Raw genomic sequence first — 144179 nt, 5'->3', positions numbered from 1 at the left:
ATTGATTTGACATTGTGAATGTTGACACATTGTGGAATAGTTTTTGAAGTCTGCAAAAGTACTCAACTAGTGCTGTCGTTCTCCACAAAAAATGTGTTTACCAATGCATGCATGAACACTAGTTACTCTAACCCCCCTCTCTTCTTTAATTCTTTGCAACATCAGCATGTTTGCTATTCCCGTGTGCATGATACCAGCTAAGATACCACCATTATGGCCAGCCTTAATCATCGCATGCAATAATTTAGTGCACCTTGAAATATGAACATGTGTGGGGCGTGTTTGTTTTTAATGACTTGAGACTATACCTAGCCCGGCATGCAAGATGACTTATTATGAACCGTTCCCCATACCTGCAGGAAGCCCGTTCATCTCCAAATCTTTTCCTCTCCATGTGTGGAAACAATATGCCTGCCAAACTCTCCTTCTCCCTCCGGCGGTCCCACCACTCCACCCCGTGTGAAAAAATCTACATGCATGACTCTCCTCCCCCACGCTCGTCCAATCCATTGTGACCAGCAATATTTCCACCCCTTCGTCCCTCGTAATTTACTCCAACAAATATGCCCACGTAGCTGTTACTTAACTGCAGGTGCATTCGGTCACTGACATATGGGCCCAACAGGGGTCTGGCCCACATGTCAGTGACGCAACTGGACCGACAGCTAAGTCAATGCTGCTCAGTCCATATCTTATGTAGTTGTGCCATTGCTCGCTATAAATACTGCGCCTCCCATGACATCGCTATCTCCTCCCCCTCACGTTCACGTTCATCGTTATCTCCTCCCCCTCCCTCTCACGTCGACCACCATGGCATCGCCCCTCCCAAGCCCTAGGAGCCCCTCGCTGCACCACACGGACGGTCACGCGTCGCCGTTCCGTTCCTCGCCGCCACTAGCCGAGGAGGACGCATCGGTGTTCCGCTCCTTGCCGCTACGCGACGCGTCGTCGTTCCGTTCCTCGCCGCCACTTGTCGAGGAGGACGAGTCGGCGTTCTGCTCCTCGCCGCGACGCGACGCGTCGCCGTTCCGTTCCTCGCCGCCACTAGTCGAGGAGGACGCATCGGTGTTCCGCTCCTCGCTGCGACGCATCAAGGTGGACGTGTCGGCATTCCCAATCTCGCCAGCACGCGCGCCAGAGGACGCGTCGGCTCCCTGCTACGAGGAGAACGCCGTGCCGCCCGCCGAGCCCCCTAGCCTTGAGGAGCTTTGGAAAGAAATGGATGTCGCCTTGTGGGAGGGTTTGCCTCTAGCAGAGCGCGCCAAAATAGAGGCGGAGAAGAAGGCCGAGGAAGAGAAGTGCACCGCGGAACAAGCTATTTGGGAGGCCTATGTCGCGTCCGAGAGAGTCAGGCAATTGGCTCTTTGGCAGAAGGCTCGTGCGAGGGCCGTGAGGGTGGCGGAGGACGCCCATGCCGACGCCCTGAGTGCAGTCGGGCCCAAGCGCCTCATCTACGCTTGGCGGTACGTGGACCGGGTGCACGCTTCCAGCGAGGAGGAGTACCTGTTGGTGCCGGATCACCACATCAGTGAGATCGCGCTCGCCCGCCGGCAAGCCGCCAATCGGCACCTCGTGAGTTGCAAGGCTGAGGAAGAGGCGTTGTGTCGGCGCGCTGGGAAACGGCCGCGCACCAGGGCACTCGTGGCGCGCCGCAAGCGCTCCTGCGAGCATCGTAGCTTTTAGGAGGAGTATAATTTTTGTTTCGTAAGGCGATCTCATTAGTTCTGGGACGCAAATGATAAATCCCGAACGTTCAAGAATTTTTAGCGTCCTTAATTAAGTATGTAAAAGGGAAAGTCTGGAAACCTTGTGTATTCGTACGCATTTTGCAAGTACGTGCATATAGCACAAACTTTACTATATACTATCACACTACATGTCTCTCTCGATATATGCTTGCAGACTGTGCTACTCCCTTCGTCCAGGTCAATAAGTCATCTTCGGTTGTGCACCGTGACCAAGAAGGAGGGAAGACTTATACACCTAGACGGAGCGAGTACTACTATTACTTATGTACGTGCAAATGCACGTTTTAACATTACAATGCGGTTTTTGTAAAAGTAGAAAAACAACACTAGTCAACCTTGTGAAACGATTCAATGCAAAACAAATGCAAAAATGCTCATTTGATTGTTTACTTTTAGCTTCCTTCTCTGTGGTTATTTCTCTGCTGTACTTTGTACGGAGTATCTCACTGGTTGGAAAGGCATGAAAATTCCCAAACCGCTTCCTACACCCTGTATATCACTGGTTGCCGGCGTTGATGTTGTCGCCCATGTCAAGGATGAGGTTGCCGAGGTCGGGGAAGAAGTCGTCGTTCGCGAAGTCGTCGCTGCCAGCAGTCGCGCGAGTGCGCTCCCCAAAAACCTGATCGCCCCTCTCCCGTATAGGATCACGAGAGGTGTTGTCCCGGAGGCCTGGTGTCCCTTCTCCCGGTGCACACCGAAAGGAGGTATGGAGAAGACTTCCTTGGCAGCGCAATGATCCGGAACGGTGGTGAGAAACTATATAGTGTGGGCTGGGTAGGTCGTGGGAGTATAGCTCTGTCCTCGGCTTGGCTCAATCCCGCAACCCGCGGCGCGTCGTGATGAGGCGTGGCGTGGCGAGGCGAGCGAGGAGCAGGAGCGCGCATGTAGGTCTCCTCTTCTCATGCTCATACAAGTGGTAGAAGAGCTCACCTTATAAAGGCCTACTAGCAAAATTCCAACATCGACCAGGCCGTCCATGAAACGGGAGTGGCTGTAGGGGACGTTGCGCCAGTTGAATATATGAGCAAGTTACTACGAGATTTAATCTGAATAAGCACAAAATAAATCTTGACGGCTATAACAGAGATGAAACTAATCATGTGGACTAGCATAGTAGTAGGATACAGAGTAGAAACATGAATTCTACCATGATTTCAAATACGAAGGACATAAACACATACGGTGCAACGGGAGCAGCATCATTGGCGTTGAGGTTGTCGCCCATGTCCAAACACCACGTAGACACGGTCTTTGAGCACGGTTCATAGTCGTTCCACGCTGGGGCATTGAAGTTTGTAACTATTTTAGGTTAGAATATACTACTCCTCTGGTGCTAGTAGTAGAGCAGAGTCCTACTCTACTACTCTACTCAAGCAAGTTAGGGCATAGCATTGTAGGGAGTACCAGTACTGTGATCACTCAAGCAAGTTGTCTGGCATCGACATGACCCTACGTTGCTGGTATGTGTCTCGTAAGTCAAGCGGCATGCTGTAGTCATCATCACCTGTCCACTTCCCGCAACACATATCCGCTTCTCCTTCTTTGTCCGCACATAATCTCGTCCAATCTTCCATCCCCGCTAAGGTGCCTCCCCCCTCGTCCGAAACCCAAGCACTAACAATGGTAGAACCGAGCAGCATCCGCCGAAAGAGTGGCTACAATTCGCTCCCCACAGAGGTAATCAAGCTCATTGTTTCGCGTGTGGACAATCTCAGTACCATGCCTCTCGCCGCGTGCTTGTCGGGGCTGTACCGTTTACTCAAAGCCCTCGGGTCGGAGCTTTTTAAGCTAGCTCCTTGCTTGCTGATGCCGCCTGATCTTCAGAAACGGCGTGTCACGCAGCATAACGATCGTAGGGTGGCGAGCATCAACCCCCTTGACTGCGATCCGATCCCCGTCAGCCTGAACTACATTAACGGTATGTATTGGGTCGGCATGAACACGTCTTGGATGGTGCTCATCGACGGTCGCGGTAGCTGGATGCTTGTGGAGGTCTACACCCGGCGATTGACCCCCCTTCCTTTGATTAACACTGCACTGCTTTGGCACCGCGGCCCAGAATACTCGGAATCTTACAGAAGCCAACATGATACCAAGTTTGATTTGCTCAAGGTTGTAATCTGCCAAGTGCCCACAAGATCTGCGAATTATAAAGACTTCAGGCTAATTGCATTCTTCAACCGCGGTCTCTCCTATCTAACAGGTCACAGCGGTAAGTGGATAAATCTGCATGTCCATCGCAGGATCATACATCCTCCATGGTTCTCCGATGCCATTGAACATAAGGGCTTCACTTACGCTGTCGACTCCTTCTATGGCTGGACGTATTGCTGGCCTACTCCAGTCATCGCTACAAACGGCTGTTACAGCAGTATGTTACTTTCCTATGATGGCTTGCTTATATTACTGTCAACATTTGCTGAAAAAATATTCATGCTCATAACATGTTGTTCTTAAGATTGACTAAACCAAGAGCCCTTTTTTATTTGACTCCAACTTGATATGATGCTGTAGGCCGCCTGGTGTCCCTACCCTTCCTAATCCAAGAACCTTTCAAAGAAAAGCGGCATGGCAGTTGCAGGTGGTTCCTGGCTCGATCAGACGACGGCGAAAGATTGATGATCGTTCGCACGTATCGGACGTGTTGTTTCGCGGAATACAATCACAGTCGCTGCAAGGTCTTTGAGCAGGATCCCAGCTTCTCTGGGCCTTAAGGAATTTTTGACTGGAGGCTAGTAAGTAGCCTTGGTGCACGCTCTCTGTTTGTCGGACTGAATTATCCGATTAACCAGGAGATAACTGATGGCAGGGATCATGATGGCATCGCGGTTTCGTTCATCAGGCAAAACTGTGTGTACACAGACCATGCGTCTCTGCATGCACCATACCCTGATATGTGCCGCCACGCTCTGCAGCCCAAAGTAGGAGAGAGGGTCGCAAGTATCAGACTTCGACCTGCTGGCTGGAGTTTCCCCCGTCAGGCACCCATCTGGTTCAAGCCGTCAGCCAATCTCCACAGCTTAATAAATAGTAACGTCTAATTGAGCCAGTTAGTTAGATGCGTGCACTTGGTGTAGTAGGATCTTTATTTACTTTGATGCATACACTTGTTCTTTTTTGGTAGCCCTTTTGTAATGATGGCTGATGTTTGGTTTGGAAGAGAGAGCTGCATCTTCACTCTTCTGGCCTGCTTACTGCTTCTGTTGCACCCCCAGCCCTGGTTGCTGCTGCTGTTGTTTTCAATGTACAATCAGTAGTATATTTCGTCTGTTGGTTGAATAAATGTGTTGTTAGAACGACAAACACAATGTTTTGGAAGTCGTTGCACGGTTTGATCCTTTAGTGCCCCGTACCGTACGTAGCGCATACTATTTATCGTACGGAACACATTTTTCTTAAAACTCGGAACACATTTTCCACTTGTTGATAACATGCAGCCCACTGATGAAGGCCCAATAGAGAAGCCCATAATTAACTGGAAGGGAGGCTCTCACATGAATCCGTCCCAGGTACGTGCTCATGGTCCCCTAATCATAAATAAGTAAATAAATAAATAAAGCTAAATGCTCATGCATCAGTTCTTTGGGAAAATAGGTAGCACAGTATTTATTTTTGAAGAATACCAAATCTAGGCCTATTTGTTTTCTCCGAATTACTAGGCTGCAAATATTTCAAGACGAGGAGGGATGCATTCCGGCCTGGCTTAAGAGTATGGTCAATGTCTGTTAAAAGTAATATCAAAAGGGGTTGAACATTCCAAAAAATTTATAGCAAATGGGATATAAGTTTCTTTTTTTGTTTTTGTTCTTCACTGATATCTTATACGTATTTCATTGGATTTAACATGACATAGTACTAATTTATTTTTAAATTTGTTTTAGTATGGTTACTAATTTTTGGATTAAGAATATTTCGTTCCGCAGCAAAAATTTGCGAATTTTCAAAATTTCCCACATATTTAGTTAACTTTTTGACCCTGGTATTGACCAGAAAATGGCCACCAATTCTAAAAATGGAAAACGGGCTGCAATAAATTCCATATGAATTAGAAAATGAGTAAAAATTATAAAAATAATAGCAAATGGGCTGTACACGCCACAGATTTCGAGGCTGACTTGTTTACGCAAGGCATTGTCAGTGAACTCACGATTCTAGCAGCAGTTAGTGTTGGATGTCCATCCAACGGCCGACGTACTTCTTCAATCTCTGATCTTCCTGCTCCAGCCGCCTAAACTAGCGCCGTCGGGCTGCCTGCTCCCTCCTCTTGTGGCCCGCTATGATGCCGCCCAGGCTTCCCCGGCCCGCCCTACTCCCTCCGCTGGCTTGGCCGCACGCAATCAACTGCCTCCTTATTACGCGAAAAAAAATGATTCCTCCCACTGACATCTGGGGCGCACCGGTTGGGAGGCTGACCTGTGGGCCTACTAAGTTGACGCGTATGCAGGGCTTGTCAACTTAGTCAACAAACGATTCTAGCAGCAGTAACCGTTGGATTTGAATCGAACGGTCCTGCTGCTTCTTCAATCGCTGCTCTTCTTGCACCAGCCGCCCAAACCAGCGCCGAGGAGACCGCCTGCTCCTGCCTCCAGTGGCGGGATGTGCTGCCGATGAGGCCTCATCGCCCCCTACTACTCCCACTGCTAGCCAGGCCCTGCGGCGACGGCAGCCTCACACCGCAGCCGAACTAGTGAACCCTCGTACTCCTCTCCGCGTGGGCTTCCACTGTCGCGCCTTCCCCAGCTCCGCGTTGTCCCCTTCCTAGGCCTCGCCGTCGTCCACCGCCTTGGTGCTCTTGGCGCGGCGTGGTCAACATGGTCAACGACATTCCATCAAAAGAGTACTGTACGTGGAGAGGCTGACAGCTGGGTCCACGGCCACAGCCCAGTTTTTTTGTGATTTGCCAAGTAAGTCGCTTTGTCAGGCCTGTTGGGCTGCAAATCTTTCAAGACGAGGAGAGCTTTCATTCGGCTGGCCGAGAAAATGGCCCATCAGTAATGAGAAATGGGCTGTACATTTTTAAAACACATCAAACCGGCAATTAGTTTCAAATATATTTTTTTCATTTCGAGATTTGAAATTACATTAATTTTTATGCGTCGAGAATTCGTTGGATTTTATATTGATATACATTTATTTTTAAAATCATTTTGAATGTGAGTCGAAATTTTGGGATTAAAAATAGTTCGGACCGCACCAAAATATGCAAAATTTCGTATAATTTTTTAACCGTGGCCACAATATGGGCTGTAATGCTAACAAAAAGAATATGGGCTCCAAAAAAACCTTAATAATTAGCAAATGGGTTGTAAATTATTAGAAATAATGGCAGATGGGTTGTATGCTGTTTTCCACAGATTTGAGGCTTTCCTAAAAAAAGGTTGATGCACAAGCAGTGACTCTTGGATGGCCGTCCAACGGCCGTCGTGCTTCTTCAATCTCTGCTCTTCCTGCTCCAGCCGCTCAAACAGGCGCCGGCGAGACTGCCTGCTCCCTCCTCCCCGCGGCAGGCTCTGCTGCCGGGCAGGCCTCATCGCCCCACTGACTCCCATCGCTGGCCTAGCCATCCCTCTACTCACCCACACCTGCTGTTATTCTCCGGCGACGGCAGACGAACCAGTAAACCCTCGTACAGTCATACTCCCCTCCGCGTGGGAAACAACAACCGGGTCTTCCCTGCCTCCGTGTCGTTCCCTTCCCAGGTCTCGCCGTCGTCCACCGCCCTGGTGCTCTGGGCGCGGCCTGGTCAACGTGGTCAACGACCGACATGCATCTGAAGTGGACTTTACATGGAGAGGCCGACAGCTGGGTCCATGGCCGCACGCAAGGAAATGCCTCCTTATTACGCGCAAAATAATGATTCCTCCACCTAACATCAGGGACCCACCGAAAGGGCCTCTGTATTTCGTGAAAAAAACATTACCGCCGCTGACAGCTCGGACCCACCAGCTATATCTTCGCACAAGGAAGCACCTCCTTATTACGCACACAAAAATGAATACTCCCCCTGTTAGCTGGGACCCAGTATAGTGGCAGGCTGACTTGTGGTCCTACTAAGTTGACGGGGACGGAGGGCTTTGTCAACTTAGTTAATATGCACGATTCTAGCTCCAGTGATCGTACGATGTCCATCCAACGGCTGTAGTGCTTCTTCAACCTCTGGTCTTCTTGCTCCAGCCGCCCAAACTAGCATCGGTCGTGCCTCGTGCTCCTGCCTCCCATGGCCAGCTGCGATGCGGTGGAGGCCTCACCGCCCCTACTACTCCCACCGCTGGCCAGGCCATCCTTCTACTCACCCACACCCCAGCGAACCAGTGAACCCTCGTACTCCTCTACGCTTGGGCATCCACTGCCGCGTCTTCCCTGGCTCTGCGTCGTCCCCTTCCTAGGCCTCGCCATCGTCCACCTCCCTGGTGCTCTCGGCGCGGCATGGTCAACGTGGTCAAGGAACGGCTTCCATTAGACGTGGACTGTACATGGAGAGGCTGATAGCTGGGTCCACGGCCGTAGCAAGGAAGTGCCTCCTTATTACGTGCAAAATAATTATTCCTCCACCTGACAGCGGGACCCACCGGACGGGCCACCATATTTTGCCCCCTGACTGCTGGGACCCACCAGCTACATCTTCGCACGCAAGTGCCTGACAGTCGGGACCCACCTGGTCGAAGTGTATGTAGCGTTATCATACTGGTCGTGAACGTGTACGTACATATATACTGGTCGATGTAGAGGCGCGCACGTGTCGTAGTAGAGGCGGCCAGGGTGCAAGAAAGAAAATACGGCCATGTATGTGTACATACGGGCGGGGTCTCGAACGCCTACTCGTGCATACATACGGCGAGGGCTCGTGTACATGGTTGGGTCGGAATGAAGAAACAGCATCGTCGTCCTGTTCATGGGGAGGCAACGGAATGCGTCGTGTTCATGGGGAGGCAACGGAATGCGTCATGTTCATGGGGAGGCAACGGAATGCGTCGTGTTCATCGGGAGGGCTTGGACAGAACAGGCGATGGAAACGAGGCCTGGCATACCGTAGAACGGAGGAAACGGCCTTGTGTTCGACCGGCCACGTTCGAAACGGGATCCTGTTCATCGGGAGGGGTGTGGCATACCGCAAAATGGAGGAAACGGACTTCCTACGGTCGAAACGAGGGTCCTGTTGATCGGGAGGGGTGTGGCATACTACAAAACAAAGGAAACGGACTTGTGTTGGAGCGCTACGGTCGAAACGGTGGTCCTGTTCATCGGGAGGGGTGTGGCGTACTGCAAAACGGGACTCCACGGGATACTGTTCATCTCCACTGTCGACCCCCTCTAGCCTCCACGAGCTACTGTTCATCCACCATCGACCTCCTCCAGCCTCCACCTGCTCTTGTTCATCCACGGGCTCCTGTTCATCCAGCCTCCACCGCGCGCTACTCCACCGGCTACTGTTCAACCAGCCCCCTCCATGGGCTTCTGTTCAACCACCCCTCCATGGGCTACTATTCATCCTGCCCTCCACCGTCTACTGTTCATCCTGCCCTCCACGGGGTCCTGTTCATCCAGCCCCAACCGGCTCGATTGATCGGGCTCCTGTTCATCCAGAGGCAACACCACGGGGTCCTGTTCATCCACCCCCACCGGGAACTTTTCATCCCCCCCCCCCCCCCGCAATGCTCACTGTTCATCCAGAGGCAGCATTGATCGGCTTCAGTTAGCAGCAGTAGCGAAGCAATCGCTCAATCGGGTTCAGTTAACAGCCATCGATCGATCGCTCGGGTTCAGTAACGCGTAGCCTGCAGTGCAATTGCTCGGGTTCAGTTAGAGCCCAATGCCTCGCTCGGGTTCAGTTAGAGCCAACGCCTCGCACACACGCGCGTACGTGTATGAGAGAAACGCGCATCGCTCGGCCCCCGACCTCCCACCGTAACCGGGAACTCCCCGAAATTTTCCTCGCCCTCGCTTCTACCACGGTTTTTTCCGTCATGGACAGCCCAAAGAATGTCATGCAGCTGCGTCTCCGGCCCGCCCAGGACGAAAAGCCCATTTTCTGTCATGATTTTTTGTCATAGAAGTAGGAGCCCACCACAACTATGATGATACCGGGGTTTGTCACAATTATCGTCATAGAAGTGTCATATGTATGACAGAAAAAAATTTCGTTCTGCCCAAAATGTCACGGATGTGTCTTTTTTTGTAGTGTAAGCCGGTACCACCTAACACCTTTTTGGATGTTTTACATAACCCGTCTGTTAAGTTGCCTACAGAGGAAGATTTGGCCATTCCTGACCCGGAGGCACAGTTAGTGGCGGCCATTCATGTTATTCCAGATTGGACAGTACCGTTCCTAGCTTACATGACCCGGGGCCAGTTGCTAGAGGACGAGACCCTAGCCTGACAGATAACCCGGCGGTCCAAGTCAATGACGATTTCTGACGGAGAGTTGTATCATCGCAGCGTCACTGGAGCATTTTAGCGTTGTGTTTCCCCTGAAGAAGGTCAAGAAATACTTCGTGAGATCCATGAAGGGGATTGTGGTCATCACGCCGGGTCAAAGTCTCTTGTGGCCAAAGCCTTTCTTCATGGTTTTTACTGGTTAACGGCTCACGCTGATGCAGGGGATCTGGTCAGTAGGTGTGATGGATGTCAAAAAATTGCACAACGAGCGCATGTGCCGGCTCAAGAGTTGCGGATGATTCCAATCATTTGGCCGTTTGCAGTTTGGGATCTTGACATGGTTGGACCTTTCAAAAGGTCCAAACATAAAAAGACACATCTTTTAGTGGCAGTTGACAAATTCACAAAATGGAATGAGGCAGAGCCAGTGAGTAAGTGTGATGCAGCCACGGCGATTCAGTTCATGAATAGGGTGATTTTTGCTTTGGTTTTCCACACAGAATTATCACTGACAATGGCGCTAATTTGTCCCAAGGTGCTATGGAGGAGTTTTGTCAACGTGAGCATATCCGGCTTGATGTTTCTTCCGTAGCTCACCCTCAATCTAATTGTCAGGCCGAGAGAGCAAATCAGCAAATCTTAAAAGGTCTCAAACCCCGGCTTATGGTTCCCTTACAACGGACGCCAGGTTGTTGGGTAGAGGAATTACCCTCGGTGGTGTGGAGTATCAACACCACTCCTGATAGGTCTACATGTTATATACCTTCCTTCATGGTTTATGGAGCGAAAGCGGTGCTGCCTAGTGACATCTGCCATGACTCGCCTCGCGTAGCGGCTTATGTTGAAGCTGATAATGAACAAGCCCGATAGGATGCACTTGACTTGTTAGATGAGGAGAGAGATTTGGTGGCGGCTCGATCAGCAATTTATCAACAGGACCCGCGCCGTTATCATAGCCGTCGGGTTAAGTCCAGGACCTTTCAAGAAGGTGACCTGGTGCTCCGGCTCATCTAGGATCTGTCAGATGCACACAAGCTATCCCCGCCTTGGGAAGGACCCTTTGTGGTCAGCAAGAATTTAAACAATGGGTCATATTACCTCATTGATGTTCGAGAACACAACGACTCATGTAAGTCGGAGGAGGAGACTCGCCGACCGTGGAACATTGCTCAGCTTTGGCCATACTACACCTGAGCTATCGGCTCTTGTCATGTACATACTTTGACGTTGTATATATTATGACAAGTAATAAAGCAGGACCTCTGTCTTTTTCCTCTTCAAAGATCACATATCTTTACTATTTTCATTATTTAAATGACTATTAAGGAGCTGATCATATCTGCATCTAGTTTAACCTTTTTGGTCCGTCTTATGATCGTATTCGAATCTAGCTATAAACCTCACGATCACGTGGGGGCTTCCTGTTCAAACAGAGGTCGTATTCGAACCAAAGAGAACAGAGCTGTCGTAACCCTCTTGATCGGCTCAAAGTCAAACTCACTAGGGGGCTTCTTGATCGTATCCGAATCATAGCTTAACCCCTTTAGGTCTGACTTGGAACGTATTCGAATCAGGGTCGTTAAAAACCTCTCAAGGTCATTTGGGGGCTTCCTGTTCAAACATAGGTTGTATTCGAACCAAAGAGAACATAGCTGTCGGTACCCTCTTGATCGGCGCAACGCCAAAGCCACTGGGGGCTATATGATCGTATTCGGATCTTAGCTTAACCCCTCTGGTCCGGTTTACTGGTCGTATTCGAATCAGAAACCCCCAAATTTATGTTGTTTGAAATCTGCTATTTTGTCTTACTTGTTTTCATTGTCTCAAATCTAAACTATCAGTATGGTTTTATTTAAGCCGGCTTGACTATTTGACAATAAGCCGACAAGACATGATAGTCATCAGGTGTATGGAAGCATTGACTTCTCAAAAAGATTGGATCATGAAAACCGGTAGTCCAGAAACACAGGTATGATAGTGTTATTCACGAACAGGTTTTTTCAGCCTTGTTTATCTTTTCCAATATGACAATTCATAAAGACATATACCGGGTGTTTTTTGACCCGTCCGGTGTTAAACCGCCAGGACAGCTCTTTCAGTTTTTGTAGGATCAAAGTTAAAACATTGCAGATGTAATCAAAGATGTGCTGGCAAAGAGTAGTATGCAACATTTTGTCTGCGATGGCATAAGCAACACATACAGTTTCAAGCTAAATCTATTACAAGGCTTTAAAAGCCCACAAGATGGTTATGACACTCCCCTTGTCGGTTCACCTCCTTCTACTGATTGGAAGCTGGGATTGGACCATTCAAAGCTGTTCAGAGCAATGAACTCTGCTTCATCATCAATCAGGCCGGCCGGATCAACTTCCGGGGCAAAAGTGTGTAGACGAACCGGCCGGATAAGATCTGTCACCTTATAAGAGGGAGTCACAATCTTCTTATTCTCCATATCAAAATCCGACTGATATTTATCAATGTTCGTTTCATCTCCAAGAATGGTAGCTTGAGGTCGAACTTCCCGCACACGGGCAATGAAGTCATCTTGCTCAAATAGAGTCCCGTCTTCCTTCATGCTAGGGTGCCCCTTAGCTACATCCGCCGGGTCTAGATATGGCACCCAGGCTTTGGAGCGGCTCAGGGCAGTCAGGGCTCCGGCTCTGGCACAGGATCGTTTGACCTCTTGAAACCTGGCGGGTAAGATTGCCAACTTCTTCAAGACATCGCTCAACCGATTGGGTCCTTGGTTGGCAGGGGAGATGGTGGCAAGTGCTCGTTGAGCGCCAGTATACAATTGCTCCACCAAGGTATAAACCGCCTTCAATTTGGTCACACTATCTTGGCTCAGATTTTTGCTTCGTGGACCTGCGAGTGTTTTTTAAACAAAGGCTCAGCAGGCGGCTTATATTTCGGGTCAAAAGAAGGTATAAGTGATTTACAGGTGACTTACCAAAGATGGCGGAGACCATTTGAGACACCCGGTTCTTTAAGCCGGTGAGCTCTGTGGTAACCTCCTCAAGAGCCGCCTCAGCTGTTTCAGCACGTTGTATCAGCAGCGTCTTTTCTTCGTCCCAGGATTTCTTCTTTTCAGTCAAGCTGGTCTTCAATTTTTCTGTCTCAGAAAGACTCAATTGGAGTTTAGAGTCAACAGTCTTGATTTCTGCCTCTTGATCCATCAGCCGGGTCTTTGCATCAGTTAATTGAGAGCCCAATTCAGATAGGGCGTTCTACAAAACATACACAGGTGTGTTAAGGCTTAAACTAAAAGTTATAAGGGTTCAAGTCTCAAGTACTATGCACTGTAATACCACTTGACACTTGGGGGCCAATGTTTGCCAAAGCAATTTTTTATGACTTTTATATGTTTCAAGTCCCAAGTGTTTTACAAAGTAACAGCACTTGGCACTTGTGGGCTAATGCATGATACTCAGAAAATTTCTCCCCAAGCTTAGTGGGAGGCTGACATGTGGGCCTACTAAGTTGATGGGGACGGAGGGCTTTGTCAACTTAGTCAATATGAACGATTCTAGCTCTAGTGACCGTATGATGTCCATCCAACGGCCGTAGTGCTTCTTCAACCTCTGGTCTTCTTTCTCCAGCCGCCCAAAGCAGTGTTGGTCGTGTCGCCTGCTCCTGCCTCCCATGGCCGGCTGTGCTGCCGCGGAGGCCTCACCGCCCCCTAGTACTCCCCCCGCTGGCCAGGCCCTGCGGCGATCGCAGCCTCACACCACAGCCGAACCAGTAAACCCTCGTACTCCTCTCCGTGTGGGCATCCACTGCCACGTCTTCCTCGGCTCCACGTCGTACCCTTCCTAAGCCTCGCCGTCGTCCACCGCCTTGGTGCTCCCGGTGCGGCGTGGTTAATGTGGTCAATGACCGACTTCCATCGGAAGAGTACTATACGTGGAGAGGCTGACAGCTGGGTCCACGGCCGCAGCAAGGAAGTGCCTCCTTATTACGTGGAAAATAATGATTCCTCCACCGGACAACAGGGACCCACCGGACGGGCCACCGTATTTGGCAAAAACAATGTTTCCCCCTGACTGTTGGGACCCACCAGCTACATCTTCGCACGCAAGGAAGTGCATCCATATTACGGCAAAAAAATGATTCGCCCCCCTGACTGCTGGGACCCACCAGCTACATCTTCGCACGCAAGGAAGTGCCTGTCAGTTGGGACCCACCTGGTCGAAGCGTATGTAGCGTTGTCATTCTGGTCGCGAACGTGTACGTACATACGATCGGTCTGTCTGCAGGCTGCAGCGATGAACCGTGGACGTGTAAGGAAGGGCACATGTCGTAGTAGAGGCGCGCACGTAGCATGTACACATACGTACAGCGCCCAGGGTGCATGAAAGTAAATACGGCCACGTACGTACATACGGGAAGCGTCTCGACCTCCTCCAGCCTCCACGGGCTCATGTTCATCCACCGTCGACCTCCTCCCGCCTCCACCTGCGACTCTTCATCCACAGGCTCCTGTTGATCCAGCCTCCATCGCGTGCTCCTCCACTGTCTAGTGTTCAACCGTCCCTCTCCACGGGGTCCTGTTCAACCACCCCTCCACCGGCTACTGTTCGTCCAGCCCTCCATGGGGTCGTCCTGTTCATCCAGCCCTCCACGGCGTCCTGTTCAACCACCCCTCCACCGGCTACTGTTCGTCCAGCCCTCCACGAGGTCGTCCTATTCATCCAGCCCTCCACGGGGTCCTATTCATACAGCCCTCCACAGGGTCCTGTTCATCCACCGGCTCCATCGATCGGGGTACTGTTCATCCAGCAGCAACGACCTCTACTACCACGGGGTCCTGTTCATCCAACCCCCCACCGGGAACTGTTCATCCAAACCCCCTCAATAACGCTCACTGTTCATCAAGGGAAGGAGGCAGCAGTGTTCGATCGGCTTCAGTTAGCAGCAATAGAGAAGGAATCACTCGGGTTCAGTTAATAGCAAGGGATCGATCGATCGCTCGGGTTCAGTAACGCGCAGCGTGCAGTGCAATCGCTCGGGTTCAGTTAGTGTGACGCCCCAAGACCAACGCTCCAGAAGACTTCCATATTTTCATGACCTCCGTGTGTTTCATTTGTGCTTGCTCTATTTATTTTTGCATTGCATCATGTCATTTAGTTTTGTAAAACTCAACTAAATAAATTGCATGGATCTTTGGTCCATTTAAACCGAGGGAATTCACATGGTGATTCTCTTTATAACATATCCTCCCAATATTAGGGGGCTATAATAAATATTCCGTTTTTTGGAATTAACCATAACACACATGCAAAAATAATTCCCATGCCTATTCCACTTCGAGTTTGACATTCAAATCTTGTCCACAATTCTTTATCTCTTTTATCAAGGCTCCTATAAAAAACCAAACATATTTGGACCTTCTTTTTACCAAGTCCTAGTTCGAACCCATTTGAGTTAAATTCAAATGAGTTTGAATTTACATCTTTCAATCATGGCCTTTTCTATTTTCTCGGAACAAACTCATTTTTATGAGTCCCGGAAACTTAACAGCATGTACAAATTCTTCCTCTAACATTCTCTTCTCTATTTTCTTTTCTCTTAATATTCTGTTAATGAAAAGAGAAGGAAATATGGGAGAGGGAGAAGAGAGTCCAGCCCAGCTGGGCCTCTCACCGGCCCAACCTTCCCCACAACCCATCAGCCAGCTAGGCCTCCCAACTACTGCTCCTAGGCCCATTTGCCCCTAGGCCCAGTCACGCCTATCTAACCCTAACCCTCTCCCTGTTCAATCCTCTCACCCGCTGCCTCTCGTCCCCCTGCTACCGCCGCCACCCATACGCTCCGCCAGGGAGAGGAGATCCCCTCGCTCGTCCTCCTCCAAACCCCGTCGCCCTGCTACCTCCACCGCCCGGACCATGCCTCCTCCTGCCTGCGCCTCCTTCCTCTCGCTTGGCTCCCTCCTCCTCGATCCGGCCCGCTACCACCATCGTCCTCGCCCTGCTGACCTCGCTGGAGACCTCTTGCGCTGCGCCCGCTGGTCCCTGCCCCTGCATCGCGCGAAGTCCCACAGCATCGAGCCGCTCCGAGCTCCGTTCGTGCCACCGTTTCCTCAGTCCAGCTGTTCCTCTGCAGTCTAGCTCCGCCCCCATCTGGATCTGTCAAGCCCCGCCCCCTCCTACTGTTTTACTTCCTCGTCGGAGCCGCGTCAAGTCATGTCGCTACTCTGCTTCCTCATCCTCGCCGTCGCTTCCCTGCAACTCCAGGCACCGCGCCCGTAGCTCTCTGCATCGAGCAGGATCAGAAGGGCCACGAGGACGCCCGCCTCGACCGTGCCTAGGGCTGCCTTCTCGCCCTCGCTGTTGCCCACGAGCCACGCGGCCTAATGCAGGCCTCGCCAAGGCCCAGCACCGCCAGCTCCTCCAACCCAGCTCCCGCTGACCTCATCAAGATCACGACCTAGGACCCGAGTCCTGTGGCCTCCGCTGCTATTTTCCTTGGACATCAAGTACCACTACCACGACCCTGGATGGCTGCGAGTCGTTTACCACTATAGCCAGTGTGTTTTTCGTCAAGTCCGACTGCGACATAAACGACTACGCGATGATCCTGAAGGACATGGAAACGTTGAGCTCCTCTCAAAACGAACGGGAACGATTACCTTCGCCGAAGACCTGTGTAACGGAACCGTCAAGTACAACCACCTTCATGTGTACCTCTACTTCCTACGACGACCGTGTACAACTACCATCCCGTGCATGTCGCCAAGTACCACGACGCCTGGAGCCCTCGGACCCGTCAAGTTCCACTACTGGATGTACCGCTACCGTCGCCGTGGATCCGACAAAACCAAGTGTACAACTATCGGCGGCCCGAAGACGTTGGTTTCATCAAGTATCTCTTCGAAACGAACGTGTACCACTACCGTCTCCAAGATCGCGAGTACCTCTACCCTCGCCGTGGATCCAACAAGACCGTCGCGAGAATGACTACTTCCACTACAACCCCTGTACCACTACTTCGACTACCGCCGCCACGTGAACGACTAATTCCACTAGGACCCGCGAGTACCACTACTTCCCTCGACGAACTTGAACCGCTTCGAAAACGCATGCTTCAAAGGTATAACACTGAGACGATGCCCGTGGACGAATGCTTGCGATGTATGAGTTGAACCATGTGTTGCTCCGTGTTCGAGTTGTTTGTTGCACGAAGCCCCTCTTTTGCCATGCCATCATCGGAAACCCGATAGTCCGGAGTACCCCACCATCTTTGCATGACTCACTCACGCCACCCTTCTTTTGCATCGGCATCTCAACGAGTTGTCGAAACCGGAATGTTGCCGTGGCATCGTTTCAGTTTTCTCCGCTATGGCACCCCTTTCTTTCCGCCATGGCGGCAAATACCCCATATCATCTTCATGTCAACCTTTCACAAAAATTGCATCAACTTGCATATGTCATTCGCATCATGATAACACCAGTAAAATGTTTAAAAATTGTTGTTGCTTCAAATTGCTATATGCACATGAGGATTTACCAGAATTGTTGTTTGTTGTTCCAGCCTCATTTAAACTTGCCTAGGTAGGTAGTTTTATTATGCTTCACCTCTCGCCATGTTTAAACAACATTTAATATTGTTGAGTACCTAACCAAGAGTGAACTAAATAATCGAATGTGGTGTTTCGTCAACATGCATCTTGTTACATGTCGAGCTCCACTTAACTTGTAGTTTTGTTTGTGCACATTGCCATGCCATGCCTCTTTAAACCGGACATGCATCATACTTGGTTGTGCATCAGGCCATGTTTATGTGATGGTTGTTTACCATGTTGTTTTCTTCTTTCCGGTTTGCTTCTCTTGTTAGCTTCGGTTTCATTTCGGAGTTGTGAGGTTTCGTTCGACTATGCCCGTTTGTCTTCTTCTTGGACTCGTTCTTCTTCCTAGCGGGATCTCAAGCTAGATGACCATACCCTCGATATAACTTATATCTTTGCTTGCTAGTTGTTTGCTCTATCGCTATGTCATGCTACCTGCCACTTGTTATATCATGCCTCCCATATTTCCATGTCAAGCCTCTAACCGACCTTCCTAGCAAACCATTGTTTGGCTATGTTACCACTTTGCTCAGCCCCTCTTATAGCGTTGTTAGTTGCAAGTGAAGTTGAAGTTTGTTCCATGTTGGAACATGGATATGTTGGGATATCACAATATCTCTTATTTAATTTAATGCATCTCTATACTTGGTAAAGGCTGGAAGGCTCGGCATTATGCCTCGTGTTTTGTTCCACCCTTGTCGCCCTAGTTTCCATCATACCGGTGTTATGTTCCTTGATTTTGTGTTCCTTACGTGGTTGGGGTTATGGGACCCCTTGATAGTTCGCTTTGAATAAAACTCCTCCAGCAAGGCCCAACCCTGGTTTTAACATTTGCCTCACATAAGACTTTCGCTTGGGTGTCCGCGAGCCCGAGGGTCATCTTTATTTCACCCCCCCGGGCCAGTGCTCCTCTGAGTGTTGGTCCAAACTAGAGTCCTTTGCAGCGCCACCTCGGGGAAATTTGAGGGCTGGTTTTAGTTGTACGAAGTGCTCATCCGATGTGCCCTGAGAACGAGATATGTGCAGCTCCTATCGGGATTTGTCGGCACAGTTAGGTGGTGTTCCTGGTCTTGTTTTACCATTGTTGAAATGTCTTGTAACCGGGATTCTGAGACTGATGGGGTGTTTCCGGGAGAAGGAATATCCTTCGTTGACCATGAGAGCTTCTGATGGGCTAAGTTGAGACACCCATGCAGGGTATAAACTTTCGAGAGCCGTGCCCGCGGTTATGTGGCAGATGAGAATTTGTTAGTATCCGGTTGTAGAGAACTTGACACTTGACATAATTAAAATGCATCAATCGTGTGTGTAGCCGTGATGGTCTCTTTTCGGTGGAGTCCGGGAAGTGAACACGGTCTTGTGTTATGCTTGAAAGTAAGTAGTTTCAGGATCACTTCTTGATTACTTCTAGCTTTTCGACCATTGCGTAGCTTCTCATCTTACTCTCATTCGCGTATGTTAGCCACCATATTTGCTTAGCACTTGCTATAGGTCCACCTCATTACCTTATCCTACCCATAAGCTTAAATAGTCTTGATCTCGTGGGTGTGAGATTGCTGAGTACTTGTGACTCACGGATACTTCCCAACAGTTGCAAGTGTCGATGATACCAGTGCAGGTGACGCAACCGAGCTCAAGTGGGAGCTCGATGAAGATCTTGCTCGTTGTTATGTGTCTTTTCCAGTTGATCAGTAGTGGTGCCCAGTTGGGATGATTGGGGATCTAGCATTTGGGTTTGTCTTCTTTTATTTTGGTTCCTTAGTCAAACCTTGATTGTACTCTGGATGATGTATGTTTAACTTGTTATTTGTGTGAAGTGGCGATTGTAAGCCAACTCTTTATCCCTTTCTTATTCAGTACATGGGATTGTGTGGAAGATTACCCCTCTTGCGACAAAACCACAATGCGGTTATGCCTCTAAGTCGTTCCTCGACACGTGGGAGATATAGCCGCATCGTGGGCATTACAAGTTGGTAATCAGAGCCATCCCTGACTTAGGAGCCCCCCCTGCTTGATCGAATCGCTGACGTTGTTGAGTCTAGAACAAAATGTTTTGAGTCTTAGGATTATATATATATCAGAGAGTAGGATTCTTTTTACTCCTCAGTCCCTTCATCGCTCTGGTGAGGCCTCCTGATGTAGAAGTTTTGACTTTCCTCTTCTCAAATTTCACTAAAAAAAATTTAGGATCACGCGGGTATCTTGGAATCGTTCCGATAGTCTTGTGACGAGAACATTGTTCTTGGTGCCTCCTGACATTTAGGGGTTGTGGCAGTGTCCCAGGGAGTTGAGCTCCGAGGTGTTGTCGTCACAATTTTATCGTTGCAGTTCTGGAATACCTAAGTTCGCCGACATCGAAAATCTCTTTTATGCATTTGTTGGTGAGATAACCTCGACGCAGCCGAGTACTGGGGCGGGATTTCGGGAGTATTGCCATAACTCGTATAACAGATGCTTTTCGAAGGTTGAGGTACACGATTTCCGAAGGTTTCTTGGTTATGTGTTGACGGATGGATACAGCTGGATGTAGGGATTGTTAGTTTGTGTGTGATATTATGCTTCCCCTGTATCCCCAACACCAGGTTGCATAACCAGAAAGTTTCGGGAGTTTATAAGTGGGAATTCAAGTATCTCATAGGATATCTTTCCGACAAACACATGATACAATATGGGATCTATCATATGTTTGTTTCTGGCTTATTCTGCAAGCCAATCCGTTGTTTTGTTTTGAGTTGTGGCATTTGAGTTGCTTCGATGTCAAGTGTTGATTCCATACCTTTCCTAAGCGGTGTTCTCATATTCCTATGTGAATACCAACCCTTCTTATTTATCAAGATTGTCATCTCAATTCTATTTCCAACCGGTGTGTTTCTCTTCGAGATGATCCCATCATTTTTCCCATCCGCAAGATAAGTTCTAAGTTTTCTCAACGGTATCCATTCCATTAGCCCATGTTGCCTTTGTTTTCCCGCCCTCCAACCCTTTTTCTTCAAGGATTCAGATTTGTTAATCATGTATCCTTTTATTTGTGGGAAGTCTTTTCAGTCTTTCCTTCAATGTTTTTACCCGGTGGTTCTCATGAAGATGCTCTTCAAGTTTATCATTCTTCGTTCTTTTTCTTCTCCCGTGGATTCAATTCAAGCTTTCGGTGTTGATCATGTCCCTTTTCCTCTTTTCAAATGCTTTCTCATGCCAGTGTATCTCCTAATCTTTCACTTCTCGCTATTCATTTGTTCGGGAGTGCTGAAGATATCTCAGAAGGTTCGTTTTTTTCATTGAAGATCTGTTCAACCTATTTCGAGGTTGTTATCTCATTCATGCCATTTAATTCAAATGGTGCAATCTCTCTTCCAAGTGACCTTTTCAACAGTGTTTCTTTTGAGTGGGCCCTAACCCACAGGTCTTTTCCCAGAATCTTACCTGACTCTTCAATTTTTTCGAAGCTATTCTCAAATCTTCTAAAGTGTGACGTAAGAATGAATTCCCATCAGTCATATTCCTTCTCCAAGATCGCTTTCAAATTCTTTTCATCATTGGTTCAACCTTTCTATTTTTCATTCCGGAGTATCTCACCAATTCTTCATGATGGTGTTTCTCATCCTCATTGTGAGCGTTGAAGACCGAAGAAGTGTTTCCTCTAAATCTTGTCTGTTCTCTTGAAGATTCATGGTTCTAGCTTCATGCCATCCTCATAATTGTTTTCGATTGTGAGAATTCTTTTCACCCATCCGAAGCATTTCAGAAGTTATTTTCCTTTCTCGATTCTCTGAAGGCCTTCATTTCAGAAGATTTATTCATTCTCAGCTTTTAGCCCTCGTTCTCCATATCTTACCGGTGCATCGCTCAAGTATTCTCTTATCAGCTCATGATCTAGTCATTCCTTGTATCTAAATGCTCTCAAGTATCTTTGTTCCTTTTCTAATTATTCCCGGTGTTTCGCTATCTTTTCTTTGTTCGTTTTTTTCAATTCTTACGGTGGTTCATTCAAGATTTATCTTCCTCCGTTATCATATCAAGTCATTCGTTCTTTCCTAAAGCCTACAGGTGGATCCATCAAGACCTTACCAAGTTTACGCTATATCTCTCCTTAATCCTTTCCAATGAGAATGAGTAGTATGCCAAATCCATTGTGGGTCATCAATTTAATTGATGAAGGGTAAGCATAATGTAATTCTTATTCTTGTTTCATTGAGTAAATTGAAATCCTTATTTCGGAGGTTCATAAAAAATTCTCGGTTTCAGTTGTTCATCTTTCTTTTCCGGAGTTCCAAGTTTTCTCGGTTATCTCGTCACGAAGCTCCATCTAAATCATTGCAAGGTTCCTACCGGAGTTCTTTTCAACTTTCCTTTCATTTGATCATTCTTTAATTATCGGAGTTCTCACAAAGTCTCAACATGGTGGTTCATCAGGATTCCTTTCTTTCTTCAATTGTTCTTCAAGATTTCTCTTGAAGTTAAGATCTGCCAAGCTATACTCTCAAATAAACATGATGTTCAACACATGTCTTGTTTTGAGGAGTTCAAGTATTCTTCATCTTGCATTTCGAAGTGCAATTCTTTCTATCTTATATTTTGAGGTGGTGTTATGTCACCCTTGACAATTTCCCTTCGTGTCATGATTCAACAGTTGTCAAGAACGAGATAGTTAAACCCATCAATTTCTTCGAGCATGAGCTCTTCTCAATCCATCAATCTCTTCGTTGGAGTTATCTTGGGTTATATTTCACCTAAAGCCTTCCCTAAGGAATGTCGCTATTTATGGTGCTTATAAATGACCGAAGTTCTTCAATTATCCTCCTGGGGAAATAAGTTTCTCGTCTCCTTGTTGATATCAATTCAATCTATTGTTCCGTTAGTGGCAGAATTTCACCTCTAGTTTTTAGATGTTTTGTTAAGTCCACGATGAGTATATCATTTCATTGTTGATTTTTCAACAACTCCGTACAATATTTCCTTTTAAGGATGCTCTCTCAAATTCATTTCAGGTAGAACATGTTGTTTCCTTCTCCGTTCTTTTCATTGCATTCTTTCATTTCTTCCGGCGGCATTGTGATGGTGCTCTCTTCACTCATTATCTCGAATTGTGAGGATCGTGTTCTTTTTGTGCTTATCCATTTAACCGGAGTGTCATGTCCTCTTTTCAAGTTCTTCCAATGTTGTCAAGTCTTGCATCTCTTTTCAACCGGAGTGATGTTTGAATTTGTTCTTCCTTGTTCCTTGTTTATCTTGTTTCAACCAGAGTGGTTTCAATTGCTTCTTCTCCATTGTGCTCGGCATTCATAGTTTTGCAACCTCCAAGGTTTCACATGGTGTTCCTTGTTCCGCTTTCCTAACGGAGTGTTTTCAACTTCATTCATCTTCGTTGTATTTTTTTCTTTCCAGTTGTTCAACCCTCAAGGTTCTTTGGTTTCACTTGTTTGTCAAAGAAGCAACTTGTTTTACCTCTTCCCCTTTCGTTTCTCTCCGGTGCCATCCTTAGATGTCGGGATGAGATCTCTTGTAAGTAGAGGAGTGTTGTGATGCCCCAAGACCGCGCTCCAGAAGACTTCCATATTTTCGTGACCTCCGTGTGTTTCATTTGTGCTTGCTCTATTTATTTTTGCATTGCATCATGTCATCTTGCCATCATGTCATTTAATTTTGCAAAACTCAACTAAATAAATTGCATGGATCTTCGGTCCATTTAAACTGAGGGAATCCACATGGTGATTCTCTTTATAACATATCTGTTGGAAATATGACCTAGAGGCAATAATAAAATGGTTATTATTATATTTCCTTGTTCATGATAATTGTCTATTGTTCATGCTATAATTGTTTTATCCGGAAATCGTAATACATGTGTGAATACATAGACCACAACATGTCCCTAGTGAGCCTCTAGTTGACTAGCTCATTGATCAATATATGGTTATGGTTCCCTGACCATGGACATTGGATGTCGTTGATAACGGGATCACATCATTAGGAGAATGATGTGATGGACATGACCCAATCCTAAGCCTAGCACAAGATCGTGTAGTTCGTATGCTAAAGCTTTTCCAATGTCGAGTATCCTTTCCTTAGACCATGAGATTGTGCAACTCCTGGATACCGTAGGAGTACTTTGGGTGTTCCAAACGTCACAATGTAACTGGGTGGCTATAAAGTTACACTATGGGTATCCCCAAAGTATCTGTTGGGTTGGCACGAATCGAGACTGGGATTTGTCACTCCGTATGACGAAGAGGTATCTCTGGGCCCACTCGATAAGACATCATCGTAATGAGCTCAATGTGACTAAGGGGTTGGTCACGGGATGATGTGTTACGGAACGAGTAAAGAGACTTGTCGTAACGAGATTGAACAAGGTATCGGTATACCGATGATCGAATCTTGGGCAAGTGCTATACCGGTAGACAAAGGGAATCGTATACGGGATTGATTGAATCCTTGACATCATGGTTCATCTGATGAGATCATCGTGGAAACATGTGGGAGCCAACATGGGTATCCATATACCGTTGTTGGTTATTGGCCAGAGAGATGTCTCGGTCATGTCTGCATAGTTCCCGAACCCGTAGGGTCTACACACTTAAGGTTCGATGACGCTAGTGTTATAGGGAATAGATGTACGTGGTTACCGAATGTTGTTCGGAGTCCCGGATGAGATCTCGGACGTCGCGAGGAGTTCCGGAATGGTTCGGAGGTAAAGATTTATATATGGGAAGTCCCGTTTTGGACACCGGAAGTGTTCTGGGCGTTATCGGTAACATACCGGGACCGCCGGAAGGTTTCGGGGGTCCAGCGGGAGGGGCCACCAGCCCCGGAGGCCTGCATGGGCCAAGTGTGGGAAGGGACCAGCCCCTAGGTTGGCTGGTGCACCTACCACAAGAGGCCCAAGGCGCAAGGAAGGGGGAAGGGAGAAACCCTAGGCTCAGATGGGCCTAAGGCCCACCTAGGGTGCGCCCCCCTCACTCCCCCTCCGGCCGCCCCCCTAGATGCATCTAGGGCTGGCCGCCACCCCTAGGGGGGAACCCTAGATGGGGGCGCAGCCCCTCCCCTCCCCCTATATATAGTGGGTTTTTTGGGGCTGCCAGAGACACGACTCTCCCTCTCTCTTGGCGCAGCCCTACCCCTCTCCCTCCTCGTCTCTCGCAGTGCTTGGCGAAGCCCTGCTGGAGTGCCACGCTCCTCCACCACCACCACGCCGTCGTGCTGCTGCTGGACAGAGTCTTCCCCAACCTCTCCCTCTCTCTTTGTTGGATCAAGGCGCGGGAGACGTCACCGGGCTGCACATGTGTTGAATGCGGATGCACCGTTGTTCGGTGCTTAGATCGGATTTGGCCGCGATCTGAACCGCTTCGTGTATGACTCCTTCATCCGCGTTCTTGTAACGCTTCCGTTTCGCGATCTTCAAGGGTATCAAGATACACTCCCCTCTCTCTCGTTACTAGTCTCTCCATAGATTGATCTTGGTGATGTGTAGAAATTTTTTAATTTCTGCAACGATCCCCAACAATATCCTCCCAATATTAGGGGGCTATAATAAATATTCCGTTCTTTAGGAATTAACCATAACACACATGCAAAAATAATTCCCATGCCTATTCCACTTCGAGTTTGACCTTCAAATCTTGTCGACAATTCTTTATCTCTTTTATCGTGGCTCCTCTAAAAAACTAAACATTTTTGGACCCTCTTTTTACCAAGTCCTAGTTCAAACCCATTTGAATTAAATTCAAATTAGTTTGAATTTACATATTTCAATCATGGAATTTTCTATTTTCTCAGAACAAACTCATTTTTATGAGTCCGAGAAACTTAACCGCATGTCCAAATTCTTCCTCTACCCTTCTCTTCTCTCTTTTCCTTTCTCTTAATACTCTGTTAATGAAAAGAGAAGGAAATAGGGGAGAGGGAGAAGAGAGTCCAGCCCAGTTGGGCCTCTCGCCGGCCCAACCTTCCCCACAACCCAATAGCCAGCTAGGCCTCTGAACTACTGCTCCTAGGCCCATTTTCCCCTAGGCCTAGTCACGCCTATCTAACCCTAACCCTCTCCCCGTTCGATCCCCTCACCCGCTCCCTCTCGTCCCCCTGCTACCGCCGCCACCAATACGCTTCGCCAGGGAGAGGAGATCCCCTCGCTCATCCTCCTCCAAACCCCGTCGCCCTGCTAGCTCCACTGCCCGAACCATGCCTCCTCCCTCCTGCGCCTCCTTCCTCCCGCTCGCCTCCCTCCTCCTCGATCCGGCCTGCTACCACCATCGTCCTCGCCCTTCTGACCTCGCCGGAGACCTCTTGCGCCGCTCCCACTGGTCCCTGCCCCTGTATCGAGCCAAGTCCCACATCATCGAGCTGCCCCATGCTCCGTTCGTGCCGCCGTTTCCTCGATCCGGCCGTTCTTCTACTGTCTAGCGCTGCCCCCGTCTGGATCCGTCAAGCCCCGCCGCCTCCTGCTATTTTCCTACCTCGTCGGAGCCGCGTCAAGTCATGTCACTTCTTTACTTCCTCGTCCTCGCCATCGTTTCCCTGCAACTCTAAGCGCCGCCTGCGCAGCTCTTTGCATCGAGCAGGATCAGGAGCGCCACGAGGACGCCCGCCTCCACCGCGCCTGGGGTTGCCTTCTCGCCCTCGCTGCTTGCCCATGGGCCACGCGGCCTGATGCCGGCCTCGCCAAGGCCCAGCGCCGCCAGCTCCACTGGCCCTGCCCCCGCTGATATCATCAAGATCATGACCTAGGACCCGAGACCCGTGGCCTCCACTGCCATTTTCTGTGGACGTCAGGTACCACTACCACGACCCTGCATGGCTGCGAGTCGTGTACCTCTACAGCCAGTGTGTTTTTCGTCAAGTACCTCTACAGCCAGTGTGTTTTTCGTCAAAGTCCTACTGCGACATAAATGACTACGCGATGACCTCGAAGGACATGGAAACGTCGAGCTCCTCTCAAAACGAACGGGAACGATTACCGTCACCGAAGACCCGTGTAACGGAACCATCAAGTTCGACCACCGTTGTGTGTACCTCTATTTTCTGCGACGACCGTGTACAACTACCATCCCGTGCATGTCGCTAAGTACCACGACGCCCGGAGCCCTCGGACCAGTCAAGTTCCACTATGGGATGTACCACTACCGTCGCCGTGGATCCGACAAAACCAAGTGTACAACTACCGGCGCCCCAAAGACGTTGGTTTCGTCTAGTATCTCTTTGAAACAAACGTGTACCACTACCGTCTTCAAGATAGCGAGTACCTCTACCCTCGCTGTGGATCCGATAAGACCGTTGCGAGAACGACTACTTCCACTATGACCCGTGTACCACTACTTCCACTACTGCCACCACGTGGACGACTACTTCCACTACGACCCGCGAGTACCACTACTTTCCTCTACGAACTCAAACCGCTTCGAAAACGGACGCTTCAAAGGTATAACACCGAGACGATGCCCGTGGATGAATGCTTGCGATGTATGAGTTGAACCGTGTTTTGCTCCATGTTCGAGTTGTTCATTGCATAAAGCCCCTCTTTTTCCATGCCACCGTCGGACACCCGGTAGTCGGGAGTACCCCACCATCTTTGCATGACTCGCTCATGCCACCCTTCTTTTTCATCGGCATCTCAACGAGTTGTCGGAACCGGAACGTTGCCGTGGCATCGTTTCAGTTTTCGCCGCTATGGCACCCCTTTCTTTCGGCCATGGCAACAAATACTCCATATCATCTTCATGTCAACCATTCACAAAAATTGCATCAACTTGCATATGTCATTCGCATCATGATAACACCAGTAAAATATTTAAAAATTGTTGTTCCTTTAAATTGCTATATGCACATGAGGATTTACCGGAATTATTGTTTGTTGTTCTGGCCTCATTTAAACTTGCCTAGGTAGGTAGTTTTATTATGCTTCACCTCTCGCCATGTTTAAACAACATTTAATATTGTTGAGTACCTAACCATGAGGGAACTAAATAATCGAATGTGGTGTTTCGTCAACATGCATCTTGTTACATGCTGAGCTCCACTTAACTCGTAGTTTTGTTTGTGCACATTGCCATGCCTCTTTAAACTGGACATGCATCATACTTGGTTGTGGATCGTGCCATGTTTATGCGATGGTTGTTTACCATGTTGTTTGCTTCTTTTCGGTTTGCTTCTCTCGTTAGCTTCGGTTTCGTTCCGGAGTTGTGAAGTTTCGTTTGACTATGTCCTTTTGTCTTCTTCTTGGACTCGTTCTTCTTCCCAACAGGATCTCAGGCAAGATGACCATACCCTCGATATCACTTCTATATTTGCTTGCTAGTGGTTCGCTCTATATCTATGTCGCGCTACCTACCACTTGTTATATCATGTCTTCCATACTGCCATGTCAAGCCTCTAACCCACCTTCCTAGCAAACCGTTGTTTGGCTATGTTACCGCTTTGCTCAGCCCCTCTTATAGCGTTGTTAGTTGCAGGTGAAGTTGAAGTTTGTTCCATGTTGGAACATGGATATGTTGGGATATCACAATATCTCTTATTTAATTTAATGCATCTATATACTTGGTAAATGGTGGAAGGCTCGGCATTATGCCTGGTGTTTTGTTCCACTCTTGCCGCACTAGTTCCCGTCATACCAGTGTTATGTTCCTTGATTTTGTGTTCTTTACGTGGTTGGAGTTATGGGACCCCTTGATAGTTCGCTTTGAATAAAACTACTCCAGGAAGGCCCAACCTTGGTTTTAACATCTGCCTCACATAGGACTTTCCCTTGGGTTTTCGCGAGCCCGAGGGTCATCTTTATTTTAAGCCCCCCCGGGGGCCAGTGCTCCTCTGAGTGTTGGTCCAAACTAGAGTCCTTTGCAGCGCCACCTCTGGGAAACTTGAGGGCTGGTTTTAGTTGTACGGAGTGCTCATCCGGTGTGCCCTGAGAACGAGATATGTGCAGCTCCTACCAGATTTGTCGGCACAGTCGGTTGGTCTTGCTGGTCTTGTTTTACCATTGTCGAAATGTCTTGTAATCGAGATTCCGAGACTGATCGGGTCTTTTCGGGAGAAGGAGTATCCTTCGTTGACCGTGAGAGCTTGTGATGGGCTAAGTTGGGACACCCCTAGAGGGTATAAACTTTCGAGAGCCGTGCCCGCGGTTATGTGGCAGATGGGAATTTGTTAATATCCTGTTGTAACACCCTCGATGCGACTATATCTCCCACGTGTCGAGGCACGACTTAGAGGCATAATCGCATTGAAGGCATATGTCGCAAGTTAGGCAATCTTCACAACATCCCATGTAATATAAATAAATAAAGGGGAGATAACATAGTTGGCTTACACTCGCCACGTCAATCAAGTACATAAATAACATTACATCATCCAGACACTCATGGCCCGACTACGGCGCCAAAATAAAAGAGAACCCAACATGCGACACGGTCCCAATCACCCCCAACTGGGCACCACTACTGATCATCGGGAAAGGAAACATAGTAACGTTGAGAGTCCTCGTCGAACTCCCACTTGAGCTCATACGCGTCTCCTGGAGCGGAATCATCAGGCCCTGCATCTGGTGTAATAGTAATCTGTGAGCCACAGGGACTCAGCAATCTCGCACCCTCGCGATCAAGACTATTTAAGCTTGTAGGTAAGGCAAGGTAAATATAGGTGGAGCTGCAGCAAGCGACTAGCAAATATGGTGGCTAACTTATTCGCAAAAGAGAGCGAGAAGAGGAGGCAAAGCACGAGCGAGAAACTAGAGAACAACCTGTGCAAACATTACTCCAACACCGTGTCCACTTCCCAGACTCCGCCGAGAAGAGGCCATCATGGTAACACACTCAGTTGATTCATTTTAATTAATTAAGGTTCAAGTTATCTACAACCGGACATTAACAAATTCCCATCTGCCCATAACCGCGGGCACGGCTTTCGAAAGTTCAAATCCCTGCAGGGGAGTCCCAACTTAGCCCATGACAAGCTCTCACGGTCAACGAAGGAATAGACCTCCTCCCAAGACGTTCCGATCAGACTCGGTATCTCGGTTACTCAAGACAACTCCGACAATGGTAAAACAAGTCCAGCAACACCGCCCGATGTGCCGACAAATCCCGATAGGAGCTGCACATATCTCGTTCTCAGGGAACGCCAGATAAGCTAAGCGTACGGGAGCCAACGTAACCCAAGTTGCCAAGGGACGACCCCGCACGGTGCTTTAGGTTGGACCAACACTCAGAGGAGCACTGGCCCGGGGGGGTTAAAATAAGATGACCCTTGAGTCCGCGAAACCCAAGGGAAAAGGCTAGGTGGCAAATGGTAAAACCAAGGTTGGGCATTACTGGAGAAGTTTTATTCAAGGCGGACTGTCAAGGGGTTCCCATTATAACCCAACCGCGTAAGGAACGCAAAATCCGGGAACATAACACCGATATGACGGAAACTAGGGCGGCAAGAGTGGAACAAAACACTAGGCGAGAGGCCGAGCCTTCCACCCTTTACCAAGTATATAGATGCATTAAGATAACAAAGTAATATAATGATATCCCAACAAGTAAATAAATGTTCCAGCAAGGAACGGCCTCCAATCTTCACCTGCAACTAGCAACGCTATAAGAGGGGCTGAGCAAAGCGGTAACATAGCCAATCAACGGTTTGCTAGGACATGGTGGGTTAGAGGTTTGACATGGCAATTTGGGAGGCTTGCAAGCAAGTGGTAGGCATCGTAGCAATGGCATAGCAAAAGAGCGAGCAAACTAGCATAGCAAGGATAGTAGTGATTTCGAGGGTATGATCATCTTGCCTGCACAGTTGTCAGAGTTGACTGGATCCTCGAAAGCAAACTCAACGGGCTCCTCCTTAGCGAACTCGTCTGCCGGCTCTACCCAAACAAGACAAACAAGCAACAAGGACACAATTAACCATGTGCAAACTCAAACAACACGATGCAAAGATGATATGCTATGCGGAATGCGATGCGGGATGCAAAATGCAAGATATGACAGGAAATGCATGAACCTTGCCTCAACTTGGAAAACCAAGTGTGCCACTGGAAATATGATATGAAATCGCTTGAAAACTATATAAAGAACGCCGGAATCAGAGTTACGGTTTGGAAAAGGCAAGCGATTCAAAAATGACACCGGTCTGCGATTTACAGCAAGTAGGCATCTAAATGCAATGAGATGAACATGCTACAGCACCCAAACATGACAACAAAATACATGGAAGGGATGCACACAAGATGCTTAACAATAGTCTAGCACTGAGCTACAGCCAATTCATCCATTAACAGGTTCAAACAAGCATGGCAAAAATGCAAATGGCAAACAAATCTCAGACTTAGTGAAATTAACACTTGTCTGGAATTTCAGATCAGGTAGCCCTCTTCGGAGCAACAAAACTACATGTTACAGGATCTAAACATGGCAACATAAAGCATGGCATGGAGCTACTCAAAGAGCTTAACAAAAGTCCCTTAGTGAACTTGAGACAAAAGGGATCAGAAAATATAATTGCAAGCATGTGAACGTAGCAAAAACATAATCAGTTTTCAGACTTAGTGAAAACTGACACATGCTGAAACATAACTCAAGTAGGCATGTTTACGAGCTCGATGCACTCACTACGGTGCAAGTCATGGCAAGACAAGCATACATCCGTCAAGAAGGCACAAAATTCAAGCTAGACATGGCAAGAACAATAGCACAGCATGCACGGATCAACTACAACATCACTGGCAAAATTGCAAACAAGTTGACAATCTGCCCAGATTCACAAAGTAGCAAAAGTAGAGCTCGATTGACTCAAGGTAGGTTGCTCCATAATTGCAAACAAAGACATGGATGGATAGAGCACTACAATATTAACAAAACATCCTTAATTATCATCCTCAAAAGAGGCACGGATCACTAGGAAACAATATGAACATATGGCATCATGAGATGAACAGCTCCAGGACTTAGTGAAATCACTAAGTCCCTGAAAACAGAATTAGCAAGTGCACCACTTTGCAAGCTTGCACAAGTCACCAAACACATCACAAAAATACATGGGTTGCACCTCTATAAAGATGACAAAACCCTTAACAAAACACATGTAGAACTCACGGGCATATCATGCACACAATAATCATGGCAAAAATGACAAAAGTGCTAAACGAAGTAGCAGATCTGACAATTAACTCAAGTAGCCCTCTTCTAACAGCATTTCGGGCATCAAGATGAACTCAAATGAAAATGATGCAATGCAATGAAGTGATGTACTTTCTAAGATGAACATTTTGATATGCTATATGCATGAATCAGAGCTACGGATGCAAAGTTACGGCAGGTCAAAGTATGCAACATGGGCTAGGGTTTTCTGAGGGAAAAGTCAACCGAGACGAAAATATCCCAGATCCAGATTGGCACGCCGATCGAGGGTCGCCGGAGGGAGCATTGTTCACGGCGGGGATGGAGCTCGCCGGAGCCGAAGGAGAGGCGGGGAGGCGAGGTGGTGGTGCGGCCGTCGAGGGGCGGGGCGGCGGCGGCCGGCGCGCAGTTCCGGCGAGGCGGTGCGGTGGTGCGGCGGGCTCGGGTGAGCTCGCCGGCGATGAGGCGGCGGAGCGAAGCGGCGAGGAGGCCGGTGCCGGCGGGCGGCGGAGCGGCGAAGAGGCCGGCCGGCGCGGGTGCGTCTCCCACGCGCGGGCGCGGGCGGCGGGCGATGCGGGCCGGGGGGGCGCCCCGGGCCTCGCGGGCTTGCGGCGGCGGATGCCGGGCGGGGCCACTTGGCGCGATCTGACTGGGTGCGGGGGCGGCGGCGGCTTTGTCCGGCGGCGACGGACATGTCCGGCCGCGCGGAGATGATTTTTAGGGTTTCGGAGGTAGGAGGAGATCCGAAAATCGGGGGGGGGGGGCCTTTAAATAGGCATAGAGGGAGCTAGGAGAGTCCAAATGAGGTGCGGTTTTCGGCCACGCGATCGTGATCAAACGCTCTAGATGATGGAGCAGGGTTAGATGGGTTTTGGGCCAAAATGGAGGGGTGTTGGGCTGCAACACACATGAGGCCTTTTCGGTCCCTCGGTTAACCGTTGGAGTATCAAACGAAGTCCAAATGGTATGAAACTTGACAGGCGGTCTACGGTAGTAAACCAAGGCCGCTTGGCAAGTCTCGGTCCAATCCAAAAATGTTTAATCCCTACACACGAAAGAAAGCTAGAAATGACCACCGGAGGAGAACGAAGCGCCGGAATGCAAAACGGACAACGGGGAAAATGCTCGAATGCAAGAGACGAACACGTATGCACATGCAATGCACATGATGACATGATATGAGATGCATGACAACGACAACAACACACGGAGACAAAACCCGAACCCGAGGAAATAAATAATTTAACGCCGGAAACGGCAAGAGTTGGAGTACAAATTGGGAAAGTTACATTCGGGGTGTTACATTCGCCTCCAAAGCTTCTGGTCGTGACTACAACACCCTCGATGCGGCTATATCTCCCACATGTCGGAGCATGACTTAGAGGCATAACCGCATTGTAGGCAATGTCGCAAGAGGGGTAATCTTTACACATCCCATGTACTGAATAAGAAAGGGGAATACAGAGTTGGCTTACAATCGCCACTTCACACAATACATGAATAAAGCATTACAACATCCAGATACACTCAAGGTCCGACTACGGAACCGAAAATAAAAGAAGACCACCCCTAATGCTACAGATCGCCGATCGCCCCAACTGGGCTCCACTACTGATCAAATGGAAACGGGACACCATAACGAACACGATCTTCATCGAGCTCCTCCTTGAGCTCGGTTGCGTCACCTGCAAGCTATCATGGGCACCTGCAAACTGGTTTTTGGAAGTATCTATGAGTCACGGGGACTCAGCAATCTCACACCCTCGCGATCAAGACTATTTAAGCTTATAGGAAGGGTAAAAGGTATGAGGTGGAGCTGCAGCAAGCGACTAGCATATATGGTGGCTAACATACGCAAATGAAAGCGAGAAGAGAAAGGCAAAGCACGTTCGCGAAACTATGATCAAGAAGTGATCCTAGAACAACCTACGTCAAGCATAAGTCCAACACCGTGTTCATTTCCCGGACCCTGCCGAGAAGAGACCATCATGGTTACACACACGGTTGATGCATTTTAATGGAGATAAGTTTCAGGTTTTCTACAGCCGGACATTAACAAATTCCCATCTGCCCATAATCGCGGGCACGGCTTTCGGAAGTTCAAATCCCTGCAGGGGTGTCCCAACTTAGCCCGTCACAAGTTCTCACGGTCAACGAAGGATATTCCTTCTCCCAGGAAGACCCGATCAGGCTCGGAATCCCGGTTACAAGACATTTCGACAATGGTAAAACAAGACCAGCAAAGCCACCCGAATGTGCCGACAAATCCCGATAGGAGCTACACATATCTCGTTCTCAGGGCACATTGGATTGTCCAAGGTTCCGGTAGGCCAGCCCAGAGTTGCCCCTGGTGGCCACCGGCAGCTGACAGGTTGGACCAACACTCAGAGGAGCACTGGCCTGGGGGTTTAAATAAAGATGACCCTTGGGTTGGGCGACCCAAGGGAAAAAGAGGCTAGGTGGCAAATGGTAAAACCAATGTTGGGCCTTGCTGGAGGAGTTTTATTCAAGGCGAACTGTCAAGGGGTTCCCATTATAACCCAACCGTGTAAGGAACGCAAAATCAAGGAACATAACACTGGTATGACGGAAACTAGGGCGGAAAGAGTGGAACAAAACACCAGGCATAAGGCCGAGCCTTCCACCCTTTACCAAGTATATAGATGCATTAAGTAAATAAGAGATATTGTGATATCGCAACAAATAAACATGTTCCAACAAGGAACAACTCCAATCTTCACCTGCAACTAGCAACGCTATAAGAGGGGCTGAGCAAAGCGGTAACATAACCAAACAACGGTTTTCTAGGACAAGGTGGGTTAGAGGCTTGGCATGGCAATATGGGAGGCATGTTAAAGCATGTGGTAGGTATCGCAGCATAGGCATAGCAATAGAGAGAGCATCTAGCAAGCAAATATAGAAGTGATTTCGAGGGTATGGTCATCTTGCCTGATGTCGGTGTCAAAACCGGCGGATCTCGGTTAGGGGGTCTCGAACTATGCGTCTAAGGCGGATGGTAACAGGAAGCAGGGGACATGATGTTTTACCCAAGTTTGGGCCCTCTTGATGGAGGTAAAACCCTATGTCATGCTTGATTTATTCTTGATGATATGAGTATTACAAGAGTTGATCTACCACGAGATCGGAGAGGCTAAACCCTAGAAGCTAGCCTATGGTATGATTGTCTGTTGTCCTACGGACTAAAACCCTCTGGTTTATATAGACACCGGAAAGGGCTAGGGTTACACAAGGTCGGTTACAAAGGAGGAGATATACATATCCGTATTGCCTAGCTTGCCTTCCACGCCAAGTAGAGTCCCATCCAGACACGAGATGAAGTCTTCAATCTTGTATCTTCATAGTCTAACAGTCCGGCCAAAGGATATAGTCTGGCTGTCCGGAGACCCCCTAATCTAGGACTCCCTCAGTAGCCCCTGAACCAGGCTTCAATGACGACGAGTCCGGCACACAGTATTGTCTTCGGCATTGCAAGGCGGGTTCCTCCTCCGAATACATCATGGAAGAATTTGAATACAAGGATAGTGTCCGACCCTGCAAAATAAGTTCCACGTACCACCGTAGAGAGAATAATATTTCCACAAATCTAATCTGCTGACACGTTTTGGCAACATGACATTATGCCATCGCCCGGTGATTATTCGAACCGTTTCCTTTAACTAGCCCCGCACATAACGCGAGCCAGTTTTTTGACACGTCTTGTCAATGCAGAGATTGTGTCCCCCTTATTACGGGATTCTCATCAATACGGGCGTGGGTAACCCAACCGCGCCATCGATTACGGTGCTTGGGGGATAAGCGAGTTTTACCAGGCTAGTGGGGGCGCATAGTTTCGGCCGCCCTTATAAAGGGAAAATGTTTAACCTGTTTCTACCCACGCCTTCTTCCTCCTTGCTCATCCACTCTTGTGCAGTCGAGCTCCAACGCCCAAGCCCACATCCTTCCCCTCAACCTTCTCCAATCATGTCCGGAGCGGGAGGAAAATGGATGGCTTCCTCCGTTATGGAGGGACACATCAAGAAGCTGCGCGGGGCTGGATACTTGGCCGCGAATATCACGCATCGGCTGCCCGCTGCGGGGCAGATCGTTCCTACCCCTGAACCTCACGAGAGGGTAGTCTTCCTCTACCACTTCCTCCGCGGACTGGGGTTTCTCCTCCATCCATTCGTCTGTGGTCTCATGTTCTACTACGGGCTAGACTTCCATGATCTGGCCCCGAACTTCGTCCTCAACATTTCGGCGTTCATCATCGTGTGTGAGGCTTTCCTCCACATCCGGCCCCACTTCGGCCTGTGGTTAAAGACCTTCAATATCAAGCCGAAGGTGGTGGGCGACCAACAAGCGGAATGTGGCGGAGCCATGGTGGGCAAGATGCCCAACGTTATATGGCTTGAAGGCTCCTTCATGGAGACCATAAAGGGGTGGCAATCGGCATGGTTCTACATCACTGAGCCGCGCGACGCCAAATGGGTGGTTGCCCCCAAGTTTCGATCCGGAATCCCCACGCGGCTCACCTCCTGGAAAGAGAAGGGCCTATCCTGTGGTTCATCGGTAGAGCTGGACGGACTCCAGAAATGTATCCAGAATATGGCAGGCAAGAAGCTCAAGCTTGTCAACATAGTCCAGGTCATGCTCATCCGCCGGATCCTCCCGTGCCAACAACGGGACTTCAACTTGTGGGAGTTCGACCCGGCCCAGCACCAGACTCTGAGCGAGCTCTTCGACACGACGCATAAGGACGTCTGGAAGGTGCTGTTTAAGGGCGCCGAGGTCCCTCCCTCTCTCACCGAGGACCGCGGGCTAAGCGCGAAGCGCCGAGCACATTCGGTGAGTTCTATACATCTGGTAGGATATTTATTTCCCCTAGCTTAACCATGTGCGGGGTCCGAGCTTCATGCCTTTGACAGGACTAGGTGGAGACGTCGGGGCAGATTAACTGTCCGGCCCCTCTGCCCGAAGACACTACGGACGCTCTCCTTACGGAGATGTTGACTCCGACTCCTTACAAGGTGCCGGAGAAGACCAAGAAGGCCAAGGGAACCCGAAAGAGTTCCCGACGCCAGGTGTTATCGGACTCATCGTCCAATAACTCTGCAACGCACTCCTCCCCCGAATACGAGGAGGAGGATGAAGATACTCCCCCTCCAGTCGGGGGAGACAAGAAAAGGAAGGCCGCCCCAACCGGGGGGGGGGGGCGAAGGGGCCAAGAAGGGAAGGACTCTCCTTCTAGACTACTCCACCACTGCCGCCGAAAGAGAAGACGAGTGGCTGCTCAGGGCCAAGCCCCTGGCAAAGTCGTAAGTATTCAGATGCCAGAGTAACTCATAGCATACATTTGACGCACTGTTTCTTTTAACGCCAAATTATGATTATGCAGACCACCACGAGCCCGTATCGACGTATCGTCGGACGGCTCCCTCGGCTCGTCGGATATGGATAGTGATCCACTTCCGACCGCCACCTCCCCTTGCCCTACGGACAATGCCGAGGTATTGTCTCAAGAGGCACCGGGTCGAGGGGAGACAATCCCGAAGGCGCCTCAAGGCGACCTTCCGGACTCCGGGAGCAGAGGGAGCAAGGCTCCCGAGGGCTCCGAGTTTGGCCCTCAGCCGAACACCGCGCCGGAACCCCCAGTGGTTCCAGACTCGGGCATGCGGCCTCCTTCCAAAAGGGGCAAGACGCCTGTGCCGGTGGCCTTTGTCCATCCAGAGGCACCGGACAATCTGCTGGGAGTGCTTCGCAGCGCTTCCATCGACGAAGAGCACCGCACTATTATGAGTGCGGTGGTCCAGAAGGTTTAGTCCACCAAGAGCAGACTGACTGAAGCCTGTGCCAGCCTTCTAACAGGCTTTGAGGTAAGTTTTTGAAATATAGGAAAAATATTACCGCATAGACAGTAGCCCCTGATGCTCTGTTCGGTGTTCGAAAAGAAAAACCGAACAGAGGATCAAACAATACCGCAGGAGTCTAATATAAGTATGTCAAGATGCGTATGCAGGCTTCGCTGCTGGCCTCTGCCGCACTGACTGCGGAGGTCGCCGCATTGAAGCAGGACCTTAAAGGGTCCAAGGACGAGCTCGGCCTTGCCAAGAGGCATCTCGAGGAGAACAAAGGTAAGTAGTACCTAGTATATGGATATGTATAAAAAGAATGCGATTGCAAAATGACAGGATCATCGTAAATTTGCCAGGGGCCACGACCAAGGTGGCGACCCTGAAGCAAGCGCTATCCGAGGCCGAAAACAAAGCCGCCAAGGAGCGCACCGAGCGGGAGAGGCATGAGGCTCGGGTGGGCGAGGTGCAGCAAGAGCTCCACGCTCTCGTGACGAAGCACGAGGCATTGGAGTTTGACTTGAAGACGCGAGGGTCCGAGCTTGCCGCGGCCCTCGAGAGCGCAAAGAGTGCCAAGGCCGAAGCCCAAAAGGCCCTCTAGGAGATTGATGCAATGAAGAAGATAGTGGCGGGTAAGGCATTCTATATGCAAAGCAAGCATGTGAAAGCAAATTACCTATTACTTACCCAAATCCGGAGCTCTCTAGGAGCATTCGCATATTTGCCCCGCAACTGTCGGATGCCGCACAGTTTTACCAGGCCGAGGAGGGAAGCTCAACGGAGAAGCTGTTCTGGTCTCAGTATACTGGGACCGAACGCCCGGTGCCTCTGAGCGACCAGCTGAAGCAACTGGTCGAGCTGCACAAGGCGGCCGAACAGACCATGAAGGGCTTTATAGTCCAGATGTGGCCTGGCGACACCCTTCCCAACAGCTACTTCGGCCTGGTGAGGCGGCTTGTGGATGTCTGCCCACAGCTGGAAGTCATCAAGCGGTCCGTCTGCATCAAAGGTGCACGCCGGGCTTTCGCCCGTGTGAAGGTGCAATGGGCCAAGCTGGACGCCATGAAGCTGATTAAGGAAGGGCCGCCGGAGGGCAAGGAGCATCGCCACCCCGAGATGTACCATGAGGGTGTCCTGAAGGGTGCTCGTCTCGTAGCAGATGAGTGTACGAAAGATATAATATTCGAGTAAACCCGCTCGTGTAATCCCGTATTTATGAAAACTTATTCATATGCGCCATGCAACGCTTATTTGAATTTAAAATATTACCTTCTGTTCAGCTATTTATCAAATCTGAGAGATGGCTAGTCGTCGGCTTCTGCCCCCATGCCACGAGTGCTGGGGTGTTCGGGATAAACTTGAGAACTCTTATTCCCATTGTTGGGTCCTTCGAGGGAGGTGCTCAGCACAACGAACAAGGCAATCGGACTATAATGCGTTATCACTCTCACTTAGCCATAGAATTCTATAATTTTAAATTTTGACGAAGCCCCTAGTATTCGGAAGGCCGAATTCGGGGCGCGATACATGCCTTAAGCCGGACAGGGCCGACTCCTCGCTCTAAGCGGCATAAGCCTTTAGGGACTCGAAACCTCTCGAACAGCGACCAGTCTCTCACCTTATCATGACAGTCAGTTTTAGCTTTCTCTACTGAGGTGCTTAGCCCAGCAGAACCGGGGCACAATCGCAGTAGTTCTCCCAGTGCTACCTTAGCCGATATAGCGGAACGTAAGGTACCACAACATGTGAGCCGGGCAAACCCAGCTAATGACCCAAGACATGATTCGGAGCTGATGCATATAATGCTATAAGTTCGGGGTGCCGCACTGTCGAAAGTGTTCGGACTTCTCACGCCGTATTATGGGGTATGCTTAAGCCCCTAGCGTATTGGCCGTACCAAAGTGTACGGGTGCTGGATGTCATGAATGAACACACACACACACACATATATATATATAAAGAAGAATGCAATAATAGTCTTAATGCTATGCATTTTTATTCAAAAAGGTGTGCTAAAGCAGAATGATACAAGTAGTGTGATAAGCAAAAAGTAGGACTGTTTGACATGTCCCTTCCAAGGGCAAGCTGAGGAATAGTATTAAAACAAATATTTCACTCGTTATCGTAATCCACCTGGGAGTTTCATGGTGTGACGTAGCTCTGCCTCCTTGGATTTGCATCGTGTATTCAACAATCGCGCTGCCGGACAGGGTTTCCAGAGATTGAAGTCCTGAAAGAGAAAAATAACAAAGCGGGAAGCCCCTAGTGTGGTTTAAGCCGCGACTTGGGGCGTGCCGCCGTCGTGCCCCCCTCCCCGCCTGTGCCCATGGTATTTTTAATGCGTAATTATGTACGCATGGCACGGATTTCGCCGTTTGGCTGGGACCGGGGTGGGGCTGCATTGCTATGCGAGCTCAGAACATGCCAAGCGGTCCTGTTGCCGATTACTCTGGGCGCGCTTGAAGTGTCCGGGTCCTTAAACGCCGAACTAGTGGATTGCCTTAAGAGGCTGCTTTGCGCTTCTGCTGCGAGGGCCGCAGTGTGCTCCTCCGTGCGGAGAGAGCGCTCTGTGTTTCCATTGACTGTGATGACCCCCCGAGGTCCTGGCATCTTGAGCTTGAGATATGCATAATGCGGTACCGCATTGAATCTTGCAAATGCGATTCTCCCGAGCAGTGCATGGTAGCCACTACGGAACGGGACTATGTCGAAGATTAACTCTTTGCTTCGGAAGTTGTCCGGAGATCCGAAGACTACTTCTAGTGTTATTGAGCCTGTGCAATGGGCCTCTACACCTGGTATGACGCCTTCAAAGGTTGTTTTAGTGGGTTTGATCCTTGAGGGGTCTATACCCATTTTGCGCACTGTGTCCTGGTAGAGCAGATTCAAGCTGCTGCCGCCGTCCATTAGGACTCGAGTGAGGTGAAATCCGTCAATGATTGGGTCGAGGACCAATGCAGCGAATCCGCCATGACAGATACTAGTGGGGTGGTCCCTGCAATCGAAGGTGATCGGACAGGAAGACCATGGGTTGAACTTTGGGGCGACTGGCTCCAACGCATATACGTCCCTGAGTGCACGCTTCCGCTCCCTCTTGGGGATGTGGGTTGCGTATATCATGTTCACCGTCCGCACTTGTGGGGGGAACTTCTTCTGTCGTCCGGTGTTCGGCTACCGGGGCTCCTCCTCGTCATCGCTATGTGACCCCTTATCTTTGTTTTCGACGTTTAGCTTATCGGCCTGCTTGAACACCCAACAATCCCTGTTGGTGTGATTGGATGGCTTGTCGGGGGTGCCGTGTATTTGACACAAGCGATCGAGTATACGGTCCAAACTGGATGGGCCCGGAGTGCTTCTCTTGAATGGCTTTTTCTGCTGACCGGGTTTAAAGCCTTTGAATCCGGCATTGACTATTGTATCCTCGCTATTGTCGCTGTTAATGCGGCGCTTATGTTTGTTGCGATGTGACCTGCCATTGCCGTCCTTGGTATCCAAAGTACCATGGTTATTTGATATGTTATTACTGCGAGCCAGCCAGCTGTCTTCTCTCGCACAAAAGCGGGTCATGAGTGTCGTGAGGGCTGCCATAGATTTCGGCTTTTCCTGACCAAGGTGCCGGGCTAGCCACTCGTCGCGGATGTTGTGCTTGAAAGCTGCTAGGGCCTCTGCATCCGGACAGTCGATGATTTGATTTTTCTTTGTTAGGAACCGTGTCCAGAATTGCCTGGCCGATTCCTCTGGCTGCTGAATTATGTGGCTCAAGTCATCTGCATCTGGTGGTCGTACATAAGTGCCCTGAAAGTTGTCGAGGAATGCGGCTTCCAGATCTTCCCAACGGCCAATGGACTCTGCTGGCAAGTTGTTGAGCCAATGCCGAGCTGGTCCTTTGAGTTTGAGTGGGAGGTATTTGATGGCGTGTAGGTCATCACCGCGGGCCATGTGGATGTGCAGGAGGAAATCCTCGATCCATACCGCAGGATCTGTTGTGCCGTCGTATGATTCTATATTTACAGGTTTGAAAACCTCTGGGATTTGATGATCCATCACTTCGTCTGTGAAGCATAAGGGGTGGGCGGCGCCTCTGTACTGGGCTATATCGCGACGCAGCTCGAATGAGTCTTGCCCGCTGTGTTCGGCCCGGCCGGACTTACTTTTACTGTATCCGGCATGACGATTATCGTCTCGCATAGTGGCGCGCCCTCGTGATCCGTAGATCGATCTTGCATGTTTTGCTTTGTCCTCCAATACGTCTCGCAAGTCTGGCGTATTTCCCCCTGCCTTTTTATTTGAATGACGTCGGGGTGCGGGCTGAGATTTTGGCTGGAATGTCTCTCTGTCACGGCCACGAGGTGGCCGATCAGCTGCGTCATATGCCGGGGATGTAGGTTTCGGTGCTTCCTTCTCCAGTCGGGGTAGCAACCTGCACTTTGGGTAACTCTTGGAGGGGCATTCGAGTTTATACTCCTCAGCCGCCAGGACTTCAGTCCATCTGTCAGCTAGCAAATCTTGATTAGCTTGAAGCTGCTGCTGCTTTTTCTTAAGGCTATTTGCTGTGGCTATAAGCCAGCGCTTGAAGCGCTCTTGTTCTACGGGATCCTCCGGCACGCCAAATTCATCATTGCCGAGGCTTGCCTCGTCTTCGGAGGGAGGCATGTAATTATCATCCTCCGCCTCTCCATCTGTCGCTCTCTCAGGAGAGCTGGCTCCTCCATCCTCCTGCTCTAAATCTTGCTGGAGGGGATTGTTGTTGTCTTCGGCACTGTCCGGAGTGCTATTATCTCCGGTGCCGGTATCACCACTTTTGCCTTGGCGGGACTTAGAGCGGCGACGCTGACGCTGGCGCTTGGGTTGCTTCTTGGAGGGGTCATCCTCCGTTGTCGCGTCGCCATTGCCTTCTTTGGGTGTGTCCACCATGTATATATTGTATGATGAGGTGGCTGTCCAGTGCCCTGTGGGCAGTGATTCCTCTTCGACTCCCGCATCATCGTCCATACCGTCGATGTCTTCGTAGTCAAAGTCGAGCATGTCGGTTAAGTCATCGCCAGTGGCTACTAAGTGGGTGGTGGGTGGGCGGCGAATTTCTTCGTCATCCGTATCCCAATCCTACCGAACGTAGTTCGGCCAGGATCCTCCTGGCAAGGAGAGAGACCTTAATGAGTTCAGTATGTCGCCGAAGGGCGAGTGCTGGAAAATATCCGTGGAGGTAAACTCCATGATCTGCGCCCTTTCGGATTCGATAGGAACAGGCGCAGGCGGTTCGGAGTCCGTGGCCGGAGAAGGATCCGGCAGTTTGGCAACACGGCTCTTGTGAAGGGTAAGGTCGATATTTGACTCGATCGCCGCTGAGGGTACGGCCTCCATGACGGGGTCCATCCACCCGTCCATGGATGGCGCAACTGGCTCCGAATCGAGGCTCGGAGCGGCTGCCGGTGCGATCTCCCGAATACGGTCCGATGGTAGAGCTAAATCGTACTCATCGTGACCGCACGGCGCACAAGGAAGGGGCTCGAATCCGTCGAAGATCAAGTCTCCGCGGATATCGGCTGTGTAGTTTAAGCTTCCAAACCTGACCTGGTGGCCAGGGGCGTAACTTTCGATCTGCTCCAGATAGCCAAGCGAGTTGGCCCGCAGTGCGAAGCCGCCGAACACAAAGATCTGTCCGGGGAGAAAAGTCTCACCCTGGACTGCATCGCTATCGATGATTGTAGGAGCCATCTAGCCTAACGGCGACAATACAGAGGAACTCTCAATGAAAGCACTAATGTCGGTCTGAAAACCGGCAGATCTCGGGTAGGGGGTCCCGAACTGTGCGTCTAAGGCGGATGGTAACAGGAAGCAGGGGACACGATGTTTTACCCAGGTTCGGGCCCTCTTGATGGAGGTAAAACCCTACGTCCTGCTTGATTTATTCTTGATGATACGAGTATCACAAGAGTTGATCTACCACGAGATCGGAGAGGCTAAACCCAAGAAGCTAGCCTATGGTATGATTGTCTGTTGTCCTACGGACTAAAACCCTCCGGTTTATATAGACACCGGAAAGGGCTAGGGTTACACAAGGTCGGTTACAAAGGAGGAGATATACATATCTGTATTGCCTAGCTTGCCTTCCACGCCAAGTAGAGTCCTATCCAGACACGAGGCGAAGTCTTCAATCTTGTATCTTCATAGTCCAACAGTCCGGCCAAAGGATATAGTCCGGCTGTTCGGAGACACCCTAATCCAGGAATCCCTCACCTGAGATCCCGCAAGGAAGAAGAACGAGTCCATGAAGAAGACAAACGGACGTAGTCGAACGAATCCTCACAAACGCGACATTATCGGAACTAACCCAAAGAAGCAACACCGGAAAGAAGCAAACAACATAGTAAACAACCATCACATAATCATGGCATGATGCACAATCAAGTATGGTGCATGTCCGGTTTATGAGGCATGGAATGGCAAAGTGCATAAACAATCCTACAAATTAAGTGGAGCTCAATATGCAACTCCGTTGTATATTGACGCAACACCACGCGACTTATTTAGTTCAATCTTGTTATGTACCCAACAATATTAAATGTTGTTTAAACATGGCAAGAGGTGGAGCATAAGTAAGCTAAACATTTAGGCATGTTTAAATGAGGCCGGAAATAACAAACAACAATTCCGGTAAAACCCCATATGCATATTTTAGGTTTGGTACTGTTCTGCCCTAAACAATATTTTTATAGTTGTTAAACATGCAAAGTGATGCCACCATGTTAAACTAGGCAAAATTCTACCCCATTTACATATAAAGTTTGTTAGGTTTGGAGCTACGGTTATTTAGTTATGAATTAAATCATTTTAGCATGGCATATGGGCAAAAATTACATAAACAACATTTAAACATTTTAAACATAGATGAAAGTTGAATATTATTAAACTACACAAAATTCTAAGCAACTTTCATATATTAAGTTTTTCCATGTGATGCTTAGTTGTGAGTTAAAATATGCATGAAGTTCAAGGGTCTTTCTGTAAAACTGCAATCCTGCGGATAATAGCTAAATTCGAACAGACTGAAAAAACACTACTGGGCTGAGTCTTCCTGGCCCAACAGGAACAGGGGAGGTGCTGGGCGCGTCCTCACCCATGGGCTTGGCCCAGCTGGAGAGGAGGAGGAAGTTGGGCCGCGGGGCTTGCGGCTGGGCCTTGGAGGCTGCTGGCCTAGGCGCGGTCGTCGGGCGCTGGTGCTGGGCCGAAGCGGGTGAAGGGCGACGCGGTGGCCCGGGCACACTGGCGGCGCAATCAACGTGAGGCAGGGCGCTGCTTGAGACGAACAGGGCTCGAGCGTTGCCTCCCTGGCACGAGATGCAGAGGAGGTCAGCCAGCCGATGGGAGCGAGGGGAAATCCCCGGATCCGACGAGGGAAAGGGTCGGGACTGGCCTGAACAGGTCGGGGAAGTGCCGAACTGCCGGAGATGGTGGCGGAGCAAGGACGAGGCGGCACTGGAAGCTCGCACGGGCGTCCATGGCGCGGGACGTGTGGCGGCGAAGGAGCAGGAGACTGACGAGGTCCCGTACGGGCGGCTTCGCGGATCCATCGGGGACGAACGGGTGACGGCGCGCACGTCGAGGATGCGACCATCCTGCCCAGCGAAGAGAGAGCATAGAGATCAATCACAGAAAGAAAAAAAGGAAGTGAAGAGAGCAAGGGAGACGGGGCGCGGCACGGGCCTACTGGATATGGTCGTCGGTGGCGAGGCGCGAGGTTGCGAGTCGGAGGAGCTCGGGATCGAGGGGGCGGGGTTCTCTGGTGACTTCGAATCGAAGAGCTCGGGCTCGAGCTCTGGTTGGTGGGAGGAGGAATTGGAGGATCCCGATGTGGATTCGGTGGACTGCGGCGACGGCTGAGGGGGAACAAAAGACCTAGATTTTAGGGTTGCTGCCTAGGGGATTGGTCTATATATATAGCACTGGATTTTGGTTAGGGGCTATTAGGACCCTCCGATCAAAATAGGACAGTCAGGAAAAATAGGCTATGGAGTCCAAAAGGGAAAACGGTGATGTTTTGTAGACGTTTGGGGATGAACCGGATCCAACGGTGACGACTGTCCGGGTCAGGTCCGGGACAGCTTTTCGGAAGCGCGCGCGAGGATGGCCATGGGCTGACGCGAGAGGTTAGGTTGGGCCTGGCGGTAGGTAGTGGACTGTGCGGAAGGCCCCAGGCTGAGAAAAGAGAAGAGAGAAAGACCCGGCGACTGTTTTCGGAGACCGAAAACGTCCTACGTTAGACCGGCAGCGGTGCCGCTATAGTTATCCATTTGGGCGTCAAACGGACTCCGAACGCGATGAAATTTGACAGGCGGTCTACCTACACTAAAATAAGACCGCACGCCAACTTTGAACCAATTCCGAGAACATTTTCTGGCCACTTATAAAATAATATTCGGACGTGCCGCGGGCGTGTGCGAGTGTGTCTGGACTCAGAATGGACAACAGACGGAACTGGGAGAACCCGGACGGATGCAAGTTTTGAAAACATGATGATGCAATGCGGACGATGACATGGAAATATGCAACACGAAGCGAATGACAAGGCAACAACAGCGAAAAAAATGGAAGACCCCTGGCACATCGGTCTCGGGGCATTACCGTGACGTCGTGGTGCGCTCGGCAATGACCTCCATTCTGCTGTCCTGGCAGTCTTGGTCTTGTAGCACAGAAATGGAAACCTTTGGCTGATTCCTCGGGACACTGCTCCTACGCTTGCCTCTTTTTAGCACCAAAGAGGAAACCTGCTGTACTGCGCCCAATCACGCTTGCATGGCCTTGGTTGTCATGGCTTGCGCCATCTTAGCCTCACCAGGTGGGCGCCTGCATAGGGAACTCCGCTCCTCAGGAGCCTGCCTACGGAGGACACTCCTTCTGGAGGTCTTCGCATCGTCCGCCTCACGAGGCTTGGCCCCACGCAAGGGTCTTGTGTGGTTGGTGCTGAGGATGGGCCGTACCAGGCCGTCGATGGAGCCATGCCGTGGGCTGCAGGCAGGCAAGTCTGGGTAACCCGGTTCCCAGAACGCCGACAGTGTTTGCTAGATCCACCACATGCAAATGATGGAGACGAGGAGCACGATGTGTTGCAAGTGGCACCCACCGGCACCAGAGATGACGCGCGGCCTTGCCGCTACAAGTAGCCTCGTCGGGTGAGGCTGCGATGAAGCGTCACCCTGTGGCTAGCAGAGGTGGATGTAGACATTGCGGGTGGATGTGCTCCTGCGAGGGTCTTTTCCCAAAGAGTTCGAGCAGCGCTACGAGTAGGCTCGCCGGTGACTCGAGTTGGGAAGATGCAGTTGCAAGGGAAGCGAGCGGCACGACGGATGGCGTCTTGTTCTAGCGACGAGCGGTGGCATGGGACAGTGCGTTGTGGGGTCTGCGTTGACTAACGATAAGGTGGGGGAAGAGAGAGGCCTGCACGTGAGGGATGCGGGAGTGGGGATGAGATGCTTCAATCTAATGGTTTCTATGCATCACATCTGACGGCCAAGGTTGGACCGACCAAGATTACTAGCCCTTTTCTTTTGTAAAATGCAACAGAGCTACTATAAACGACCAACAATTTCTTAGTTATCTATATATCTCTTTTTTTATGGGGGAGTTCTGATCTATATGTCTCTTCTCACACAAAGTTTGCAAAATAGAATCGTGTGCGGTGAATTTACTCGTCGCACAGAATTTCAGTGTCACACCCTAGTTAGTTCAAGCATTAGAGTGTGCATCATGTTTAAATTCCTTTTAAATTTGAAATGGGGATGACAGAACCCCCAGCACCCCCCTGGAACAACTAGGGTTTACTAAAAACTTTTCCAATGAACCTGAAATGCCCTTCTAAAAAGCCCACCCTTTTTGTTTTGGATTAAAACCTTTGACAAAAATGGTGCACATTTTTCTAGGACATCAAAGGTCATTGGATTAATCCTAATGGTATTTGCATTTGGGCATTTAAATGCTATAAAATATTTTAAATGCTCAAATAATCATAAACTAAAATGTTTGCTGTTGGATATATTCTAAGCAGTGGCCATGATTAATTTTATGATTTATGGTAATGCCCTGGTATTTTTAATAAAGCCCTGAAGTCACAGAAATAATAAATAAATAAGAAAAACAGAAAAAAGGAGAGAGAGAGAAACTTACCAAGCGCAGCCCACCAGCCCACCTGGCTCGGCCCAGTCGACTGGCTCTTGCCAGTCGTCCTCCTCCTCTCGCCAGGACAACGAGGAGCGCGTGGCCGGTGCCCACGGCCACATGTCGGCCACCTCCTGCTTCCGCCGACGCCCTGGAGGCGTCTACGAGTGCCACGCCGACCCCCACGTCTCCCTCTCTTCTTCCCACTCTCCCTGTGGCCTCCCCCCTCTCTGGCTCCCTTCCCATCTTCCTGCCGACGCAGCTGCCGTCGTCTTGCCGCCGTAGCCGCAGCCACCGTCGTCCCCGTGTGACCCCACCATGCCCATGAGCTCCGCAACATCTCCCTCGACCTCCTCGACGAGCCACGAGGCCTCGGACGCGCTGCAACGCCGCCACCGCTGCCGTTCCCCTCGTCAGTCACCGGAGATCGTCTTCGACGTTTTGCCGCCTCCCAAGCCTCCCCGAGCCCGCTTCGACGCCCGCTGCACTCACCGTGAGCTTCTCTCTCTTCTCCCCCTAGCCACGTCGCTCGAGCTGCCCTCTAACCCCGTTGGCCATCACGGCCGAGAGCTCGGCTCTACCGGCCATGTCGCCGCCATGGCCACAGGCGCGTAAGCTCGATTCCGAGCGTGTCACCACACTCACCATGTTCCCAGGAGCCTAACGCACCACTCCCCGCGCCTCGCCGTGCCCCGTATCTTTGGGCTCATCCTCGCCCTAACTCCGGCGACCGCCAAGGTCGTCGCCGGCGTCGTTCCCGGCCTCCCCGAGCTCCACTTTCTCCACCAAACGACGCGGCTCGCTCCCCGCGTCACGTAGCTGCTCTCTGCCGTCGATTTGGTCGCCGGAGACGCAAACCCGAGCCCCTCCGCCGCGTCTGTCATCGCCGGCGTCAAGCCGCCGGCGAGTTTGACTCTGTTTGACCCCTGTGTGGGCCCAAGTTGACTCCCCCTGAGTCTATGACAGGTGGGGCCGGTTTGCTAACTAGTTTAGGATTAGTCTTAACTAATTTTAATTAGTTTAGACACTGACATGTGGGCCCAGGCCCCATTGACAGCTAATTAGTGTTAATTTAATTCTGACAATTAGCAGGGTCACTGACAGACAGGGCCCACCAGTCAGGTTTGACCTGGACGACCCAGTTGACCGCTGACGTCACACCCATGTCATGCTGACGCATTAATTCAATTACTGGAATTATTCTTATATAGGAAATTCCAGAAAATATCCAAAACTTCTAAAAATCATAGAAAATCAACCATAACTCCAAATGCAAAGATTTATATATGAAAAATGATCAGAAAAATTCAATCTATCCATCTATAATGGTTTCATGCAAGACAAAACAAGTTAACCTTGCTGTTTAAGCAGAATAAGGTAATGCACTAATAAGGCCATGTTTAATGAGCTAACATTTGAATCTTTGATTCAAATGAGTTCATCCCCTTCTGTTTTAGTTTGCATTAGGCCAAGACACTTTCATCTTGCCATGTCATAGCATGCATCATATTGTTGCATATTTCCATGTGTTGATTATGTTCGGTGTGATTTTCGTGGTAGGTTCTGCCTCCGAGGATAACCCCAAGTATCCGTCTGAAGGGCAGTACCCTACTACCACTACAACAGGCAAGCAACCCCCTGATCATTCCGATACAACCCATGTTCTCGCTTCTGCTCTTGTTTACTGCATTAAGAGAACGCGATTCCAACTGCTGTGTGCTACGGTAGTTGAACCCTTATCCTCTGCATGACCTGTCATTGCCACAGTAACTAGATGAAACCCACTAGCATGTGTAGGAGTTGATTGAGCCATGTATGTGATTCCTACCTTGCTATGCCTGCTATGCTTAGAGTTGTGTCAGGTCTGGTTCATCTGGGTGATGGGCTAGAGTGAAATGATTATGTCGGTAATGTGAGGGATGTGTGGAACATGTTTTGGTAAATGTATCGATGAGAGGCCATGTAGGAGTACATGGTGGGTTGTTTCATTGACGCCGTCCCTAAGAACTGAGATCTGTATGTGTGATTTTAAGATTCAGCTACTACCATGCATTGGGATCCTTAATTGACCCTCTTGGCTTCTTAAATACCCCAGTACTCTGTCCAGGAGTTGCAAATAGTTTCTGATGTTTGTAGGTTATGTGTTTGCGGCCGTGCGTAGCGCTGACCCGAGGGGTGGGCTATGTTGCGGTAGATACACCGTGGCACAGTGTATCGAGTCACCCATTTGGTGTCTCGGGAACCCTGTTCACATCGTTCGGGGCCGTATGTGGAAACCTTGGCCGGACTCCCTGCGGATGGAACCTGGATAGGCGATGAACCTGGACTAGAGACTTGAGTGTTTAGGTAGGACGTGGCCGACACCCTCGTTGGGCCTCCGCTTGAAGGTTGCCGAGTACATGTCGTGCAAACAGCGGTAAGTGGTGAAAGCGTGTATGAAGAAGTACACCCCTGCAGGGTATAAAACTATTCGAATAGCCACGTCCGCGGTAAAGGACTACTTGGTTGCCTATACAGTTCATAGACAAGTTAATGGTTACTACTAAAAGACTCAAGATAAGTGTGAGTACCGAGGATGGCCCTCTCGTAGGATGACGATAGAGGATCCCCGGTGGAGTATTGTGTTGGAGAGTAGTGGACTCGTGTGCGAAAACTATTTTACTAGTGGAGTTCCATAGGATAGCTTAGCCAAGAGTCAAAGCTGGCTTGCTGCAATAACCCCACCACTATCTTGAGAATGAGCATGCATAGTAGGTTTTGTTGTAAGACTTGCTGAGTACCTTTGTACTCATGTTTGCTTAATTACTGTTTTCAGACGACAACACCGCCCCCTGCGATGGGTTCTACGTAGACCTTGACGTCGACGAGTGACTAGCCACCCAGGTGGTGATCCTGGCCATGGAGGGCCCTATTTAGATAGACAGGCTTCGAGAAGCCTTCTTTCTTTCTAGTGTCTGTACTCAGACTAGTTGCTTTCGCTTGTTCTTGTATGATTGTATGACTTGAGTGTCGGGTCATGTGACCCCTATCTGTATGAACATGTTATGTATGGCTCTCTGGAGCCTTTAAATAAAGTACTTGAGTTGTAGAGTTTTGTTGTGATGCCATGTTGTATGTACTCATATCGGGCATATTGTGTGTATGATTGAAATGCTTGGTATGAGTGGGATCCGACAATCTAACTTTTTATCCTTGGCAGCCTTTCTTATGGGGAAATGTAGTCTAGTGTTCCTCGAGCCATAGTAGTCCGCTACAGCCCGGTTCACCGGAGTCCTGCTAGCCCAGCACTACTGCTCAGAACACTTGACTGGCCGGCATGTGTTTCACGTCGTTCCTATGTCTGTCCCTTCGGGGAAATGTCACGTGGTGACATCCGGAGTCCTGCCTAGCGTGCTACAGCCCGGGTTCCCCAGAGTCCTGTTAGCCCAGTGCTACAGCCCGGATTCACTCGCTAATGACCGACATGCTCGATGTGATTCATGTATGCCTGTCTCCATAGGTCTGTGCCGCTTTGGGTTCATGATTAGCCATGTCTGCCCGGGTTCTCTATCATATGGATGCTAGCGACACTATCATATATGTGAGACAAAAGGTGCAAACGGTTCCGGGCCATGGTAAGGCGACACCCGTGGGATACCATGCATGAGGCCGCAAAGTGATATGAGGTGTTACCGGCTAGATCGATGTGGCTTGGAATCGGGGTCCTGACAGCGTTGGTATCAGAGCCGGACTGCCTGTAGGTTCGTTGAGCCAAACTGGTCGATGTTGAGTCTAGAAATGCTTTAGTTATATGTAGGGGAATTGATTGTGGAAGGGAACGTAAGGCTCTTTTACTCCTTTACCTTATGTCCTCTGATCTGAGTCATTCTCTTCTCATTCAACGTGGGTTAAGGACTAGGCTCTCTTCTTCTATCAGGTTCACATGTTACTAATCCGTAGTAGCTTATAGGATTGTTGTTACCAGCCCCAGTTCAGTTTCTACTATTTTAGTATGTTGCTAATTGAATCAGAACCTTGATATGATGTTGTTGAGTGGTATTGCAAACTGTTGTGGATGTCTCAAATCTTTTTCTGAGCATTTACAGCTGTTATGCTGTCCAATTTTCCCTAGAAATTCTAATGTCTTTGCATTGTGGTTGTGCTTTCAGATGGCCAACCGTGTTCAAAACCAAGTGGTTCGCCTGACCCGGTGCGTCGACGTGCCCGGTCATACTGCTATGTTAGTCCGGGTAATGATCGAGACGGGTTACCGTTGGTATCCCGAATACACCATCGAAGAGCAATTCCGAGACTTTAATCAAAGCCAATATTTCTGCACCATCAGGATATTTCCTTCTTATCCTGGATCTACCGAGCCCCTTCACTATTCCTATGGACTCGGGGTTACTGTTGAGATGGCTGTGCAGGATGCTGCCTATTCCATGATGACTATCATGTGAGTCCGGACTGGCCCGCTTCGGAACACCGACTTCCGTTACATGCCAGCTTCACTTCCGGGAGCGCAAGGGTATCTTTAGGCTATCTATGCTGACTCCACTCAGGAGGACTCATTAACTCGTACCACTGCCGAGATGCTCGAAGATAAGGACCGAGAGAATCGGGCCTTGAGGCTGGAGCTTTTCAATACCCGTGCTGATCATTGGGCCACATTGACTCGGTTTGCACCTGCGGTGCAAGCTGGATGTATGGATACAAGGGATCTGTATCATTTGAGATCTGCTCTGCCAGACATGGTGGATTGGCGTGATGTGGGAGGCATCACCCCACCCCGTGGTCCCCGCAGGCCACCATTTGTTGGTCCAAGACCTCATCCTAGCCTCTTTGGTCCACAAGCTCCTCAGGACCGTCTGTTCCCGGATGATCACGTTGAACTTCCAGGATATGGAGGTGACTTCTATGAGGACTACTACGGAGCTGTCTGAGTTAGTAGTAGTATCACTAGTATTGTAATAGTTGTATCTCCACTGTCCTGCATGACTTGTGAAATATGACTTCGTGTGTAATTAATTCCGGAGGTGTAGACAAATAATGTATAGGAGCTTGGAATGCCTCCGATGAGATGTAACGTCTTTCATCATAGTTGTACTGTAGCCTGGGCTTGTAATAAACTATGTATGATGTGTATGACCGTTGGTATATATATGGTAGTTTTATATTACCATGACATACGGATGAACATCTCTGCATTCTGTGTTATCCATTACATTCTGCACTTCCTTGCTAAGTTTGAGCCATCCTTATCTAAATCGTTGTCTTGTTTTCTCCTAGGATGGTCAACACCCGTAGCAACCCTGCTGCCCCGGAGCAGGGGAAGCCAGTGCAGCTAGGGGTGAAAATCTGCCTCACCCGCCCTCTCTGGCCGAAGTGATGCTGGAGGCGGAAAGAAACAAGCGTGAGACTAACCACCTGCTAGAGCGGAGTGAGCAGAACACTGCACGCCATCAGCGAAATGACTTGGTGTCAATCAATGACTTTATCAAGCTGTACCCACCAAAGTTTAACCATTCCGTCGAGCCCCTCGACGCGGATGACTGGCTTCGCAACATCACCCACAAGCTACGTTCTGCCAACGTAGCCGAAGCTGACAAGGTTACATATGCTGCCTATCACCTCAAAGGCCCTGCTAGCCTCTGGTGGGAAAATTTTGAAGCTATGCGCCCAGTCGGCCAAATCACTACTTGGGCTGAATTCAGTGAAGCTTTCCATGAGCATCACATTCCGGAAGGTCTCATGGATCGCAAGAGGGAGGAGTTCTGCAATTTCACCCAAGGAAGACTGACTGTGGATGCATATAGTCGTGAATTTGGGAATCTGGCACGTTATGCTCCCGTAGAGGTATCTACCGACGCTAAGAAGCAGGCAAGGTTCCGCAAGGGACTCAGCCCTGAGCTTCGCCGCGATCTTCGTCTGCACGAGTGCACCTCCTTCCAGAAGTTGGTCAATAAAGCCATCAGTGCTGAGACAAGCCAGACTGATTATGACGCTTCACGCAAGCACTCACGTGATTTTGGCTCTTCATCCGGCTCTGGAGCTCAGAAGCGCCGGGTGTGGATCCCAAGCACGGCACTGCCACCCAGGTTCATCCCGAGGCCATCCTTTGAGGTGCCTCGTCCCAACCAGCAGTTTGCACCGCCCAAGCCTTATGGTGGCCCCGCTGCTAATGCTGCTCCACGCCCCAATGTGGTGACATGCTTCAAGTGTGGAGAGCCGGGTCACTATAGCCGAGAGTGTCCCCAGAACAACAACCCCAATCAAACTGGAAAGTCCGTTGGCCGTGGTATGCCCGCGGCAAAGACATTCTACGCCAAGCCGGTCACTACTACACGTGGCCATGTCAACTATGTTTCAGCCGAGGAGGCTCATGAGGATCCTAACATCGTCCTTGGTACGCTCCTTGTTAACTGCCATCCGGCATCTGTTCTTTTCAATACTGGAGCATCTCATTCATTCATATCCGAGAACTATGCTCGATTGCATAACACGACATTCTGTGACATGCCCACTTCCATGGTAATTCAAACTCCGGGTTCCAAATGGCAAACTTCTAGAGTAAGCCATGGGAACGAAATTCTTGTCGATAGACTTGTCTTCCTTGCATCCTTAATAGCTCTCAAGTCCTCGGACATAAACATCATCTTGGGTATGGACTGGATGTCAGCTCATTATGCTAAGATTGATTGTGCCACTAGAACCGTTCAACTTACTCATTCATCGGGCAAGACAGTCAATGTCTTAACTCGAGTGGCCAAGCGCCAACTTTACTCCCTAAATGCCAACCCCCTTCCAGACCTTGAAGATGTTCCGGTAGTCCGAGACTTTCCGAATGTCTTTCGAGAAGAACTGCCAGGTGTTCCACCTGACAGGGATGTCGAGTTTGTGATAGACCTTGTTCCAGGAATCGTTCCAATTTCTAGAAGACCCTACAAGATGGCACCCTTAGAACTAGCCGAGCTTAAGAACCAACTCGATGAGTCCTTGAAAAAGGGTTTCATCCATCCTAGTTCCTCTCCTTGGGCTTGCCCCATCCTCTTCGTCAAGAAGAAGGATGGAATGGATCGAATGGTTGTAGATTACCGACCTGTCAACTTGGTCACCATCAAGAACCAGTATCCGCTTCCCAGGATCAACGATCTGTATGATCAGCTCACTGGATCCTCAGTCTTTTCCAAGATGGATTTGAGGTTGGGCTACCATCAAATCAAAATCAGAAACGGGGACATTCCCAAAACGGCCTTTGTTACTCGTTATGGCCAATACGAACATACCGTTATGTCCTTCAGTTTAACCAATGCCCCAGCCACCTTCTCCCAGTTAATGAACTCGGTCTTCATGGAGTACTTGGATAAATTCGTTGTAGTATACCTCGATGACATACTCATCTACTCCAAGAATGAAGAGGAACATGCCGAACATCTAAGGCTGGTATTGATGAAACTTCGAGAGCATCGCCTTTATGCCAAATTCTCCAAGTGTGAATTTTGGTTGCCAGAAGTGACCTATCTAGTCCATGTAATCTCTGGTAAGGGTATTGCTGTCAATCCCGAGCGAGTTCAAGCCGTCCTTGATTGGACTCCACCTGAGACGGTCAAGCAAGTTCGGAGCTTCCTTGGTTTAGCGAGCTATTGCCGCCGCTTCGTTGAGAATTTCTCCAAGGTTGCTAAACCTCTAACTGAACTCCTCAAGAAAGATAAAAAGTTCGAGTGGACTCCACAGTGCGAGTTCAGCTTTCAGGAACTGAAAAGACGCCTGACATCTGCTCCCTTACTGGTACCACGAGATTTCTCCAAGGACTTGTTTATCTATTGCGACGCCTCGCGACAAGGACTAGGTTGCATACTCATGCAATATCGTCAGGTAATTGCCTATGCTTCACGGCAATTACACCCACATGAGGAAAATTATCCCACACATGATCTAGAGCTTGCAGGTGTAGTCCATGCACTTAAAACTTGGCGACATTACCTCCTCGGTAATCGTTGCGAGATCTTCACCGATCACCAAAGTTTGAAATATATCTTCACCCAACCAGATTTGAAGCTCAGGCAAAGACGTTGGGTCGAGTTGATCTCGGATTACGACTCAGGAATAACTTACACCCCCGGCAAAGCCAATGTCATAGCTGATGCTCTAAGTCGTAAGTCTTATTGTAACAACCTGATGTTACAACAAAGTCGACCACTTCTCCATGAGGAATTTCGTAAGCTTAATCTTCACATTGTTCCTCGAGGATTCCTATCCACCCTGGTGACGAAGCCTAATCTTATGGATTAGATCATAACCGCCCAGCGGTATGATAAGGGCATATCCCGGATTAAGGAAAACTTCGCTAGCGGAGTTGCTAAATGTTTTTCCATGGATGAGCGAGGTGCTGTCTTCTTCGAGAACCGTTTGGTGGTTCCCAAGAAACAACATCTATGCCAGTTGATACTTAAGGAAGCTCATGAATCCCCTCTCACCATTCATCCCGGTAGTACTAAAATGTATCAAGACCTACGCCAGAGGTTTTGGTGGACTAGGATGAAAAGAGAAATCGCTCAATACATTGCTAATTGCGACGTTTGTCGTCGTGTTAAAGCAGAGCATCAACGGCCTGCTGGCACCCTTCAACCTTTGGCTATTCCCGAGTGGAAATGGGATAAAATCAGTATGGATTTCATCACTGGGTTTCCTAGGACCAAGAGAGGGAATAGTGCCATCTTCGTCGTGATCGACCGTCTTTCCAAAGTAGCCCACTTTCTACCTGTTCGTGAGAGTATCACCGCTAGCCAGCTAGCCGATTTATACATCTCCCGAATAGTGTCTCTTCATGGTGTTCCATTGGAAATTAACTCAGACTGTGGGAGTCTCTTCACCTCTCGATTTTGGGAAAGTTTCCAAAGTGCTATGGGAACTCGTCTCTCTTTTAGCACCGCCTTCCACCCTCAATCAAGTGGTCAAGTAGAACGAGTCAATCAAATTCTGGAAGATATGCTCCGAGCCTCTGTCATCTCGTTCAGAATGGATCGGGAGAAATGCCTTCCATTCGCGGAGTTTGCTTACAACAATAGTTATCAAGCTAGCTTGGGCAAGGCTCCTTTCGAAGTTCTCTGTGAACGAAAATGTCGAACGCCTCTTAACTGGTCAAAAACAGGGGAAAGACAACTCTTTGGCCCGGATATGATTCAAAAAGCAGAAGAATAGGTTCGCCTTATTTGTGAGAAATTGAAAGCAGCCCAATCTCGTCAAAAGAGTCAATATGATCGTAAACATAAGCCTATGACTTATGAAGTCGGCGAGAAGGCCTACCTTCGGGTTACTCCGTTAAAGGGAACCCATCATTTCGGTATCAAAGGCAAATTGGCTCCTCGTTACATTGGACCTTTTCGCATTCTTGCCAAACGAGGAGAAGTTGCCTACCAATTGGAACTACCTTCACATCTTTCCAGAGTTCATGATGTCTTCCACGTTTCTCAACTCAGGCGTTGCTTCGCGGATCCTATCCGTGGAGTGGACCACAAAACGCTTGATCTACAAGATAACCTCTCATATCGGGAATATCCCGTTCGTATCCTTGATCAAGCCGAGCGTACCACTCGACGTCATAATATCAAGTTTCTCAAGGTTCAATGGTCACACCATTCCGAGAAAGAAGCCACTTGGGAAAGGGAGGATCGTCTTCGACTCGAGTACCCCACCTTCTTTCCGGAGGATCCTAAATCTCGGGACGAGATTCTTTTGAGTGGGGGTGAGTTGTCACACCCTAGTTAGTTCAAGCATTAGAGTGTGCATCATGTTTAAATTCCTTTTAGATTTGAAATGGGGATGACAGAACCCCCAGTACCCCCCTGGAACAACTAGGGTTTACTAAAAACTTTTCCAATGAACCTGAAATGCCCTTCTAAAAAGACCACCCTTTTTGTTTTGGGTTAAAACCTTTGACAAAAATGGTGCACATTTTTCTAGGACATCAAAGGTCATTGGATTAATCCTTATGGTATTTGCATTTGGGCATTTAAATGCTATAAAATATTTTAAATGCTCAAATAATCATAAACTAAAATGTTTGCTGTTGGATATATTCTAAGCAGTGGCCATGATTAATTTTATGATTTATGGTAATGCCCTGGTATTTTTTAATAAAGCCCTGAAGTCACAGAAATAATAAATAAATAAGAAAAATAGAAAAAGGAGAGAGAGAGAAACTTACCAGGCGCAGCCCACCAACCCACCTGGCTCGGCCCAGTCAACTGGCTCTTGCCAGTCGTCCTCCTCCTCTCGCCAGGAGGACGAGGAGCGCGTGGCCGGCGCCCGCGGCCACACGCCGGCCACCTCCTGCTTCCGCCGACGCCCTGGAGGCGTCTACGAGTGCCACGCCGACCCCCACGTCTCCCTCTCTTTCTTCCCACTCTCTCCGTGGCCTCTCCCCCTCTCTGGCTCTCTCCCCATATTCCTGCCGATGCAGCCGCCGTCGTCTTGCCGCCGTAGCCGCAGCCACCGTCGTCCCCGTGTCACCCCACTGTGCCCACGAGCTCCGCAACATCTCCCTCGACCTCCTCGACGAGCCACGAGGCCTCGGACGCGCTGCAACGCTGCCACCGCTGCCGTTCCCCTCGTCGGTCACCGGAGATCGTCTTTGATGTTTTGCCGCCTCCCAAGCTTCCCCGAGCCCGCTTCGATGCCCGCTGCACTCACCGTGAGCTTCTCTCTCTTCTCCCCCTAGCCATGTCGCTCGAGCTGCCCTCTAACCCCGTTGGCCATCACGGCCGTGAGCTCGGCTCTGCCGGCCATGTCGCCGCCGTGGCCACAGGCGCGTAAGCTCGATTCCGAGCGCGTCACCACACTCACCACGTTCCCAGGAGCCTAACGCACCACTCCCCGCGCCTCGCCGTGCCCCGTAGCTTCACGCTCATCCTCGCCCGAACTCCGGCGACCGCCAAGGTCATCGCCGGCGTCTTTCCCGGCCTCCCCGAGCTCCACTTTCTCCACCAAACGACGCGGCTCGCTCCCCGCGTCACGTAGCTGCTCTCCGGCGTCGATTTGGTCGCCGGAGACGCAAACCCGAGCCCCTCCGCCGCGTCTGTCGTCGCCGGCGTCAAGCTGCCGGCGAGTTTGACTCTGTTTGACCCTTGTGTGGGCCCAAGTTGACTCCCCCCTGAGTCTATGACAGGTGGGGCCGGTCTGGTAACTAGTTTAAGATTAGTCTTAACTAATTTTAATTAGTTTAGACACTGACATGTGGGCCAAGGCCCCACTGACAGCTAATTAGTGTTAATTTAATTCTGATAATTAGCTGAGGCACTGACAGACAGGGCCCACCAGTCAGGTTTGACCTGGCCGACCCAGTTGACCGCTGACGTCACAGCTATGTCATGCTGACGCATTAATTCAATTACTGGAATTATTCTTATATAGGAAATTCCAGAAAATATCCAAAACTTCTAAAAATCATAGAAAATCAACCATAACTCCAAATGCAAAGATTTATATATGAAAAATGATCAGAAAAATTCAATCTATCCATATGTAATGGTTTCATGCATGACAAAACAAGTTAACCTTGCTGTTTAAGCCGAATAAGGTAATTCACTAATAAGGCCATGTTTAATGAGCTAACATTTGAATCTTTGATTCAAATGAGTTCATCCCCTTCTGTTTTAGTTTGCATTAGGCCAAGACACTTTCATCTTGCCATGTCATAGCATGCATCATATTGTTGCATATTGCCATGTGTTGATTATGTTCGGTGTGATTTTCGTGGTAGGTTCCGCCTCCGAGGATAACCCCGAGTATCCGTCTGAAGGGCAGTACCCTACTACCACTACAACAGGCAAGCAACCCACTGATCATTCCGATACAACCCATGTTCTCGCTTTTGCTCTTGTTTACTGCATTAAGACAACACGATTCAAACTGCTGTGTGCTACGGTAGTTGAACCCTTATCCTCTGCATGACCTGTCATTGCCACAGTAACTAGATGAAACCCACTAGCATGTGTAGGAGTTGATTGATCCATGTATGTGATTCCTACCTTGCTATGCCTGCTATGCTTAGAGTTGTGTCAGGTCTGGTTCATCTGGGTGATGGGCTAGAGTGAAATGATTATGTCGGTAATGTGAGGGATGTGTGGAACATGTTTTGGTAAATGTATCGATGAGAGGCCATGTAGGAGTACATGGTGGGTTGTTTCATTGACGCCGTCCCTAAGAACTGAGATCTGTATGTGTGATTTTAAGATTCAGCTACTACCATGCATTGGGATCCTTAATTGACCCTCTTGGCTTCTTAAATACCCCAGTACTCTGTCCAGGAGTTGCAAATAGTTTCTGATGTTTGTAGGTTATGTGTTTGCGGCCGTGCGTAGCGCTGACCCGAGGGGTGGGCTATGTTGCGGTAGATACACCGTGGCACAGTGTATCGAGTCACCCATTTGGTGTCTCGGGAACCCTGTTCACATCGTTCGGGGCCGTATGTGGAAACCTTGGCCGGCTCCCTGCGGATGGAACCTGGATAGGCGATGAACCTGGACTAGAGACTTGAGTGTTTAGGTAGGCCGTGGCCGACACCCTCGTTGGGCCTCCGCTTGAAGGTTGCCGAGTACATGTCGTGCAAACAGCGGTAAGTGGTGAAAGCGTGTATGAAGAAGTACACATCTGCAGGGTATAAAACTATTCGAATAGCCACGTCCGCGGTAAAGGACTACTTGGTTGCCTATACAGTTCATAGACAAGTTAATGGTTACTACTAAAAGACTCAAGATAAGTGTGAGTACCGAGGATGGCCCTCTCGTAGGATGACGAGAGAGGATCCCCGGTGGAGTATTGTGTTGGAGAGTAGTGGACTCATGTGCGAAAACTATTTTACTAGTGGAGTTCCGTAGGATAGCTTAGCCAAGAGTCAAAGCTGGCTTGCTGCAATAACCCCACCATCATATTGAGAATGAGCATGTATAGTAGGTTCTGTTGTAAGACATGCTGAGTACCTTTGTACTCATGTTTGCTTAATTACTGTTTTCAGACGACAACACCGCCCCCTCCGATGGGTTCTACGTAGACCTTGACGTCGACGAGTGACTAGCCACCCAGGTGGTGATCCTGGCCATGGAGGGCCCTATTTAGATAGACATGCTTCGAGAAGCCTTCTTTCTTTCTAGTGTCTGTACTCAGACTAGTTGCTTCCGCTTGTGCTTGTATGATTGTATGACGTGAGTGTCTGGTCATATGACCCCTATCTGTATGAACATGTTATGTATGGCTCTCTGTAGCCTTTAAATAAAGTACTTGAGTTGTAGAGTTTTGTTGTGATGCCATGTTGTATGTACTCATATCGGGCATATTGTGTGTATGATTGAAATACTTGGTATGAGTGGGATCCGACAATCTAGCTATTTATGGGGAAATGTAGTCTAGTGTTCCTCGAGCCATAGTAGTCCGCTACAGCCCGGTTCACTGGAGTCCTGCTAGCCCAGCACTACTGCTCAGGACACTCGACTGGCCGGCATGTGTTTCACGTCGTTCCTATGTCTGTCCCTTTGGGGAAATGTCACGCGGTGACATCCGGAGTCCTGCCTAGCCTGCTGCAGCCCGGGTTCCCCGGAGTCCTGTTAGCCCAGTGCTACAGCCCGGATTCACTCGCTGATGACCGACATGCTCGATGTGATTCATGTATGCCTGTCTCCATAGGTCTGTGCCACTTTGGGTTCACGACTAGCCATGTCTGACCGGGTTCTCTGTCATATGGATGCTAGAGACACTATCATATACGTGAGCCAAAAGGCGCAAACGGTTCCGGGCCATGGTAATGCGACACCCGTGGGATACCGTGCGTGAGGCCGCAAAGTGATATGAGGTGTTACCGGCTAGATCGATGTGGCTTGGAATCGGGGTCCTGACATTCAATTACCAAAACGTATGTAACACATCGGACAGAAGTCATGTAAGGTGTGGGATACAAAATTTACTGCAAGCAATCCATTTGCCCAAAATGTGTGCAATATTTCGCACACGGTTTGTCCGGAATAGGTGTTGTGTGTGTGTTAATTTTACCTTTGCACATGTTTCCGTTTTGACACACGGTTCTATTTATATATTGCGTGTAGTGCGTGCTTTTTCTCTGAAGTGTGTGATAGGGGGTTAAATAGCACTGTTGTGTACTAGTAGTCCCTTCAAGATCGTTTCTTCCTGAAACTTCCTGACATATTTTTTTATTTTTCTTGGTATCCTGAAAATTGATAATTCTGAAAAGTCAGAAAATAGCGAAAAAATAGTGTCTAGCACTCGTTATTGAATTAATATGTTAATTCACAAAAATAAAAAATTGATGTCAATACTATGTCATTATAATACAAATATAACATGAAACAAACAAAAAATATAGATATGTTTAGGATGTATAAGTGGCCAAGTGGCATGACACTCCATGGGCTCGTAAGTTTTGTTTTGTGTTTCTCTATGTGTTAGTCATGTGATGATTTTGCTGTGTGTTACAATGCATTGCTCATGTGATTGTATTGCTTTGCTAGCCCGTCCTCGGGGTGACGTTGTACTACAAAAATGAGAGCAAGTTGAATGAATCACACAAGTTGATGATGCTCCGTTGTTGGAGCAGATGATGCCCCATTGTTGGAGCAAGTTGAATGGACTAAACAAGTGGAGTGAAATTTTCTGTTACCCCAAAAGCGCCAACGCTGTCGTGGTTTTGTCATGGTAGATGTCCTCCAAAAAGACTTAGTCATGAGGCCATCGCAGCTAAGTAGTAGCTTGAGCGGGGTTGATCGGAATCGAGAGACACGGGTTTACCAAGGTTTGGCCCCTCGCGGCGGAGGTAATAGCCTACTTCCTGCTTGATTGATTATTGCTTTAGATCTTGATTAAAAAGGTATGACTTGGATAACCTAGCACTCGAGAGATTGTAACTTAGTCCTCTCTACCTCAGGGGCTCCCTTTGTATACAGGTCGAGGCCCTGAGGTTACAACAAAATTTGGGTCATACTATGACCCGTGTCCTAGTCTATTTCCTGCTTATCTTGTCCTTCAAGTAAGGGAAATTCTTTAGTTTCCTTGTCGGTCCGGCTTACCAGATTATGTCCCATGAGACGGCCTCTTCTTTCAGTCGCCTCCTAGGCTTTGACTTATGGCCCACATAACTAGCCTAATGGCGATCTGCCATGGGATGGCCGTGTCATTCCTAGCCGGGTCATACCATGGGGTATATCCCCAACATTAGCCCCTAGGTTAACTTGGATCCATCCATGTTAAACTTCATACTGGAATTCAGTTCGGGTCATCCTTCGGCAAGCCAGAACCTCACCCTTGGCTATTAAGCTTATCTTCTGGCCGGGTTATGGGATATTGTCGGCTTGTGACGCTTTTACACTTGACATTTCTTGATTCCTCGTGTCGTGACATCACCTTCCTAAATTTATGGAGTTTGGATGTGATGTCACAGCGAATATTTGAGCATATCTGTCAAGCCCGAGAATCGAGGTGCCCCTTTTGCCCAAAATTAATTGTGCCTCCTCATTTTTCACACTTGTCATTCCCCCTTCTTACCATGCTATAAAGACACACGAGGGGCTCCCAGGTTCACTCTTACTGCTTCCACCTCCTCACTCGTCTTCTTCATCTGTCTGTTGCCGTCGTCAAACCTGAGCTCCCAACGATGCCCTCGAAGATGAACACCAACCTTGATGGATTCTCATCAACAAACGCCGGCCACTCCCGCGGTGCTCCAGTGCTCTACTGTGCTCCTCTTCAGGTCTGTAAGTCTTCTCACTACTACTCCGTAGTTCTTCAAGAGTTCGTCGGCGTTCATTGCCATTTCCTTCTTGTAGATCTCAATCCATTCAAACTTCTCGAGTAGACGTATTGGTTACTCATAACGATGCCATTTTCATCCAATCTATGATCCGTGTAGTGCTCGGATAGCTCCCCATTAACAGATTAGCTCACCCTTCTGTGCCCTACTTAATTAGGACTTTTATTTTTCTTTGTAAAGCATTTTTTAGATCCATAATCATAGCTCGTCTTGTTAGATTTCTGTTTGTAGATATTCCAACACTTACTAGAATTTGGAACACTGAAAAGCTAATCCCGGCTCATCACGTTGCCGACTTATTCATACTTTTAGTATGCTCTCCATTGCTTGCCTAAATCAAATAGTCATGGCTTGAGTGACCATGGCTGTCTTACTATTTCGCCGGCTTATACCTTAAATATCTTGGCGGCTTACCATCCATGAATATGATGCATCGGCTTATTGTTAGTACCTTCATCTTGCAGTTAAACCTCAACTGAATTAGCATGCCTCCGAAGACCGATAAGGCCGTTGGTTGGGTTAGATACCAAATGTCAACCCTTATGTTAGATGACCTTGTGGGTCAAGGCCTCTTGCCAGCTCAAGGAGAGATAGGTTGGTGCGCTCCTGAAGAAGAAAGTCCCCCCAACCTCAACAAGGAGAATTTGTAGTTTTTGCAAATCATCCAGATGGGTTTTTGTCCACCTGGGTCACAATTCTTCCATGATGTGCTAAACATTTTTGACATTCGGCCCCAGGATCTTGGCCCAAACTCGATCAACAATCTCTGTCAGTTCCAAGTTTTTTGTGAAGTATGTCTCCAGAAGGAGCCAACTATCCTTCTCTTTCGGGAATTCTTTTATATCAACCACCAAACCGAGTTCAAAGATGGTCCCAGTATAGAACTTAGTGGAATTTCTATTTAGAGGAGAAAGAACATTGCTTTTTCCTGAAGCCAAGCTGGCGAGTCATCCCAATGTCTGGAACAAAACTTGGTTTTATTGTAGAAATACGGCTCCACAAGGTGAAAACCTCATGTTGGGTTATAGATTGGGCCGGCTCAATGCTACAGTCGCCTTTACGGGTTGGCCGTCAGATGAAGAGCGAAAACAAGTTGCCCCTTTCTACTCCAATTTAAGGGCTTTGATGGCTAATGGCCTCACCGGGATCGATCTAACCCTGTGTTGTGCAACACTTCAGTCAAGTCAATTTATCTGAAGATGAAGTAACCAAAGCCACAAAGAAACTGCTGGGAGGGCCCCAAGAAAAGTGCAATAAGATCAAGCTAGCTCCCTTCTGCCTGACCAATCCCGTGCATCAAGTGAGTGTAGTTGTGCTTTCTTACTCATTCCACTACAAAAAAAAGACACATCCGTGACATTATGGGCCGAACGAAAAAAGTTCTATCATGCTTATGACACTTCTATGATGATAATTTTGACAGAAACATGTATCATCATAGATGTGGTGGGATCCTACTTCTATGACAAAAAATCATGATAGAAAATGGGCTTTTCGTTCTGAGCGGGCTGAGGACGCACCTGCATGACATTCTTTTGGCCATCCATGATGGAAAAAATTGAGGTAGAAGCGAGGGCGAGGAAAATTTTGAGGAGTTCCCAGTTATGGTGGGTGGTCGGGGCCGAGCGATGCACATAGGTTTGCGCGTTTATCTCATACACGTACGCGCGTGTGTGCGAGGCGTTGAGCTCTAATTGAACCCGAGTGAGGCATCCCCTTACTAAACACGAGTGATTGCACTAGCTACGTCACTGAACTTGAGCAATCGATCCCTTAGCTATTAACTGAACCCAAGTGATTCCTTCGCTACTGCTTCTAACTGAAGCCGATCGATCCTGCCTCTTGATGAACAATGATCGTTGTTGGGGATTGGATGAAAAGTTCCCGGTGCGGGTTGGATTAACAGGACCCCGTGGTAGTATAGGTTGTTGCCGCTGGATAAACAGGACCTCGAGGAGGCCATCACACTCGAGCCGGTTTGGGGTGGATGAACAGGACCCCGTGGAGGGCTTGTGGAATAGTAGCCGGTGGAGGTTGGATGAACAGTAGCCCGTGGATGAACACTAGCTGGTGGAGGCAGGAGGAAGTCGACGGTGGATGAACAGTAGCCCATGGAGGCTGGAGCGAGGCAGTAGATGGCGGATGAACAATAGCCCGTGGAGTCCTGTTTTGCGGTACGCGACACCCCTCCTGATGAATAGGACCCATTTCGACTGTAGGCGCTCCAACACAAGTCTATTTCCTCTGTTTTGCGGTACGCCACATCCCTCCCGATTAATAGGACCCCGTTTCGACCGTAGGCACTCGAACAGAAGTCCGTTTCCTCCGTTTTATGGTACACCACACCCTTCCCGATAAACAGGACCCCGTTTCGACCGCAGGCACTCGAAGAGAAGGCCGTTTCCTTTGTTCTGTGGTACGCCAGACCTCGTTTCGGCTATTCCATCCAAGCCGGTTGGCTCTCGATGAACATGAAGTATTTGGACCCAGTCTGTTGCCTCCCGATGAACATGACGCTGGTTCCTCCGTTCCGACCCAGCCGGTTGGCTGCCAATGAACAAGAAGCCATTGCTACCATCCATTTTCTCACCATGTACATGAGCTTTGGCCGTACGTATGCGCTAGCACGCGTTCGAGACCCCGCCCATATGTACGTACGTAGTCGGATTTACTTTCTTGCAGTGTGGCTGTATGTACGTGTACACGATATATATAGACGGGAGTGCGTGACATGCTACATCTGCGCCTCTACTATGACACATGCCGCTCCTTACTCGACCACGGTTCATTGCTGCAGAGAGACCGGTTGACCAGTATGTATGTAAACATTCGCAACCAGACAGACAACCCTACCTACGGCTCAACCCGGTGGGTCCCAGATGTCAGGGAGGATACGGAGGCACTTCCTTGCGTGCGAAGATATAGCTAGTGGCTCCCAGCTGTCAAGGGGAAGAATCATTTTTTTGCCCGTAATATGGACGCACTTCCTTGCGTGCGAAGGTGTAGCTGGTGTGTCACAACTGTCAGGGGGAAATGTTTTTTCGCAAAATACGGTGGCACTTCCGGTGGGTCCCTGCTGTCAGGTGGAGGAATCATTATTTTTTGCGTAATAAGGAGGCACTTCCTTGCTGCGGCTGTGGACCCAGCTGTCAGCCTCTCCACGTACAGTCCTCTTCCAACGGAAGTTGTTCCTTGACCACGTTGACCATGCAGTGCCGAGAGCAGCAAGGCAGTGGAGGACGGCGAGGCATAGGAAGGGAATGACCCAGAGCCCGGGAAGACTCAGCAGTTGTTTCTCACGCAAAGGGCAGTACGAGGGTTTACTGGTTCGGCTGTAGTGTGAGGCTGCCGTCGCTGGAGAATAACAGGAGGTCTGGGTGAGTACAAGGATGGCCAGTCTAGCGATGGGAGTAGGGTGGGGCGGTGAGGCCAGCATGGCGGCACAACCGGCCATGAGACGCGGGAGAAGGTGACACGACCAGCGATGGTTTGGGCGGCTGGAGCAATAAGACCATAGGTTGACGAAGCACGATGGCCGTTGGATGGACATCGTACAGTCACTGCATCTAGAATCGTTTATATTGACTAAGTTGACAAATCCCGCGTCCGCGTCAACTTAGTAGGCCCACAAGTCAGCCTCCAAATATGCTGGGTCCTAGCTAGTAGGGGGGTATTCTTTTTTCCTGCATAATAAGAAGGCACTTCCTTGCATGCGAAGATATAGCTGGTGGGTCCGAGCTATCGATGGGAGGAACTTTTTTCGTGAAATACAGAGGCCCTTCCAGTGGGTACCCACTATCAGGTGAAGGAATCATTATTTTGCGTGTAATAAGGAGGCACTTCCTTATGTGCGGTCGTGGACCCAGATGTCAGCCCCTCCATGTACAGTCCTCTCTTGATGGATGTGATTCATGACCACGTTGACCACACCGCGCCGAGAGCACCAGGGTGGTGGACGACGGTGAGGCCTAGGGAGGGAACGACCCAGAGCTGGAGAAGACTCGGCAGTTGTTTCCCACACAGATGGGAGTACGAGGGTTTACTGGTTTCTCTGTTGTCGCCGGAGAATAACAGGAACTGTGGGTGCATAGAGGGATGGCCAGGCCAGCGATGGGAGTAGTGTGGGGGCGGGTAGGGCTATGCAGTAGCACAACAAACCGAGGGAGGCATGAGCAGGCAGTACGGCCGACGCTGGTTTGGGCGGCTGGAGCAAGAAGATCGCTTGTTGAAGAAGCAACACGGCCGTTGGACTAACATCCAAGAGCCACTTCTGCTAGAACCGTTTGTGGATTAAGTTGACAAAGCCTTTCGTACATGTCAACCTAGTAGACCCACAAGTCAGCCTCCAAATCTGTCCCAAATAGGATACAACCCGGAAATTTCTAGCCAGATTCAAATTAATTTATGAATTAAACACACCTTAATTTAAAATCCAATGAAACTTTACCCGCACAAAAACAATGAAATTTCAAATATAAAAATTTGAAAGAAAAAAGTAATTTGGAACTAATTGCATGTTTCCTGTATTTTTCATTTTACAGTCCATTTCTTATTACTTATAGCCCATCTTCTGGGCAAGCCGAATGCATCCCTCCTCGTTTGGAAAGATTTCCGGTCGATCAGGATGTAGAAAAGCAAGTAGGCCTCCATTGGTTATTCTACAGAAAACAAAATAGATGGGCTAGCCATTTTCAAAAAGAAAAAAAACTGGGCTGGTCATGTGGTAAACATATGAAGTCTGGGCTAGATGGGACACAGCCCCTACACAACCCAGTTGATACCCTGCTCTGTCCCGAAAACAAAAAAAATAGTGTGCGAGCTGCTGGGTCCCGGGTGTTAGCCGCTCCTTGTGCAGTTATCGCACTTATTGACTACATTTGCATGGTGTGTGCCCCAGGTGTCAGGAAACCATCAGGAGGAACCATTTTTTTCTTGTAATAAAGGAGGCACTTGCTTGCCTACTGCCATGATCCTGGTGGGTCCCTACTGTCATCCTCACCCTGTACAGTCATCTCCTTATTCCTCTCAGTTCTTGACCATGTTGACAACACCGGAGGGCGGTGCCACAGCGAGCAAACCAAGGCGGAGGATGATGGTGAGGGCTCGGATGGGAACGAACAGGAGCCAGGAAAGATGTGCAGAGTTTTAGGGTGCGATGTGGCCGCGATGTGTGTGCGGCAGCATAGCCAGCCGTGGGAGGTGGTTGCAGGCGGTCCCACCAGCGCTAGTTTGGCTTTGGCAGCTGGAGGAAGAAGAGACTGAAGAAACACGATCGACGTTGAATGTCAATCCAATGGTCAAGGTTGGCACAATCGTTTGTTGACTAAGCCAACACCATGTAGCATACTTTTTTATAGGAAGAAAAGAAAACCTGGGCTCGTTCGCCAGATAACATTCCCGAAACTGTCACCATTTGATCTTGCGTCACAACTAAAACTGCCAGGAAAATGTGTTCGTTTGCTGTCCTCCTACCATGGAACGTTCACCATATAACATTCCCGAAAATAAAAGACTCGAGAAGGCGTACAGAACAAGCTAGTGTACCAGTAAAGAGGCGTTGCTGAGTTTTAGAAGAAAGAGAGATGTGCTCCTGTAGCAGGTTCGAATCCAAACCTAGACTATGACTATATATATTGCTATGATACTTTGTAATTAATGAAACTGACATATCCAATGTTCGCTTCTCTTGTTCTCTAGTTACTCTGCCTAGCATCAGAAGCTCCGGCCGTAGCAACCATGTCCGCTGGCGGCTCATCCACCCGCTCTTCAGCAGGCAACAACCAGATATGTGCCAAGTCACCACCCATACCGTCGCCTGTGGGTCTCATCACACCCCCGCCGGCACACTCACCGCAGCCGGTTGCTCATTGCAACCAGCTGTCATTGGTGTGGTGCCACTTCGGCAAATCATGTAGAGTCATCGTCGCGTCTCAACTACAATCCTCAACCCTGGCCGAGTCTTCTACAAATGCCCAAATCATGGGGTAATAATATGTTTAAGTGTTGTTTGCCTGCTTTCAGTTTCTAATTTTTTTAATAGTTTGGTCGATGATCTTCCAATTTGATTCACGTAGAAAAGGGAAGATTCGTGTGATTTGTATTTTTGGGAAGTTGTTGATGTGGGGGAATGGAACTATGATGATTATTTGGATAGCCGAGGAATCCCAATACCAGCAGGTTGGGGTATTGGACAAGTAACTGAAGGAACGACAGAAGAGGAAGATGCGGAGCAGAAGGTTAAAGATGAAGTTCATCTGATCATGCCCAAGTAGCAGCTGCTGAATGGCCTTGACAACAATGAGGAGATGAAAGAGCTTGTCAAGATAATGGGCAAGATCGTTGTGCTTTGTAGGATGATTATCTCTTTATTTGAAGTGTATGTAGCACTCGTGATGTATTTAGTGGCTATTACATGAGTGAGGGAGTCTTGGACTAAGGGGTCCTCGGGCGTTCGACCTGTTAGCCATGGGCTGGATTGATGGGCTGTGAAGATACGAAGACCGAAGACTGTGCCCGTGTCCAGATGGGACTCTCCTTGGCGTGGAAGGCAAGCTTGGTGACCAAATATGTAGATTCCTTTCTTTGTAACCGACCATGGGTAACCCTAGATCCTCCCAGTGTCTATATAAACCGGAGGATTTAGTCCGGAGGACATACATTACCATAGCCATACAAGCTAGACCTCTAGGGTTTAGCCATTACGATCCCGTGGTAGATCAACTCTTGTAATACTCATATTCATCAATATCAATCAAGCAGGACGTAGGGTATTACCTCCATAGAGAGGGCCCGAACCTGGGTAAAACATGGTGTCCCCTGTCTCCTGTTACCATCGACCTTAGACGCACGGTTCGGGACCCCCTACCCGAGATCCGCCGGTTTTGACACCGACATTGGTGCTTTCATTGAGAGTTCCACTGTGCTGTCATCAAGAGGTCGATGGCTCCTTCAACCATCTACAACAATGCTGCCCTAGGGGGAGTCTTCCTCCCCAGACAGATCTTCGTGTTCGGCTGCTTCGTTCTGCGGGCCAACTCGCTTGGCCATCTGGAGCAGATCGAAAGCTACACCCCTGGCCATGAGGCCAGATTTGGGAGCTTGAACTACATTGCAGACATCCGTGGGGACTTGATCTTCGCCGGATTCGGGACCGCAGCTACCACTCCTGGCCACCCCGAGGGACGTGACCTAAATCTGTCATCGGACTGCATCCAGGAGACAGCTCCCATAACCGCTCTGGCTGCGCCATCCAAGGACGGGAAGCTCAACCTTGCCACGGAGGCAACAGATTCCCCGACGTTGGAGCCGAACAAAGACATGATCTCACATGATACATGTGCCCCCGGAACTCCGTGACTTGTCTCCGGCCGTAAGTTCCAAACCATGTGAGCCCGCGGACGCCGAACTTGATCGTTTATCGATCTTCGAATTCAGCATCGCAAACATCTTCTAGCATTTGCATTTAGGTGACATGCTAAACTCATTGAAAAACCTGTCCTTGGCGGGGGACTCATAGTCGAACTATGTTCGGTTCGAACTAGGGGCTGATGATGGAGAATCTTGCTTCCCACCCGCCACCCATTCCATAGCCATTGTTGAGGACTTAACCGACATGCTCGATTACGGCTCCGAAGACTTCAATGGTATAGACGATGATGCCGAAGAAGAACAGGGCCAAAGCCCGCCACTCACCGAAGGTGGGACGGTCACTTCTTCATACGACGTATACATGGTGGATACACCTAAAGAAACTAACGACGATGACAAAGAAGATCCAGTTGAGGATAAACCTCCTGAGACACAGCCAGACACCGGCGTCAGGGGCGCCGCTCTAAGTCATGTCGTGCAAAAGATAGTAATACCAGCACCGGAGAAAACAACACCCTGGACGATGCCGAAGACAATGAAGCCCCTATTGGGGCAACATCCTAATAGGATGAACTGGAAGATGGGCATGATAGCCCGCATGAACAGGCCATACACGAAGACTCGGAGAACAGGAATTACATTCCGCTTTCCGAGGATGAGGAGAGCCTCGGAGATGAGGATTTCATCGTGCCTGAGGAACCTCTTGAGCAGGAGTGCTTTAAACGCTGGCTATTAGCCACGGCAAGGAGCCTAAAAAAGAAACAACAGCAGCTTCAAGCTGACCAAGACCTCCTTAAGGATAGATGGATAGACATCCTAGTGGTCGAAGAATACGGCCCGAAGCACACAACCAAGGGATACCCGAAGCACAGATTGCTACCTCAGTTCGATGAGGAGGCGTCGGCACTTGTACCACGCGGTCGGGACAATGCGACTAACCGACCACTATGCAGTCGGGATAAAGCGGCAACTCAAGCCGAACAGCAGCCCACCTCACCCCAAAGAAAAAACAGAGACAAAACAGCTCGGGGTTATACATACGACCCTCGGTAGAACCTGGACTGTAGAGCACGACACAACAGGTCGATCTATGGATCGCGAGGACGTGCCTCGACACGTGAGGTCGACTACCTATTCGGACGGGACAAGTCTACTTATGCTCGGGCCAAAAACTGCAGATGGACTCCATCTAAGCTACGTTACGACGTGGCCCAATATAGAGGTGCCGCACACCCACTCTGCTTCACTGACGAAGTAATGAAGCATGAATTCCCAGAGGGGTTTAGACCCGTGATTATTGAATCATATGATGGAACAACCGGTCCTGCGGTATGGATCGAGGATTTTCTTCTCCATATTCACATGGCTCGCGGAGACGATGTTCATGCCATCAAATACCTCCCACTAAAACTCAGAGGACCACCAAGGTACTGGTTAAACAGTCTGCCTGAAAACTCTATCGGCAGCTGGGAGGATCTGGAAGACGCTTTCCACGACAACTTCCACGGTACATATGTCCGGCCACCAGACGCTGATGACTTAAGTCACATCATTCAACAGCCCGGAGAGTCAGCCAGAAAGCTCTGGACTAGGTTCTTAGTTAAAAAGAACCAAATTGTAGACTATCTGGACGCGGAAGCCCTAGCGGCCTTTAAACACAGTGTCTATGACGAGGGGCTCGCCCGCCACCTCGGTCAGGAAAAACCAAAATCCATGTCAGCCCTTACCGCTCTGATTACCCACTTTTGCGCGGGAGAAGACAGCTGGCTCGCTCATGGAAGCAACAGTGCCAACGACCCAGGCACTTTCGAAGTTCGAGACGACAGGGGGAAACCACCATGCAATAAGCACAACGTGGCAATAGTAATGAGGGAGCACATGACATAACGGTCAACGCCAGATTCAGCGGCCCCAAACCCGGTCAATGAAAAAAGCCATTCAAGGCAAACAGAGACGGACTATCGAATTTGGATAAGATATTGGATAGGCCTTGCCAGATTCATGGCCACCCCAATAAACCAGCTAACCACACCAGCAGAAGCTGTTGGGTCTTCAAACAGACTGGCAAGTTAAAATTCAAGGGGAAGAAGCTGCCCCGCGACAGCGACAGTGATGAAACTCGCCAACCAAACACCGGGGATCAGAAGCAGTTTCCCCCTGAAGTAAAGACAGTGAACATGGTACACATGGCATCATCCCCTACAGGGGAACGCATGGAGCGCTTCTCTCCATGCAGAGGATCACACTACGGCTATCTCGGCCGAACTACACAGCGGGGGTATTACACCGCATACCTCGTCGGTCATTAAGCCACTGGTCTCCATTCAACATGACCGTTCAAATCCCATACATGACTAGCAGTTCGGCTTCCGGCTTCCGCCCCATATACCTGGAAAATCTGTACCACGCATACACAACTACTCATTTAAAAGACCCTGGGCACCGGCGGAAGCACAATACGAACGGACCTGAAAGTACTCCCATAACCTTCCTTTTTTAACTATTTTTTCTTTGTTTTCTTGTTTCCCTCCATAGGTGGCTCAATGGCTGGCCTCGGACTCTATAGGAGTTCGGGTTCGTACACTCACCCAAGGGCTATTTCTGTCAAGGAGTCCCTTCACCGAGGATAGGTGGCGCAGACGTGTGATAGGAGGTCCAAAATAACTTTTTGTAGACCACACTCTCTATTTCGAGCCTGTAAAGTGCCTTTTTCCTCCGCCTTTGACCCCTGGCATATCAAATAGCCGGGGTTGCGGCTTTGTTATCTATATACATGATTGGCACATCACTCAGATCCCAGTAAAAATAATCCATTCTTTTCTAAAGAACCGAGTTTTACCCCTACGGTTGTTTCAAACATACACCTCGGCATAACTAGCCAGCGGCTCGGTATGGGAACAAACGTGTTGCCGACAAGTTCGAACAACTCTATAGCGTATTTCGGCGTTGCGAGTTTGGCCTTATATGCATCAGCTCTGAATCATGTCTTGGGTCAATAGTTGGGTTGCCCTGCTCCTGTGCTTGCTATCCTATGTTACGCTCTATCAGCTAGGGTAGTAAAGGGAGAACTACTGCGATTGTGCTTCCGGTTCACCTGGTTAAGCACCACAGTAGCGAAAGCCGAAAACTGACTGTCATGATGCGGCGAGAGCTGGTCAACCACTCGATGACATAACGAAATCTTTCGCGATTCCCTCTGTGTCACACGAAGGACCTCTTTCCTGTCAAATATGTAAACGCATCGTCTGAGTAAGCTGCATACATACCAGGGGCTATGTCATAGACCCACCATAAAACTCCTATGGCTACATGAAAGTGTTAACGCCCTATAGTCTGGTTGCATGGTTTGCCACATTGACACCTCCTTCACGGACCAAGATGTTGGGTCAAGAATGATCAGATGCTTTTTCGAACACCCCCGTACTTCCTACGAGAGGCTGAAGCTGACTACTGGAAAACTTTCTGATCATATACAAACGGCTGCACAGGAGGAGCAAAAGCCTTTAGGCAAAATCAAAATATACACTGATTATAACAATTGTCTTTTACAATTCGTAAAGAGTTCACTCGAATATTATGCCTTTCGAACATTGACCCTCTATCAAGTGGGCAGCCTCTAAGACGTCCTCAAAGTAATGCTCTGGTGTGAGATGATCCTTTCCCTCAGATGGACCCTGCGCTGCAACATCGACGGCCTTCATCTTCCCCTAGTATGTCTTGACACGGGCAAAGGGCATCCATGCACCTTCAATGCACGCCACCGCTTCACGGCATCGATATGTGGCACCACATCAACAAGCCGCCGCACCAAGCCGAAATAGCTATTCGAAATCGGCTCAGTCGGCCATAGCTGAAGTATGACGTTCTTCATGGCTGCATCGAACATCCTGTGAAGCTCAGCCCATTGGGACATCTGTTCATTCAGCAGCAGAGGGCGTTTTGATGCGCCGAACTGTGACCAGAAAAGCTTCTCCATTGCATATCCCTCTTTTGCTTGGTAAAACTGTGCCGCATCGGATGAACTCTTCGGTTGGTCCAAAAACACGTCTGGAGAACTCCACATTTGGTTAAGCTGAGCATAATTCGGATCATCGAACTTAGTCTAGAATAAAAAGGGCTTACCAGCCGCAATCTCCCCAGCTTGCTGGATCTCCTCATGGGCCGCTCTAGATTCGGACTGCGCTTCTTTCGCCACTCGCAAGGCCTTGTCCAGCTCAGCCGTTTTGGCTTTATTCTCCTCCTCTAGGAATTCACAGCGGCTAGTAGCATTTTTCAGTTCGAGCGCCATCGAGGATATTTTCTCCTCGTCTTGGTGCCGAGTAGCTTGTTCGGCCTTTAACTCGGCTGATGCCTTTTCAGCAGCCGCATTACTAAACCGGGCCTGCTCCTTGGCCCGGGCCAGCTCCGCCCGAAGAATCTCAACGATGGTGGCACCATCTGCAGCCATGCATATTCTAGTATGTAACTTTCAGCGTCACGCTTATATTAGAAACACGTATATGTAAGGATTGCTCCTAATATGTACCTGGCGACTCTTCAAGACGCCTGTTGTCGTGGAATTGTCACGGCAGATGTGCTAGCAAAAGGACTTAGTCGTAGGGCCATCGCAACTAGGAAGCTTGAAGGGGTTAATTGGGACAAAGGACATGAGAGGTTTTATACTAGTTCGGCCCCTTACGATGAAGGTAAAATCCTACGTATAGTTGTGTTGGAATTGCTGGGGTTTCGATCACCAAGAGGCTAATCCGCCGTCTTGGTTATCGATCTTTTGTTTCTTGCCCTAAGCCGCCACCAGGTCGTCCCCTTATATACACGGGTCGACACCTGGCGGCCTACAGAGTCCCGGCCGGCTCATAAAGCGTGTCCGGCTTGGTGACTTCTTTTACATGCCTTTCCTTACAAGTCTTTCCTTACATACAGCGGTTTACAATATTGGGCCTTAAGCCGCCTCTGGGCTTAGGCCTTCTATAAGCCTTAATAAACTATCGCCTTGAATGTTTACTGGGCTTCCTTTGTGACCCGTCATTGGGACGGACCCGACCCCTCCTGGGCAGGTCATAACTGATAGCTATATCCCCAACATTAGGCCCCAGGTTGACTTTGAACTTTGTTCTTTGTCAATCTTCAATACTTAGAAAAAATCCATCTTCCTTTCTTCACAGAAATTTTTATAACCCGCCATGACGTCATTTCTTGAAAACACAAAAAACCATTGTGACGTCATCTCAATGGATATTTATTCGTTAATGCCTTTCGAGAATCGAGGCGTCCGTTTAGTTGGATAATCATTATTCTGGTCTCCTCGATTTCCGTGCCCGCCTATTCGCTTATTCCCTTATAAATAGGCATGCCCTGGTCTTTCTCATTCTTCTCTCTTCTTCTTTTTCCTCCTCTCACAACCTCCGCTGCTGCTCGAGCTCCGCCGCGGCCAGAGAGCACCTCACCTCCGTCGACTTCGGCCACTGCATCGAACGAAATCAGTCCAGAAAAAACGACGGTGACTTTCTGCGGAAGATCTGTGACTGTAAGCGTTTCCCTACTTGTTCCTCAGATCTACATTAGGGCTTTCTAGGTTTCTGCATGTTCTTGGTAGTTCATTGGAGTTTCTCCGTAGTTCTCCCACTGCAGCCTCTTCTTGATCCCAAAAGAGATATATGCTTGTGCGGTAGTTGTTTTGTGCCTACTCTTGACACCAGTAGATCCCTTTTCCCAGTATAAAGGCCTCATTAGGACTCGCAAACTCATCTGCGCTAAACTTTTAGGTCTAATTTTTTTCCATTTTGAATAGCCATTTGATCTGGAATAATATCAAGCAATTAGGAAACTTGTTTGTCTCAACACTTAGCTGAATCTGCTTTCTCAAACATCTGTAGTCGTGGCAACTTATTGCGCCGGCTTACTTTTCCTTATATGACATTAGCCCTTACGTAAGCCGCCATTACTCCCCTGTACCATCATCACTTAATTGCACCATTATCATTGAATTAAGCCGGCATGTTGCTTTCTTTTTAGTTCGTCTTTTGAACATCATGCCATCCAAAGCACCGACTATCTGCAACTGGGTTCCCTTAACAGTTACTGAGGACAATCTGAAGGAATTATTTACCATAGGTTTTTTGCCAGGGAAGAATGTTATGTCTTACCGTGCACCTGACCCGGACGAGGAACGGCCCAATCCAAAAGATGGTGAAGTTATCGTCTTTTCTGATCACATGAACCATGGCTTTTCCCCACCCGGCTCAAAGTTCTTCAGAGAGGTCCTCCATTTTTTCAAACTCCACCCTCGAGACATCGGGCCTAACTCCATATCCAACATCTGCAACTTCCAAGTTCTCTGCGAGGTGTACCTTCAAGAAGAACCGACTTTGGAACTCTTTAGAGAGTATTTTTATCTGAATCGCCAGAACGAGTGCACCAATGGCCCTAGCTTGGAACTTGGGAGTATCTCAATTCAGCATCGACAGGGCGCCGTCTTCCCCCTAATAGTCTTGCCGAGTCATCCCAAGGACTGGAATCAGACTTGGTTCTATTGTCAAGACACTTCACCAGCAAATGAGAAGCCACTGCCGGGTTATCGTGTAGAGCGTCTTGACTCCAAGTTTGCACTCCCTGACAAACTCACTGCCACCAAACGCAAGAAGCTGATTCCATCCATTAAAAGGATTAACGCTTCATAGGGGAACGGCTTAACCAGAGTTGAATTGACCCGTTGCTGGGTTGCGTGGCGGGTCATCCCTCTAAGCCGCCGATCCAAATTGATGTATGAATACGGTGGAGGCCCAGACGACTCTCTTCATCACAGCTCCGTTCAATTAACTGAAGAAGATATTGTTTCAATGCCAACCCTTCTGGTGAACGACAAATACAAAGATTGCAGTAAAGTTGGGTTAAACCCCTTCTGCAAGCTTAACCCGGTGCCAGAGGTAAAAAACATCTGCTCTCTTCCGCTTTGTATGTTTCTCAGCTGTTTTAAATACCTGCATAACCTTTCATCTTGCTTATTTGTTTATAGGCCAAATCTGATTTCTGGAAAGCCAAGTACGACCATGAATCCGCCAAGAAAGCTAGAGCCGCCGCCATAACCGCCAAGAAGACGACCCGGAGATCTAAGAAGAAGAAGAAGAAGAACACCACTGAGGATCTGTTGAAGCTTGACGATGATACTTCTGAGTCGGAGGTAGCCCTTGACTCCCTTGGCCAGCTTTTTAATAATCTTATTAACACTGATCATTGCCAGGGAGACATGGGGGCCAGTAAGGCTGTGGAAGAAGAGGTAACTATTTCCTCTGACTCAGCCCATTTGCCAAGACAGAAACTTCGAGTCGTAACCCGGAAAGTAAGGTTTTCACACCCTTTGGCTTATCTGGACCCTCATTTTCTTTTGAAAAAGCAGCAACATGAGAACCGTCGTCAGGCCCAGGACGATGATGAACCGCCTTCCATTCTTCAACAAACTCCTCAAAAACGCCCAAATGAGGTTTATTTCTTTGTCTTTTACTATTCATTAATGGATCTTCTCCCTTGCATTACTAACTTTATTTTTAACTTTGTAGGAGTTGTCTCGCTCTTCTGGCGACTCGTCTCGAACTCAATTCCCAGCCTTTAAGACTGCACCTGGGTAAGTAAGAAATTATCTTTCCTCTATGTCTTTCAAACTGCTTCTTTATACTAACTGTTTCATAACATCTTTCTTAGTGGCCAAGCTAAGTCCAAGAAAGTCAAGGTGACTAAGCCGGCGGAAGACCAGACAGTCCTTGCACCTGAACCAGCCATGCCACCTTCTCCCCCTCCAACTGAAGCACCAGAAGACCCGGCTACCAATACTCAATCAGATCCTCCTAAGCCATCAGCTGACGATACCATCGTTAACCCTTCTCCTACCAGACCATCCAGCTCGTCCAACCCGCCATCACCGTCTGCCCAGGACGTTCTGATCACTGGAAGCTGCTTTGTTGAGCCGGTGAATCCCATCGTGTTGGCCCGTCACACTGCTAAACAAGAGGCCCTGGAGAGACAGAAAGTGCGTTTTGATATTTCTCATTATAGCCATCTGAACGCCAATGACATATTGTCCGGCTATCTCAGCCATGTGCACTCCAGCCGTGAGTCGGAAATCGAAATGGTCAAGCAGTTGTAGCTGAAGTATGAGGTATGTTTTTCTGGCTTACTTATATTCTACAAGCCCCCAAGTCTGTAGATTATGATAAAACCTGAATGATCCGTAGACTTATGATATAGGCTAATGCTTTACCTTTAGATTTTTCTGAAGTCCAATAAATCAGAATAAACTTCACCTGTAGTCCCCAAGGGCCGGTTCACTTGATCATAAATGAGCCAGTACTTTTAGTTTCATAACTGTCTTGTACCGAACCCAACAAATATTGTAATCCGGCTTAATCTTGAGAGACTTTCTGAATATTATGCATTAGCCCCCAAGTGCCAAGTGTTGTTACTTTGTAAGGTACTTGGGACTTGAAATATATTAGGGTCATAAGAAACTGTTTTGGCATACATTAGCCCCCAAGTGTCATGTGGTTTTGCAGTGCAAAGCACTTGAGACTTCAATCTTGACTCTTGAACCTTGACACACCTGTGTATGTTTTGTATAATGCCCTATCTGAATTGGGTTCGCAATTAACTGACGCCAAGACCCGGCTGGTGGATCAGGAGGCAGAAATCAAGGCTGTTGACTCTAAGCTTCAATTAAGTCTTGCTGAGACGGAAAAATTGAGAAACATCTCGACTGTCAAGAAGAACACCTGGGCTGAAGAGAAGACACTACTGACACAACGCGCCGAAAAAGCTGAAGCAGCTCTTGAGGAGGTTACTATAGAGCTGACCGGTTTAAAGAACCAGGTGTATCAAATGGTTTCCGCCATCTTTGGTAAGCCATCTGTACTGATCTATTTCACCTTCTTGTGACTCAGAAGATAAACCGCCTGCTGTCCCCTCGATTGAAAAACTATGTGCAGGCCCGCGAAGCAAGAACCTGAACCAGGATAACATGAAGAAACTGAAGGCGGTCTATACCTTAGTGGAGCAGTTGTACACTGGTGCTCAACGAGCACTCACTGCTATCTCTCCCGCCAATCAAGGACCCAACCGGCTCAGTGACATCTTGAAGAAACTGTCAATCTTACCTGCTAGGTTCCAAGAGGTCAAATGATCCTGCGCTAGAGCCGGAGCTTTGACTGCTCCGAGCCTTCCAAGGCTTGGGTGCCAGATCTAGACCCGGTGGATGTAGCTAGGGGGTACCCAACTGTAAAGGAAGACGGGTCTCTCTTTGAGCAAGATGACTTCATGGCTTGCGTGAGGGGAGTTCGACCTCAAGCTACCATCCTTGGAGATGAAACTAATATTGACAAATACCAGCCGGGTTTTGATTTGGAGAATAAGAAGATGGAGACTCCTTCCTACAGAGTGATAGATCTTATCCTGCCAGTTCGTCAACACACGTTTGCTCCAGAAGTTGATCCGGCTGGCTTGATTGACGATGAGTCAGAATTCGTTGCCGTGAACGGCTTTGACTGTTCCAATCCCAACTTTCAATTGACAGAAGGAGATGAACCGGCGAGGGAAGAGTGAAAATCATCTTTGTGGGATTTACGAAGCCTTGTAATAGAATTAGCTTTGAAACACTGCATATTTTGCCTATGCCATCGTGCATAAGACGCCATGTGTGACTCTTTGTTTCCTGATGTCAATATATGCATCATATGTATGGTTATCTCTGTAATATTTCGGCTCTGTTCCTGTAGCAAAGGAAATACTTGCTTGGCGGTTTAACACCGAACGAGTCAGAATAGCCGGTACATGACCAAAAGTTTTATCATAGTAGACAAACATAACTAGACATGAAAATAAACAGGGTTGAAATAACCTTGGAACAACAGTCATACATGTATCTTTGACCTCTGGACCACCGGTTTATATGACCCGGGTGATGAAGGTGATGATTCAGTCCTTTTGAGAAGTCAATGCTTCTGAATGCCTGATGATTCTTATGCCTTGGTGGCTTATTGCCAAATAGTCAAGCCGGCGAAAAGACCATGCTGGTTGTTTAAAATTGAGACAATTGATACGTCTCCAACGTATCTATAATTTTTGATTGCTCCATGCTATATTATCTACTGTTTCGGACTATATTGGGCTTTATTTTTCACTTTTATATTATTTTTGGGACTAACCTATTAACCGGAGGCCCAGCCCAGAATTGCTGTTTTTTTTGCCTATTTCAGTGTTTCGCATAGATGGAATATCAAACGGAGTCCAAACGGAATAAAATCTTCGGAAACGTGATTTTCTCACCGAACATGATCCAGGAGACTTGGACCCTACTACAAGGGATCAAAGAGGTGGTCACGAGGGTGGGGGCGCCCCCCCTAGGGCGCGCCCCTGCCTCGTGGGCCCCTCGGTGCTCCACCGACGTACTCCTTCCTCCTATATATACACACGTACCCCCAAACGATCAAAAGAGGAGCCAAAACCTAATTCCACCGCCGCAACTTTCTGTATCCACGAGATCCCATATTGCGGCCTATTCCGGAGCTCCGCCGGAAGAGGGCCGTCATCACGGAGGGCTTCTACATCATCCTAGCCCCTCTGATGAAGTGTGAGTAGTTTACCTCAGACCTTCGGGTCCATAGTTAGTAGCTAGATGGCTTCTTCTCTCTCTTTGAATCTAAATACAAAGTTCTCCCCCTCTCTCGTGGAGATCTATTCGATGTAATCTTCTTTTTGCGGTGTGTTTGTTGAGACCGATGAATTGTGGGTTTATGATCAAGTCTATCTATGAATAATATTTGAATCTTCTCTGAATTCTTTTATGCATGATTGGTTATCTTTGCAAGTCTCTTCGAATTATCCGTTTGGTTTGGCCCATAGATTGGTAGTTCTTGCCATGGGAGAAGTGCTTAGCTTTGGGTTCGATCTTGCGGTGTCCTTACCTAGTGACAGAAGGGGCAGCAAGGCACGTATTGTATCATTGCCATCGAGGATAACAAGATGGGGTTTATTTCATATTGCATGAATTTATCTCTCTACATCATGTCATCTTGCTTAAGGCGTTACTCTGTTTTTAACTTAATACTCTAGATGCATGCTGGATAGCGGTCGATGAGTGGAGTAATAGTAGTAGATGCAGAATCGTTTCGATCTACTTGTCACGGACATGATGCCTATATACATGATCATGCCTAGATATTCTCATAATTATGCTCAATTCTATCAATTGATCAACAGTAATTTGTTCACCCACCGTAGAATACTTATGCTCTTGAGACAAGCCACTAGTGAAACCTATGGCCCCCGGGTCTATTCTCATCATATCAATCTCCATCACTTTTATATTGTTTTGCTATTTACTTTGCTTTTACTTTTTACTTTGCATCTTTATATCAAAAATACCAAAAATATTCTATCTATCAGATCTCACTCTCGTAAGTGACCGTGAACGGCTTGACAACCCCTATTCGCGTTGGTTGCGAGTAGCTATCGCCTTGTGCAGGTACGAGGGACTTGAGCGTGGGCTCCTACTGGATTGATACCTTGGTTCTCAAAAAATGAGGGAAATACTTATGCTACTCTGCTGCATCATCCCTTCCTCTTCGGGGAAAACCAACGCAAGCTCAAGACGTAGCAAGAAGGATTTCTGGCGCCGTTGCTGGGGAGTCTATGCAAAAAGTCAATATACCAAGTACCCATCACAATCCCTATCTCTCGTATTACATTATTTTCCATTTGCCTCTCGTTTTCCTCTCCCCCCAATTCACCCTTGCCGTTTTATTCGCCCTCTCTCTCTATCCTCCCTCTCTATTTGCCTCTTTAGTCCGCTTACTTTTTGTTTGCTCGTGTGCTAGTTTGATTGCTTGCCATCATGGCTAGTCTCATATCTTCTCCGTTATCTCCCAAGAGTGAAGTTCTAAATTTTAAACAAAGGGAGGGAGAAAATCTAAAAGATGCTTGGTATAGGATTTGCAATGCTCAAAATAGATCTACCAAGAAACAATCTACCTTAGTTCTTCTCCGCAATTTTTATGTAGGTATTAATCCTTGGAATATATATATATATATCCTTGATACCATTACCGGAGGGAATTTCTTGGGTAGCCATACTTTTGATTCTTATAATGCTATGTTAGATTTATTTGGCTCACCATCTCTTTTGGTTAATGGAACCATGTTAACTTTGGAGCATGTTATGCAAAGACTTGAAATTATTGAAAATAAAGTTGCTACTATTGAATCAATTGAAAATCTGGATAAAAAGATCCACAATCCAATCACTCAATATGGATCTAAGGTAGGAATGACTTTGAAAAATATTAAGGAAAAGGAACCCGTAGTTAATGAGAAGATGAACTTAGATTCTACTAGAATTGATAAACTTGAGGGTATCATTACAAATTTGGGAACTGCTTTTTCTTCCGTAAAGAATACTCCTGGTCCTCCTACTAAAATTGCCAAGCTCATGTATGTTCCTAAAAATAAGGGTGAATCATCTAGTAAGGAAACTGCTGATCTTAAATCTATAAGTATTCATCCTAATCTTTTTGCTATCATTAAAGAACCATTTATTACAAATGAATTTTTCGATCTTGTGCCTAAAAGTTTGATAATTAATAAAAAGAAAGAAATTCCTAAAGACGGTATATGCCTAATTGAAGAATTGCCTACCAAAGATGGCAATACCTAGATCTATTCTTGCTCGTTATGCCTAGCTAGGGGCGTTAAATGATAGCGCTTGTTGGGAGGCAACCCAATTTTATTTTTATTTCTTGCTTTTTGCTACTGTTTAGTAATAAATAAATTATTTAGCCTCTGTTTTGGTTGTGTTTTTTTGTGTTTAATTAGTGTTTGTGCCAAGTAGAACCGTTGGGAAGACTTGGGGAAAGTCTTGTTGAACTTGCTGTAAAAAACAGAAACTTTAGCGCTCACGAGAACTGCTGTAATTTTTATTTGAAGAGTGATATTTAGTTAATTCTTTTTGCAGATTATTAATAGATAAATTCCTCAAGTCCATAAATTTATTTTAGAATTTTTGGGGTTCCATATATTGCGCTAGCTACAGATTACTACAGACTGTTCTATTTTTGACATATTCTGTTTTTCGTGTGTTGTTTGCTTATTTTGATGAATCTATGGCTAGTAAAATAGTTTATAATACATAGATAAGTTGGAATACAGTAGTTTTAACACCAATATAAATAAAGAATTAGTTTATTACAGTACCTTGAAGTGGTCTTTTGTTTTCTTTCGCTAACGGAGCTCACGAGTTTTCTATTTTGAGTTTTGTGTTGTGAAGTTTTCACGTTTTGGGTGAATTCTTTTGATGGATCATGGAACAAGGAGTGGAAAGAGCCTAAGATTTGGGATGCCCATGGCACCCCCAAGATAATCCAAGGACACCAAAAATTCAAAGCTTGGGGATGCTCCTGGAAGGCATCCCCTCTTTCGTCCACTTCCATCGGTAATTTACTTGGAGCTATATTTTTATTCACCAACATGATATGTGTTTTGCTTGGAGCGTCTTGTATTATTTGTGTCTTTGTTTGTTAGTATGACACAATCATCCTTGCTGTACACACCTTTTGAGAGAGCCATACATGAATTAAAATTTGATAGAATACTCTATGTGCTTCACTTATATCTTTTGAGCTAAGTAGTTTTGCTCTATGTGCTTCACTTATATCTTTTGAGCTAAGTAGTTTTGCTCTATGTGCTTCACTTATATCTATTGAGCTAAGTAGTTTTGCTCTATGTGCTTCACTTATATCCTTTGAGCTAGATAATTTTACTCTATGTGCTTCACTTATATCTTTTGAGCGTTATAATTTTGCTCTATGTGCTTCACTTAGATCTTTTAGAGCACGGTGGTGGATATGTTTTAAAGAAACTATTGATCTCTCATGCTTCACTTAAATTAATTTGAGAGTCTCTTAATAGCATGGTAATTTGCCTAGTAATAATATGCTTGGTATTCAAGATTTGTGAAACTCTCTTTTGAGTGTGTTGAATACTAAGAAAAGATTGAAGCATGATAATTGTTTTGAGTTATGGAGGTGATAATATGAAAGTCATGCTAGTTGAGTAGTTGTGAATTTAAAGAATACTTGTGTTGAAGTTTGTGATTCCCGTAGCATGCACGTATGGTGAACCGTTATGTGATGAAGTCGGAGCATGATTTATTTATTGATTGTCTTCCTTATGAGTGGCGGTCGGGGACGAGCGATGGTCTTTTCCTACCAATCTATCCCCCTAGGAGCATGCGCGTAATACTTTGCTTTGATAACTTCTAGATTTTTGCAATAAGTATATGAGTTCTTTATGACTAATGTTGAGTCCATGGATTATACGCACTCTCACCCTTCCACCTTTGCTAGCCTCTCTAATACCGCGCAACTTTCGTCGGTATCATACACCTACCATATACCTTCCTCAAAACAGCCACCATACCTACCTATTATGGCATTTCCATAGCCATTCTGAGATATATTGCCATGCAACTTTCCACCATCTAGTTCATCATGACACACTTCATCATTGTCATATTGCATATCCCGGCATACCGCCGGATGCATTCACATAGAGTCATATTTTGTTCTAAGTATCGAGTTGTAATTGTTGAGTTATAAGAAAAATAAAAGTGTGATGATCATCATTATTAGAGCATTGTCCCAGTGAGGAAAGAATTATGGAGACTATGATTCCCCCATAAGTCGGGATGAGACTCCGGATGAAAAAAAATAGGCCATAAAAAAAGAGAAAAGGCCCAAACAAAAAAAATATATAAATAAAAAAAGAGAGAAAAAGAGAGAAGGGACAATGTTACTATCCTTTTACCACACTTGTGCTTTAAAGTAGCACCATGATCTTCATAGTAGAGAGTCTCTCATGTTATCACCTTCATATACTAGTGGGAATTTTTCATTATAGAACTTGGCTTGTATATTCCAGTGATGGGCTTCCTCAAATTGCCCTAGGTCTTCATGAGCAAGCAAGTTGGATGCACACCCACTTAGTTTCTTTTTGAGCTTTCATATACTTATAGCTCTAATTAATCCGTTGCATGGCAATCCCTACTCACTCACATTGATATCTATTGATGGGCATCTCCATAGCCCGTTGATACGCCTAGTTGATGTGAGACTATCTTCTCCTTTTTTGTCTTCTCCACAACCACCATTCTATTCCACCTATAGTGCTATATCCATGGCTCACGCTCATGTATTGCGTGAAGATTGAAAAAGTTTTGAAAAAGTTAGAGTATGAAACAATTGCTTGGCTTGTCATCGGGGTTGTGCATGATTTACCTACTCGAGGAGCATAGCCAGACTATATGATTTTGTAGGGATAACTTTCTTTGGCCATGTTATTTTGAGAAGACATAATTGCTTTGTTAGTATGCTTGAAGTATTATTATTTTCTATGTCAATATAAACTTTTATCTTGATTCTTTCTAATCTGAATATTCATACCACAATTAAGAAGGTTTGCATTGAAATTATGCCAAGTAGCACTCCGCATCAAAAATTCTCTTTTTATCATTTACCTACTCAAGGACGAGCAGGAATTAAGCTTGGGGATGCCTGATACGTCTCCAACGTATCTATAATTTTTGATTGCTCCATGCTATATTATCTACTGTTTTGTACTATATTGGGCTTTATTTTTCACTTTCATATTATTTTTGGGACTAACCTATTAACCGGAGGCCCAGCCCAGAATTGCTGTTTTTTTTGCCTATTTCAGTGTTTCGGATAAACGGAATATCAAATGGAGTCCAAACAGAATAAAATCTTCGGAAACATGATTTTCTCACCGAACATGATCCAGGAGACATGGACCCGACTGCAAGGGATCAAAGAGGTGGTCACGAGGGTGGGGGCGCACCGCCCTAGGGCGCGCCCCCTGCCTCGTGGGCCCCTCGGTGCTCCACCAACATACTCCTTCCTCCTATATATACACACGTACCCCCAAACGATCAAAAGAGGAGCCAAAAACCTAATTCCACCGCCGCAACTTTCTGTATCCACGAGATCCCATCTTGGGGCTTGTTTCGGAGCTCCGCCGGAAGAGGGCCGTCATCACGAAGGGCTTCTACATCATCCTAGCCCCTCCGATGAAGTGTGAGTAGTTTACCTCGGACCTTCGGGTCCATAGTTAGTAGCTAGATGGCTTCTTCTCTCTCTTTGAATCTCAATACAAAGTTCTCCCCCTCTCTCGTGGAGATCTATTCGATGTAATCTTCTTTTTGCGTGTGTTTGTTGAGACCGATGAATTGTGGGTTTATGATCAAGTCTATCTATGAATAATATTTGAATCTTCTCTGAATTATTTTATGCATGATTGGTTATCTTTGCAAGTCTCTTTGAATTATCTGTTTGGTTTGGCCAACTAGATTGGTAGTTCTTGCCATGGGAGAAGTGCTTAGCTTTGGGTTCGATCTTGCGGTGTCCTTACCCAGTGACAGAAGGGGCAGCAAGGCACGTATTGTATCGTTGCCATCGAGGATAACAAGACGGGGTTTATTTCATATTGCATGAATTTATCTCTCTACATCATGTCATCTTGCTTAAGGTGTTACTCTGTTTTTAACTTAATACTCTAGATGCATGCTGGATAGCGGTCAATGAGTGGAGTAATAGTAGTAGATGCAGAATCATATCGATCTACTTGTCACGGACATGATGCCTATATACATGATCATGCCTAGATATTCTCATAATTATGCTCAATTCTATCAATTGATCAACAGTAATTTGTTCACCCACCATAGAATACTTATGCTCTTGAGACAAGCCACTAGTGAAACCTATGGCCCCCGGGTCTATTCTCATCATATCAATCTCCATCACTTTTATATTGTTTTGCTATTTACTTTGCTTTTACTTTTTACTTTGCATCTTTATATCAAAAATACCAAAAATATTATATCTATCAGATCTCACTCTCGTAAGTGACCGTGAAGGGCTTGACAACCCCTAATCGCGTTGGTTGCGAGTTGCTATCGCTTTGTGCAGGTACGAGGGACTTGAGCGTGGGATCCTACTGGATTGATACCTTGGTTCTCAAAAACTGAGGGAAATACTTACGCTACTCTGCTGCATGATCCCTTCCTCTTCGGGGAAAACCAACGCAAGCTCAAGACGTAGCAACAATAAAAGACCAATAAGACAAATAACAGGTGGCAAACAATATAAATAACCTTGTAACTAAAGGTTCAGGGTTTTTGATTCGAATACGATCAGTAAACCAGACCAAAGGGGTTAAGCTATGATTCAAATACGACCGAATAGCCCCAAGTGGCTTTGGCGTTGCACCGATCAAGAGGGTACCGACAACTATGTTCTCTTTGGTTCGAATATGACCTATGTTTGAACAAGAAGCCCCCAAATGACCTTGAGAGGTTTTTAACGACCCTGATTCGAATACGATCCAAGTCGGACCCAAAAGGGGTTAAGCTATGATTCATATAAGATCAAGAAGCCCCCTAGTGAGTTTAGCTTTGAGCCGATCAAGAGGGTTACGACAGCTATGTTCTCTTTGGTTCGAATACGACCTATGTTTGAACAGGAAGCTCCCAAGTGGTCATGAGGTTTACAGCTAGATTCGAATACGATCATAAGCCGGACCAAAAAGGTTAAACTTGATTCAGATATGATCAGCTCCTTAATAGACATTTTAAATAGTAAAAAAGAGTAAAGATTTATAATCTTTGAAAAGGAAAAGGACAGAGGTCCTGCTTTATTACTTATCATAGTATATACAACGTCAAAGTATGTACATGATGAGAGCCGATGGCTCAGGTGTAGTATGGTTGAAGTTGAGCAATGTTCCACGGCCGGCGGGTCTCCTCCTCCGACTTACATGAGTCTTTGTGATCTTGAACGTCAATGAGGTAATATGACCCGTTGTTTCAGTTCTTGCTGACCACAAAGGGTCCTTCCCAAGGCGGGGATAGATTGTGTGCATCTGACAGATCCTGGATGAGCCAGAGCACCAGGTCACCTTCTTGAAAAGTCCTGGACTTAACCCGACGGCTGTGATAGCGCCGTAGGTCCTGTTGATAAATCGCTGATCGAGCTGCTGCTAAGTCTCTTTCCTCATCTAATAAGTCAAGCACATCCTGTCTGGCTTGTTCGTTATTAGCTTCAACGTAAGTCACCACATGAGGCGAGTCATGACGGATGTCACTGGGCAGCACTGCTTCCGCTCCATAAACCATGAAGAAGGGTGTATAACCCGTAGATCTGTTAGGGGTGGTGTTAATACTCCACAATACCGAGGATAACTCCTCTACCGAACAACCCGGCGTCCGTTGTAAGGGAACCATGAGCTGGGGTTTGAGATCTTTTAAGATTTCCTAATTTGCTCTCTCAGCCTGCCCATTAGATTGAGGGTGAGCTACAGAAGAAACGTCAAGCCGGATATGCTCACGTTGACAGAACTCCTCCATAGCCCCTTGGGATAAATTAGTGCCATTGTCAGTGATAATGCTGTGTGGAAAACCAAAGCGAAAGATCACCTTTTTCATGAACTGAACCACTGTGGATGCATCACACTTAGTCACTGGCTCCGCCTCAACCCACTTTGTGAATTTGTCAACTGCTACTAAAAGATGTGTCTTTTTATCCTTAGACCTTTTGAAAGGTCCAACCATGTCAAGCCCCCAGACTGCAAACAGCCAGGTGATTGGAATCATCTGCAACTCTTGAGCCGGTACATGTGCTCGCCATGCAAATTTTTGACATCCATCACACCTACTGACCAGATCCTCTGCATCAGCGTGAGCCGTCAACCAATAAAAACCATGACGAAAAGCTTTGGCCACAAGAGACTTTGACCCGGCGTGATGACCACAATCCCCTTCATGGATTTCACGAATTATCTCTTGGCCTTCTTCAGGAGAAACACACCGCTGAGACGCTCCAGAGACGCTGCGATGGTATAACTCTCCGTTAGAAATCATCATTGACTTAGACCTCTGGGTTATCTGTCGGGCTAGGGTCTCATCCTCTGGCAACTCGCCCCGGGTCATGTAAGCCAAGAACGGTACTGTCCAATCTGGGATGATGTGAAGAGCCGCCACCAACTGTGCCTCCGGGTTAGGAATGGCCAAATCTTCCTCTGTAGGTAACTTAACAGACCGGTTATGCAAAACATCCAAAAAGGTGTTAGGTGGCACCGGCTTACACTGAGACCCCAACCGGCTTAGAGCATCCGCCGCTTCGTTCTTCCTACGGTCAATGTGTTCCACCGGATAACCTCTAAAATGTCCTGCAACCTCATCGATTTCACGGCGATAAGCCGCCATGAGAGGGTCCATGGAATCCCACTTGCCAGACACCTGTTGAGCCACCAGATCTGAATTGCCAAGACACCGGACCCGGCTCAGGCTCATCTCTTTGGCCATTCGACGACCATGGAGCAAGGCTTCATACTCTGCTGCATTGTTAGTACAAGGAAACATCAGTCGCAACACATAACAAAACTTGTCACCTCGAGGGGAAGTTAAAACAACTCCAGCCCCCGAGCCCTCCAATTGTCTGGACCCATCAAAGTGAATCGTCCAATACGTGTTGTCTGGTTTCTCTTCTGGCATCTGCAGTTTTGTCCAACCATTAATAAAGTCAACCAGCGCTTGAGATTTGATCGCAGTATGTGGTACATATTTCAACCCATGAGACCCAAGTTCAATGGCCCACTTGGCGACTCGTCCAGTGGCTTCTCTATTTCGAATGATGTCTCCCAACGGAGCAGAGCTAACCACAGTGATTGGATGACCCTGAAAATAATGTTTGAGCTTCTGGCTTGCCATGAACACCCCATATACGAGTTTCTGCCAATGTGGATATCTTTGTTTAGACTCAATCAACACCTCACTGACGTAGTAAACCGGCCGTTGGGCCGGATGTTCCTTGCCAGCCTCCTTGCATTCCACCACAATTTCCACACTAACAGCTCGTGAGTTAGCGGCTACATATAACAATAGCGGCTCTTTCTCAACCGGAGCAGCAAGAACCGGCGGCTCAGCAAGTTGTTTCTTCACATCCTCAAAGGCAGAGTTTGCAGCATCACTCCAAACGAAATCATCCGTCTTTTTCATCATCTGATACAAAGGCATCGCCTTCTCCCCTAACCGGCTTATGAACCGGCTCAAAGCAGCGACGCGACCCGCCAGCCGTTGAATGTCATTGATGCACACCGGTTTAGCCAGGGAGGTGATTGCCTTAATTTTCTCCGGGTTAGCTTCAATACCTCTATTAGATACCAAAAAAACCCAAGAGTTTGCCAGCGGGGACTCCAAAAACACACTTAGACGGGTTAAGCATCATCTTGTAGACCCGGAGGTTATCAAAGGTCTCCTTCAGATCTGTTACTAAGGTTTCCTCTTTTCTGGACTTCACCACTATATCATCCATATAAGCATGAACATTACACCCAATCTGATTGTGAAGGCAATTCTGCATACACCGTTGACAAGTCGCCTAGGCACTCTTAAGCCCAAAAGGCATAGACACGTAGCAGAAGGCTCCAAACGGAGTGATGAAGGTTGTCTTCTCCTGGTCCTTGACTGCCATCTTGATTTGATGATAACCTAATAAGCATCCAGAAAACTCAAACGCGCGCAACCCGCCGTAGCATCAATGATCTGATCAATACGAGGGAGAGCAAAAGGTCAGCTGGAGAAGCTTTGTTTAAATCGGTGTAATCCACACACATACGCCAGGTGCCTTTCTTCTTGAGTACAAGCACCGGGTTGGCCAACCACTCTAGGTGAAAAACTTCCACAATGAACCCGGCCGCCAAGAGCCGGGCCACCTCTTCTCCAATGGCCTTGCGCCGTTCCTCATTAAACCGTCGGAGAAACTGTCTGACAGGCTTAAACTTCGGATCAATATTGAGAGTGTGCTCAGCGAGTTCTCTCGGGACACCCGGCATATCAGAAGGTTTCCATGTAAAGATGTCCTGGTTCTCACGGATGAACTCGATGAGCGCGCTTTCCTATTTTGGATCCAAGTTGGCACTGATGATGAACTGCCTGGATGAGTCACCGGGCACAAAATCAACCGTCTTGGTGTCATCAGCTGATTTGAATCTCAACACCGGCTCATGCTCCATTGTTGGCTTCTTTAACGATGTCATGTCTGCCGGGTCAACATTATCTTTATAAAACTTTAACTCCACTGTTGCACAAACAGACTCACAATACGCAGCATCTCCTTCTTCACACTCCAGGGCTATTTTCCGGCTTCCATGCACTGTAATGGTGCCCTTATAACCCGACATCTTGAGCTATAGATATACATAACATGGTCGATCCATGAACTTGGCGTAAGCCGGCCGTCCAAACAGAGCATGATATGGGCTTTTGATCTTAACCACCTCAAAAGTTAACTTCTTTGCCTTGGAATCATATTCGTCCCAAAGGCTACTTCCAGTTCAATCTTACCAACTGGTATGCCGACTTGCCAGGTACAACACCGTGAAAAACAGTGCTGGATTGCTTAAGACTCTTATCAGTCAACCCCATCCGATGGAACGTCTCATAGTAGAGGATGTTGATGCTACTGCCTCCATCCATGAGTACTTTAGTGAATTTATATCCACCAACCTGAGGTGCCACTACTAAGGCTTAGTGACCCGGATTGTCAACTCGGGGAGGATGATCTTCTCTGCTCCACACTATAGGTTGTTCAGACCACCTCAAATAACGCGGTATCGCCGGCTCAACAGCATTGACAACCCTCTTATGAAGCTTCTGGTCCCTCTTGCATAAACTAGCGGTAAATACATGGTATTGCCCACTATTCAACCGTTTTGGGTTGCTCTGATATCCGGACTATTGCTGCTGATTTCCTTGGCCAGGTTGATTGTAACCTCCCTGGTTACTTGTATGGCCTTGACCGTGGAAAACGCCTCCACCTGAACCGGCGCCCGGGCCATGAAAGCCGCCTCCGCCTGAACCGCCGCCAGGCCCGTGACTTCCATCAAATGCGTTTGAATTTTTAAATGCCTTCATGATCATACAGTCCTTCCACAGATGGGTTGTTGGCTTTTCCCGGGTGCCGTGTCTTGGGGAAGGTTCATTCAATAGTTGCTCGAGGGTGGGACCTGACCCGCCTGACCGAGGGGGTTGCCTACCCTTGCGCCATTGATTGTTGCCCTGTGCATGGGTATTAGCCACAAATTCGTCAGCCTTACGTTTATTACCTCCTTGATTTGCCGGGTTATGCTGGTGACCCTTGTCGTTGCCGTTCTTCTTTCCTTCCCTGTTTTCTCCTCATCAGACAAGGGATCCTTAGTATTGTCAGAATCAACATACTTGACCAGAGCCGCCATCAACTGGCCCATGTCATTGTAGTCATGCTTGAGCCGCCCCAGCTTCTGCTTCAGAGGTTCAAAATGACAATTTTTCTCCAACATTAAGACTGCTGAACCAGCAACCATCTTATCAGATGAATGTATTATCTCCTTGACCCGGCGCACCCAATGGGTTGTGGACTCTCCTTCCTCTTGCTTACAGTTAGTCAGGTCCACGATTGACATAGGTTGCTTACATGTGTCTTTGATGTTTTGAATGAACTGGGTCTTCAACTCTGCCCATGAGCCAATGGAATTGGGCGGCAACCCTTTCAACCAAGTGCGAGCTGTTCCATCCAACATCATGGTGAAGTACTTAGCCATTGCTGCATCGCTGACCTCCAAAAGCTCCATTGCCATCTCGTAACTCTCAATCCATGCCCCAAGCTGCAAATCGGCCGTGTAGTTAGGCACTTTACGAGGCCCCTTGAAGTCTTTAGGTAAGCGCTCATTACGTATAGCCGACACCAAGAAAGGAACGCCTCTGGTCCTTGTGGCTACTCCTGCCTCAACAGATGTTGCTGGATAAACCGGAAAAGTTTGATGAGCCACCTGCTCAGCCGCCAATTGAACCACCCGCTCAGCCTCTTGTCGGATCCTCTCTTGATCCGCTAAGTTAAGGTCTCCCGCCTGCACCGGCTCATGTCTACGTGGTTGGTTGCGGCGTTGAGCATTGCTTGACATATCAGCTGAGTCCATATGCCTGCTATAGCTCGGGCTCCGGCTTGGGCGAGGGTTTGAATGGATTTTGTCTCGACTGTAAGAGTACGGATCCTGTTGTGCCAGAGCTGTCTGAAGAAGCTCCCTCACCCTTCGTGTTTCGAATGATGTCGGAGAGTCGCCTTCCATCGGGAGAGCTGCCAATGAGGTTTTCCAAAGGATTGGAGAAGTGACCCGGTGGTGTTGGCGCATAATGAGGCGGAGTGATATACATGCGAGGTGGTTCCATGGCCCGCGGCTAAACCGGTGCTCCGGGTGTCGTGATCCGATTTGCTTCCGGTGGGTTACTTGGACCGGCCCCAGGTGTATGGAAAAGGTTCCTAGGAACGAGCGTCAGAGGTAGACGTGATTGAGTTTTCTGATGCCTTCTTCTCATGACCTCGTTTGACGCGTTGAGATCCACCGAGAGCTGGAAAGTCTCTGCTTGAAGCTGCTGAGCACGAGAGTCCAAAGCCGCCCACTCCGCATCCATCCTGACCTCTTCAGCTACTAAGTTTTCCTTGGCCTGTGTCATCTCTTTGTGCACCCGTGTCACCTCCGCATCATGCTGAACCTTGTCCGCCGGTTCCACCACGACAGTCAATAGGGTCGTCAGCTTATCGGTGAGGTCCATTAGTACCTGAGCCGGGGGGCGCGCGGGGTCTCCTGACCCGGCCGCTGCCGACCCGGTGGTCATCACTGCCGCGGCCGTGGAGTTCTGCCCGGGCTGGGTGCCTGCCATGAAGACTCCAGCTCGATTCAGCGGCTCAAAGGGGTCCGGAATACTACTGCCATCGGAACAGCCCCCAAGCATGCCATCCTGTAGCTGATACAATGAGTCTGTCTCGCCTGTTGATGACGTAGCGTTAGAACAGATGGTTGTCTCACCGCCATCCACTGATCCTTTCGAGTATTCACCTCCATGGATGTAGCCCACAAAGACACGTTTTACGGCGGGTAGGGCCCGCGCGGGTCTCGCGCGCTGAGCCGTCTCAATGATGTTGGTGTAGATGTTCGGCTCAGGGCCTGCTTCGCCGATCCGGCCGATGAAAACATGAATCCCGCCGAAGGGGACCCGGTACCCGTACTCAATTGAGCCGGCCTCGGGGCCCCAACCTTCGTCATCGATGTAGAACTTGTCGCGACGACTCTTGGTCATCCGGCCCACAACGTATCCCTTGAACCCTTCGAAGCTGCCCTTCAAGAACTCAAATCCACCGTGCGCTGGCCCCACGGTGGTTGGGCGCCAACTGTCGTGGAATTGTCACGTCTAGTTGTGTTGGAATTGCTGGGATTTTGATCACCAAGAGGCTAATCTGCCGGCTTGGTTATCGATCTTTTGTTTCTTGCCCTAAGCCGCCGCCGGGTCGTCCCGTTATATACACGGGTTGACACCTGGCGGCCTACAGAGTCCCGGCCGGCTCATAAAGCGTGTTCGGCTCGGTGACTTCTTTTACATGCCTTTCCTTACAAGTCTTTCCTTACATACAACAGTTTACAATATTGGGCCTTAAGCCGCCTCTGGGCTTAGGCCTTCTATATACCTTAATAAACTATCGCCTTGAATGTTTACTGGGCTTCCTTTGTGACCCGTCATTGGGACTGACCCGGCCCCTCCGGGGCGGGTCATAACTGATAGCTATATCCCCAACACCTGTTGATAAGCACGATATCAGTATCTGCCTCATCAATCTTGTCTTGCAAACCCACAATCTCTACAGTCCGGACAGTTTCCGGGGAGGTCACAACCTGTGTTTCAATTAATCATATTACTTCCTGGGCATATCTTTTGATCCTCTGATCGCCTCCCTCGGGAAGCCAATCAGAGTCTGAGGGGCTACTATCTATACACAGGTGTATTCTTGAATAAAACACAATCGAACATATTACGATACAAACCTCGAAGCCTCTTAGCAGGCCCACGAAGGCCTCATTCAATCGCTTTTCACCGCGAGGACCTTTTCGACCACTGTGCCCATCAAGGTACGATGTTCCTCTGAGATGGATGCCTGTCACAGCATGTTCGTTAATATATCCGGTGCCTCTGGGTCTCCGAAGGCTGCTGTAGGAGTACAGCCTCCCTTTGAAGGGATCCGTTTATTCGTATCCGGCTGTAGACCGGAATGTTCAGGGCCTTTATTGTTGGTCCCCAGACCCCGGGCCACCGAAGTTTCACCTTCGGGTTGTGTCTTCATCATCCCTCGCACCACTTGTTGATCGGGAGAGACCCTCCGCGACGACACCTCGAAGTCGTCCGCCCTGTTGGGCGAGGAGATTGGTGGAGGCGTCTTGCTTTCCATCATCTCCGGGAGAAGATCCCCTAAGGAAGAAGATTGTTGAAGAAAACTTTGTGTCGAACTGCAAAAAAACATATATTCTAGACGTTACAAGAAAGGGGCGGGACGTGTTTAAAACACCCTTGTTCACTTATGATTTGGCCTGAGGCTTGTCCTCATCATGGGAGTGCGCGTTGACATTGTCCTCCAAGCCCGAGCCACGTAACGAAGGCATCTTGCCTTGCTTAGGAGCCTTTTCCTCCCAATCTTCAGAGGCGGCCCTTTTCTTCCCATGGGAGGGGAGAGATGTTGACTTCCCCATCGGTTTTGTCTTCGGACGATGGAATCTTGTCTGGCACACCTCTGGGATGGGAGCCATCTTTGTTCCTCTCTGCCTTTCCCTCCTTCACAGGCATCTGGTACGGTGCCGGGGCTAGCATCCTTGTTAATGCAGGATCCGCTAAACCTTCGGGAAGGGGGGCCGGACACCTAATCAGCTCCGCTTTCTTTATCCAGCTCTGGAAGGAGATAGTTTGCTCAGTAATGTATTACGGCATACTTAAAAAAAGGGGTGTTCGGAAGTCAAGTGCTTACCGGGGTATCCGGACGGTTACAATCGAGGCATGTGTCCTCAGTAGTGTCTGGCCAGTGTTCTCATTTTTCGAAAAACAACTTCCACATCCCTTTGTGCGTAATGCAGAAGAAGTGTTGGAGGGTTCGTGGTCCTTCTGGATTGAACTCCCACATACGGAGAGGCCTACGCTGGCATGGTAGGATTCAGCGAATCAGCATTACTTGAATCATGCTGACAAGATCGATGTCCCTCTCGAGGAGGGTTCGGATGCGGCTTTGTAGAGTCTGCACTTCATCAACTAATCCCTAATCCAGCCCCTTGTTGGCCCATGATGCAAGCTGTAATGGTGGGCCAGGGTGAAACATGGGTGCAGATACCCACTTGGTGCTGCATGGCTCCGTAACGTAAAACCACTCTCGCTGCCATTGATTGGAAGTTTCGGTAAAAGAGCCTTTTGGCCAAGGAGTGTTGGTGATCTGGCTGACTACAGCGCCACCGCACTCCACCTATTCCCCATCGACTACCTTTGGTTTCACACTGAAGGTCTTGAGCCATAAGCCGAAGTGTGGGGGGATTCGAAGGAAGGCCTCCCATGTAATGATGAATGCCAAGACATGGAGGAAAGACTCTGGGGCTAGATCGTGAAAATCTAGTCCATAATAGAACATTAGCCCCCGGACGAAGGGGTGAAGAGTGAGCCCTAGCCCTCGAAGGAAGTGTGAGATGAATACTACCCTCTCGCCAGATCTGGGGGTCGGGATAACCTGCCCTTGTGCAGGAAGCCTGTGGTGGATCTCCGCGGTCAGGTATCTGGCTGCTTGAAGCTTCACAATATCCTCCTCTATAATGGAGGAAGCCACCCATCGGCCTTGAGGGATGGGTCCGGACATAATGGGGAAGGTCGGAGCACCGAAGTTGAAACCTTGGGTGCTAGAACTCGAGGTTGGAGAGGCTGAGGAGAAGTTTGGCGTAAAAAAGGATGGCCCTTGGTTCCTTTATAAAGGCAGCAGGAATTAAATGCCTCCTCTTGAGCCTGACAGCCTGCCTATTCCTAAGGGATCTTTCCAATAGAACGGTTGGGTTACCCATGCTCGTGTTAATGAGAATACCGCAATAAGGGGACACGATCTCTATTTCGACAGAGTGTGCCAATAGCGACCGCGCCTCAAAACGTGGAACAATGGGACAGGAAACGGTTCGAAAAACCGGGCGAGCGTGACGTCACGTTATAAAAGTTGTCATCAGATTGGACTCGTGGAATATTATATTCTCTCTGCGGTTGTATGTGGTGTTGTTTTATAGGTCCGGACACGTTCAAATACGTCCGAAGACTATCTTGGAGTTCGGAGGAGGGAACCCGCCTTGCAATGTCGAAGACAGATCTACGTGCCGGATACGTTGTCATTGAAGCCAGGTTCAGGGGCTACTGAGGGAGTCCTGGACTAAGGGGGCCAGACTGATGGGCTATGAAGATACGAAGACTGAAGACTGTGCCCGTGTCTGGATGGGACTCTCCTTGGGATGGAAGGCAAGCTTGGCGACCAAATATGTAGATTCCTTTCTTTGTAACCGACCTTGTGTAACCCTAGATCCTCCCGGTGTCTATATAAATCGGAGGACTTAGTCCAGAGGACATACATTACCATAGCCATACAAGCTAGACCTCTAGGGTTAAGCCATTACGATCTCGTGGTAGATCAACTCTTGTAATACTCATATTCATCAATATCAATCAAGCAGGACATAGGGTATTACCTCCATAGAAAGGGCCCGAACCTAGGTAAAACATTGTGTCCCCTGTCTCCTGTTACCATTGACCTTAGATGCACAGTATAGGACCCCTACCCGAGATCCACTGGTTTTGACACCGACAATGAGCACTTTGCTGAAAATAGTAATGAATGAAACTTGTTTAGCTGGCTGGGCGTAGTGTTGTGAACATCTAATGATTTCTATTAAGGGAAAATTTTGTTTCTGCCACTCTAGATTTTGACATTTCACTTTGGCCCTTCTTAGTTTTTGACAATTATCACAATTGTCATTCCCGTGGCAAAAGCAAAATTTTTGGAGTGGCAACTGTGATACATTTCAAAAGCTAAGAGTGGCAAAAATGAAATAAATTTATTTTGCTTTTGCCACGGAATGGCAATTGTGATAATCAAAAGCTAAGAGTGGCATGAGGAAAATTGGAAAAATAAAAATTTTCCCTTCTATTAAATGGAATCGGGAGTATCCCCATTTGCTCATAAATAAATAAATAGCAGAGGCCCTTTTGCTAATAAATAAATTAGCAGAGGCCCGGTCGGGTCAGCTTGTTGGGGAACATAGTAATTTCAAAAAAATTCCTACACACACACAAGATCATGGGGATGCATAGCAACGAGAGGGGAGAGTGTTGTCCATGTACCCTCGTATACCGAAAGCGGAAGCGTTAGCACAACGCGGTTGATGTAGTCGCACGTCCTCACGATCCGACCGATCAAGTACCGAACGCACGGTACCTCCAAGTTCAGCACGCGTTCAGCCCGATGACGTCCCTCAAACTCTGATCCAGCCGAGTGTTGTGGGAGATTTTTGTCAGCACGATGGTGTGGTGACGATGATGATGTTCTACCGACGCAGGGCTTCGCCTAAGCACCGCTACAGTATTATCGAGGTGGACTATGGTGGAGGGGGGCACCGCACACGGCTAAAAGATCAAATCAATTGTTGTGTCTCTGGGTGCCCCCTGCCCCCGTATATAAAGGAGCAAGGGGGGAGGTGTGGCCGGCCAAGAGGAGGCGCGCCAGGAGGAGTCCTACTCCCACCGGGAGTAGGACTCCCTTCCTTCCTTGTTGGATTAGGAGAAGGGGTGAAAGAGGAGGGAGAGAGGAAGGAAAGGGGGGGCGCCGCCACGCTCTCCTTGTCCTATTCGAACTAGAGGGGGAGGGGCGCGCGACCCTACCCTAACCGCCTCTCCTCTTCTCCACTAAGGCCCACTATGGCCCATTAAGCCCCCGGGGGGTTTCGTTAACCCCTCGGTACTCCGGTAAAATCCTGATTTCACCCGGAACATTTCCGATATCCAAATATAGGCGTCCAATATATCAATCTTCATGTCTCGACCATTTCGAGACTCCTCGTCATGTCCGTGATCACATCCGGGACGCCGAACAACCTTCGGTACATCAAAACTCATAAACTCATAATATAACCGTCATTGAAACTTTAAGCGTGCGGACCCTACGGGTTTGAGAACAATGTAGACATGACATGACCGAGACACGTCTCCGGTCAATAACCAATAGAGGAACCTGGATGCTCATATTGGCTCCCACGTATTCTACGAAGATCTTTATCGGTCAGACCGCATAACAACATACGTTGTTCCCTTTGTCATCGGTATGTTACTTGCCCGAGATTCGATCGTCAGTATCTCAATACCTAGTTCAATCTCGTTACCGGCAAGTCTCTTTACTCGTTTCGTAATACATCATCCCGCAACTAACTCATTAGCTGCAATGCTTGCAAAGCTTAAGTGATGTGCATTACCGAGTGGGCCCAGAGATACCTCTCCGACAATCGGAGTGACAAATCCTAATCTCGAAATACGCCAACCCAACAAGTACCTTCAGAGACACCTGTAGAGCACCTTTATAATCATCCAGTTACATTGTGACGTTTGGTAGCACACAAAGTGTTCCTCCGGTAAACGGGAGTTGCATAATCTCATAGTCATAGGAACATGTATAAGTCATGAAGAAAGAAATAGCAACATACTAAATGATCGAGTGCTAAGCTAACGGAATGGGTCAAGTCAATCACATCATTCTCCTAATGATGTGATCCCATTAATCAAATGAAAACTCATGTCTATGGCTAGGAAACATAACCATCTTTGATCAACGAGCTAGTCAAGTATTGGCATACTAGTGACACTCTGTTTGTCTATGTATTCACACAAGTATTATGTTTCCGGTTAATACAATTCTAGCAGGAATAATAAACATTTATCATGATATAAGGAAATATATAATAACTTTATTATTGCCTCTAGGGCATATTTCCTTTAGTCTCCCACTTGCACTAGAGTCAATAATCTAGATTACACAATAATGATTCTAACACCCATGGAGTTTTGGTGCTGATCATGTTTTGCTCGTGGAAGAGGCTTAGTCAACTAGTCTGCAACATTCAGATCCGTATGTATCTTGCAAATTTCTATGTCTCCCACCTGGACTAGATCCCGGATGGAATTGAAGCGTCTCTTGATGTGCTTGGTTCTCTTGTGAAATCTGGATTCCTTTGCCAAAGCAATTGCTCCAGTATTGTCATAAAAGATTTTCATCGGACCTGATGCACTAGGTATGACACCTAGATCTGATATGAACTCCTTCATCCAGACTCCTTCATTTGCTGCTTCCAAAGCAGCTATGTACTCCGCTTCACAAGTAGATCCCGCCACGACGCTTTGTTTAGAACTGGCACCAACTGACAGCTCTACCGTTCAATGTAAACACGTATCCGGCTTGCGATTTAGAATCGTCCGGATCAGTGTCAAAGCTTGCATCAACATAACCATTTACAATGAGCTCTTTGTCACCTCCATAAATGAGAAACATATCCTTAGTCCTTTTCAGGTATTTCAGGATGTTCTTGACCGCTGTCCAGTGATCCACTCCTGGATTACTTTGGTACCTCCCTGCTAGACTTATAGCAAGGCACACATCAGGTCTGGTACACAGCATTGCATACATGAGAGAGCCTATGGCTGAAGCATAGGGAACATCTTTCATCTTCTCTCTATCTTCTGCAGTGGTCGGGCATTGAGTCTTACTCAACTTCACACCTTGTAACACAGGCAAGAACCCTTTCTTTGCTTGATCCATTTTGAACTTCTTCAAAACTTTGTCAAGGTATGTGCTTTCTGAAAGTCCAATTAAGCGTCTTGATCTTTCTCTATAGATCTTGATGCCCAATATATAAGCAGCTTCACCGAGGTCTTTCATTGAAAAACTCTTGTTCAAGTATCCCTTTATGCTATCCAGAAATTCTATAACATTTCCAATCAGCAATATGTCATCCACATATAATATCAGAAATGCTACAGAGCTCCCACTCATTTTCTTGTAAATACAGGCTTCTCCAAAAGTCTGTACAAAACCAAATGCTTTGATCACACTATCAAAGCGTTTATTCCAACTCCGAGAGGCTTGCACCAGTCCATAAATGGACCGCTAGAGCTTGCACCCTTTGTTAGCTCCCTTTGGATCGACAAAACCTTCCAGTTGCATCATATACAACTCTTCTTCCAGAAATCCATTCATGAATGTAGTTTTTACATCCATTTTCCAAATTTCATAATCATAAAATTCGGCAATTGCTAACATGATTCGGACAGACTTAAGCATCCCTACGGGTGAGAAGGTCTCATCGTAGTCAATCCCTTGAACTTGTCGAAAACCTTTCGCAACAAGTCAAGCTTTATAGACAGTAATATTACCATCAGCGTCAGTCTTCTTCTTGAAGGTCCATTTATTCTCAATGGCTTGCCGATCATCGGGCAAGTCAACCAAAGTCCACACTTTGTTCTCATACATGGATCCCATCTCAGATTTCATGGCCTCAATCTATTTTGCGGAATCTAGGCTCACCATTACTTCTTCATAGTTTGTAGGTTCATCATGGTCTAGTAACATAACCTCCAGAACAGGATTACCGTAGCACTCTGGTGCGGATCTTACTCTGGTTGACCTACGAGGTTCAGTAATAACTTGATCTGAAGTTTCATGATCATCATCATTAACTTCCTCACTAATTGGTATAGACGTCACAGGAACCGGTTTCTGTGATGAACTACTTTCCAATAAAGGAGCAGGTATGGTTACCTCATCAAGTTCTACTTTCCTCCTACTCACTTCTTTCGAGAGAAACTCCTTCTCTAGAAAGGATCCATTCTTAGCAACGAATGTCTTGCCTTCGGATCTATGATATAATGTGTACCCAATAGTCTCCTTTGGGTATCCTATGAAGACACATTTCTCCGATTTGGGTTCGAGCTTATCAGGTTGAAGCTTTTTCACCTAAGCATCGTAGCCCCAAACTTTAAGAAACGACAACTTTGGTTTCTTGCCAAACCACAGTTCATAAGGCGTCGTCTCAACGGATTTCGATGGTGCCCTATTTAATGTGAATGCGGCCGTCTCTAAAGCATAACCCCAAAATGATAGCGGTAAATCAGAAAGAGACATCATAGATCGCACCATATCTAGTAAAGTACGATTACGACGTTCGGACACACCATTACACTGTGGTGTTCCGGGTGGCGTGAGTTGCGAAACTATTCCGCATTGTTTCAAATGTAGACCAAACTCGTAACTCAAATATTCTCCTCCATGATCAGATCGTAGAAACTTTATTTTCTTGTTATGATGATTTTCAACTTCACTCTGAAATTCCTTGAACTTTTCAAATGTTTCAGATTTATGTTTCATTAAGTAGATATACCCATATCTTCTTAAATCATCTGTGAAGGTGAGAAAATAACGATACCCGTCGCGAGCCTCAATATTCATTGGTCCACATACATCAGTATGTATGATCTCCAATAAATCAGTTGCTCGCTCCATAGTTCCGGAGAACGGCGTTTTAGTCATCTTGCCCATGAGGCACGATTCACAAGTACCAAGTGATTCATAATCAAGGGGTTCCAAAAGTCCATCAGCATGGAGTTTCTTCATGCGCTTTACACCGATATGACCTAAACGGTAGTGCCACAAATAAGTTGCACTATCATTATCAACTCTGCATATTTTGGCTTCAACATTATGAATATGTGTATCACTACTATCGAGATTCATCAAAAATAGACCACTCTTCAAGGGTGCATGACCATAAAAGATATTACTCATATAAATAGAACAACCATTATTCTCTGATTTAAATGAATAACCATCTCGCATCAAACAAGATCTAGATATAATGTTCATGCTCAACGCTAGCACCAAATAACAATTATTTAGGTCTAATAGTAATCCCGAAGGTAGATGTAGAGGTAGCGTTCCGACGGCGATCACATCGACTTTGAAACTGTTTGCCACGCGCATCGTCACCTCGTCCTTGGCCAGTGTTCGCTTAATCCGTAGTCCCTGTTTTGAGTTGCAAATATTAGCAACAGAACCAGTATCAAATACTCAGGTGCTACTGCGAGCTCTGGTAAGGTACACATCAATAACATGTATATCACATATACCTTTGTTCACCTTGCCATGCTTCTTATCTGCCAAATACTTGAGGCAGTTCCGCTTCCAGTGACCAGTCTGCTTGCAGTAGAAGCACTCAGTCTCAGGCTTAGGTCCAGACTTGGGTTTCTTCTCTTGAGCAGCAACTTGCTTGCTGTTCTTCTTGAAGTTCCACTTCTTTTTCCCTTTGCCCTTTTTCTTGAAACTGGTGGTCTTATTGACCATCAACACTTGATGCTCCTTCTTGATTTCTACCTCTGCAGCCTTTAGCATTGTGAAGAGCTCGGGAATCATCTTATCCATCCCTTGCATGTTATAGTTCATCACAAAGCTTTTGTAGCTTGGTGGCAGTGATTGAAGAATTATGTCAATGACGCTATCATTCGGAAGATTAACTCCCAGTTGAATCAAGTGATTGCAGTACCCAGACATCTTGAGTATATGCTCACTGACAGAACTATTCTCTTCCAACCTGCAGCTGTAGAACTTATTGGAGACTTCATATCTCTCAATCTGAGCATTCTTTTGAAATATTAACTTCAACTCCTAGAACATCTCATATGCTCCATAACGTTCAAAACATCGTGGAAGTCCCGGTTCTAAGCCATAAAGCATGGCACACTGAACTATCGAGTAGTCATCAACACGTGACTGCCAGGCATTCACAATGTTTGCAGTTGCTGGCGCTGGTGGTACACCTAGTGGTGCTTCCAGGACGTAACTCTTCTGTGTAGCAATGAGGATAATCCTCAAGTTACGGACCCAGTCCATGTAATTGCGACCATCATCTTTCAACTTTGTTTCCTCAAGGAACGCATTAAAATTCAATGAAACAACATCACGGGCCATCTATCTACAATCAACATAGACAAGCAAGATACTATCAGGTACTAAGTTCATGATAAATTTAAGTTCAATTAATCATATTACTTAAGAAATCCCACTTAGATAGACATCTCTCTAATCCTCTAAGTGACCACGTGATCCATATCAACTAAACCATAACCGATCATCACGTGAAATGGAGTAGCTTTTAATGGTGAACATCACTATGTTGATCATATCTACTATATGATTCATGCTCGACCTTTCGGTCTCAGTGTTCCAAGGCCATATCTGCATATGCTAGGCTCGTCAAGTTTAACCTGAGTATTCTACATGTGCAAAACTAGCTTGCACCCGTTGTAGATGGACGTAGAGCTTATCACACCCGATCATCACGTGGTGTCTGGGCACGACGAACTTTGGCAACGGTGCATACTCAGGGAGAACACTTTTATCTTGAAATTTAGTGAGAGATCATCTTATAATGCTACCGTCAATCAAAGCAAGATAAGATGCATAAAAGATAAACATCACATGCAATCAATGTAAGTGATATGATATGGCCATCATCATCTTGTGCTTGTGATCTCCATCTCCGAAGCACCGTCATGATCACCATTGTCACCGGCGCGACACCTTGATCTCCATCTTAGCATCTTTGTCGTCTCGCCAATCTTATGCTTCTACGACTATCGCTACCGCTTAGTGATAAAGTAAAGTATTACAGGGCGATTACATTGCATACAATGAAGTGACAACCATATGGCTCCTGCCAGTTGCCGATAACTCGGTTACAAAACAAGATCATCTCATACAATAAAATTTAGCATCATGCTTTGACCATATCACATCACAACATGCCCTGCAAAAACAAGTTAGACTTCCTCTACTTTGTTGTTGCAAGTTTTATGTGGCTGCTACGGGCTGAGCAAGAACCGTCCTTACCTACGCATCAAAACCACAACCATAGTTTGCCAAGTTGGTGCTGTTTTAACCTTCGCAAGGACCGGGCGTAGCCACACTCGGTTCAACTAAAGTTGGAGAAACTGACACCCGCCAGCCACCTGTGTGCAAAGCACGTCGGTAGAACCGGTCTCGCGTAAGCGTACGCGTAATGTCGGTCCGGGACGCTTCATCCAACAATACCGCCGAACCAAAGTATGGCATGCTGGTAAGCAGTATGACTTATATCGCCCACAACTCACTTGTGTTCTACTCATGCATATGACATCTACGCATAAAACCTGGCTCAGATGCCACTGTTGGGGAACATAGTAATTTCAAAAAAATTCCTACGCACACGCAAGATCATGGGGATGCATAGCAACGAGAGGGGAGAGTGTTGTCCACGTACCCTCGTATACCGAAAGCGGAAGTGTTAGCACAACGTGGTTGATGTAGTCGCACGTCCTCACGATCCGACCGATCAAGTACTGAACGCACGGTACCTCCAAGTTCAGCACACGTTCAGCCCGATGACGTCCCTCAAACTCTGATCCAGCCGAGTGTTGAGGGAGAGTTTCGTCAGCACGACGGTGTGGTGACGATGATGATGTTCTACCGACGCAGGGCTTCGCCTAAGCACCGCTACATTATTATCGAGGTGGACTATGGTGGAGGGGGGCACCGCACACGGCTAAAAGATCAAATCAATTGTTGTGTCTCTGGGTGCCCCCTGCCCCCGTATATAAAGGAGCAAGGGGGAGGTGTGGTCGGCCAGGAGGAGGCGCGCCAGGAGGAGTCCTACTCCCCCTCCCTTCCTTGTTGGATTAGGAGAAGGGGTGAAAGAGGAGGGAGAGAGGAAGGAAAGGGGGGGCGCCGCCCCGCTCTCCTTGTCCTATTCGAACTAGAGGGGGAGGGGCGCGCAGCCCTGCCCTAGCCGCCTCTCCTCTTCTCCACTAAGGCCCACTATGGCCCATTGAGCCCCCGGGGGGTTTCGGTAACCCCTCGGTACTCCGGCAAAATCCCGATTTCACCCGGAACATTTCCGATATCCAAATATAGGCGTCCAATATATCAATCTTCATGTCTCGACCATTTCGAGACTCCTCGTCATGTCCGTGATCACATCTGGGACCCGAACAACCTTCGGTGCATCAAAACTCATAAAGTCATAATATAACCGTCATCGAAACTTTAAGCGTGCGGACCCTACGGGTTCGAGAACTATGTAGACATGACCAAGACACGTCTCCGGTCAATAACCAATAGCGGAACATGGATGCTCATATTGGCTCCCACATATTCTACGAAGATCTTTATCGGTCAGACCGCATAACAACATACGTTGTTCCCTTTGTCATCGGTATCTTACTTGCCCAAGATTCGATCGTCAGTATCTCAATACCTAGTTCAATCTCGTTACCGGCAAGTCTCTTTACTCGTTTCGTAATACATCATCCCGCAACTAACTCATTAGCTGCAATGCTTGCAAAGCTTAAGTGATGTGCATTACCGAGTGGGCCCAGAGATACCTCTCCGACAATCGGAGTGACAAATCCTAATCTCGAAATACGCCAACCCAACAAGTACCTTCAGAGACACCTATAGAGCACCTTTATAATCATCCAGTTACGTTGTGACGTTTGGTAGCACACAAAGTGTTCCTCCGGTAAACGGGAGTTGCATAATCTCATAGTCATAGGAACATGTATAAGTCATGAAGAAAGAAATAGCAACATACTAAACGATCGAGTGCTAAGCTAACGGAATGGGTCAAGTCAATCACATCATTCTCCTAATGATGTGATCCCATTAATCAAATGAAAACTCATGTCTATGGCTAGGAAACATAACCATCTTTGATCAACGAGCTAGTCAAGTATTGGCATACTAGTGACACTCTGTTTGTCTATGTATTCACACAAGTATTATGTTTCCGGTTAATACAATTCTAGCATGAATAATAAACATTTATCATGATATAAGGAAATATATAATAACTTTATTATTGCCTCTAGGGCATATTTCCTTCGCAGCTTTGTTCCCACTCGAAGAATGTAACACCCACAATGAGGCTATATCTCCCACGTGTCGGGGCACGACTTAGAGGCATAGCCGCATGGTATGCATGTCGCAAGAGGGGTAATCTTTACACATCCCATGTACTAAATAAGAAAGGGATAAAGAGTTGGCTTACAATCGCCACTTCACACAATACTTAAATATTCATACATTATCCAGGTTATAATCAAGGTCCGACTACGGAACCAAAATAAAAAGAAGACAACCCCAATTGCTAGATCCCCGATCGTCCCAACTGGGCTCCACTATAGATCAAGAGGAAACGAAACAACACAACAAACACGATCTTCATCGAGCTCCCACTTGAGCTGTGTTGCGACACCTGCGCTAGCATCATCGGCACCTCCAACTGTTTGGAAGTATCTGTGAGCCACGAGGACTCAGCAATCTCACACCCACGAGATCAACACTATTTAAGCTTATGGGTAGGGTAAGATATTGAGGTGGAGCTGCAGCAAGCACTAGCATATATGGTGGATAACTTATGCAAATAAGAGCGAGAAGAGAAGCAACACACGGTCATGAACTAGAAGTGATCAAGAAGTGATCCTGAATCTACTTACGTTCAAGCATTACACAAGAACCGTGTTCACTTCCCGGACTCCGCCAAGAAGAGACCATCACGGCTACACACGCGGTTGATGTATTTTTATTAAGTCAAGTGTCAAGTTATCTACAACCGGATATTAACAAATTCCCATCTGCCACATAACCGCGGGCACGGCTTTCGAAAGTTTAAAACCCTGCAGGGGTGTCCCAACTTAGCCCATGACAAGCTATCACGGTCAATGAAGGATATTCCTTCTCCCAGGAAGACCCGATCAGACTCGGAATCCTGGTTACAAGACATTTCGACAATGGTAAAACAAGACCAGCAAGACCGCCCGATGCGCCGACATCCCGATAGGAGCTGCACATATCTCATTCTTAGGGCAACACCGGATGAACACTACGTACAACTAAAACCAATCCTCAAGTTTCCCCGAGGTGGTGCTGCAAGTGGCTCTGTTTTGGACCAACACTTAGAGAAGCACTGACCTAAGCGGAGGTGGTCGCCGGTGGTGACTCCGGCAGGAGGAGGCCGACGAGGGCAAGGCGGTGGTTGCGGGCGAGCTTCAGGGAGCAGCAGGGAGGCGGAGCATTCGGGCGACGGCGGCGGAGCGCTTGTGCCCCGATGGGCTTCCCAGGGCCCGAAGCGGGTACTGACGGGCTTGGCGGTGGTGGGAGGTTGGCCAGAACGCGTGGCATGCCCGGGTTGGAGGAGGGCGCGGTCAGGTGGCGGCGAGGCTAATGGAGGCGTGACAAGTGGTGGCGGAGGATTTGGCCGGCATGGAAAACGAGGCAGAGTTGGGAGGTGGCGGCGGCTAAGGGTTAGGGGAGGCTAGGGGTAGGGTTTAGACTAGGATTAGTCCAAAAATGGACTAGGTGGGTGTTTAAATAGGAAAAGGAGGGCTAGAGGAGGGGGTTTTCAGCTGTTTTCGGACCGTTCGATCAGCATCGGATGGCTCTGGATAGAGGGGGGAACTAGGTGGCTGTGTAGGAGGGTGTGGGATGAGAGGAGGGAAGAGAGGGCAGCCTAGCAACAGTTTTCGGAGATCGAAAACGTCCGATGAAAAAACCGGCTATATTGCCGCTATAGTTTAACGGTTGGGCTATCAAACGAGCTCCGAATGCGATGAAACTTGGCAGGCGGCCTACTGACAACAAAACAACATCGCACGCCAACTTTCATACCATTCCGAGAACATTTCCCAGCCACTTATAAAATACTATTTCGGACGTGCCATGGGCGCGTGCGAGTGTGTCTGGGCTCAGAACTGACAACGGAAAGAACTGGTGAAACCCGGACGGATGCAAGTTTTGAAAACATGATGATGCAATGCACATGATGACATGGCAAGATGCGACACGCAGGAAAATGACAAGGCAACAACAACGAATAACTGGAAGACACCTGGCGCAACGATCTTGGGGCGTCACAACACTCCACCACTACGACAGGATCTCGTCCCGAGATCTAGGATGGCACCGGAGAGAAACAGAAGAGGAAGGGGAAGAGGTAAAACTAAGTTGCTTGTATGGAAAATGAGTGAAACCAAAGAACCTTGAGAGGTAGAAAACTTGAAAGAAAGAATACAACGATGATGAACAAAACTGTAAACATTCCGTTAGAAAAGAGGAACAAGGAACACTACTAGAACCTTGAGGGTTGAAAGACATAAGAAAAGGTTACAATGGACAAGAAGTAGATGTAAGCACTCCGGTAGAAACGAGATGTACAAGGAACGATAAGTATCAATTACGACAACACTTCAGTTGGAAAAGGAAGGTAAAGAATATGAGATTGGCAAAATGAAAGCACTTGGATGAGAGTCCGGTTAGAAGAGGAATGATAGACACAACACTCCAGTTAAAACAAGATGGAGAAGGAATACGAATGATATAATTTGGACAACACTCCGACTGTAAATGGAAGGAATTGAACATGAACTTGGGAAAGGTGAGAGGATACTTGATGAGATCAACAACACACTGCCTCCGGAACTATTGAAAGAATGGCACAAGGGGTAAGAAAGATTTTAGAGGGCACTCCGGTTGAGAAGGGAGGGAAAACTTGATAAGATGAGAGAACTTGAATGAAGGACACGACACTCCAGTTGAATGGATAAGCACGAAAAGAACATGGACCTCACAATTCGAGATGATGAGTTAAGAGAGCAACATCACAAAGCCTCTGAAAGAAGGAATAGAATATAGATCATTGGAATAATAGAATGGAGAAGAAAATGCCAACTTCTGCCACAAATGAGCTTGGAAAGCACCCTACGAAGATGGTTATAACGGAGTTGTTGGAAAATCAACAACAAAAGAAAAATCTTGTAGTGGGCTTTCGAAAAACATCTCAAAACTGAGGTGAAATTCTGCCACTAATGGAAACAATAGGTTGGATTGATATAAACAAGGAGACGAGAAACTTATTTCACCGGGAGGATAAATGAAGAACTTGGGTCATTTATAAGCACCATAAATAGCAACAATCCTTAGGGAAAGTTTTAGGTGAAATATAACCCAAGATAATTTCAATGAAGAGATTGATGAGTTGCAAAGGATCTCATGAACGAATTAAAAATGATGGGTTTACAATATGTCATTCCGGACAACTTGTGAATTATGAAACACCAAGAAATTGTCAAAAATGACATAACACCACCTCAAAAGATAAGGTAGAACGAATTGCACTTCGGAATGAAAGATGAAGAATGCTTGAACTCCTCAAAACAAGACATGTGTTGAACACCATGTTTATTTTAGAGTACAGCTTGGCGGATCTTCGCTTCGAGAGAAATCTTGACGAACAATTGAAGAATGAAAGGAATACTTGATGAACCACCATGTAGAGCCTCCATGAAGAACTCCGGTAATAAAAGGATGATAAAAAGAAAGAGAAGTTGATAACATAAGGTGAAGCCTTGCAATGATTTAGATGAATCTTTGCGACGAGATAAAGCGGAAAACTTGGAACTCCGGAAAGAAAGATGAACAAATGAAATCAAGAATTTTTATGAACCTCCGGAATAAGGAATTAATCACTTGGATGAAACAAGAATAAGAATTACATTATGCGCATCCTTCACCAATTCAGATTGATGACAAACAATGGATTTGGCATAATACTTATTCTCGTAGAAAGGATTAAGATAGATATAGCACAAACTTGAGAAAAGTCTTGATGGAACCACCGGTGGGATTCAGAAACAACGAATGAATCTGTATGATAACGAAGGAAGAGAAGTCTTGAACGAACCACCGTAAGAATTGAAAATGAACGTAGCAGAGGCACAATTTAACAGGAAGAATTGGAAAATGAACGAAGATACTTGAGGGAAATTAGATACATGAGAACGAAGAGATCATGAACCGATTAGAGGATATTTGAATGATGCACTGGTAAGATTTGGAGAACAATAGTTGAAAGCTAAGAATGAATAAACCTGAATTGATGGCCTTCGGAGAATCAAACTGAAAAGACTCCTGAAATGCTCCGTATGGGTGAAAAGAATTCTCACAATGAATACAATTATGAGAGGATGGCAGCAATCTAGAACCATGAATCTTGAAGAGAATGGAGCATGATTTAAGAGAAACTCTTCTTCGGTCTTCCAATGTTGAGAATGATGATGAGAACCACCATGACAATTGATGAGACACTCCGAAACAATGAAGAATATAAATGTTGAACCAACAATGAAAATGTTTTGAAAGCGATCTTGAAGAAGGAATATGACCGATGATAATTCATTCTTACGTCAAACTTTGAAAAAGAATATGAGAATAACTCCGGAAAAATTAGAAGAGTCAGGTAAGATCCTAGGAAAAGACCTGTGGGTTAGGGCCCACTCAAAAGATACGCCGTTGAACGATTTAAAAGAGCGATTGCACCGGTTGAATTAAATGGCTAGAATGAGATAACAACCTCGAGATATCTTGAACGGATTGATAATAGAGACACAAATCTTCTGAGATGTCTTCAGCACTCCGGATACAAAAATAGCAAGAGGTGGATGATTAAGAGGTGCACCGACATGGTAAAGCATTAGAAACAATGAAAAGATATGATCGACAAAGCTTGAATTGATTCCACCAGAGAAGAAAATGAGTGAAGAGTGCCAAACTTGAAGCTCCCTTACCATCTTCATAAGAAACACCAGGTAAAACATTGAAAGAAAAGACTGAAGAGACTTCTCACAAATAAAAGGATACATGATTAAGAAATCTGAGTCCTTGAAGAAAAAGGGTGGGAGGGCGGGAAAACAAAGGCAACTTGGGACAGATGAAACAAATAACGTTGAGAAGACTTTGAGTTGATCTTGCGGATGTTGAAACGATCGGATCCACTTGAAGAGAAACACGCCGGTTGAAAAGGATTGACATGACAATCTCGATTATCATGAAGGATTAGTATTCACATAGAAATATGAGAACACCCCTTAGGAAAGGTATGGAATCAACACTTGGCATTGAAGCAACTAGAATACCACAACTCAAAACAAAAAAAGGATTGGCTTAGGAAAATAAGCCAGAAACAAACATATGATAGACACAATATCGTATCATGTGTCTGTTGGAAGGATATCGTACGTGATACTTGAATTCCCACTTATAAAACTCCCGAAACTTTCTGGTTATGCAATCAGGTGTTGGGGATGCAGGGGAAGCATAATAACTCACCCGAAACTAACAAATCCTACATCCAGCTGTATCCATCCTTCAACACATAACCAAGAAACCTTCGGAAATCATTTACCTCAACCTTCGAAAAGCATCCGTTGTACGAGTTATGGCAATACTCCCGAACTCCCGCCCTAGTACTGGGTGGCGTCGAGGTTATCTCACCAACAACTGCATAAAAGAGATTTTCGATGTCGGTGAAACTCAGGTATTCCAGAACTGCAACGATAAAATTGTGACGACAACACCTCGGAGCTCAACTCCCCGGGACACTGCCACAACCCCTAAATGTCAGGAGGCACCAAGAACAATGTTCTCGTCACAAAACCATCAGAATGATTCCAAGATACCCGCGTGATCCTAAGAAAAAAATTTGTGAATTTTGAGGAGAGAGAAGTCAAAACTTCTACGTCAGGAGGCCTCACTAGAGCGACGAAGGGACTGATGAGTAAAAAGAATCCTACTCTCCGATATATATAATCCTAAGACCGAAAACATTTTTTTCTAGACTCAACAATGTCACCGATTCGATCAAGCAGGGGGCTCCTAAGTCGGGGATGGCTCTGATACCAACTTGTAACACCCACAATGCGGCTATATCTCCCACGTGTTGGGGCACGACTTAGAGGCATAGCCGCATGGTAGGCATGTCACAAGAGGGGTAATCTTTACACATCCCATGTACTGAATAAGAAAGGGATAAAGAGGTGGCTTACAATCACCACTTCACACAATACATAAATATTCATACATCATCCAGAATACAATCAAGGTCTGACTACGGAAACAAAATAAAAAGAAGACAACCCCAATTGCTAGATCCCGATCGTCCCAACTGGGCTCCACTACTGATCATCAGGAAACGAAACAACACAAAAAACACGATCTTCATCAAGCTCCCACTTGAGCTGTGTTGCGACACCTGCACTGGCATCATCAGCACCTCCAACTGTTTGGAAGTATCTGTGAGCCACAAGGACTCAGCAATCTCACACCCGCGAGATCAAGACTATTTAAGCTTATGGGTAGGATAAGATAATGAGGTGGAGTTGCAGCAAGCACTAGCATATATGGTGGCTAACTTAAGCAAATAAGAGCGAGAAGAGAAGCAACACACAGTCGTGAACTAGAAGTGATCAAGAAGTGATCCTGAATCTACTTACATTCAAGCATAACACAAGAACCGTGTTCACTTCCCGGACTTCGCCGAGAAGAGACCATCACGGCTACACACGTGGTTGATGTATTTTAATTAAGTGAAGTGTCAAGTTCTCTACAACCGGATATTAACAAATTCCCATCTGCCACATAACCGCGGGCATGGCTTTCGAAAGTTCAAAACCCTGCAGGGGTGTCCCAACTTGGCCCATCACAAGCTCTCACGGTCAACGAAGGATATTCCTTCTCCCAGGAAGACCCGATCAGACTAGGAATCCGGTTACAAGACATTTAGACAATGGTAAAACAAGACCAGCAAGACCGCCCGATGCGCCGACATCCTGGTAGGAGCTGCACATATCTCGTTCTCAGGGCAACATCAGATGAACATTACGTACAACTAAAACCAACCCTCAAGTTTCCCTGAGGTGGCGCTGCAAGTGGCTCTGTTTCGGACCAACACTTAGAGAAGCACTGGCCTGAGCGGAGGTGGTCGCTGGTGGTGACTCCGGCGGGAGGAAGCCGGCGAGGGCGACGCGGTGGTTGCAGGCGAGCTTCAGGGAGCAGCGGGGAAGCGGAGCATTCGGGCGACGACGGCGGAGCGCTTGGGCCCCGATGGCCTTCCTAGGGCCCGAAGTGGGTCCTGCCGGGCTTGGAGGTGGTGGGAGGTTAGCTGGGATGCGTGGCACGCCCGGGTTAGAGGAGGGCGCGGTCAGGTGGCGGTGGGGCTAATGTACGCACGACAAGTGGCGGCGGAGGACTTGGCCAGCGCGGAAAACGAGGCAGAGGTGGGAGGTGGCGGCGGCTGAGGGTTAGGGGAGGCTAGGGGTAGGGTTTAGACTAGGATTAGTGCAAAATTGGACTAGGGGGAGTTTAAATAGGAAAAGGAGGGCTAGAGGAGGGGGTTTTCATCTGTTTTCGGACCGTTTGATCAACATTGGATGGCTCTGGACAGAGGAGGGAACTAGGTGGCTGTGTAGGAGGGTGTGGGCTGAGAGGAGGGAAGGGAGGGCAGCCCGGAAACAGTTTTCGGAGACCGAAAGCGTCCAACAAAAAGACCGGCTATATTGCCGCTATAGTTTAATGGTTGGGCTATCAAACGAGCTCCGAATGCGATGAAACTTGGCAGGCGGCCTATTGACAACAAAACAACATCGCACACCAACTTTCATCCCATTCCGAGAACATTTCCCAACCACTTATAAAATACTATTTTGGACGTGTCTGTGTCTGGGCTCAGAACGGACAACACAAAGAACTGGAGAAACCCAGACGGATGCACATTTTGAAAACATGATGATGCAATGCACATGATGACATGGAAAGATGCGACACGCAAGCAAATGACAAGGCAACAACAACGAATAACTGGAAGACACCTGGCGCAACGGTCTTGGGGCGTCACAAAGAAGTAGAGAAAATTGTAGTCCAACAACAAACTATGTCATCAAATACAAGTTTCACATCCAAATATGAGTACAACTAAACAACAATGTCATCATGTTTTAGTCATCATACAATCACCAAACACAAATCAACATACATAATAAGTGATGTTCTCACAGCAAAATGCTAAGCAACAACTTCATGATGTTTCAGTTGTCATAGCAAACACAATTTCACATAGTATATAAAAAAGTCATCTTCTCACAAACAAATACGACAAAAGCAATCTAATCATCATCCGCAACAGCAGCGTTAACATGTTCGCCATGTGTATCAGTCTAAATCATAATTCCCCCAGTGTCATCTTATTCTTCATCCTCAATGTCCTCGGATGTTGGCGTCTTATTGATCAACTCTCTTACGTCCACAGCCCGACAAGGAATCTTCTCGCCAGCATTATTGATGTGATGGTTCTCAAAGATACTACGAACATTTGTGGAATCTTCTACATCACGAGCATTGTAAGCATCATCGTGTTGTGCAACTTCATTAAATGTATTCCTCTACTCAAACCTTTACAATACTCTCCAGTCATCGCTACATATGCATATTTGTCTTTGAAGAAAAATATCTATGTTGCTTGATTTGCCAAAATAAAAGGCTTGTCGGTGTGGTACGCCGCCTTGACATTAATGGATTTGAAATAATCATCAGCTCTGGGTTTTGCGATCCTGGAAAATAGGTTATACCAATGACAACACAACAAAACCACACACTGATGAACCGCAAAAGTGGAGATATACTGCAACTGAACAATGTCTATTATGTTAGCATACATTTTAGTTGTCTCTTTGCCGTACGTATCCATGCTCATGATGGCACTGTTTTGTGTATTCCTGCCTTCGTCGCATGCAAGGGTGTTGTAGCACACATCTCCAATAACGCAATATTCATAATGTCTTACCCGAGTATCAGGACCCATTGCTAGTGCGTAACGGGCATCAAATGCCTTCCCACCCTCCCGCATCTTCTTAACCTATGGTTAGAAAATAGACAAGCTGGTCATCTTATGTACTTAATATATTAAAAAAACTGACAGTGCAATTCAAAAGCTTACACGACTATTGAATCATTTCGCAAATCCTGCCATAACCACTTTGTCAGTTTCTCGGATTTTGCGCCAGTAACTCCTTTTTGTAGATGCTGCACAACATAGTGATCATGTCAAACATCTAAATATATAAGAATGTGGTGCAACTTTAGTAGATTACGATGTATAAGCTGCAGTACTTAGCACTTACTTGATATAAGGTAGAATCTCAGGACAGTTATTCAACACATACCAAACCATTTTGTCCAAGTCTTTAGGTTTGTCATCTTGTCGACTCTTCCCTGTAACTCGAATAGAACAATCGAAAACATTAAGCTCGGGATTGTCTTCACCCACCTTTTTGCTAAGTTGATCAGCTGTTTCAATGTATTTTGAGCAGAATGTCAATGCTTCTATAGCAATGTAGGCCTCTATAATGGAACCCTCGAGTCTAGCTCTGTTCCTAACATAGCCCTTGAAAGTTCCTAGCCACCTTTCAATAGGGGTACATCCAGCCATACTATACTGGACCTCTAAGTAGTGCCTCATCAGGTAGATGAACAACCAAATGCACCATCACATCAAAGAAGGTTGGAGGATATATATTCTCAAGGTCGCATAGGATGGTAGGTATCTTGTCTCTAAGATGCTCCAAAGCATCTATCCTGACATTTCTACTGCATAGTTCCCTGAAGAATTGTCCCAACTTTGCAACTCCTCTGTATAAGTCAGGGCGGCCCAATCCTCTAAGGTTAATAGGTAAAACCCTTTGAAGCAGGACGTGGCAGTCATGAGTTTTCAACCCTTGTACCTTGTTTCCATCTGCACTTACTCTCCTTTCAGGGTTGGAAGCAAATCCATGTGGGAATTTCACACGTGACAGGACCTTGCAGAATTCTTCTGTTTTTACCTTGTCCAAGACGTGCACAGCTGGTGTCATATCCTGTGATGCACCATCATCATTCACCTGCAAATCGGATCTGATACCCAAGTGTGTCAAAGCAATCCTAGATTTTAAGGTATCTTTCATCTTGCCTTCAATATTAAGAAGTGTGCTGATAATGTTGTCACATATATTTTTCTCGATGTGCATCACATCAAGATTATGCCGTAGATCCAAATCTTTCCAATACTCCAAGTCCCATAAACTGGACCTGCGTGTAAACAATAATCTCTCTTCTGCCCTACCACGCTTCCTTTTCCCACTACCATTATCAGGATGGTTTCCTGGTGTAATATGCCTGACCTTCTCTAATTACTCTTGCAACTCATCGCCGGTGAGCCTCTTTGGCGCATCACGGTTTTCATGCTTTGCAGTGAACACATGTCTTCGGTATTTGTAGGACATGACTTGTCCTTGGCAAGGAAACGTCGGTGTCGAATGTAAAAGATCTTTCTAAGTATTGCGTATAACAGCGAATTCTTGTCACAGTGAACACATGCATTGTAACCATGTGTCGTTCGCCCTAACATAGTGCCCAAAGCCAGATAATCATGGATGCACCAAATGATAATAGCATGTAGAAAGAAATCAGCTCGTGGGCTGCTATATAGGTCTTGAGTGAGAACACGCCTCCATAGTTGTTGAAGTTCCACCACAAGAGGCTCCATGAATAAATCAAAATCCTTTCCAGGACTTTTTAGACCTGGGATGAGCAAGGCCATCATGTAGTTTGATTCTTTGGTGCAGACATTTGGTGGCATGTTGTAAGTGATAACGAGAACTTACCACATGCTATATGTGGTGCTCTGGTGGCCAAATGGGTTGAATCCATCTATAGCTAAGCATATTCTAATGTTTCTCGGCTCAGCAGCAAACTTTTTGTGTTTCTGATCGAAGCTTATCCAGTCACTACCATGAGATGGATGGTTTATTATATTCTGATATCTATACTCCTGGTTCCTAGAATGCCACAGTACATCCTATCTTGTTTCAGCATCATGAAACAACCTCTGCAATCTTGGTATAATTGGAAAATGTCTCAGAACATTATGATGAACCCTCTTCACAGCATCGCCATCTTTCGATCTTGATGATTTGCATTTTGGGCATTCATTTACATTGGCATAATCCTTCCATAATGGAAGACAATTATTTTACAAACATGGATCATATCATATCCAATTCCAACTGCACGAAGGAAATCCTTCATTTTACTGTAGGTGTGTGGTAGCTGAGACGCATTTGGGTAAGATTTGCAGAAAGCATCTAACATCACATCGAATGATTTGTTGGTCATCCACTCAGATGTCTTCACCTGAAGAAAGGTGACTGAGGGAGCCCTGGATTAAGGGGTCCTCGGGCATCCGGCCTGTGTGACATGGGCCGGACTAATGGGCAATGAAGATACAAGAGAGAAGACTCTCTCCCATATGCGGATGGGACTCTCCTTGGCGTGGATGGAAAGCCTAGCATGCGGATATGAAGATTCCTTTCTCTGTAACCGATTTTGTACAACCCTAGTCCCCTTCGGTGTCTATATAAACCAGAAGGTTCAGTCCGTAGAGGTAATCATAATCATACAGGCTAGACTTTTGGGGTTTTAGCCATTATGATCTCGTGGTGGATCAACTCTTGTAACCCCCATACTCATCAATATCAATCAAGCAGGACGTAGGGTATTACCTCCATCAAGAGCGCCCGAACCAGGGTAAAACTTCGTGTCCCTTGTCTCCTGTTACCATCAACCTTAGACCACAGTTCAGGACCCCCTACCTGAGATCTGCTGGTTTTGACACCGACATTGGTGCTTTCATTGGGAGTTCCACTATGTCGCCGCCAAAAGGTTTGATGGCTCCATCCATCATCTGCAATGATACTGACCTAGGGGAGGTTTTCTCCATGGCCAGATCTTCGTATTCGGCGGCTTCGCACTACGGGCCAACTCGCTTGGCCATCTGGAGCAGATCGACAACTACGCCCCAGGTCACCAGATTAGTTTTAGAAACCTGGAATGTGTCGCTGATATCCGCGGAGACTTGATCTTCCAAGGATTCATGACCCCAGCCTCCGCTCTGGACTTAGAGCCGGAGCGCCTCGCCAGGACCGAAGACGGGATTTCTAAACCCGCCGGACTATCTGTGGCCACTAGGCCTAGTATGGGAGAGCCGGAGGAAGCAGTGTCGCCGGAAACCATCACAAAGCCGGACCCTTCCCCGGATACTGGCTCCGAACTCTCGGAGTCAGCGTCGTGTGATCTTGGCTGAGAAATTCCCTTCCCGCCATACTCCACAGATTCTTTTCTCCCTAAAAAAACCTCACCTATAAGCGAGGCTCTGGACTTGATGCGATCCCTTGTGATTACAGAGGAGCAACGTCCAAACTACGCCCAGCCCGGACTAGGGGCTGAACCGGGGGAACTTTATGTCCCACCCACCGCCCACTTCATTGCCATAGTAGAGGACTTAACTGACATGATCGATTATGGCTCCGAAGACATCGACAGTATGGACGATGATGCCGGAGACGAGCAAGCCGAAAACCCGCCGTTTACCGGATACTGGATGGCCACCTCTTTGTATGACGTGTACATGGTGGATACACCCAAGGAGGGTGACAGCGATAATGAGAAAAATCCAGTAGAGCATAAACCTCCCGAGATACAACAAAAGCGCCGACGACGCCGCTCTAAATCATGTCGCAGCAAAGACAGCAATACCGGCACGGGAGACAACAACACTCTGGACAATGCCGAAGACCAAGAAAACCCCGTCGAGCAAAACTCTGAACAAGATGATCGGGAGGATAGGCAAGTTAGCCCTGATGAACAGGCTGCAGACGAAGACTCGAAGGACAGTAATTACCTTCCACTCTTCGACGATGAGGTGAACCTCGATGACGAAGACTTTATCATGCCTGAGGAACCTCTCGAGCAGCAGCGTTTTAAGCAACGACTAATAGCCACTGCAAGGAGCCTGAAAAAGAAGTACTAGCAGCTTCAAGCTGATCAAGATCTTCTCAACGATAGATGGACTGCTGTCCTGGCAGCAGAGGAATACGGCCTCGAGCGCCCAACCAAAAGTTACCCGAAGCATAAACTACTACCAAAATTCGATGACGAGGCACTTGAGCCCGTACCATCAGCGCGTAATGCGGCCTGGTCGACCACCATGAGGCCAGGACAAAACGACAACTCAAGCCAAACACTAGCCCGTCCTACGTTGCCGTAAAGGCTGAGATAAAACAACTCGGGGATACACGTATAGCCTGCGGCAGGACCTGAAGAATAAAGCCGGTCTAGCCAGATCGATCTACAGATCGCGGGGGCGTGCCCCAACGCGCGACGACGGCTATCAAGCCGAACATGGCAAGCACAATCACGTCCAGGCCGAAAACCGCAGACGGACTCCATCCGAACTACGTCACGATCTGGCCCGATATAGAGGCGCCGCACCCCCCCCCTCTGCTTCACTGATGAAGTAATGGAACATGAATTCCCAGAAGGGTTCAAACCCATGAATATCGAATCATATGATGGAACCACAGATCCCGTGGCATGGATTGAAGACTTTATTCTCCATATTCACATGGCCCGCTGCGATGATCTTCACGCGATCGAATACCTCCCCCTAAAGCTTAATGGACCAGCCCGACACTGGCTGAACAGCCTGCCTGAAAACTCTATTGGCAGTTGGGAAGACCTAGAAGACGCCTTCCGTGACAACTTCCAAGGCACATACATCAGACCTCCGGATGCCGATGACTTAAGTCACATAGTCCAACAGCCCGGAGAGTTAGCAAGGAAAATCTGGACTAGGTTCTTAACTAAAAAGAACCAAATCGTCAACTGTCCGGATGCTGAAGCCCTGGCGGCCTTAAAACACAGCATCCATGACGAATGGCTCGCCCGACACCTCGGCCAAGAAAAGCTGAAGTCCATGGCAGCCCTCATGGCACTCATGACCTGCTTTTGCGTGGGCGAAGATAGCCGGCTAGCCTGCAGCAATAACAATGCAAGTGAACCTGGCACCTCGGAAGCTAGAAATAGCAACGGCAAGCCCGGCGCAACAGACACAAGCATCGAAACAATGGTGACAATACTGATGACACAGCGGTCAACGCCGGATTCAGTGCCTCCAAGTCCGGACAGCGGAAGAAGCCAAATAAAAGGGGCCCTTCCAGCCTAGACCGCATACTAGATCGTCCATCTCAGATCCATGGCACCCGTGATAAACCAGCCAATCATACCCACCAGAGCTGTTGGGTCTTCAAATAGGCCGACAAGTTAAATGTCGAAGACAAGGAGAAGGGGTCGCAAAGTGAGAATGACAGCGAGGAGCCCCGTCCACCGAACACAGGGGGACAGAAGAAGTTTCCCTCCCCAGGTCGAAATGGTGAACATGATATACGCTACCCATATCCCTAAAAGGGAAGGCAAGCGCGCGCTCAGGGACATCTATGCGATAGAGCCAGTCGCCCCAAAATTCAACCCATGGTCGTCATGCCCGATCACCTTCGATCGCAGGGACCATCTGACCAGTATCCATCATGGCGGTTCAGCCGCACTGGTTCTCAACCCAATAATTGATGGATTCCACCTCACACGAGTCCTCATGGATGGTGGCAGAAGCCTCAACCTTCTCTATCAGGATACAGTGTGCAAAATGGCCATCGATCCATAAAGGATCAATCCCACCAAAACTACCTTTAAAGGAGTTATAGTAGGTGTAGAGGCCCGTTGCTCGGGCTCAATCACATTGGAGGCCGTCTTCGGATCTCCGGACAACTTCCGAAGCGAAGAGTTAATCTTCGATATCGTCCCCTTCCACATTGGCTATCACGCACTGCTCGGACGAACCGTGTTTGCTCGATTCAATGCGGTGCCACACTATGCTTATCTCAAGCTCAAGATTCCCAGACTACGCGGTGTCATAACAGTCAATGGAAACACGGAGCGCTCCCTCCATACCAAGGAACACACCGCGGCCCTGGCAGCAGAAGTACAGAGTGGCCTTTTAAGGCACAACTTTAATTTAGCGGCCAAGCTCACGGACACTATCAAACGAGTCCGAACTACTCCGCACCATGACAGTCCGGCTCGTTAGGAGTTAGACTAGCAATTCGACCTCCATCTCAGCCCCGACCAAGTGGCGGCATATGTATCACGCGTACATAATTACACACTAAAAATACCATGGGCAGAGACAGAGGCATAACCAGACTGTGGTTCACAATATGGCTCGACCTTCCCTGGGCACACATACGCTTAGTTTTCTTTTTATCCTTTTGAAGTTTCTTTTTCATAGGCCCCTCTTGACGGCCTGATAATCGGACCTTTCGAAGGACGGATACACCAAGGTGGCAAGTAGCACAGACATGTGGGGGAATCTCTAGATGTTCTTTTTGACGATCATTCTACCTGTTTTCAGGACCCGTACGTAGCTCCCCCTTGGTCTTGGCATAGTAAATAGCCACTGTTTCTTATCGCCCTATTTGTACAAATACGCTTTGACGTATTAATCAAAATTATAGTGGAAACAGTTTTTGACTCAAATTATGTGGCACTAGCTTACTACTTCATTTTATTTCGCTATTCTTATCGGTTGCATCCGTACACTTTCGTACGCCGTAATTCGCCGAGGGCTTTATTGCGCCCCATGCTATGGCAACAAGTCCCAACACATTTACAGTATAGTTCAGCCCACGAATTTAGCATTATATGCATCAGCTCCGAATCATGTGTTTGGTCAATAGTTGGGTTGCCCGGCTCCTGTGCTTACTACCTTACGTTCCGCTCTATCGGCTAGGGCAGTAAAGGGAGAACTACTACGATTGTGTCATGGTTTATCCAGATGAGCACCTCAGTAGAGAAAGCCGAAAACTGACTGTCATGATGCGGGGTGAGCCGGTCAGCTCTTCGGAGGTTAAAATCTCTTGTTATTTTTTTCCGCATTATGCGACGGATCGGCCTTCACCCGATCAGGTGTCTACAACACCCTAGTCTAGACTAATGAATACTAGGGGTTGCGCCTACATTTCTAGTGTCAAACTCCTATGGCTAAGTGAGGGTGATAAAGCCACATAGTCCGATTGCATGGTTCGTTGCGCTAAACACCTCCTTCAAGGACCAATTTCTTGGATCAAGTGTTTAGATTCCATCCCGAACACCCCCATACTACCTACGTGAGGGCTGAAGCCGACGACTGGCCAACTCTCAGGTTTAATAAAAACGGCTGCACAAGAGGTAAAGTTCCAAAATAAATAGCAAGCATTGTATTACATATTATTCTTGTTTTCATCATATTGGGCGGGATAACATGAAGGTACTCATTCAAAGATATTGTCTTTTGAACACTGGCCCTCTACAATGCGGGATCCCTTGAGGACATCATCAAAATACCGCTCTGGCTTGCGGTGCTCCTTGCCAGCGGGCGCTCCCTCGGTCGCGAGCTTGATAGCGTCCATCTTCACCCACTGTATCTTGACACAGGTGAAGGCCATCCATGCACCTTCGATATAAACCGACCGCTTGATCACGTCAAGCCGAGGAAGGCATTGACCAGCTGCTTCACGAGCCCGAAGTAGCTGCTGGGTATGACTTCAGCAGGCCATACCCAGATTATTAAATCCTTCATGGCTAGCTCGGCCACCCTATGCAGTTCCACCAGTTGTTTTAGCTGATCGCTAAAGGGCACCAGATGTTCTGGCGCAAGGTATTGCGACCAGAATAGCTTCTCCGTCGAGCTCCCCTCTTCGGCTCGGAAGAATTCCGCAGCGTCGGCAACGCTGCACGGTAAATCCGGAAACGCTCCGGGAGAACTCCAAATCCGGGTTAGTTAGAGATACATCTTCTTCACATATTTGCTCTGCATAATGAAGGCCTTACCCGCCGTGATTTTTTTGGCCTCTTGGATCTCCCGGAGGGCGCCTTGGGCTTTAACCCGGGCATCTTGTGCTCTTTGGTGGGCCTTGGCGAGTTCGGAATCTTGATCCGCAACGTGGCGCTCCAAGGACTCGTATTTCTTCACGGCGTCCTGGAGCTCCTGCTGGACCTCACCTACCCCGGCCTCATGCTTTTCACGGGTGGCTTGTTCCTTTGCCGCTCTCTCCTCGGCCTCGGCCAGCACCTTCTTGAGGGCCTCCACCTCGGTCGCCGCCCCTAATATACGTCATGGCACTATGGTCAGCACAAATCATTCATCCTTTCCAGATATACACAAGGTCATTACATACCTTGATTGTCTTGTAGCTGCTTTTTTACACCGCTGAGCTCTTCCTCGGCCCGCTCTAGACTCTGCTTTAGTCCGGAGAACTCAGCAGCATGAGAGGTTGCGGCCAACTATGACGCCTTCTTATTCACATAAAACATATTTAGTAAGTCTCCTGCGAAAATTACTTCATCCTCTGTCCGGCTTATCTTTTCGAACACTGGACAGTGTCTCATGGGCTACTGTCTATACTATGACATTCTTTTCATACAATCGCGCCGCTTACCTCAAAGCCTGTTAGAAGGCTTGTGTAGCGTTCGGACAGTCTGCTCTTTGCAGACTGAATCCTCTCAACCCCCATTAGAGCATTCGGTGCCTCTAGATGGACAGAGGTCACTGGTGGAATTGGCCCACCTCCTTCCTTCGAAGGAGGCTGCCTGCCGGATTTCGGAGCCGTATAGGTCTCCAGGATCGTATTCGGCTGGGGGCTGAATTGGAGATGGCCCCCATCGCCAGTCTCCATGGGGATCTGCGCCCCCATGCGTATGACGGCCGAGGTGTTATCCTCTGGCGCCACCATGACGACCTCCTGTGCCTCCCCCTGAGCCGGGAATGTCCCTTGGGACAACACTTTAGCGTCTTCCACAGTCTTGGGAGAGGAGGCTGCCGTAAGGGACCTGCTATCCATCACCTTCAGATCCAGCGAGTTTCGTGAAGACGAGGATCGCTCGAGGTCGGAACGAGCCGGACTGCAAGTGCACGATTCAACATGTTAAAACTATGAAGTAAAGAAGCTGGATATTTGTGTGCGTCTTTGAGTACTTACGATTCGGCCAGGGGCTTATCCCTGGGGCGCCACTCGGAGCTGCTATCTGTGGCAGAGGCCTTCCCCTTCTTGGATGCCTCTGCCTCCAGATGCATGGAGGCCAACCTTTTCTTCCTTGCCCCCTCAGGGGGAGAATTGCTTTCCTCCTCTTCCTCGTCGTCGGTGACGAGAGGGGAGTGGGTGCCGGCGTCTTCGGACATCACGTCCGATGTGCCCTTATGTCGGAGACCACCCCTGGTCCCCTTGGCCTTCTTCTTGGCCTTCTTCTTCGACGCTTGATAGGGCGCCAGAACCAGCATCTTCGGTAGAAGTGGGATAGCTGGTTCTTTGGGCAGCGGAGCCGGACACCGAATCCACTCCGCCTTCTTTGTCCAGCCCTGAAAAAACAAATAGGTAAGCTTAGACATCTTCCCTGAGTAAGCAAGTAAAGGATACACCTTGAAATACAGAAAACTTACCACACTAGCGGGATGGGCCAGGTCGTGCCCACGGTATTCGGTCCTCGCCGGCCACGTATCATTGGCCTTGAAGAGCACCTTCCAGATTTCTTCGTGCGTAGAGCCGAGGAACTGTTGCAAAGTCTGGTGCTTGGCCGGATCGAATTCCCACAAGTGGCAAGTCCGGCTTTGGCACGGCAGTATCAGGCGAGCGAGCATCACCTGGATCACATTGACAAGCTTGATGTTCTTGTCCACCATGCGCTTGATGCGCGTCTGGAGTGCTGTCAGCTCATCCGACGAAGACCAGTCCAGGCCCTTCTCTAGCCAGGAGGTGAGCCGCATCGGGGCGTCGGACTGGAATTAGGGAGTCGCGGCCTAGGTGGCATCGCGAGGATCTGTGACATAGAACCACTGTTGTTGCCACCCCTTGACGGTCTCCACAAAGGTACCTTTGGGCCATGTGACATTGGGCAGCTTGCTCACTATGGCGCCTTCGTACTCTACATGTTGGCCATCCACCACCTTTGGCTTCACGTTGAAGACCTTCAACCACAGTCTAAAGTGGGGAGGGATACAGAGGAAGGCCTTGCACACGACAATAAAATGCCGAGATATTGAGGAAGGAGTTGGGGGCCAGATCATGGAAATCCAGCCCATAGTAGAACATGAGCCCGCAAACGAATGGGTGGAGAGGAAATCCCAACCCGCGGATGAAGTGGGGGATGAACACGACCCTCTCATGGGGCTCTGGGGTGGGGACAATTTATCCCTAGGCCAGAAGCCGGTGGGCGATTTCCTTGGCTAGGTACCCGGCCTCCCAGAGCCTGGTGATGTCCTTCTCCTTGACGGAGGAAACCATTCACTTGCCTTGCGCTCCAAATCCGTACATGGCTGGAGTGCTTCTTCGAGGCGAAAACGATGGAAGCTTGGGTGCTGGAGCTCGAGAATGGATGGGCAGAGAGGAAGAGGGCGTGTGTGAAAGAGGTGAATCCTTATCCCTTTATAAAGGCAGTGAATATCAAGCGCCTTCCCACTCGCCTTAAAACTCACATATTCCCCAAGGGTCGTGTAGGCGGCGCGGTTGGGTTACCCACGCCCGTATTGATGAGAATCCTGCAATAAGGGGACACGATCTTTGCTTTGACAAGACATGCCAATAAAACCGCATCTTGAAACACGGAGCGGGAGGCTAAAAAATGGTTCGAAATAATAACCGAGCTATGACATGATGTCACGCTACAAAAGTTGTCAGTGGATTGGACTCATAAAAGATTATACTCTCTGCGGATATATGTGGTGTTTTTTTACAGAGCCGGACACGTTCTCTATGTTCGAGAGCTGTTTTGGAGTATTTAGAGGAGGAACCCGCCTTGCAATGCCGAAGACAATCTACGTGCCGGACACCTCGTCATTGAAGCCTAATTCAGGGGCTACTAAGGGAGTCCTGGATTAAGGGGTACTCAGGCGTCTGGCCTGTGTGACATGGGCCGGAGTAATGGGCTATGAAGATAAAAGAGAGAAGACTCTCTCCCTTGTCTGGATGGGACTCTCCTTGGTGTGGATGGCAAGCCTAGCATGCGGATATGAAGATTCCTTTCTCTATAACCGATTTTGTACAACCCTAGTCCCCTCCGGTGTCTATATAAACCAGAGGGTTTAGTCCATAGAGGTAATCATAATCATATAGGCTAGACTTTTAGGGTTTTAGCCATTACGATCTCATGGTAGATCAACTCTTGTAACTCCCATACTCATCAATATCAATCAAGCAGGACGTAGGGTATTACCTCCATCAAGAGGGCCCGAACCTGGGTAAAACTTCGCGTCCCTTGTATCCTGTTACATAAACCTTAGATGCACAGTTCGGGACCCCCTACCCGGGATCCGTCGGTTTTGACACCGACACTGACCATAGCTGAGAATACTGATAGCTTATTTCTTGGGGTGACTGCCACGTTGCATTGTTCCAACATGCGGGCCGACCATCTTTTTTGTGCAGGTGAAAGTTCACGAAATGCACAAGCATTTCGTAGCATTGTTTCAATGTTGGTCAAACTCACTGGCTCCGCTGCCACCTCCTCCTCCTCCTCTTCCACCTGAGCATCAGGCTGATCAAGATGGTGATCTGCTGCTTCCACATAGTCAGTAACATTGATGTTCACAGCTTCACCATGATGAACCCACCTAGTATATGTGACCGATAGCCCATACAAGTGTAGGTGATTTTGCACAGTTGACTGGGGTCTTGTAACAGAATTCATACAACAGCTACACATGTAGAGCACATCTGATTTCGGACCATCATACTCAGCTCTGATAACGTGCATGAAGTTTTCAACCCCCTCGACATATGCATCAGAGAATCTTCGAGCAGAAGTTATCCAAGTCTCGTCCATCTGTTAGACATACAAATTAGTTCTTCTACTAGATATTACAGAAAAAACATATATGCTTTCTTATAAAGTCCAGAAAAAATACCTACGTCAATGTCTAAAGCTATGGCAAGATATTTGGATAAGGAGATCAAAGTAACGAAATATATGTAAAGCTAATTCAACAAACAAATTTGAGTGCTAAATTATGGCAGGCTATTTTAGCAATCAATGAGGCCAAGCACACAACCATCTCAGCAACAAATTATGGCAGGCCATCTCAGCAACAAAGATCGAGTATAAAATGGTGTCAAGCTATTTCACCTAACAGATTGGCTACTAGACCATTGCAATCTACTTCACAATAAATATATGGCAGGATATTTTAGCAACTAATCAGGTGTGGCATGCCATCTCAGCACATCAAATTGAGTGCAGAACAAGGCAAGAAAGCTTATTAAGCAGAGCATATTGACTGTAAATTATTTCAGCAAACAGTGAGATTAACAACGTCTATCAACTAACATTCAGTTCTACTCCCACATGCACGGGACCTCAGTCTAGAATGCGCGTACCATGGGAGAAGCTGACCACCGTGCATCTCCACAAGAACATCGCCAACCATGGCAACACGGCTAGAGGACGACAGTCTACGAGAGTGTACTATGGGAACGAGAGGATCTCCGTGTGTCCCCTCGACGGACCGCGGCGCCAATGTATCGGCGTGACGGGGAGGGCGGTTTTGGCGGAGCGAATGGAGTGGAGGGGGCCGGGGGAGGGGGGTTTGGGGAATATTATTGGATAGTTGGCTAAAGGGCACTTAAATTTGGGATTTGGGGGGGGGGGATTTTCACGTGGTGGGTGGGGGAGTTTGGCACATGGCCAGTTTCTTCAAATGTGGTCCCACGTGTCAGTGAAGAGGCAAGCCGAAGCGCATTCCGTTTGGGTGAGCCATGTGCAGGACCGGCCGTGTGTGGGGTGCAATGCGACCGCGACAGGTGTGCTATGAGTGTACCGCCTTTTTCCTTTTAAATTGGTGCTTCGCGTGATCCATCGATACTACTAGTAATCCGGTAATCCCGACTAAAACGGTGTGGCCGGGTATTTTCCTACGTGATATGCTGGGAGGTTGGCTTAGTTGGTTTTTTAGGACTTTATTTTTTAGGACAAGCCTTAGTTGGTTTGATAGACAGAGCAAGAGAAAGATGTGAAATGCGTGAATGTGTAGTGGACGTACTATTGGAGTGCCTAAGATATATTGTATATGTAGACCCATGTGTTTATTTCCTTCACATGTTAGCTTTGTCTCGGGTCAATCCTTCTAAACTTAGACCAAGTTTATACACAGAAAAACTAATCATCATTCAACATATTTTCATGCAATATATCTTACTATTATTGTGAAAGTTCATTACACCGGACGAGATCCATGCAAACACGGCAGATTTTCATTACATTTTGAACTTTTATAGGACATAAAAAGAAAAGAAACCCAACCCTAAACCTATTCTATGGCGGCGGCCGACGTCCAGTTTCCTTTGTACTTCCACATCGGTGACGACGTCCTCCATCTATCATCTCCATGAACGCCGGCGGGGTTCAAGACCCGTGAAGTGAAGGTGTGGTCTCCGGCGAGTAAGAGTAGAACACGGGACACGGACCGGCCAGTTGGCACCCTACTCATCCTCGGAGGAATCCCCGACCTCGGAGGTGCTGGTACACGTGAGGTCGATGATGATGGACGTGGATGGTCCTTCGCTTCACCTACCACATGCGCCACCGAACATTGGACGACAGTAAGTAGGACGCGTGGCTGGCGGTGCTCCTGTCATCGGCTGCCAGCGTGGCCACCGCTTGTGCAGTCGTGTACGCGTCCGGCTACACCGGTATTGCGTTGCGAGCGGCGAGTTGAGCAAGGGCGGCAACCTCGAGCTTCATCCCTAGAGAATCTCTCGCGTAGAGCGTTGTCGCTCGCGGTCATGGTGGATGTGGTGCCAGGTAGGAGGATGCGCTATGGTGTGGAGTTTAGCTGTGCATTGCCGCTTTAAGTAGCGCATTCCGGTGAGGCCAAGCGTCCGGGTGCGTTAATAAGTCACCAGAGTTAGTTCCTCGGGCAGCAAGCCTGCTTAATGACGGCATACGACCGGGCGACATGAATGCAGGCAGCTGGCGCTGGCTGGGAATGCACGCGCGTGGCGGCGTGAGGGATGAGGGTTTTTTGTGTGCCAGGGGAGTCATCTGCGGGCATGGAAATGTTGGAGATGCCCTTTGCTCACATGCGATCCCACATGTCATTGAAAAAGCAAGATGACCCGACATGGTCTCAGGTCCTGGGGATGCAGTTGGTCGTGCTAGAACACTCCGCGGACGTGTCGCGGCACGCGCACACTTCGGCACCCCGTGCATCCTCGACGATTCGGTTGTTCATCTGCTGGTCGTGCCTCAGCGGTAGCGCCACCCTCGGCACCCTGAAGCTGAGCGTGTCCTGCGACGATGAGCGTGTCACTCACCATGGTCACCGTGTCCAGAGGCGGTGCGGGGGCTGCGCCACGTAGCTAGCCCCCAAAACTCATATGAATGGTCACCGGTGGCGACGAGTCATGGGCCAGCAGCTCCATTGGACTAGTCTGCGCCACATCATCCCGACAGGTGTGCCCCACATGCCAGTTTCCCTATTTTCCTAGCCAAATTCGAGCGTCAGTGCTCCATGTTACACATTAGGCACAAAACAGGAAGTTTTCGCACCCTAGTGCAAATGTGGTACAATACCAAGTTGTTACCCTAGCCCCAAGTGTGGTGGTTTTGGGTACATTACATATAACCCACAAGTATAGGGGATCGTTTGTAGCCTTCTTCGATAAATAAGAGTGTCGAACCCAAGGAGGAGCTAAAGGCAGAACAAATATTCCCTCAAGTTCTGTCGACCACCGATACAACTCTACGCACACTTAACATTTGCTTTACTGAAAACAAGTGTGAAACTATTTTGTAGGTGTGGTGCTAGAACTACTTTGCAAGAATGAAACTAGAATTATTTTGCAAGATAATAAAAGATAGGTGATTGGAAAAAGGGTTTGTGTCAACAAGAAAGTTATTTGTCCCTAGGAAATCGATAACAAGTACCAGTAATCATTCTTGTAATTTTATATGAGGGAGAGGCATGAGCTAACATACTTTCTCTACTTGGATCATATGCACTTATGATTGTACCCCTAGCAAGCATCCGCAACTACTAAAGATCATTAAGGTCGTGAAACCCAACCACAATATTAAGTATCAAGTCCTCTTTACTCCCATACGTCATACCCCACTTACTCGAGTTTAAGCTTCTGTCACTCCCGCAACCCACCATAAGCGAACCTTGAACATATTGCAACACCCTACGGCGGGGGCCCCTCACGTTTGTGCGAGAACGGAGGGCACCGTAGGACAACACCATAAATAAAATATACAATCATACCAACCAAGATCACGATTAACTATAGGACAAAACGGATCTACTCAAACATCATAGGATAACCATGGATCATTGGGAAATAATATATGGAGTTGAGCACCATGTTTAAGTAGAGATTACAACAGGGAGAAGAGGTGTTACACTACTGCATAGAGGGGGAGAGTGTTGGTGTTGACGGTAGCAAGATTGTTGATGTAGATCGTCGTCACGATCGTTGCCCCGGCGGCACTCCGGCGCCACCGAAAGCGAGGGGGAGAGAGCCCCCCTCCTTCTTATTCTTCCTTGGCCTCCCCCTAGATGGGGGGAGAGTTCCCCTTCTAGTCTTTGGTGCCCATGGAAGCGAAGGGGCGGAAGCCCCTCCGAGATTGCATCTCCCTCTCTGTTCTCTTCTGTTTCGCGTTCTCCAGATCTGGCCGAAAACCGTTACTTATATTCTGGGAGATCCGTAACTCCGATTGCGCTGAGATTTTAACACGATTTTTTTTTTCTGAATATAAGCTTCCTTGTGCCCGAAGTAAAGCCCCAACCGACGTACGAGGTGAGCACAACCCACAACCACACGCTAGGGGCCTCTAGCGCCCTGGTGTCTTGTGGGCTGTGTGGGCCTCCGTTTGCGGTGATTCCAACTCCAAAAAATCACATATATTCCAAAATAATTCTCCATAAAAATTTAATGCATTTGGACTTCGTTTGATATGGATGCTCCGCGTTACAAAAAACATGCATAAAACAGGAATTGGCACTAGGCACTGGATCAATAGGTTATTCCAATAAATCATATAAAAGTTGTCAAAAATATGTGAAAGTCGTATAATATTGCCATGAAACAATCAAAAATTATAGATACGATGGAGACATATCAGCATCCCCAAGCTTAATTCCTGCTCATCCTCGAGCAGGTAAATGATAAAAAAGATATTTTTTGATGTGGAATGCTACCTAGCATAAACTTGATCATATATCTAATCATGACATGAATATTAAGACATAAGTGATTCAAAGAAATAGTCTATAATTTGACATAAAGACATCAATACTCAGGCATCCCAAAAAACAATCATATCTTTCAAAATATCAACGCTAAAGAAAGTTGTCCCTACAAAATCATATAGTCTTGTCATGCTCTGTCTTCTTAACACAAAGTATTTATCATGCACAACCCCGATGACAAGCCAAGCAATTGGTTCATACTTTTTAATGCGCTTCAGCTTTTTCAACCCTCACGCAATACATGAGCGCAAGCCATGGAAATAGCACTACAGGTGGAACAGAGTATGATGATATGGGTAAATATAGAGAAGACAAAAAGTAAGAAAGTCTCACATCGACGGAGCTAACCAACAGGCTATGGAGATGCCCATCAATCGATATCATGCGAGGTGTAGGGATTGCCATGCAACGAATGCACTAAGAGCTATAAGTGTATGAAAGCTCAATATGAAACTAAGTGGGTGTGCATCTAATCCTATAATGAAAAATTCCCACTAGTATATGAAAGTGACAACATAGGATCTCTCCATATGAAAAACATGGTGCTACTTTGGAGCACAAGTGTGGTAAAGGATACTAACAATGCCCCTTCTCTCTTTGTTTATTTTTTATCTTTCTCTTTTTCTTTTTTTTCTTTTATTATATTTTTCTCTCTCATTGTCCGGAGTCTCATCCCGACTTGTGGGGGAATCATAGTGTCCATCATCCTTTCCTTACTAGGGCACTGCTCTAAAAATGAATAATGATGATCATCACACCTGTATTTACTTATAACTCAAAAGAAAATAAAAATTACAACTCGATACCTATGACAAAGTATGAATCTATATGAATGCCTCTGGCATGTACCAGGATGTGCAATGATCTAGCGTAACATGTATGGAAAATGATAAACGGTGGCTGAGCCACAACTATTATGTCGGTTATATGATCATGAAAAGCAATATGACAGTGAATACTCAAGTCATCAAACAGAAGCGGTGGAAGTTGCATGGCAATATATCTCGGAATGGCCATGGAAAAGCCATAATAGATAGGTATGGTGGCTGTTTTGAGGAAGATATAATAAGGCTTATGTGTCATAGAGCGCATCATATCACGGGGTTTGGATGCACCTGCGAAGTTTGCACCATGTCTCGATGTGAGAAAGGGCAATGCACGGTATCGTAGAGGCTAGCAAATTGCGGAAAGGTAAGAGTGCGTATATTCCATGGACTCACATTAGTCATAAAGAACTCATATACTTATTGCAAAAGTTTATTAGCCTTCGAAGCAAAGTACTACTACACATGCCCCTAGGGTGATATATTGGTAGGAAAAGACCATCGCTCGTCCCCGACCGCCACTCATAAGGAAGACAATCAATAATAAATCATGTTGCAACATCATAGCATAACGAGATACTATACGTGCATGCTTCAGGAATCACAAAACTTAACACCAAAATTCTTACTAAACACAACCATTTACTAGTACCTCCCACATATTCCATCTCTATATCGCAAAACTATTGCAAGGAATCAAACATATCATATTCAGTTATCCACAAGTTTTATGTAGGAATTCATGACTAACCATGCAATTGACCAATTCCTGTTGACTCTCTAAATAGATATAAGTGAAGCATGAGATTTTAAACTATTTCTACAAAATATCATGATCTAATAAATATAATTGAAGCAATAGAGCATTCTACAAACAACGGTTTTCTATGTGAAGAGAAAAGGGCAATCCAAACTTCAAATGATATAAGTGAAGCACATGAAGCATTCTATAAAGCCACACTCAAAAGATATAAGTGAAGTGCAATGATCTTTCTATAAATCAACCATGGACTATCTCATACCAGCATGGTGCATAAAAGAAAAATGAAAACTAAATGCAAAAGACGCTCCAATATTTGCACATATCACGTGAACGAAACGAATCCGAAAACATACAGATACTTGTTGAAGAAAGATGGGTGCCTTCCGGGGCATCCCCAAGCTTAGACGCTTGAGTCTCCTTGAATATTTACTTGGGGTGCCTTGGCCACCCCCAAGCTTGAGCTCTTGCCTCTCCTCCTTCTCCTCATATTGAGACCTCCTCGATCTTCGAACACTTCATCCACACAAAACTTAACCGAACTTTTAGTGGCGGGGGTAGTGAATATGGCAATGAAATACCATCATGTACTGCTGTAAAATTATTGTAAAATTATGAACAAACATTAACTACTGTATTCTATCACAATTCTATGGCCACAAGTCAAGGAGGCTTCAACAAAAATTCAAACATACGCAAATAATGAAGCTATAACAGCAATCTGTGAAAACAGAACAGTCTGTAAAGATTTGAACATCCACCATACTTCTGTAACTCAAAAAATTCTGAAACAATTCGGAAAAATAAATAATTTGTATATAAAGACAGTAAAAAAAGTTTCAGAACCGTTTGAAATTCCAGTAAAAAATGTAAAATCGCGCACTACAACCAAAGTTTCTGTTTTGCACTGCACAAACCAACAAGCAATCTAAATATCCTAAAGGCAAATCTTGGCACATTATTTTTATAATACAATGGAATTGTACAAGGGGATAATTATTTCTATGAAAATCTTCATGAAAAATTCTACATTGTTTCTATGAGCATGAACACAAGTGTTCAAGGTCGACCCTCACTTCTCCAATGCATAACTTCCAGTCGCTTCTCTTTTGTGAATTTTTTTTTAAGTTCCCCTCTATATTTTTTGTTTTTAAACTTTATAAAAACACCCGACAGAAAGAAATGACCCTCTAAAACTTCTAGGTTGTCTCCCTGGCAGCTCTTTCTTTAAAGCCATTAAACTAGGCACAATGTGTTCAAGTAACGAATCCACCCGGATCCCAAGGTATATCAAAGCCAATTTTAATTAACAATGATTTGGCATTTAGTAATGAGCACAAAGCAACACATATCATGCAATGACGAATTCTAACTCTCTTCCTATGCATCTGCATGTCATACAAGAATAATTCATGCACATCAAGTAAAGGCCAACACATAGTATAAGCAATTTCTTGCAATTCTATCGTGTTGGAAACATAGAGAGGCGGAGATGTAGTTCCTCTCTCATAATAATTGCAAGTACGAGCAGAAAGCACATGCATATTAAATTCATCAAAATTATAATGTGCAACGGTAAAAGGCAACCCATCAATGTAATCCTTAATAAGTGCAAACTTCTCTAATATAGTGTAGTTCAGAGAACTCAAAAAGATAATAGGACTATCATGTGTGGGTGCAATAGCAACAATTTCATGTTTAACATAAGGAACAATAGCAGGTTCATCTCCATATGCATAATTCATATTGGCATCTTGGCCACAAGCATACCAAGCATCAAGTTCATCAAAAAGGGATATTTCAAAAGAACCCAAGGGATTATAACAATCATCATAGCATTCATCCTATGATAAGAACGAAGGGGCATTAAACAATGTATGGGATAAAGAGTTACTCTCATTAGAACGTGGGCATGGTTGATCAATCCGCTCTTCCTCCTTTTGTTCTTCGCTCTCCTCCTAATCTTTTACATCCAATGAGCTCACAGTTTCATCATTTTCTTCTTCCATAGACTCCTGCAAAATATTAGTCTCTTCTTGGACAGTTGAGGAGTCCTCAATATATGGTTTAACATAGGCATTAGAAGCATAATTATCATAACAATAAGTATGGCAAGATTTTCAGATTTGTAAAGAGTAGCATCATACTTTTCAATCAAAGAAGCAATTTCACAAGCACCCTTAAAAGAAATAAATTCTTCAATTTGTTCAATATCAAAGTAACTATAAACACCTTTGGCATAAGAAGATACGATTCCATTATCAATAAACTCACATTAGTAGGGAAGGTGTTTCTTAGGGTCTTCGGAACAACAAGTAAAATCATATAATTCACATAAATTCCAAGCATAGCATTGCATAGTATTAATTTGATGCAGTAAAAGTTTCCCTTTTGATATAAATGGTGTTGCACAAAACAAGCATGCTCATCTAATGATTTTCCCTCAACTAAACTAGTTGGGTTTTCAGCACGAGCACAAATGGATCAAAGATGATCCAAGTAGAAAGCTTCAGTAGTATGATTGATTTTGGGTGGTTCTTCAACCACTGGTATAGTAGGTACAACTAATCTGTTTGGTATTTTGCGTTTCCTACCCATAACTAGAGATAGAAAACAAGAGCACAAAATAAAAATTACTTAGTGATAAAGCAAACAAGCACACACGAGAATATTCACCCCACGCTATTGATCCCCGGCAACGGCGCCAGAAAAAGGTCTTGATAACCCACAAGTATAGGGTACCGTTTGTAGCCTACTTCGATAAATAAGAGTGTCGAACCCAATGAGGAGCTAAAGGCAGAACAAATATTCCCTCAAGTTCTATCGACCACTGATACAACTCTATGCACACTTGACGTTTGCTTTACCGAAAACAAGTATAAAACTATTTTGTAGGTGTGGTGCTAGAACTACTTTGCAAGAATAAAACTAGAAGTATTTGCAAGATAATAAAAGTTAGGTGATTGGAAAAAGGGTTTGTTTCAACAAGAAAGTTATTTGTGCCTAGGCAATCGATGACAAGTATCTGTAATCATTCTTGTAATTTTATATGAGGGAGAGGCATGAGCTAACATACTTTCTCTACTTGGATCATATGCACTTATGATTGGACCCCTAGCAAGCATACGCAACTACTAAAGATCATTAAGGTCGTGAAACCCAACCATAGCATTAAGTATCAAGTCCTCTTTACTCACATACGTCATACCCGACTTACTCGGGTTTAAGCTTCTGTCACTCTCGCAACCCACCATAAGCGAACCATGAACATATTGCAACACCCTACAGCGAGGGCCCCTCATGTTTGCCCGAGAACAGAGGGCACCATAGGAAAACACCATAAATAAAATATACAATCATACCAACCAAGGTCATGATTAACTCATAGGACAAAACGGATCTACTCAAACATCATAGGATAACCATAGATCGTTGGGAAATAATATATGGAGTTGAGCACCATGTTTAAGTAGAGACTACAACGGGGAGAAGGGGTGTTACACCGCTACATAAATGGGGAGAGAGTTGGTGTTGACGGTAGTAAGATTGTCGATGTAGATCAGCGTCATGATCATTGGCCCGGCGGCACTCCAGCACCACCGGAAGCAAGCGGGAGAGAGCCCCCTCCTTCTTATTCTTCCTTGGCGTGCCCCCTAGATGGGAGGAGAGTTCCCCCTATTGTAGCGACCAGACCTCAAACAGTCTGATCTTTGTGCTCAGGTGTCATCCCTGGATCAGTAATGCTGACACCACACAGTACTTGAAGAATTTATAACAGAGTAGCAATCACACACTTATTACATCGAGTCTCAATAGAGAACTTATTACAATAAATATGGCTTAAGGCCATCTAATAACGATAATAGCAGTATGCTTGGAAGATAAGTGAGTCCATCAACTCCAACGGCATCACTGAGTATAGAACCACGACCTAAAAACTCTTTAATCGTCGTCTAAAAAGTCTGCAACATTAACGTTGCAGCCCGAAACGGCTCAGCACATGGAATATGCTGGCAAGGTAACACATAGAGAGTAATGGAATGAAACAGCTATTCTATATGCATATTTGGCTGGTGGAAAGCTCTATGGCTACAGTTTTGCGTAAAGCTAATTTTTCCCTACTGCAAAGGAATAAAATTTATTTAACTATCATGGTAGTTGTTAAACATTGAGAATGGTTGACAGCATTCTCAATCCAATTAAGCATCATCATTAAACAAAACCCAACAAAATTAATTTAGAGTAACATGTTGAGATTCACATGATAATCCAAGTACTAGATACTCAAGATGTCCATAACCGGGGACACGGCTAACCATGATTAGTTTATACACTCTGCAGAGGTTTGCGCACTTTTCCCCACAAGACTCGATCGCCTTTGTTTGGTTTCTCGCACTACATGGTGTTTGAGAAGACGGATGACCGAGACATAGTCTTTCAGAAGCGCTAGCACCTTATGATGGATAGACTGTTACACCTACTTTCCCCTACATCTGCTAGTCTACCCTGTAAGAGTTCGCACGACTTAATCAACTATGCTAGAGCCCATAATAGCTTGTGGCTGCACATGGAAGTTTCTAGTATGAAAAATCTCATGATCCCTTTGGGCCTGGGTGGCGGTCCATAAAGAAAATAAGGTAATCCTGGAATACCCAGGTACCTCAATCCACCCAGATGTGTGTTTAAGTTGCCACCTTAGATAAACCATTAATTTAACAAACTCACATCTGTCATGGATATCACTCACCCAATGCACGTATACTAGCATAGCATAGCAATAGTAAGCAAACATAGAAGTAACTTCCAAAGGTTTGATAATACAACAGGTAATAGGTACTACCTCAACTACTTCCCAAACCCACAATTTAATTAGATCCTAATCATGCAATGTTTGAGGATTGATCTAATGCAATAAAACTGGGTAGTAGGAGGTATGATCAAAGTGTTACTTGCCTTGCTGATGATCCGCAAAACCTAGAGATTTGAAGTAACATGCGGCGCACTCCGGGTATTCTATCACAGACAAACAAACAAGCATACAATAAGTATTCATCTAATGCACAGGTAAAACTCAAATAAGAGATCTAACCAGAAAGTTCAACTTAAGAACTCCGGTTTGCAAAAAGAATCAAATCAAACGAAGCAACGAAAGTCAAACGGCAAAAGAAACAGGCTTTGTTTACTATTATGGATCTATGGCAATTTTTATAGTGGCAAAAACGTGTTTAGGTTGGTTAAACGGATAGAGGGTTTCGAGACGAAACTCCAGGAGCTTGAATCGCTTGATTCCGATAAACGAGCGAAAAGTTATACTGGAACGAAAATCGGATCAGAAATCGCGATCAGAAAAATCGCGGATTTAATCCAAGAAAAGAAAAACGACGAACATTTGCTAGAACGAACGAACGCTCGCTAAATAAATAAATCAGAAAAACCGATATATTTAAAAAAATCGAAACTTAAAAAACGAACAAAACCGTCGGAAAAACCGAACGGTTTTTCGGAAAAAAAACGGCGTCTAAAAAAAACTACCCGGCAATTCCGGCGAGGTTCCGGCGGCGCCGGCGGGGCTCCGGCAACGGGGTGGTCGAGCGGCGGGCGGCGGCGGCGGCGGGATCCAGCGGCGAGGTGGCGGCGAGGCGGCGGAAGCCCCTCCAAGATTGGATCTCCCTCTCCGTTCTCTTCTGTTTCGCGTTCTTGATCTGGCCAAAAACCATTTCTTATATTCCGGGAGATTCATAACTCTGATTGCCCTGAGATTTTAACATGATTTTTTCTGGATATAAGCTTCCTTGCACCCGAAGTAGAGCTCCAACCGACGTATGAGGTGAGCACAACCCACCACCACGCGCTAGGGGCCTCTGGCGTGCTCTGGTGTCTTGTGGGTTGTGTGGGCCTCCGTTTGCGGTGATTCTAGCTCCCAAAAATCACATATATTCCAAAATAATTCTCCGTAAAAATTTATTGCATTTGGACTTCATTTGATATGGATGCTCTGCGATACAAAAAACATGCAGAAAACATGAACTGGAACTGGGCATTGGATCAATAGGGTAGTCCAATAAATCATATAAAAAGTTGCCAAAAATATGTGAAAGTTGTATAATATTGGCATGAAACAATCAAAAATATGATGGAGACGTATCAAGTACCACCCTTTTCCTTTTCAACTTGTGAAGCATAACACTTGATTAAGTAGTCGGAAGGTCTGCTAATTTAGGTGTCCGAATGTTTGAAGGAATAATTGAGGTGTTCCTGGTCCGTGCCCGCATTTAGGGGTCCAACTTACCATGTTCCGACAGTAGTAACTATACTAGTCCCTGTGTATCTTACTCCATGACAAAGACAGAAGGGAAAACGAGACAACTTAGTGTTTATTTGAGATATCCAAGTATAATCATGTGGTGTTGCTTATTTCTCATTCCTCTCCAACCCTCTTCGCAATCGATCATGCTGCCCTCTGGTCGAGCCCATCCTCCTGCATGCCTCATTTGAACATTCCGTCGAGTGTCATTCGCATGTGGGACCATGCCCGTATTTCCAATGTTGTAATTTGTCCGACATGCATACAGACAAACGGTTCATTTAAAGTTTCATGTTGCCTCCACTACATGTCGCTTCCCATCTTAGTTTTGATATCCCATTTGGTTCATGCCCTGACACATCTTGACAGGATCGATAGTTGTTGAGAGATCGAGTGTGTGTCGTGCAAGGACATAAAGGTTTGGTGTGTTTCTATGATAGAAATTATCGTGTGGGGTGGAGAGAAGGGCAGGGGGTCTGTATGTGCGCATCGGTCGTGTACCATCTAGCTATTGATCGATTGAAAGAGGAATAGGGTGGGTCCGAAGATCGACCGATTGAGAGAGGGGTGGAGAGAAAGATGAATGTATGATTAGAAAAGATAGATGAAAGGCTTGGTTACAATTAATGCATGGTAGAGTGACCTAGGCATGTGTCGAAGAGCAACCTGACGACGAGCAAGATACAATCATGATACCTCGAGAGATCAATTAGGTGTGACATGCATAAAGAGGAAGAGAGGCGGTACGTGTGTGCGAGAGAGAGAGAGAGAGAGCAAGAGGGAGGGAGTGAGAGAGAGACCCTGAGATGAAACCGAGAGAAAACGAGTGGGTACATGTGTGATACCTAAGGCGGATTCAGAATTTTGAACCAGTGATCATAGCATCAGCAAATCATATATAAAGGGTATTCAATGTTCATTTCGCTTTTGAATGTACAATATACTCGCTCCGATTCTTTTTAGTTTACATATAAGTTTTGTGTGCAGTCAAAGTATCTCTACTTTGATCAAACTTACAGAAAAAGTATCAACATTCTACAATGCCCAATAAATATTGTTAGATTCATACGTACTCCTAGATTTGTATTCAAACTAAAATTGTTTCCAATTTGTATTCAAACACGTGAATGCTTGTTCTCGCACATACTCTTCCTACTAGGATTTCGCCACATATAGACAGTCCAATAATAACTTTTTTAAGCTCCCTGTCCAATAGTAGTAGGAGTAGTAGTACTAGTGAAGTACTGACAACATCGGTAGTAGAGTATGTAGTGCTCCTAGTACTAGTAGTATACTTAGTACTAGTAGTATACTACTAGTAACACTCGGCCGACCTCTCTCTCTTCTAATAGTAAATGACGCGGGCGGGGGAGGGATGTCGGTTTTCTCTCAACTGTGGACCCACAAGCAAGCGAAAACGCAAGATGAAGCGTGTTCTATTCAGTGAGCGACGTGTAGGGTCCATCATGCCGGGGTGCAACGCGAACGCGATAAGAGTGATGTACACAGTCTGTTCCTTATGAACTTGCATACTTCGAGTACCCCTTCTTTTGAACGCAGTACAGACGTAAGCGCTCATACATGCGCACATACACTCACCCCTATGAACGCACACATGCACACCCTACCCCTATGAGCACCTTTGAGAGACTAAGCTATCATATCTCTATCTCTAATCTTATAAAAACTAAGTTGGTGATGATGGTGTGCCTGCCATCTGGCAATATAGGTCATCTGGTCTATATCTGACGGATAGAAAGCAAACTATGGAAATTTTGCAAAAGGATACCCGCACACCTCTCATTCATCCTTATCTCCCACAACTTCATTGTTGAGTAATTAAAAATGGAAGCCTCTCGAACAATCTGGCATGGTGGCCACTGTCGGCGTCATCCATCCCCATGCCTCCACTATGTCCGACCACCAATCACCACCACGCACCACTCCTCCTCACCTTATCTCTCATCTTCCTTGAGATATCATGTTTTTGATTAAATTCTTGAGAAACTGTTTTTTCGATGAAATTATCAAGATATCATTAGTTTTTACACATGGGTTTACTCCTGCATGGGTCAATTAGAACATGTGTTTTGTAAAAAATGCATCTTGATGTTCCGTGCAATGCACGAGCATCTTGCTAGTCATCTTGAGATTTACGAAGTCACCGCATCGTCGTCGATAGGAACAGTGGGGAGGTCCGGACGTCTGCCACGTGAAACTCCAGAACTTTGGCCCCATCCCACCCCAAAACTCCGCATAGTCAAAACCGATTGGTTGGTCGTCACCAGAACCACTATTCACACCAGAACCTTCGCTGCTCGGCCTACGCCAACTACTTGCTGGCCGGTCACCACTGCCCAAAACCACACCTCCTCTCCAGCCCATTCCCCCATCTTTCGATCCCCTAGCCCGCATCAGCCATCCCCTAGTTCACCGGAAAGTCATGGCGCGCCAGAAGATCACATACTACAAGATGCTGACGTCGGAGCGCCGGGTAGAAATCGCAGCGGCGGTCCGCGCCACAGGCCTCCATTCCCAAGCTCGCTTTGTGGCGGGCCAATCCCCAAGATCTCTGGAGCCAAGCTCCAAGTAGGAGAAAGTCAATCCAGTGTTCATGGCGGAGGTCACGGCACAGAAGGCCTCCGATGCATATGAGACGACGGATGCCGACTTCATGTCGGTGTCCGGCCCCCCCATGGTGTAGGTGGACCAGCAGTTCAACCTGGCGATCCTAAAGGAGCACCGGGAGGCGGAGGCTCAACTCGACGCGGAGCGCGCGGATGTCGCTGCCATTGAGGCCCTCCTGCAGGAGGAACCGGATGTCATGGATGTGAACCGGGTGCCGGAGGCTCTCAACTTGACACGGAGCGCGCGGATGGCGCTGCCATCGAGGCCCTCTTGCAGGCAGAACCGGACGTCCTAGACTTGAGCTGGGCGGTGGAGGCTCAACGCAGAGCGCGCGGATGCTGCTGCCATCGAGGCCCTCCTGCAGGCGGAACGGAACGTTGTGGACGTGAACCGGGTAGTGCTCGCGTCCGTGTAGATCTCCCGCATGCTCCACGTGAACAAGTAGCTGGAGGCCGAGGATATCCACGGTGCAGAGACACACGTCGGCAGCTACGACTGGTTCATGCCAGCAGCAAAGACGATGAGGTCGGCTCATTCCGCGAGGAGTGATAGTTTTTCTTTATGTTTCTGTTTTTAGAAATCTTTTGCTGTGTAAAAACAAATATTTATGCAAGTCGCCTTATGATACGTCTCCATCGTATCTACTT

The sequence above is a fragment of the Triticum urartu genome, chromosome 4 (assembly GCF_003073215.2).
Source record: "Triticum urartu cultivar G1812 chromosome 4, Tu2.1, whole genome shotgun sequence".
Classification (NCBI taxonomy): domain Eukaryota; kingdom Viridiplantae; phylum Streptophyta; class Magnoliopsida; order Poales; family Poaceae; genus Triticum; species Triticum urartu.
Note: the sequence above shows the minus strand (reverse complement) of the source record.